General features: G+C 39.3%; 2 long non-coding RNA genes across 3 annotated transcripts; both read left to right on the top strand.

Annotated features, from left to right (window-relative positions):
• The first annotated feature begins 6244 nt into the window (after positions 1–6244).
• Positions 6245–62101, top strand: LOC106825852 (uncharacterized). 2 transcript variants are annotated; one of them, XR_011504099.1, is made up of 5 exons: positions 6245–6449; positions 29617–29732; positions 56750–56889; positions 57702–57819; positions 59376–62101. It is a non-coding gene; the product is annotated as an uncharacterized lncRNA (long non-coding RNA). The 2 variants fall into 2 exon arrangements; XR_011504100.1 differs by lacking the exons at positions 6245–6449; positions 29617–29732 and adding an exon at positions 46929–47360.
• Positions 62102–102165: 40064 nt separating this feature from the next.
• LOC106825905 (uncharacterized) lies at positions 102166–111607 on the top strand. Its single transcript, XR_006528608.2, has 3 exons — positions 102166–102360; positions 104045–104144; positions 109522–111607. It is a non-coding gene; the product is annotated as an uncharacterized lncRNA (long non-coding RNA).
• The last annotated feature ends 10289 nt before the right edge of the window (positions 111608–121896 follow it).

Genomic DNA, 121896 nt, shown 5'->3' with positions numbered 1-121896 from the left:
CAGAGTTGAGATTCCAAACTGAAGGTTGTCAGTGCATCACTGAAGATGATGGTGGTTGCATGTAGAATATTATTTCTTGACTAAACTCAATCATGAGGTTAGCATTCCAGGACTGATATGCTGGAACTTGCTGAATAAATGAATAAATAGAATGAGTGCCTGCAAGCAGGGAGTGTTTAGCTGTCTAAGGGGATTATTTTTTGAATGGGGGCTTAAGCTGAGTGAATGGAGTAATGTCCCCTAAAGAACCCAGGGCCCTTTGGGACACTGGTATCTACACTGCAATGAATTACACACTAATAATTTTAATGTTTACCTTATAGTTCATTGAATGGATGGACAATTGTTTCCTTAATTGCTTTTGGGGGACATTTTTGTTGAGTACAATTTTTCCATATCAATGGGCTCTTTTGAATGCTTTCCTGAATACTTATTTTGGTTTCTTTAACAGTCTTTGCAAGCATATATTTTGGGTGACATGTACAGTGTTTTGACATTTATGTTCTAATGACATATAAAGGTTTTAAGATTTATAGTAAGACTAGAATTCATCCAGTGAGTACGTTGAGCAATAACAGAATATGCACTTTGTAATGATAAAAGTCTGAATAATTTTTCTGTAGTCAGCCTAATTACTTCAACTGATCTTTAACATGCATGAGCTTAATTCCTAGTAAGAGCAGAAAGCTTGGATTCCATTCAGGTCTCCCTTCATACTTATCTTCAATAATTTAATCTTTTTACGAGTATCAGTCTGTGGTTGGTTATGTTTTCTCCATTTATATACATTTATCCGGGTCAAAATGTGGTTGGAGTGATGACATACAAGGGAAATTCAGGACTCTTGACCCAGAGCCAGAGGCCAGAGTAAACATTCCTATGTCTGAGATTTTGAGTTTGGGGAAGGTCTCTGGACCTGTCCCCTCAAAATGTCAGGAGCTTACCGCATTTCCAAAAAAGGATGGTGCCTAGAAAATGTAGCCTTTGTTGATAAAAAATACATTGCGATCATTACATGGACATTTGAAATATCTGCCTCTTTTAAAATTAGGCAGATGATGTTAAAAGGTTGTTGGTGGTGTGGATGAAGGAGAGAGTGGTTGGTGAGTAGGATGTTAATAATAGTTCTTTATTAGGACAAGCAAACAAATACAAAAAACAACATTATTAAAAGGACAGCAACACAAAACTTATAGGGCTCCACATGAATACAACCAACAGCAGACTCCGGCCCTCCTGGTTTACATAATCCCACAAATGACCCAAGGAGGGGATTAATTGGTGTCCATGGCCAAGAGGAACTGACAGGGTCAAACCTCCAGGAGTCCCTGCATTTCTGGGTTCCCGTTAGATTTTATGGCCTGTCTCAAGCGGTAGGATCTGGCGAGAGTAAGACAAAAGACTCTGTCATTCAACTTTCAAAAGGGCTGGGGGATGAGGCAAGGCCATGCTCTGTTAATAATCCTATGTGCTGTGGGCCGCAGTGTGAGAGTCCGAAGGTATGAGGGCGGGAGGAGGCTGCAGCAGGCATCTCGGCCTGGGATCAGTTTTAGGGAGTTTTGCATAAAAGTATTTACTTTTGGAAGATAGTATTAGCTCACTTATTTCCTATGGAAACTGGCAAATAAACACCCACTTTAAAATAAACACATGCACATACTTAATTTCTATTTGTACCCTTTCCTTGACTAGTGAGTGAGAAAGGGGTGTGTGTGTGTGTGTTTGTGTGCACTTCTTTGTGGCTACATTTTTGGTTTGCTTCAACCTATTTCACACTGGCTACCAAGCAGACATGGATGGATGGATTTTGATCAGGGTAAAAGCAGTTTGCCCATTACCTGCCATGGTGAGACTTATGCCTACCAGTGGGTAGGCCTCCCTGAAGTTCAGCTTATCTGTCAACATGCCGACGCAGCAAGATTGATGTGTTTTGAGGTGGAATTGTTTTTCAAAGTCTGTCTGGGCCAGCTCCTGGTCTAGTGCCATGTCTTACATAATAATGTATATCAGGAACCTTCACTGAGAAAGAGACAACAGGTCTGTGTTTCTGAAGTGCCCTCCGGCTTAGGGCAATCCCGTTTGCCCATATACTTTCGGTAAAATTCTTTTTCCAGAAGTCTTAGAGCGAGTCCAGGGTGCAGAAAAGAGGAATGTGTTGTGCTTGTGGGCTTAGCAGTTTTTCTGTCACCACTCCTGTAAAAAAGCCAGGCTGTCTGAATGGTGATTAATTCAATGCCACTCTCATAGGGTAACAGGGAGTCACTCAATGCACGTGTTTAGTCAGTCTCTGAAGTAAAAGGTGTGCTGATTTCTACATGGGAGCAGTGAGCCCGACAAAAGGGGACTAGTTCAAGGCTTATAAAGAAGAGCGATGGTGTCCCAGCTCCTCCTTCCCTTGATTTTGAGCACTGTGTCAGTGTGTATTGCTGCGGGCGTTGTACCAGTTGCTTGTGCTGCATGTCAAATCACCCCACAGTTTCTGTGGGTCAGAAATTTGGGAAGGGCTATGGTGGGTGGTTCTGGCATGGCGTCTCACGAGGGATGGTAGCCAGTCAGTGGCTGGAGCTGGAACAGCAGGCGCCTGCAGGGCATCTCTCCCTCCATGCAGGCTCCGGGCTTCTCCATGGGGTCTTTCACTTGGGATAACATGGGCTTCCTCACAGCACGGTGGCCTCAGGGAGGGGCCTGCTTAGGTGGATTCTAATGCTAGTGTTCCAGTGACCCAGGGGAATGTTGCTTCACCCTTTCTAACTTAGCTTCAGAAGTCATACAGTGTCACTTCTGCTGCCTTTCTGTTGGTTCCAAGCAGGTCACAAGAGAGCTCGGAAATAAGGGGAGGGAACACAGCCCCACTCTTTGATGGGAGGAGTATCAAGGTCGTATTGTGGATATGCCATGTCTGGAAAATACAGTTTGTCATAGGTACAGCACTGCTCAAGACAAAAGGATCACAGTAAGGACAGTCCACCTGGAAGTAGGCCTGTCAGAATGCTCTATCATCTCCAAATCTTGTATTCCAGTCTGAATGGTAAAATATACATTGGTCATTCTGTGACATCTGATTTATCTCTTCACATTTAAAATATTTTATTGAGGTCTAATTACATTCAATAAAATGCAAACATTTTAAGTGTACAGTTCAATAAATTTTGATAAATGTATACAACTGTGTGGCGATCACTGCAATCAAGACACAGAATATTTCTATCACCCAAAATATTCCTTGCTCCTTTGCGGTAAATCCCTGCCATCCTTGGCCTCAGGAAACCACTGATCTGGCTTTGTATTGATTAGTTTTGCCCATTCTAGATTTTCATGGAATCTCGTAGCATATGCTCTTTTGTTTGCATAATATTTTTGAGATTTATCCATTTTGTTGTATGTATCAACGTTATTGCTGAGCAGTTTCCACTGGATGAATATACTACAATTTGTTTATTCATTTTCCAGTTGATAGACATTTGGATTGCAGTTTTTTGGCTATTCTGAATAAAGCTGCTATGAACATTCATGTACACGTTTTTGAGCTGATAAGCATTTTCGTTTCTCTTGGGTAAATACCTAGGAGTGGGATTGCTGAGTCAGATGGGAATTTTATATGTTGAACTTTATAAGTGACTGCCATTCTATTTTCCAGAGTAGTTGTTTCGTTTCACATTTCCACCAACAGTGTCTGAGAGTTCCAGCAGCTTCACATCCTCACCAAAGCTGACTGTATCAGTCTTGAATTTTAGGTAATTCAGTAGGATGTAGAGGTTTAAATACACATTTTCCTGACGATCAAAGGTGTTGAGCATCGTTTCATGCATTTATTGGACATTTGTATATCTTCTTTTGTGATATATCTTCTGTTCAAATCTTCTGCCCATTAAAAATTTTTTTTTGTCTTCTTCCTGTCTAATTATAAAGGGAAGATACAGGCTCTTCCTTAGGTATGTGTATTGTGAATATTTTCTCCCAGTTTCTGGATTGTCTTTTTATTCTTTAATGGTGTTTTTGTACTAGAAGAAGTCTTCAATTTTGATAAAGTTTAATCTATAATTTTTTCTTTATATTTTGTGCTTTTTTTTCCTTTTTCTCCCCAAAGACCCCTGGTACATAGTTGCATATTTTTAGTTGTGAGTCCTTCTAGTTGTGGCAGGTGGGATGCTGCCTCAGCATGGCCTGATGAGCGGTGCCATGTCTGTACCCAGGATCTGAACAGGTGAAACTCTGGGCTGCCGCAGTTGAGCGCACGATCTTAACCACTCGGCCATGGGACTGGCCCCTATTTTGTGCTTTTTATCTGCACTAGCTAAAAAAATCTTTGCCTATCCCATGGTCACAAAGAGAATGGTCACATTCTCTCATGTATTTTTCTAGAATTTTTATAGTTTTAACTTCTATTTCTATGATCAATTTTGAGTTCATTTTTGTGTATTGTGTGAGTTAAAGGTCAAAGTTTATCTTTTCTTTTAAAAATATGATATCTAGTTTTTCTAGAACTATGTTGAAAACACTATCCTTTATTTATTGAATTACCTTGGCACCTTTGTTGAAAATTAATTGACTGTGTTTGGTTCTATTTCTGAACTGTCTATTCTGTTCCTTTTATTTACATGCCTATCTTTATGTAAATGCCACACTATCTCCATTTCTGTAGCTTTATAGACAGTCTCAAATTCAAATAGTTTAAGTTCTCCAAATTTGCTATTCCTTTTCAAAATTATTTTGACTATTGTAGGTCCTTTGCATTATGTCACTATAAACGTCAAAAATAGCCTGTTAATTTCTTTAAAAAAGCTTCCTCGGATTTTGATTAGAGTTGCATTGACTCTATAGATCAATTTAGGGAAAACTGACCTATTTATAATATTGAGTCTTTTGATTCATAAACATAGTACGTCTCTCTATTTATTTAGGGCTTTAAAAATTTCTCTCAGAAAGGTAAAGTAGTTTTTAGTGCAGAGGTCTTACACATCTTTTCTTAAGTTTATGTCTAAGTATTTTATGGTTTTTGATACTATTGTAACTGGCATTGTTTCTGAGTTTTGTTTTACATTTGTTCATTACACTGGCATATGGATTTATGAATGTTTTAAAAATATTAATCTTGTATCCAGCAACCTTGCTGTATTCACCTATCAGTTATAATAGTTTTTTATTATAGATTCTTTAGATTTTAAATATGTGCAGTCATGTTATCTGTGAATAAAGGAAGTTTTAGTTCTTCCTTTCCAATATGTATGGCTATTATCATCTTTTTCTTGCCTTATTGCACTGGCTAGGATCACCAATACAACTCTGAAGGGAAGTGATGAGATCACACGTCCTTGCTTTGTTCCCAATGTTAGAGGGAAAACAGTCAGTTTGGAATTATGTATGATGTTAGCTGTAGTTGTTGTTGGTTTTTTTTTTTTTGTAGATGCCTTTTATTAGGTTGAGAAAATTCCCTTCTACTCCTAGTTCACTGAGGGACTTAAAAAAACACATGGTTGTCGAATTTCTCCAACACTTTTTTGCATCTATTAACATGATTATAGAGTTTTTCTCCTTGATTCCATTGATATGGTGTATTACATTCATTGCTTTCTAATCTTGAATTCCTGAGATAATTCCCATTTGGTCATGATGTATTATCCTTTTACAGATTGCTAGATTCTATTTTGTAATCTTTTGTTAATAATTAATGCACATATGTAAATGAGGGATATTAGTCCAAGGTTTTCCTGTAGTATCTTCATCTGATTTTAGTGTCAAGATCATACTGGCTTTTCTTCAGTTTGTGTAGTTTGTGTAAAATTGATAATATTTCTTCCTTAAACATTTGATATAATTTACCAGTTAAGCCACCTAGGCCTGGAGTTTTCTTTGGGGAAAGTTTTAAAATTTTAAATTTAATGTCTTTAAAAGATATAGGAGTATTCAGATTTTAAATTTCTTTTTATGCTAGTTTTTGTCATTTATGCTTTTCAAAAGATTTGCTAATTTATTCTAAATTGTTGAGTTTATTGTCATTAAGTAATATATAATAACATATAATATTCTTTTATTATCCTTTTAATTTCCACAGGATCTATAGTGATGTTGCATCATATCTCATATTGATAATTTGAAACTTTTCTCTTTTTTTCTTGATTGGTCTAGATAGGATTTCACAAGTCTTTCAAAAAACCACCTTTGGTTTCATTGATTTTCTCTATTTTTAAAAGCAGCTTAAAACAACAAACATTTGTTATCTCACACAGCCACTGTGGGTCAAGAATCCAGGAGCAGTTTAGCTTGAGGTTTGGCTCAGGCTCTATTATAAGGGCTCAGTAAAGACGTTGGGTAGGGCTGAAGTCATCTGAAGGGTTGCCTGGTGCTGGAGGATCTGCTTCCAAACTCAGTCACATGACTTTTGTTAGGAGGTTTTGGTTCCTCACCACATGGGCCTCTTCATAACAGCATGACATCTGGATACCCCTAGAGTGAGTGATAAAAACAGGGAGAGAGAGAAAAACTTCTTTATTCTTTTTCTGTTTTCTATTTCATTGATTTCTGCTCTTTATTATTTTTTTCCTTCTATTCACTTAGGGTTTAACTTAGTGGGGTTTTTTTTTTAGCTTCTTGAGTACGAAGTTTAGATTATTGATTTTAAACCTTGTGCTTTCTCATGTAAGCGTTTAAAGCCATATGTTTCCCTTTAAGCACTGCTGTAGCTGCACCCCATACATTTTGATGTGTTGTGTATTTGTTATCATTCCGTTAAAAATATTTTCATATTTTCTTTGTGATTTCTTCTTTGATCCATGACTTATTTGGAAGTGGTTTACATAATTTAAAAAAATATGGGGATCTTCCAGTCATATTTTTGTTATTCATTTCTAGTTTATTTCCATTGTCATCAGAAAATACACTCAATATGATTTCAATTCTTTAAAATGTATTGAGACTTCTTTTATGATCCAGCATAGGTCCATCTTGGTGAATGTTCCATCTGTACGTGAAAAGAATGTGTATTTTATCATGTTACATGTAGTGTTTAAAAAATATATCAATTAGGTCAAGTTATTTGAATTTTTCAGAACTTTTTATTATTGCTGAATTAAAAAAAAGTCTAGGGACTGGCTCCGTGGCCGAGTGGTTAAGTTCACATGCTCCACTGCAGTGGCCCAGCGTTCGGATCCTGGGCGTGGACATGGCACAGCTCATCAGGCCTCGTGGAGGCAGCGTCTCATATCCCACAACTAGAGGGACCTGCAACTAAGATATACAACTGTGTACAGGGGGGGTTTGCGGAGGTAAAGCAGGAGGAAAAAAAAGTCTACTTGTTCTATCAGTTACTGAGAGAGGACTGTTGAAATCTTTGTCTCCATGTAGGTTTGTTTGTTTTTCCCGTCTGTTCTATCAGTTTTTCTCCAAGTATTTTGAAGCTCTAAAATTAGATGCGTACACATTTAGGATTGCTTACGTCTTCATGAAGATTGACCCTTTTATCATGAGAAAATGTACCTCTTTCTCTCTGTTAATCTTTCTTGTCTTCATGTCTACTCTGTCTAAGTTAATATATTTTCTCCAGATTTTTTATGAATAGTGTTTGCACAGCATGTATTCTTCCATCCTTTCATTTTTAACATCTCTGTTTCAATATGTTTGAAGTGTATTTCTCATAGACAGTGTATAATTGGGTCTAGTTTTTAAAAAATATTATCTGATAATTTATGCTTTTTAATTATAGTGCTTGGACCATTTAATATATTATCAATATGTTTGGATTTAAGTTTATCATCTTGTTGTTTGTTTTCTATTTGTCTCATATTTTCTTTTCTCCGTTTTCCTCTTTTTCTGACTCTTTTGGATTGAACAAGTTAGCATTCTATTTTATTTCCAATATTGGCTAATTCCTTTCCTGCTTGTTGGTCATTCCAGTGTTTAAAACATGCATTAAAGCCATCATAGTCTACTTTCAAGTAATGTACTACCACTTTACAAGTAATATAAAACATTTAAGTTATATACTTCCATTTCTCCCCTCTCATCTTTTGTGCTATTGTTGTCATACATTTTACTTATACATGTATTATAAATCTCACAATACATCATTATTATTTTTGTTTAAACCATATGTTATCTTTTAAAGAAATTTAAAAATGAAAAAATATCTTTTATATTTGCTTGCATACTTACCATTTCTGGAGTTCTTTGTCCCTTTTGTAGATCTGAATTTCCATCTGTTATAATTATTCCTACAGCCCCAAGAGCTTCCTTTTACACTTATTGTTGTGTAGGTCTGCTGATTATAATCTCTCAGCCTGTGTTTGTCTGAAAATGTCTTCATTGTGCTTTTATTTTTTATTTTTAAAGATTTTATTTTTCCTTTTTCTCCTAAAGCCCCCTGGTACATAGTTGTGCTTTTTGTTTTTTTTTTTCAGTTATGGGTGCTTCTAGTTGTGGCATGTGGCATGCTGCCTCAGCATAGCTTGATGAGTGGTGCCATGACTGCGCCCAGGATTCGAACTGGCAAAACCCTGGGCTGCCAAAGCAGAGCATGCAAACTTAACCACTTGGCCATCGGGTGGGCCCCTTTGCTTTTATTTTTGAACAATATTTTTGATGGACATAGAATTCTGGGTTTACTTTTTCTCTTCCTTTCAATACTTTTAAGACTGTCATTCAGTTGTCTTTTGGCTTACTTTGTTTCTGATGTGAAGTCAGTGATTTTCTTATTTGTTCTTCTGTGTCAAATGTGTTTTTTTTTCCTCAGGCTACTTTTAGTGTTTTTTCTCTATTTCTAGTTTTCAGCAATTTTAATATGATGTACTTTAATGTATTTTCTTTGTGTTTATACTGTGTGAGCTGTGTTGATATTTTTGGATCTGTAGGTTTATATTTTTCACCAAATTTATAAAAATTTTGTCCATTATTTTATATACCTTCTATTTCTATGTCTTCATGTTCACTGATCTTTTCATTTTTACTGTGTAATCTGCTGTTAATCTCATCAGTAAAATTTTCATTTAAGATAACGTGGTTTTCAGCTCCAGAAGTTCCATTTTGTTCTCTTTTATATCTTTAATTTATCTATTTCTTTTGTTTACATTTTCCTTTAAATCTTTGAACACATTTAATGATCACTTTTTAAAAATCTTTGCAAATTCTGTCATCTTTGTAATTTTGCATATTTTTCTATTGAGTTATTAGTTTTTCTGGCTACATGTCCCATTTTCTTGCTTATCAGGGCTAGTTATTTTTGATTGGATACTGGACATTGTGAATGTCACATTGTTAATTGGATTTTGGTATCTCATTTTAAAGATTGTTGGACTTTATTTTGGCAGTCAGTTAAGTTACTTGCAGATCAGCTCAATCCTTTTGAGTTTGTTTTTAGTGTGGGTCTGCAGTGGCCTTACTTTAGCGTAGTCTAGCCCTAATACTTCTGGAGTGTCTTCTAAATGCCCTGCTTGTTCAATGAGATTTCTCCACCACAGCTGGTTAGAACTTGGATGACTCCCAGCCCTGTATGAGTTCTGGGAATTGTTCGGCTTACAGCTCCTTGTTAGTTGTTCTTTCACTCATAGTTATTCTTTGCCTGGTTTCATGGTGTCTTACCACACATATGTGGAATTGGACATTCTGCCAAAGACTCAAAGGGCCACCTATGCAGATTTCTGGAGCTCTTTCTCTGTGTAACTCTCTCTTCTCTGGTACTTTCCATTGCAGATGCAAGCTGCCCTAGCCTCTCCAAACTCTAATATTATTTCTTCACTTCAGTGAGATCCTGTGATCTACTTGGGTTCCATTTTTATACATTCTAGTCTCCAGGTAGCTTTCTAGCTGGGGCATTTTTAGAGCTAATCTCATTTGTTTCCTTTCTTTCAGGGATCAAGTCCTGTTCAGTCTGCAGTTCACATTTGACAAGAGTTGTTTCATGTATTTTGTCTTTTTAAAAGGTAATTTATAGTAGGAAGGCAAATCTAGTTCCAGTTACTATATCATATACTGGAAGTAGAAGTTATGAAATTGAACTTTAAGGTGAAATTGAATAATCTTTTTCCATTACTTTTTGTAGGCATGTATAGTTTTATCTGATGATTGGTTAACCAAAAAAAATCCTCTTAGCTCAATTTTTAGAAATTGAGAATTTCCAATAAGAGAACTAGACTCTTAGAGGTGAATTCATTTGATGTGTTCTTTGCCCACTGGATAGGACTCCAAAATGATTTGGGAAGAAACTAGGCTTCAGTATCTTTTAACAAATATCAAAATATCCTTCACTTTCTCACTCACTCTGTTCTTGTCCATAGAAAATGAATTCAAAACCGCTGGAAGAGAGACACATCAGATCAGAAGGAATTGAGCTGCCTGGACAGCCAGTTACAGTGCACAAAATTACGTTGCATACCTTTTTGCAGAGCTACTAGTGTGGTATACAAAGAAAGGTCTCTTATTGCTATCTTGGCTAACATTGTGGTTTTATTTTCACATAGTTTGGAAGTTATGACTTAGGAAAAGCCCTGGTACCTGGCTGACAAACCAGTTGACATAAATGTGCTAACCATATACTGGCAGGTGGCCTGGTCTGCTTGCTGGCTTCTGAGAAATGATAAACACAGAGGCCTCACAGACAGATCACCACTATCTCCAGCCTCTGAAAGTTCTGGAATCAGAATCTGGAGCAAGTTCATTGCTCTCTATTTTTACTGGAACAGAACCAAAGAAACTGCCAAAGGCTCTTTCTCTGTCTAACACCCATTACACAATGCAACATTGTTTGTCAAGCTATTGAGTTCTTTATCTGGGTGAGCCTAGGAAGTTAAATATAGATATATACATTGTCTATATGTCTATGTAAATATATATATATTCTATAGTTGTATATATTATATTTAGAGTTTATATAATGTTTTAAAATGTAGATGAAGCTAGTGGAGGCTAGTTTCTCAATTCCTTCATCTGTAATATAAGAATAATATTAACTCCTACCACAAAGTGTAGAAGGATGGAATGAATTAGTACATATAAGTAACTTAGTGCCTAGTAATTAGTGTCTTAGCTCAATATGTTTTACTACTGTTCTTATTATTATGTTTTATAGATGCTTCTTGGTTACCCCAAGACTCATTCTATAGAGTGTGCTATGAGCTTGGCCCTTCTCTGGCCTTGTTTTAGCATTTTTGTGGTATTTATCTCTACGCTCTAGTCAGCATATACTTTAAGAAACACATTTTGATGGTTAAGGTAACAGATCTGCCTGAGTGTTCATACCTGCCAAAACCAAGAATAGAACCGAGCTAAGAAAATTCAAGTTAAATTGCGGTCATTCGTAGATGGTGTGTGGAGAAGCAGACTTCTCACTTTGTAGGCGTGGTTCTCCTGTCTGAGACTTGGATCCAGGTATTACTGGCAAGAATGGAATTGTAAAATTTTGAGCGAAAAAGGCAGAGAGAGTTGAAAGGCATCATAGAAGATACCAGACCTATTTTAAACAGGAGGAACTGAGAAACATACTACTATCTGTGCTGATCACTTACCTATTGACTCTGAGCCCCAAACTCACAATTCTATGCTCTGTGATGCTGAGGTTAGAGCTTTGCCAAACACATATCCCAGACTCTTTTGACAGCTGGCTTCCTAGCGGGTTCTGTTAATTTCTATCTCTAGAGGGAGAATGGAAGGCAGGAGCCAGGGAGTAAAGGCTTCCATATTTCTCTTTGGTCTTGTCAGTGTTGCCTTGACTTTAGAAGTTCACTCTTGTCTTTGGCTTCTTCTAGCTTTGTCAGAACTAGCTCTATCTTACTCACTCAGATATATCACTGGTAGCCAGGTGTTTCCCCTTTCCCAGCACCATGGGGCTCCTTCTCTGAGATTTTGAGATTCTATCAGCCGTTGAGAAGTATGACCTATTCAGAGGACTGAGCCCCAGCTTAATGGGTGCCCCTCTTCTGAGCTTCTAGGTTTTGATAATCCCAACCTCTTCTCTTTTCTTCATCTAGTGCTAAGGGTTGTAGAGTCTTTCTTTGGTTATCATCTCTAGATTATCTTAGTTCTCTCTTTTGTTCTTTCATTTCTCTAACACCTGTGAAAACAATTTCTTGTATTAAACCCTCTCTGTTTAAATATCTGGTGTAATTTCTTTTCTTCCCTCTCTCCCTCCCTTCCTTCCTTTGCTGTGGAAGGAAGGAATAGTCCTGTTAAACAAACTATAAATGATGGAATTCTTGGATTGGTTTGGTTAAGACCTTGGCCCCGAATGTAGCGCTGAGCTCCTTTTGAAAGGAAAATGGGATGCAGTGGCATAATCATTAAATCAGCAACTATGGTCACTTGGGATAAAGTTCCTGTTAAAGTAAGTTCCTTGGGGTCAAAGTGACCACTACACTTGACTGTTTTGTAGTAATAATGACAAGAAGGACTGTGGCATGAGATGGCTTTTTCAGTCTGCACTGGAGGAATAATAAGAAAATGACAAGCTCTCAGCTGCTGATAGTTCAAAATTCTCAGCCTAAGTCTCAGGGAACCAGAGGATTTCTATGATTGCCTTATAAAAGGCCATTGTATTTCTTATAGTTGTGGAACAAATATTATTGAAAGCCAAATCCCAAATTTAATTGTGTGGATTGCAGAATTACAATGTAAATTGAAATCACAGACTTGCCTAATTTCTTTTGTGAAAGTTAGGGACTTGATTGGGACCCTGAGATCTAGAATGAGGATATTGTGTGTGGACTCAGAGAAAGCTGAAATTTTTTTTTTTTTTTGTGGAAGATTAGCCCTGAGCTAACTGTTGCCAATTCTCCTCTTTTTGCTGAGGAAGACTGGCCCTGAGCTAACATCCATGCCCATCTTCCTCTACTTTATACGTGGGATGCCTACCACAGGATGGCTTCTGCCAAGCAGTACCGTGTCCACACCCGGGATCTGAACTGGCGAAACCCTGGCCGCCGAGAAGCGGAACATGTGCACTTACCCGCTGCGCCACTGGGCTGGTCCCAAGAAAGCTGAAGTTTTTGAACCCCTCCCAAGTGTTTCTGAACCTTCCCTGCTAGCAGAATGAGCTCCTCCTTCCAAGTTTGAGATTCTCTCTCCTTTGCTTGAAAACTCTGTTTAATCTCACATAACCCTATTGTCTAGTGAGATACAACCCCATCAAGAACCGCTTTTCATTACCTCTGGACTTACAGCTAGAGTCTGATCCCATCATGTACAGGAGCAGAAGTGTAAACCTGACCTGTGAAGAGACAGCAGATACTCCAAGAGAAGCTCATGATCTAGTTAATTTATATCAGCTGAAACCTAGGGAGTACGGAATATGTGTGCGAATAAATTCTAAGTGTATTAGATCAAGGAGGACAGAATTTAATATGAGGTCAGGCTGAATTTATTGAAATGAGCACATTTACCAGAGATTTTGGGTTTAACGTATTAGCTTAACTGGCTGGAAGTGGCTCTGGTGTGCTTGATTGCTTGACTGAAACTTGGACTAAACAGTGGCTTATATTCTATGGGGCTGAGATGTCAGAGTTTCTTTAGCATGATGTAGAGCAGGGGTCAACAAATTATGGTCCATAGATCAAATCTGCAAGGTAAGAATGGTTTTGACGCTTTAAAGCGTTATAGAAAGCGAAGGAGGGGGAAGAGGAGGAGGAGGAGGAGGAAGAAGAAGAGGATGTGGAAGAGACAGAGACCACATGTGGCATGCAAAGCCTTTGCGCCATGTGGGCTTTTACAGAAAAAATTAAGGACAGCTGATACACAGAAAGGAATCAAAGGCTTAAGGTCGTAGGAATAATGAAACAGTTTCATCATGTGCAAACTCTCATCTTCACCACATCATCCAGGTGTGTTTACAGCCAAGGCACATGTGGGCTCAGGCCGAACATAACCGGGAGAAGTTGATTCCCCTCTCTCCTTGGTGTTTGCATTGAAGGGAGAATAATGATGTCCAAAGGCTCCTCCTTGTCTGTACCCCTGATCTCTGGTACCCCTTGGGAGACGGAGGATGTGGGATGTTAAAAACCAGTAATGTTAAAAATCTTATTTAGATAAGGACTCATTAACTGCTGGATCTTTTCTTCCTTTAGTAGACGTGGCATCCTAGAGGGCTAAGAGAAGACTTAGACATTACTAGGACCCAGGCTTCTGAACACCGCGTTCAGGCTGGGGTAAAGTTTCCCAAGATAAAGTCATTGTGCACAGCTTAACACCTCTTTAATCAATACTGGGGTTGATAAAGTGATGGCTGATTAGGTGTTTGGTTTCCATGGTTATCACAAATTCTTTTTGGAAGAAATTCTGTTCCTTTTCCAGCTTACCTTTTCCAACTCACTTTTTAAAAGCAATGTTTGTAGTTCCTGCCACTCCAATGTCAATGAGAGAATTTATTTTATAATGTGTATGAACTGGCAGCTTCTCGGAAAAAAACCATTGTTGTCGGAATGAAGTCATCTATTTGGAGAGCAAAGCCTCAAGTATCATTCAAGAGGCGGGAACCCAGTGCCCTCCGCATGCTCAGCCCTTTGGCACACAGAGCCATTGTCAGAACCTGTTTCCAGAGCAACTGAATTCTCCCCTGAAATTACTTGGCAGCTCCCCTCCTGAAGGGTCTGGAGTAAGTCCTTTCAAGGGCCTTATTTTAAGGCAGCTTGTCTCTGATGAAAACCAAGCTCATTGCCAGCTAAGGAATTTAGCAATACCCTGAAGTGGGCTCACCTAATAAATTTTTATAATCTACAGGCCAAGGTGTGTGTTTGGGGGTTGGTCTCTATTTAGTGTCTCCATCATCTCAGAAATGTGTAGATGGTCAAATGATGTCCAGCCTTTTGGGTTATTTTCAGAATTCCATTGTATCTGGATTCATAATGCCAAGAAGACGGCTTTTGAGGGTATTCCTCATATGCCTTTACCCACATTGAGTGTGGAGTAAACGGCCATTCGGTATTACAGACTGTTTCCTGACTGTGGGGTCTGGCGAAAGAGAAGACTAGGCCCTCTTTTGACTTTTTAAGAAAGTCTTTTAAAAAACAACAATAAAAGCTTAATTTAAAAACGGATGTCCAGGCTGAATTGCTGGGTCAAAACTAACAAAAGTGGAATTTGATCTAAGTGTAAAAATCCCATGATTAGGTTAAAAAATCAGTTTCCTAAATAACTACCAGGTGGGGAAGCTCTCTATTTTACAGTCACAGGGAATCTTTTTCTATTAAGGGAAACTGACTCATACCACTTCTTTTACCAAACCCCCAGAAAAGCCTCTCTTGGGCCATGTGCAAACAAAGGATAATTTAAATCTCATTTGAAAAAAAGATTAAACAGAATCCTTCATTGTTAAATGGTATCCATTAATTAAGAGGGAAAGAGTAAGAGCATTTTAACTGTACAGCTGAACTAACAAAATTTGATATTTAGGCTATTAAAACCTAAAATCCAGGTCAATCATTGAAAATAAAATTGGACACATCCAGAAAGTAAAAACATAACTGAGAAAATGGAAGTGACTACACAGAGAAAGGGAGGAGGCGTTGGGGTCCCATGGACCATCTTCTGTGAGCTAAGTATGTTGCCTAAACTTAGGGCTCGTGATTAAACGCAGGTTGGTTTTGGCATTTGTGTGGAATGTAAGGGGGAAATGGGATCTATTAGGTCACAGGACCGTGGCTGCAGCCAGGCGAAAGTAAGATCCATCAGCAGGGCCGAGCGTGGCTCGTCCAGGACGGGTCTTTCAGGTGTGAAGGGGCCTCACAGTTTCAAAGCACCTTCATCTTCATTCTCTCGCTCCTCTGGTCTTACACATGTGGTCACCGAACTGAGAGAAGAAATTGCTTCAAGTTGCCGGAGCCAGTTAGCAGCAGGGCTAGGGTTGGTCTCCTAGGCCCCTACTTTTTTGTATTAATTACCTCTCCTAAAAGACTGCACCCTTCAAAAGGTTGTTCTCTTATTTGGGAGATAACCCAAATTTCTACTCACATTAAAATTGGTTGGGAGGTATTAATGGGGGTTAAGCACCTCCCTATCCAACCTCCCCTCTTTCCTAGGACAGTCTGTGAGCTGCCTCTTAAGCGATTCTCGTTTCCCTGTAGTGGGCTCTCCAGATAGACTGGGAGCTGGCAGCATCAGCTGGTGCTTTGGGGTTGCTAAGGCTTTGCTGCTCCTTCTTGAGCCAGTAGAGCCTGGGAGACTCTTTCCAGGAGGCAATGGGATTCGCAGAAGCTGCCGCCCTTGTGCTCAGCTACAAATGCCCTCGTCTTTCCAGAGCAGCAATTCCGATGGGTACCGACTGGGGGAACCTCTGCCTTTTTGACTCCCCCTTCCTATCTTTATTTGCCCCCCTTTCTCCGTCATGGCTTACATTTCTGGCTAATTCAGAATATTCTCCTGTGTTTGTATACCTGGCAGCACTAGCTTATTAATGAACACTCATACTCTGACTTTTTAGATGGGTTTGGGGTTCTCAGCTACATAACCTCATCGCTGGTCTTGATATGGATTCCCATGATGTCATCTCTGGCCCCTGTAGGGGCAAATCTCAACTTGTCAAACCTGTGCTGCTGGGTCGCAGGCTCCTTACTTAATTACTCACTTCAACACTGCTCTTTGCTCCCACCTCTCCCCACTTTGGCCATATGTCATTCCTTATCTCTGTGCTTCAGAAACTTAATTGCAAGATTGAAATTGCATGGATTCAGTTTACTCAATCATTATAGTACTAAAAAGTATTTATTAAGTGCCTAATTGTACATGGTGATATATAAAAGGGACTGACTTAATGATGTGAAAATAATAATGATCCCTTACATTTTATGACAGTTAATGCTATCATAGCTATTATCTCCTTTAATCATTAACTCCAGCTATTTATGTCTTACACATTTGTCTCAGGAGATGTGGGACACTTTTGGCAGACCCAGGACACTTTCTGCAGGAGAGAACCTTAAGACTTACAGGGAAAGGAGCTATGCAAAGGACCTCAAGGACCAATTTAAAGTCTTTTGACATTTTTCTGCCTCTAATTTTGGGTTAAAATGCCATTGTAGGGAAACGTGGGTTAGGGAGAGGGGGCAACAGACGTCCACCAGTTTAGGACCATGAGAAGGTGACGTAGAGGAAAGGGAACAAGTGTGGCATTGTTTAAGGCATTGTTTAATGTCCTAGGGTTTTCAAATAACTAAATAGTCAAATGGTTAGACTCTTGCTAAATTCAAAAAAGATTTCACTCACTACAACTCTTTAGTGAGATGTTAAGTATGACGCAACAAGAGGCATCCATGGTTAAAGAAATTAGGAAACGAGAAATCCTTAACACATATTTGCACATTAAAGGCTCTGAGAAGTCCTGCAGCAAAGGAAACATTTTAAATCTTGTTTGAATCAGAGTTTCTCAAAAGTGCTGGATCGTGAGACCATTTTGAGGAGGAGTGCCTGTGAGCATCTGTGTACTTCTAGTAGAGTTCTCCCAAACTCATTTTGAGAAGTGCTGAATTTGATCGAGTTTTGTAACAGAGAGAGATGTAATAATGAAAGAGAGAAACAGCGTTAAGGATAAGGAGGAAAGAGAACGGTGCCTGTTATGAGAGAGAGAAGTGGTGTGGAGGTGGCGGTATGGCATGGAGGTGGCGATCACGGCCCTTGCTGTCATTGGCCATGGGGAGGGACTTGCTGTAGTGAGGTCTCCAACCCTCCATGTCTCACTGAGAGTTGTCTTTTCAGGACGTTGCTTTTTTTCTCCTCTCAAAGCACTCCTTCAATTCAGGGAGAAAGTCAGAAGATTCCAGGTTTGGGTCCTGGTAGAGTTTAAATCTAGGATCAATGGTTTCAGACTTGCACTCTTGATTTCTTCAAGGCACGTGTGGCTGGGAAGCAGGCACTTGTTAATTACACTGTTGACCCTTTGCCTACTTTTAGGAATCCTTTTCCAGTTTTTGCATGATTTTCCCTGGAGGAGGTTTTGGATCAGGCTGTTGCCAATCTACCAGATGACAAGCACCCAAAGCTGCTATTTCTGGAAATTCTCGACCATAGGAAAATACCTAAAATGTTTGTTTCCTTGTCAAAGTAGAAGAACTGGTCTTGGTGAGATTTTAATCATAAATTGATTTTGCTTGGAAAGGCCCCAATAGTTGGTCTGTTTTTAGGATGGACTTTGAGGTTCAGTTTCAGGGCTTTAGCACATGTTCTTCCACAAATAACTTGATGTATTTGAGTGGTGCTCCCAAATTTCTGAAACAGCACTAAAGGATGTTATTTTTCGGTGCGGCTGGGAATAAAAATACCCAGTTCAACTTTTGAACCATACATCCCTATGCCTAGCTAGCTGGCCAGATGGGGAGAGAGAATGCCTTCTTTTGTTTTGAAGGGGTGGGTACCAATTGAAGTTTTCTTCCAACATAGTTTTACTTTATTTGTAGAAGTTTATTAGACAAGACTGGTCTTTAGGAAATAATAGAGATTATTCAAGAACCAAATATTTACACATTGAACTAGCTGTAGACATATTTACTGATTTCTGTGATTTTAGCTTAGATCCTGTTATTTATTGTATTCAAGTCATGCTTTTGCTCTTGGGAATGAAATTTGAGGTACTAAATGAAATGTGTAAGTAACTATTGTGATGGGAGAGATTTGTAAACTGTGGAATAATTTTTCCATTGAGAAAGGTTTAGGAATGATTTAACAGAAATCTGAGGCTGATTTTAAATGTTAGAATAAATCTTTGAGGTAAGAGAACACTTTTTTTTTCCTTAATAAATATGCTTTCATTGAATTATCTCTGTAACTCCTTATGGGTTATGACTTTATAGGAAGGTTAGGACTTCCAGAAAGGGGGCTGAAACATTCATAGCTAAGGTCTAGTTCGATTATCTTTGATTTGAATTCATTGCTTTTAATTTGCCTCTTTTTTTTCTTTGCTGTTACTTTTACATGGGTAAATGAAGGATATTCTGGCTGTCAATGTTTTGACATTTTTATTAGATAAATTTGGAAATCACTTATTCATGCCAATTCCACATCCTCTGGAGCTTCAAATGAAAGAGTCTGCAATATTGCAGTCATGCAACACCTCCAGAAGGACATGTTTATCCTTAAAAGTGAAGTTTCGTTTGGTATCTGTTTGGCTGACATATCGCAGTTCTAAAAACTTGTGCAGACAAGCATTTTGAAAAGATGATTCCCCCAATTTAAAAGTGATTATATGACATCTGTGAACTCAGTGTACATTTCAAGAAAAATGCTGTTGGCTTCATCCTCATGCTCAAGCCATCCATGAAGCAATGAAACCCAGAGATGTCCTCCTGTGCTGTCATTGTTGATTCTTCAACTGTCCTGTCTCTCTTTCACGTTTCAGAGTAGTGACTGCACATGAATGAAATGAGAATTTTGTGTAGTATAGGTTTTAAGGAAAAAGTATAATAAAATTCTTCCACTCTCATTTTGTTCAGGATCAATTTCTTTTCTTGTGTTCCTTCAAAACCAGAGTTCCCAAATCTTCAGTACAAGTGGCCACTAAAAACGCAAGCCTCTCTCAGAGGCCTCTGCCTTTATCCTGTGGATGGGCCTACTTGGGACACTTCCGTAAATTGTCTCAGGCTGTGTTATTTCGTGGGACAATTTTGTGATATATATAGGTGGGATTTCAGGGTTTGTAGACCACTGCTGCTCCCTATGTCATTAAAACAACAACCACCACCACAACAAAACAGGTTGTTCTGTAGGGAATTGAAAAAATTCCTAGCTTTTGGGGAGATTAAATGTTAAGCAGAAGCATAGTTCTGGTTCCCCTTTATGTTGAAGGAACGAATGAATGGCTATAAGCCAATCGCAAGCTGCTCTCTATCAGAGCCAAGCTGTAGAGAAATTTATTTAATGGATCTGCCGGTAATAAATTTGTTAACAACCGGTTCTGTTATTTTGTCAGATATAGCACATTGCTGTGTCTCAGATGTTCTTACAATTCCTGCTGCCTTCACCTTAATCCAGACCCTCATTGTCTTAGACCAAAGCTACTGTAACAGCTTCTTGGCTGGTCTCCTGCCTCCAGCCTCTTGTATCTTCTAGTCCACAGTGGGTCTAGTTGGCTGAGAAATGTTCCTAAAATGTCATGTTCATACTGTTAATCCTTTTGTAAAGACCTGCAGTGGTTGTCTTTTGTAAAGATCACTGTTGACCTCATCAAGTTGAAACACCTTATTCTATGTAGCAACATGGGGCTCTGCTTTGGTCCAACTGAGTATAGTCCTGTTCTTTTATTCATGCTTTCTCTTCACTTTTCTTTTTTGGTCAAATTTTTACCCATCAAACAAATTGACAAAATGTACTGGGTCTTAAAATTTTTCCCACTCTTGAGAAATAACTCTTCATATAGAAAAAGTTTAATGTACAAAGATGGCCATTACAGTTATTTATATCACTAAAAGTTACAAACTAAATGTTCAGCAAAGGAGAATTAAGTGTGGCATGTCTATAAAACGTAGACATTAAAATGATGCATATGAGTTTGTTAGCATAGGAAAATATTTACATTCCAATAAGAAAAAACCCAAACTCTACGTACTGTATGAGTTCAACTATTTAAAAAAACATAGAAAAAACCTCCTAGAAATCCATATTCTGAAGCCAATAGGCGCTGAGGTCCTCCAGTACTTGCGTCACCCGCGGGGTAGAGGCCAGGGCCTGGAAATGACTGAGGTTAAGGTTCCTGTCATCTCTTTGGGATAAGGCTCAAAAGGGAAATGAAGTTGTTTCTAGAAAGAATAGCTCGGCCATTTCTTGCACAGTTGAGCTTGTGCATCAAGATTCATACCCTGTTCGCACTTTAAAAATTCATGAAATGTTTAGTGAGCACTTACTACGAACAGGCACTGTCATAGGTGCTTGGAATATACCTGGGAATAAGACAAAACTCCTCTCCTTACGAAGTTTATATCCCACTAGAAAGATAGTCCTTATCTTACCTGACTTATCAGAAGCATTTGATGCAGTTAATGGCACCCACCTTTTTATTTTTTAATTTTATAAGATTTTATTTTTTAATTAATTTTATTTATTTTTTATTGCCGTAACATTGGTTTATAGCATTATATAAATTTCAGGTGGCCGGCCCGGTGGCGCAGTGGTTAAGTGCACACGTTCCGCTTCTCTGCGGCCCGGGGTTTACCGGTTTGGATCCTGGGTGCGGACATGGCACTGCTTGGCAAAAGCCGTGCTGTGGTAGGCGTCCCACACATAAAGTAGAGAAAGATGGGCATGGATGTTAGCTCAGGGCCAGTCTTTCTCAGCAAAAAGAGGAGGATTGGTAGTAGTTAGCTCAGGACTAATCTTCCTCAAAAACAACAACGACAAAAAACATTATATAAATTTCAGATGTACATCATTATATTTTGATTCCTGTGTAGATTACATCATTTTCACCACTCAAAGACTGATTACAATCCGTCACTAATTACAATCTAATCACCCCTTTCACCTTCCTCCATCCCTGCTTCCCCTCTGGTAACCACCAATCCAATGTTTGTCTCTGTGTGATTGTTTGTTGTTGTTTTTAACTTCTGCTTATGAGTGAGATCATACTGTATTTGACTTTCTCCCTCTGACTTATTTCGCTTAGCATAACACCCTCAACATCCATCTGTGTTGTCACAAATGGCTGGATTTTCATCATTTTTTATAGCTGAGTAGTATTCCATTGTGTATATATACCACATCTTCTTTATTCATTCGTCTCTTGATGGGCACCTAGGTTGCTTCCAAGTCTTGGCTATTGTGAATAATGCTGCAGTGAACATAGGGGCGCATGTATCTTTATGCATTCATGTTTTCATGTTGTTTGGATAAATACCCAGCAGTGGAATAGCTAGATCATATGGTAGATCTATTCTTAATTTTTTGGGCAATATCCATACTGTTTTCCTTAGTGGCTGCATGAGTTTGCACTCACACCAGCAGTGTATGAGAGTTGCCTTTTCTCCACATCCTTTCCAATACTTATTTCCTGTCTTGTTAATTATAGGTATTCTGATGGGCAAGAGGTGATATTTCATTGTAGTTTTGATCTGCATTTCCCTGATAATTAGTGATGCTAAACATCTTTTCATGTGCCTGTTGGCCATCTGTATATCTTCTTTGGAGAAATGTCTGTTCAGATCTTTTGCCCATTTTTTAATTGGGTTGTTAGTTTCTTTGTTGTTGAGATTATGAGTTCTTTATATATTTTGGATATTAACCCCTTATCTGATATATGGTTTGCAAATATCTTCTCCAAATTGTTAGGTTGTTTTTCATTTTGTTGATTGTTTCCTTTGCTGTGCAGAAGCTTTTTAGTTTGTTGTAATCCCATTTGTTTATTTTTTCTTTTGTTTCCCTTGCCTGGTCAGACATGGTACTTGAAAATATACTGCTAAGACTAATGTCGAAGAGTTTACTGCCTATGTTTTCTTCTAGAAGTTTCATGGTTTCATGTCTTGCAATCTAGTCTTTAATCCATTTTGAATTAATTTTTGTGTGTGGTGTAAGATAGTGATCTACTTTCATTCTTTTGCTTGTGGCTGTGCAGTTTTCCTAACAACACTTATTGAAGAGACTTTCCTTTCTCCATTGTATGCTCTTGGTTCCCTTGTCGAAAATTAGCTGTCCGTAAATGTGTGGGTTTATTTCTGGGCTCTTGGTTCTGTTCCATTTATCTGTGTGTCTGTTTTTGTGCTGGTACCATGCTGTTTTCATTACTGTAGCTTTGCAGTATATTTTGAAGTCAGGGAGTATGATACCTCCGGCTTTGTTCTTATTTCTCAGGATTCCTTTGGCTATTTGAGGTCTTTTGTTGTTCCGCATAAATTTTAGGATTCTTTGTTCTATTTCTGTGAAATTGTCCTTGGAACTTTGCTAGGGATTGCATTGAATCTGTAGATTGCTTTAGGAAGTATGGACATTTTAACTATGTTAATTCTTCCAATCCAAGAACACGGAATATCTTTCCATTTCTTTGGGTCTTCTTCAATTTCTTTCAACAATGTTTTATAGTTTTCAGTGTATAGGTCTTTCACTTCTTTAGTTAAGTTATTCCTAGACATTTAATTGTTTTGTTGCAATTGTAAATGGGATTGTATTCTTAATTTCTCTTTCTGCCAGTTCACTGTTAGTGTATAGAAATGCAACTGATTTTTGTATGTTGATTTTGTGTGCTGTAACTTTACCATATTCATTTATTATTTATAAAATTTTTTGGTGGACTTTTTAGGGTTTTCTATATATTAAATCACGTCATCCACAAATAGTGACAGTTCACTTCTTCCTTTCCAATTTGGATCCCTTTTACTTCTTTTTCTTGCCTGGTTGCTCTGAGTAGACTTCCAATACTATCTTAAATAAGAGTAGTGAAAGTGGGCATCCTTGTCTGGTTCATGTTCTTAGAGGAATAGCTTTCAGTTTTTCTCCATTGAGAATGATATTGGCTGTGGGTTTGTCATATATGGCCTTTATTATGTTGAGGGACTTTCCTTCTATACCCATTTTATTCAGAGTTTTTATCAGAAATGGATACTGTCTTTTGTCAAATGCTCTCTCTGCATCTATTGAGATGATTATGTGATTTTTATTCTTCATTTTGTTAATATGGGGTATCACATTGATTGATTTGCAGATGAATCCCACTCGATCATGGTGTATAATCCTTTAAATGTTTTGTTGTACTCAATTTGCTAGTATTTTGTTGAGGATTTTTGCATTGATTTTCATCAGTGTTATTGGCCTATAATTTTATTTTTTTTGTGTTGCTCCTGTCTGGTTTTGGTATCAGGGTAATGTTGGCTTCACAGAATGAGTTAGGATGCTTCCCCTCCTCTTCAGTTTTTTGGAAGAATTTGAGAAGGATAGGTATTAAGTCTTATTTGAATGTTTGATAGAATTCACCAGGGAAGTTTTCTGGTCCTGAACTCTTATTATTGGGGAGGTTTTTGATTACTGTTTTGATCTTCTTACTGGTGATTGGTCTATTCAAATTCTCTATTTCTTCTTGATTCAGTTTTGGAAGGTTGTATAATTCTAAGAATTTATCCATTTCTTCTAGATTATCCAATTTGTTGGCATATAGCTTTTCATAGTATTCTCTTATCTTTTGTATTTCTGAGGTGTCTGTTGTAATTTCTCCTGTTTCATTTCTGATTTTATTGATTTGAGCCTTCTCTCTTTTTATCTTGGTGAGTCTAGCTAAATATTTGTCAATTTTGTTTATATTTTCAAAGAACCAGCTCTTACCTTCATTGATTTTTTCCTATTTTTTTGGTCTCCATTTCCTTAATTTTTGCCCTGATTTTTATTATTCCCTTCCTTATACTGATTTTGGGCTTTGTTTGTTCTTCTTTTTCCAGTTCCTTTAGGTGCACTGTTAGATTGTTTATTTGAGATTTTTCCTGTTTGTTTAGGTAGGCTTGTATTGCTATAAACTTTCCTCTTAGAACTGCTCTTGCTGTATCTCATAAATTTTGGCATGTTATATTTTCATTTTCATTTGTCTCTAGGAATATTTTGATTTCTCCTTTGATTTCTTCATTGACCCAATCATTGTTCAGTAGCATTTTATTTAATCTCTGCATATTTATGGCTTTTCTGATTTTCTTCCAGGAGTTGATTTCTAGTTTCAGAACTTGTGGTCAGAAAAGATGCATGGTATTATTTCAATCTTCTTAAATTTATTAAGACTTGTTTTGTGACAATATGTTATCAATCCTGGGGAATGTTCTGTGTGCATTTGAAAAGAATGTGTATTCTGTGAGTTTTGGATGGAATGTTCTGTATTTATCTATTAAGTCATCTGGTCTAATGTGTCATTTAAAGCCAATATTTCCTTATTTATTTTCTATTTGGATGATCTATCTATTGGTGTAAGTGGAGTGTTAAAGTCCCCTACTATGATTGTGCTATTGTCTATTTCTCCTTTTATGTCTGTTAATAATTGCTTTATATATTTAGGTGCTCCTATGTTGAGTGCATAGATATTTACAAGTGTTATATCCTCTTGTTGGATATATCATTATGTAGTGCCCTTCTTTGTCTCTTGTTACAGTTTTTGTTTTAAAGTCTCTTTGTCCAATATAAGTATTGATACCCCAGCTTTCTTTTCATTGCCATTTGCATGGAGTATCTTTTTCCATCCCTTCACTTTCAGTTTGTGAGTGTATTTGGGTCTGAAGTGTGTCTTTTGTATGCAGCATATATATGGGTCTTTTTTTTTTTTATTGAATCAGTCATCCTATGCCTTTTGATTGGAGCATTTAGTCCATTGACATTTAAAGTAGCTATTGATAAGAATGCACTTATTGCCATTTTGTTCCTTTTTTTCTGGGTATTTTAGTAGTTCTTCTCTGTTCTTTTCTTCTTTTCTTGCTCTCTTCCCTTGTGGTTTGATGGCTTTCATTAGTATTATGTTTGGGTTCCTTTCTCTTAACTTTTTGTGTACTTATTATAGGTTTCTGGTTTGTGATTACCATGAGGTTCATATAAAATAACCTACATATATAGCAATCTATATTAAGTTGATGGTGTCTTTAGTTTGACCTCTTGCTAAAAGCTCTACTCTTTTACTCCCCTCCTTCCACATTTTGTGTTTTTGGTATCATATCTAACCTCTTTTTTTGTAGATGTATGTCTGTTACCCTCTTATCATGGGAATAGATAATTTTAGTGCTTTGTCATTTCAGCTTCATATTAGCTTCATAGGGGGTTGATCTGCTACCTTTACTGTATATTTGCCTTTACCAGTGAGTTTATTGCTTTTTTTAAAATATAATTTTCTTATTCTTGTTTGTGGTCTTCTCTTTTCCACTTAAATAAGTCACTTTAGCATTTCTTGTAAGGCTGGTTCCGTGGTGATAAACTCCCTTAGTTTTTGCTTGTCTGGGAAACTTTTTATCTCTCCTTCCATTCTGAATGATAAGCTTGCTGGGTAGAGTATTCTTGGCTGTAGGTTTTTTCCTTTCAGCACTTTACACATATCATGCCACTCCCTGCTAGCCTGTAAGATTTCTGCTGAGAAGTGGCTCCCTCTTTCTTAGAACACTTTCTTCATTTGGCTTCCAGAACACAGTCCTGGTTTTCCTCCTTCTCACTGCTGCTCCTTCTTGTCATCTTTGCTGCTTCCTCCTAGTCTTCTTGATCTCTTACTATTGGAGGGACTGTTGGAGGGACTTACTGTTGGAGAACCCAGGACTCAATCCGGCATGCATCTCGTCTTCTCTTAGTATATTTTCTCTCTTTGGGTTATCACATAGTCTCCTAACTTTAAATAGCATATGTATGCTAATGACTTTCAAATTTGTATCTCCAGCCTGGATTACTCCATTTACATCAAAATTCCAACTCTCTACTCAAGCTTATCACCTGGAAGTCTAATAGGCATTTCAAACTTTATGTGACCCTGATCTTCTCTAGAAGACTTGCTCACTCTGAAGACTTTTTCGTTTCAGTTAGTGGCACCCCATCTATTCAGTTGTTCAGGCCAAGCAACTTAGAGTCATTCTTGAAGACTCTCTTACAAACACCACATCCAATCTGTCTGCAGATATTTTTGACTCTACCTTCAAGATATATCCAGAGCCCAACAACGTCTCTACACATCCCCTGCTACCACTCTGGATGAAGTCACTGTTCACCCAGATTATTGCAATAGCCTCCTACTGGTCTTCCTGCTTTTGTCCTTCTCCCTCTATGATCTGTTCTCCAAGCAGCCCTCAGAGTGGTGCTTTTAACACATTAGTTCTATTGTGTCTGAAATTCTAAAACCCTCAGGAAAGGCTCACTCTGAGGGAAAGCCTTCCCATTTCCCTCAGAGTAAGAGCCGAGGGATGACCCTCTATTACATGGCCCCTCATTACCTCTCTGATTCCATGGCTGGTCACTCTCCTCATCCCTCAATCTACTCTAGCTATACGGCCTCTTTGCCCTTCTGTAGTGTCCTAACATTTGTTGTCCCTTTGCCTGAAATCCTCTTCCCTCAGGTATCACACCTTCTCGATTAGGCCTCCCTAAACTGATGTATTTATAATTGGAATAACTCACTCCACAAAACCATCTATTTCCCTTCCTTAACTAATTTTTCCCCACAGCACTTACCATTACCAAAATACTGTGCATTTTACTTAATTATTTTATTAATTGCCTGACTTCCTCCACTAGAATGTAAGCTCCCTGAGGCAGGCTTGTTGTTGTTGTTTCTGTGGCATCCCCAATGCTCACATTGTGCTCAATAAATATTTGTTAAATGAATGAATAAATGGATGAATCTCAGAGGACAGTGTACCTGAATTGATAAGTGGGTTACAGGAAGGAGGTGTGTTTGTCTGTTCCATACACATTTATTGAAAATCTGCATTGTGTTGGGCAGTGTGGTCATTTTTGGAAAACAGGAAAAAATAATACTGTCCCCTTTCCCTTCCAAGTGCATATGGTAACATGGCTCTGCTTATTCAGAATCTGTGGCAGAGTCAAGGCTGGTTTACCTAGGTGACAGTACTTAGGTAACTGTAGGGCAAATTTTTCTATTTTTTTCTTGTTGAAAATCTAAGGAACTGTATCAAGTGCTTCTGGAAACACTTTTTAGAATTTAAGTGTCATGAAATTTTTCTGTCTGTGTAATGGACCTAGAGGGGATCAGAAAGAAGAAAGAAACAAACTTTTAATAAGCCAGTTTTACTATTAAATGTCATTTAACTACTTTGGTGGCTAGACTTAAGAAAATAAAGTTTTGAGATGACTTTTTTTTTTTCTGCTGAGGAAGATTTGCCCTGAGCTAATATCTGTGCCAATCATCCTCTATTTTGTACGTGGGTTGCCGCCACAGCATAGCCACCAATGAGTGGTGTAGGTCTGTACCTGAGAACTGAATCCAGGCTGCCGAAGTGGAGTGCACAAACTTAACCACTAGGCCACAGGGCTGGCCCCTGGGATTACTTTTTGAGCTCATTTCTCTGTCTCTGGGATAACAGAGATGTGGCTGTATTGTATTTTTCATAAGAGGCAGGGCAGCCTGTATTCAAATTTGAATTTTAAAAAGAACTTCTTATTGTCTCTATAGCCCTGGGTCAAATGCAGTGCTGGATAGCAGTAAAATAGTTGATAAAGAATTATTTTGTGTTGAATTATGTTTTTCAAATGTTATTTTAAAGGGACCTAGGAAGAGCCCATAATTTGATAGGGGAAGTAGAGTGCTCATCACACATTCATGTGGGATTTCACAATAGGTGAAGTCAAGGTTCTCAGTCAGAGAAAAACCGTGAACTTTCAGGGGCCGTCTCAGTGGCATAGTGGTTAAGTTCTCACAACTCTGCTTTGGTGGCCCAGGATTCATGGGTTCAGATCCTGGGTGCAAACCTACACACTGCTCATCGAGCCATCCTGTGGCGGCATCCCACATACAAAATAGAGGAAGATGGGCACAGATATTAGCTTGGGACCACTCTTCCTCAAGCAAAAAGGGGAAGATTGGCTACAGATGTTAGCACAGGGCCAATCTCCTTTGCCAAGAAAAAAAAAAAAAAGAAATTGTGAACTTGGGAGGACCATAATCTTTATAAAAATGACATAGCATCCTAAACACCCTTCTGGAGCATTGAGAGGGTCTTGTCATAAACTGCAGGGTGCACAGAGCATTGCATGATAGTAGAAGAAGTAGGAATGGAGACATGCACTCTGTTAGGAAAAGAGACTGTAGCATACAGTGTCCGTATGTATATCTTCTATGCTAAGGCAACTCTAGATGATGAGGATTTTGCACAAACATAACAAACAAATCAGAAACAAACAGAAACAACACTGCCGTTCTCCTTCCGTCCCTCTCTCCCTCCCTCCCTTCCTCTCATTTTTTGGGGACAGCCACCAGCACTAGCCTTTTCCCCATTATCTCCCATGATTATATACCAAAGATTCTCAGGCATTTAATGGGAAAAGAGAAAACTTCAGAAGACCTAGGTAGAGTTTTGGTGGAAAAGACTAACAAAAGCTTTAATCTCAGACCCTGGGAGGTGTCTGGCCTCTGTAAGTAGAAGCAGATTTGAGATCGCTCTTTAATTAAAACCATCTGATGCACAAAACCCCTTCTCAGTTGCCCTGAATAACTTGTTTTCCAACTCCGTCTTCAAACAGTTTGTCTTCCAATAAAGCACGTTATCGTTTGTTCAGAAGACTGATAACCCGAGAGTTGTGAATAATGGAAAAATGACAAAACTTGCTATACATAATCAGTTGGCAAAGCAAGGAGAAATAACAGCTGCTTGGCTGTTGTAACATATATTTTTAAACTGAGCTTGTAAATCAGTATGAATGCCAAGTCACAGATTTTCTTCAAAAATCTCAAGATGGCTTAAGGCCATGGAGATAGGCATTTGTTGGTGGTTTTCTTCTACCACTGAGCCTTTGATTTCGGAATGATATTGGGTAGGGGGAAAGAGTGCTGTTAGAGCCACAATTGCTCAGGCTCCCAGACCCTCCAATGTAAATGCCAACTGGAACCAGACAGTGACGTTATTATGATACATTTTTCTCAGCTGTACAGTGCCAATCTCCATGAATTCAGGTAGGCACTGACTTACGGGAAAAAAATCAATGTTACCCTGAAAAGTTGATTGCCAGTTAAATTTTCATAAATGCTCACTGCAGTAAAAAACTTGATCTTTACAGGGACTCTGTGGATAATCATCTTTCAAGATAAGGATCTTTTGGAAGAACGTGTTGGTTCAGGTGACCTAAGTTGCGATCCCAACTCTTCCTCTTCCTGGCTCTGTGAGGCTGGTCAGGTATGTAACCTTGAAGCACCCTTCGCCTCATCTGTAAAATAAACACCAGACCATCTTATTTGCAGGTTCCATTAAAATGAGATCATGGATATTTAAGTGATTTGTTGATTTAGTTTATTATTTTTAAAAAACTATGAAATTGAAAATTTTGGAGATAATCTATCAGACACCCACGTATCAACCACTGGATTTAAAAGCTAGTAACACTTGCCTTACCCTGGTGGTCTAGTGGTTAAGATCCGGCACTCTTACCACTGTGGCCCGGGTTTGTTTTCTGGTTAGGGAGCCACACTACCTGTCTGTCAGTTGTCATTTGGTGGCAGCTGCATTTTTCTGTAATGCTGAAAGCTATGCCACTGGTGTTTCAAATACCAGCAGGGTCTCCCAAGGTGGACGGGTTTCAGGGGAGCTTCCAGATTGAAACAGACTAGGAAGAAGGACGTGGCCACCCACTTCTAAAAAAAAAAACTGGCCATAAAAACCCTATGAATAGCAGCAGAACATTGTCTGCTATAGCACCAGAAGATGAGAGGATGGCTGGAAAAGACCGGGCAGGGTTCTGCTCTGCTGAACACAGGGTCACTAGGAACTGGAATTGACCTGACAGCACTAACAACATTTGCTTTATTTGTGTCTTTTCTTTTTTCAGAAACAAAATATAAGCAATACAGTTTATTGTTCCTTATCTCATCCTTTACCTTCCTTCACAGAGTTAATCACTATCCTGAAATTGGTGTGTATCTTTGCCATCTGTATTTTTATGTTTATCATATATGTATGTGCCCCAAGCAATGTGTAGTATTTTTTTGTAAGTTTTACATATTTACTAAATGAAATAGTTGTAATTCTTTTTGCAATTGCCTTTCACGCAACATCGATTTTAAGATTTAGCCATGTTGGTACATTAACTAGTAATGTATTCATTTAAGCTACTGTCAAATATGCCATTACATGTAATTATTCATTTCCTCACTGACAAACTTTGAGTTTGCTTCTAAGTTTTTGCTATTCAAACAAGGTTTCAATGAACATCCTTGTCGATTTATTGGTGGGCATATGTGGGATGGCTCTCTGGGTTTTGCAACTAGAAGTAAAATCCTGGATCCTAGGGATGTGCATCTTCATCTTTGCGATATATTGCCAAATTACTCATCAGAGTATTTGTACCTGCCACATGGGAGAGTTCCAGTTTCTCCATTTCCTCTTCAACGATTAGTATTTCAGACACCTTCTTTTTCTGAAGTGGTGTCTCACATCGACTGAGACTGAGAAATTTTAGGTGTTTCAGTTTTCTCTTCTGTGAATTGCCTGTTCATAGCCTCTGCCCATTTTATTATTGTATTCTTTGTATTTTTCTTACTGATGTAAAAATTATATTTATTTTTTGATGTATTCTGGATACTATCCGTTTTTCAGTTATGTGTGACAAATAGCTTCTCCCAAGTATGTGGTTAGTGTTTTAACCTAGTTTATGATATCTTATATCAAAAAAATTTAATTTTCAAGATAATCAAATTAAAATATAATCAAATATAATCAAGATAGAAAATCAAACTTTTCCTTTATGATTTGTGGTCTTGGCATCTGCTTTAAGAAACAACTTATTTCTCTGTGTTCATAAAAATATCCGCTCCCTATCTTTTCTTTCAAAGTTCTAAAATTCACATTTGGGTTTTTATGAAGTGAGATTGGAATCAGTTGTGCATTTTTTTTTTGCATATGGACAACCTTAGTTGCAGCGACATGCATTGTGTGGTCCATCCTTTTCCGCGGACTTACAATGATCCCTTACGTACATGTCTTTTTTTCCCTGAGCTTTCTCTTCTATTCCATTGGTCTATTTTCTCTTTCTTTGGACAAATACATTTTCTTAAAGTCACTATAACTTTGTTTTAATCCCTGCATGACTCCTTTGTCTTCAGATGGTTGTGACCATTCTTGGCCCTTATCTTCTCTACATGACTTTCATCAACTTGTGAAATTCTGCAAAACACTCTGTGGCAATTTGATAGGAATTGCATTAAAACATATAGATCAATATGGGAAGAAATGATACCTTAATGATGTTGAGTCTGTCATCCATTACCATTTTATGTTTCTCCATTATTTAGTTTTTTTAATATTTGATAACATGTTAAAATTTTCTCCAAAAATCTTGAACGTCTTATGTTACCTATATTCCCTATTACTTAATCCTTTTGTTGCTTCTGTGAGTGGATCTTTTTAAAAAGATTTTCTCCTTGGTGGTTGTTTGTAAATACGATTTTAACCAATATTTATGTATTATTTTTTTTATTAGCAACTTTGCCAAACTTGCTTAAGTTCCAATTATTTGTCTGTTTTCTGATATTTATCTGTATAACTAAGGTGTTGGAAAATAATGATAATTTTATTTTTTTCTTTCTAATCCTTATTTATTATTTATTTTTCTTACCTTTTTGCACTGGTTAGAACCACCAGTATTATGATGAGCAGAAAGGGTAATAACAGACATCCTTATCTTGTTCCCAATCATAAATAAATTGCTTCTCATATTTCACAATTAAGAATGGTGTTCACTATAATGAAGCACCATTTATTAGATTAAGATTATTTCCTTCTATTTCTAGTTTGGTAAGAGTATGTTTCTCTTTTTAATCATGAATCAATGTCAAAATTTATTGAATGTCTTCTTTTTTGGCATGTATTGGGATGATTTTATGATTTTTCTTCTTTAATCTATTAGCAGGTGTGAGTTACATTAATAGATTACCAATAATTGAATTATCCTTCCATATCTGGAATATACCTAACTTGGTCATAATTTAAACACACACATACATACCCATACGCTACTGGATTTAGTTTTCCAGTATTTTACTTAGGATTTTTATGTCTATCACATTAGTGAGATTAGTCAGTGTTGTTTGTTTGCTTGTTTTTTTCCATATATTACTCAGCTACTTTTAGTATTAAGGTTCTACTAACTTCATAAAATGAGTAATTGATCTTTTTCTCTTTTTCTAAATTCTGAATCATTTATATAAAATGTGAATTATCTGCAATTTGAAGATTTGGGAAAGGTTGCTTCTGAAACGTTAGAAGAATTTTTTTTTTGTAGCTATGTTTTTAACTATGGACACTTTTAAACTTTACATAGAGTTATGCTGGTTTTCCATGTTTTTGTTAGTCAATATTGGTAATTTATGTTTTTCTAGCGTTTTCATTTAAATTTTATTCGTATAAAGTTTTACACGATATTCTCATATACTTAAAAAAAACTTCATTCTATCTATAGTTATATCGATTTTGATTCCTAATCTTTTTTCTTTTTTCCTTGATCAATCTTCTACAGATTTGTGTTTCCTTTGTGTGTTTTTCCCCCCAAAGAATCAGTTTTTTGTTTTGCTGATCAATTCTAATATTTCTTTGTTTTCTCTTCTATTAAGTTCTAATTTTATGTTTAGTATTTCCTGGACGTTCGTTGTTTTCTTCACACTTCCTGAGTTGCTGGCCTTGTAACTGTTCTGTTTTTTCTTTCCTGACATAGATATGTAAAAGCATGCACATTTCCTTTTAAAGAATACTTAGGCTGCTCCTCACAGATTTATGTTATGTTTTCATTGTTATTCAGTTCTAAGTATTAAAATTTCCAGCATGATTATGAATGAATTAGAAGTATGTTCTAAAATTTCCAAATGCATATTTTCACTTTTCTTTTACATGTTGGTTTCTAATTTTATTGCGTTTTGTAGTCATTTTAATGCTGTTAGTTTATTTCTCTTTGAGTGGTGCAGGGGGTGCTTCAGCTTCACCCTCGTGTTCTGGGGTTCTCTCAGTGGTGTCTCGTTCATGAATAGTCATCAGTTCTTGTGAGGGGGAGTGAAGTCAGGAATGACCTAAGTCGCCATAATGGTGATGTCATTCCCTTTTAAGTCTTTTTCAGATTGTTCTCTCTTCTATTATGTAGCTCTAAGTTTCCTAATTGACTCTGTTTGTCATGTCTGTTGGTTTTCCCTCATTTCAAATAATTTCCAAATGTTGGTTGTGTTGTTCATTGTGAGCTCATCTTCAATGGGATGTTTTTACATGGGCTTTCCGTGCTCTTGGTTATGGACCTTTCTCTACAGGGTATTTTATATTTGTTTCTACTGGAATCCCTAGGTTTTCAAGGGTCCAGGCCTGTTTTTATGTTAATTTCTCAGCTTGTTATTCCTTTATCACACAGATAGTGTAAATTTGACCCCCACATCCACCTACGTCACAAGTTTGGGATTTTTCCTTCTTCTCACATGAAGTTTCTTCTTTTCCTAGAACCCCTGTAGATGTCCCACTACTGCCCTGGTGAGAGGCTGCCTTTCTAGAGTCCTTGTGGTTGCGCACGATTCAGTAGACTCTACCTTTCCCTGGCATCCAGAAAAATGCCTTATGTTTTTGGGTGGACACTGAAACTCCAGTCCTGGCCACAAGACCGCCAGGGCCACGGAGGCCCTCAGCCTGTAAGCATACCGCTCTAGTGTTGAGTAACTTCATTTGTATAATTCCCTTTTGAGATCGGCCATATATTAAAATGTTTTGGTTGTATTTTAGAATTTCTAATTTTCTAAGAGTTGGAGGGGATGCATTGTCAGATCAGGCAAACTTGTTGTTATAACTTATATAGAATTTTAAAAATGTAAGTTAGAGGTACTTCGTGCACTGTAAAATTCATCCCTAAAATAAATATCCCCTAAACAAATTTTTTTATGTATTAGCTTGCTTAAGGCAGGGTATACACAATTATTTTGTTAAGTTCATTTAGAGAGGGGAAATCTAAGTATGAATTGCAGTTTTGTTCTAAGATTGTTGTAGAGCCTTGGAAAAAAGGATGAATCTTGGCTGCAGGGAGAAAACGTAATTCCATTTACTGCTGATTTACAGGAATATTTACATTTACATCATTGTTAATTCTCTGGACCAAGATCAATCAGCCCCTGCTGGGCCCTGTAAAGCCAGGAAGCTCACAGTGATGTGTACTCTTTTGTATGTCTAAAATGATGGATTTTGGCATTTTGATCGATTGACAAGCTTTGCGCTCATCTGCTTTCACTGAATTCTAAACATAGAAATGGGCTTCTTTCCCCACATGGAGAATACTGAGAATTTTATTTCCCAAAGAACAATATTTTTCTCCCATTCTAGGCCTGATTGTCTCTGACAGGATGAAGTTTTTGTCAGCAATGGAGGAGATTTCTGTTGGCTAGAGTGCCTGTCTAGGAAAGTCCTGAAATATTAGCTGAAACATTCAAGTTAATATAGAGCCTCTCTCACTTTTAAAAGGATTATAACTCCTACACTTTTAGTTTGCATTGTTATAGAAACTCATTTCAAAAAGCAGAGAAGCAGTTAGTAAACTCAGATAATTTCACACCAGAACTATTTATTATTTTGTTGTGAAAATAAGTTGACAGTGCAGGAAAAATCAGTAATTCGATTATATCAGCTGATGCTTGAAGGTGTTACCTGAGTTTAGGTACCTACTATGAAAAGGAATCTACTGACAAGTTTGAAAATTCACACATGTTGGTGCATTTAAAAGATAGAACTCCTTTCAGTAATTGGTAAAAGAAATATAAACAGAATCCTAGCTAATAAATATTTAATTGTTCTTCCCAGTTTTTGACATTGGCGAACATTTAGTCATTAAAAAAAGAGTGACAATTGGCGTGACCTCCTGTTAAAACTTTTTGTCTGATTGAAGCAAAGGACTTTAGAGGAGATCGAGGTGAAAGTGGAGAGAAGGCTGGCCAGCCATTGCTGTGACCAAGACGTGCTCACATTTCCTTAAGTGATCTACATGAGGTCAGCCCTAACGTTTCAGCAGATAATTTAAAAATAAACTTTGGGATATATGGGCAATTATTTCATTCAGGAGATGAACAATGTAACAATTGGTCATATGGACTCGTCTTGAACTTTCAACTTATTTCAAGTCTTTGGAGTAACTACATTGAATTCATAGTGCGTAATTAGTCAAAACTTTTTTGACACTCTGCTTGCTAGTTGGCATAGTAATTTCTATTTGTGAATTGGAAAATAATGCTTTCATTAGTATTATATACAGAAGGTATTTTGAAACACTCTCTCAAAGACACTTCTCACAGTGGTTAGGAAGAGAATTACACTGTCTGCATTCAAATTCCAGCTCTTCCCCTGTCCAGGGGTTATCCTTGACAAAGTTGCTTCAGTGTCTCATTTTGTGAAATGTAGAGATAATAATAGAACTACCCTCACTGGGTGGTTGGGAGGATTAGAATATACATGGCACGTGCATCCCATCGAGTGAACATTCCATATCAGTTGTAATTAAATATGCATGTAGTCTGCATGGAAACATACTCAAAGTACCTGAAGTAGCCCTCTTACCAACATACTAATGATTGAAACAGTATCTATCATCCTTTTGGGAAATAAAAATTGATTTTTCTCTTGATAAAGCAAGTAATCTGTCTAGGTTGATGATTCTATGGGAAAAAAATAATGCCTGTCTTTTCGTATATTTCAACCTCTTTAGGAGTGAACTAAGCTAGACAAGTAAATTCAAAATTTAGCTCTAGCAGTGCTTTGCTGCTTACTCATCTTTCTAATCCAAAATTTAATGAAAGAAATATGATTTTCACATCCGGGCAAGGGGAACTTAAACATCAATTCTTTTTTATCCATGCTGCCTTGTCCAATTCCTTTAATTGTCTTTAGCAATGTCATTTTCCTGCCCTCCTCTCTTTCTTTTGCTGTTCAGAACTGAGGCTTTTCTGACCGGAAGTATCCACTCTGACTTTTGAAATGCTAGCTTTCCAGCTGGGAATGGAGTGTGTGCAAACTATAGAAAGCCTGCGCTTGTGAATTTCTGGTTTGCATTAGACCATCATGGTTTATTGTTCTGAAGGCTCTTGAAGGAACGTTCAAACCCATGGTGCCATGCAACTTCTCCAGTGTGAGCCCTTTCTTTAAAACAGCTGTTCACTTGACATTCTTGTGTTTAGAAATCACTTGGGTAAATCTTTAGATACAGTTCATCACCATCATGTACCAAATGAAGATAATCTGAATCCCTTGAAAGCATGCATAATTGCCCTTGAAAGTAAGCACAAATAATTTACTGGTAAATATTTGTTTTACCAGACCACATCCCAGTTCTCCAGGCTGCAGCCTGTCCTCCACAGATTCTGGTAAAACTCATTTTTTAATTGGCTCACTGTGGTCCCAAGTCAGTGGCTACTTCTCAAGCTTTTTTCCTGAGTCAAAAAGTAGTAAGAGACAGAGTAAAGGATCTTTGATTGATTCACCGTTGACTTCCCTGGCAGTGGTTTCCATGACTCCCTGGGCAGATTTGCTGTTGCTCATTAGACCTCATCTAAACCCTTGGCAGTCAAGACCCTCCACATCTGAATTTTTTATACTTATCTCTCTGATCCTCCAAGCAATGTTTTTTTTCCCCCTCTGCAGCCAGGTGTGTAAGGACCAGCCCTCGTGTCAGTTGCCCTTATTCATGACCTCGTGCTTTGTCTGGGTATTCCCTCCTTCCAGCTCTGCACTCTCATCTCTAGCTCTCTTCTGACTTCCAAGTCTACAAATTCCCTTAGATTTGACTGGTCATTTTTCCCCAGAGACCTTGTCATGTCCAGTTCCACTGACCTAGACGTTCTTGAGTTTAGAAATCAATCTGTGTACACAAGGAAGAATATTCTCATATACTGCTTGGACCTCCGGCATCTCCAGTGTGATCACTGATGCTGCCCAGTCCCCACCCTACCCCACTCCAGGTGGATTATAAGCACAAAGAGAACCTTTTATTTCTTTAGCATCTCATGTTGAAAAAGTACCCCACCATCCATGTCTGTACATACATCTGCTCATTGCCTCATCTGCGTCTGGTGTACCTGTGTTTTCAAATGACTGTTATAGTGCATATTAAGCATTTTAGTATTGAAGGCAATATCCAAAATAAGTTTTCAGATGTACTCTTTCAATTATAGCATAAAAGCAATATATTGTCTAGATTTATTTATCTTGCCTTCTCAGTATCTAAAAATGGAAAGGAAAAGTGGGGTAAAAACAGCAGGAAAAAATGGAGAGGCTGGAAAAGCTTATCTTGAGACAGTCAAGGATGAGTGGTGGGGATATGTAGAAACCAATATGTGGACATAAAAAGGGATAAGAGATTTTTCCAACTATATGATATATCCATATTTGCTTGTTCATTTCTTTTTCATAGTGTTTTTTTGCCTTATCAAACTAAATCATCCTGAGAAAAAGAAAGCTGTCGGTATTTTGTTTAGGAGGGCACCTTATTACGATTTTTGATTTACATTTATGGATATACCAATTCAGTTTTCCTGGGTTTCAACCTATAAGATAAGAGCTCTGAAAGGGCTTAAGGAATTAATTTGACTGCTGTGTTTCTGCTTAGTCTGCTAATATATCGTAATTTATGAATATTGCAGTTATTCATAGCTATTTAATAATGGAGAATGTTCCAAGTATGCTTAACAAATCCATTATCCATGAAAAACTATATGTATTTAGATGATTCCCAGGGTAACAGCATTCTCCATTCCACATGTGTGAAGATGTTTTCTTGAGAGCTTCAATCTGTCACAGAATCTCTGCCTGCAGAACCCAGTGGTGCCTGCTCAGCACTAGAAGGAGTTTCTTTGTATCCAAAATGGCCCTTCTTAACTTGACTATCCTTGGGATTAGGAAGAAAAAGAAAGAGGAAGGTAGAACCATATTTACTTGTCAGGTTGGGCGCAGTCCCATGAGGCACTTTGTATTAAACCTCTGAAAAAACGTTTTATATGATGCTCCTTGTAGGAAGTTGGGATAAAGTTAGGGAGTGAGCAAAGGCTTCTGCTGATGTCTGTGGCTGTTTTAACCATTGAAAGTCTACAAATGTCTATGATCACAAACCTCAATACAATTCCTACATTAATTCTCAATAAAAATGAACTGAGTGCCTATAATGTGCAGGCACTGTGCTTGGTGCTGGGAGCAGGGTGATAAGGAAAACAGTCTAACCTCATGGGGCTTACATTTCAGCGGAGGAGACGGATGGTAGTAAAGCAGTTACACAGTTTTATACAAACACACACACACATACATATTAACCACTGGCTGTGGGACATGCTGAGAAAGATCCAGAGTGTTCTAAGAGTGTCCATGTAAGAAAGGGTCAGAGAAGTCTTCCATGGGGGACTAAAGTTTGAGCTGAGACATGAAGGAGGTGGCATTAATAAAGTCTGGTGGAAATGTGTGTGAGTAGGCCAATAGGAGGAGGAAGCATGATGGTTCAATTTATGTCTCAACTTGGCTAGGCTATTCTGCTCAGTTGTTGGGTCAAACACCAGATTGGATGATACCATGGAGTGTTTCTTCAGATGTGATTAACTTTTAAATCAGTAGACTTTGATTCAAGTAGATTACCCTCCATAACACGGGTGGGCCTCATCCAGTCAATTGAAGGCCTTAAAAGCAAAGACTGAAGTTCCCCAAAGAGGAAGGAATTAAAATTCTGCCTGAGTTTTCCAGCCTTTGGACTCAAGACCACAACATCAACTCTTGCCCAAGTTTCCAGCCTGCTGGCCTGCCCTTGGGTTTTGGTCTTACCAGCCCCCACAAGCAAGTAAGCCAATTCCTTAAAATAAATCTAGATAGATACATATAGATACAGATATAGATTAGATACAGATATAGATATATCTCCTATTGGTTCTGTTTCTCTGGAGAACCCTCACACAGGAGGTGAAGAAGACTTTAGCAAAAGGAACCATGTATGCAAAGGCTCTGAGGTGGGAGGGAGCTGGCATTTGAGAGAATAAAAAATGGGCAGTTTTGCTGAAGCACAAAGAACTTGTGGCTGGAAGAGTAGCCAGGACAGAATTTTGGGTTGTGAAGCCCTTTATGAAGAGCTGGGACTTGAAACACAGCAGCAAATATTAATTCCTTGAATTTCGCGAGCCTCTATTCTTTTAAATCCACTCAATCCTTAAAAATTTTAATTATAAAGTGTTTACACGTTATGCATTCTTATACTTTTTTTACAGCCATATCAGATTTCCATAAATCACTTATATCTACTAAAACTTTCATTCTTTTCCCTCTTCTCATTTCTCCCTTTTCCTTTCTATACCGTGTGTTGCCTCTCTAGACATTTCCTCTTTTGACCTTCAAATTACTTGTGCACTTGAGCATTTCTGATGTCTGAGAATTAGGTCCAGCTTCATACTCGGGTTCCACAGTTTATTTACTCTCAATCAGCTTTGCCCCCCATATCACTGTGATATTTAGTGTAGGGATCCTGAATTTCTTTGGAGTAATTGCCCCTGCCTTCTTCTGAACTGTCTTGGGGGTCCACTAGTAAGGTGCCCTGCCTTCCCTAAGCTGAAGTGTAGATTGTGGGTATTTGAATCTTGGGCAGGATAGAAAGTGGCTGGAGCTGATTCTTCCTTGTGGTGTCTCCGTGAAGAGACAGCCCAGCTGTCTAGGTCTTCAGCTCTGCCTGGCTCTCTGTCCCTTCTGCAACCTGGTTTTTCAGTTTGGCCTTTGATGCTGTAAGCTGCTCCATATACCCCTAGTAAATCCCTTCTCTCCTTAAGTTAGCCAGAAACAGTTTCTGTGGCTTGCAGCCTAAGAATTCTACTGCTCCAGCATGAAAAGAGAAGGCTGAAGAGTTTGGTGTGGCTGATGAGAACAGTATACGTGAGAATAGCTGGAAATGAGGCAGTTTGGGGCCAGGTTTTAAAGGATGACAGGAAGAGACCACAAAGAACTTGAAAACAAAGCTGTCCTCTGAGAAGACATAGATGGAATGTGTTTAGTTGTTGAGCGAGTAAAGCAAGTACCAGTTGGGTCCATCAGTGAGTTTGTTATTGAAGAGTTCCAGAATTTCTCCCAGAATTCCACGGGAGATGGAGTCTCAGGAAAATGGCAAGAATTCTGTGCAGAATGTGGGAACCTCATCCTCTGTTTTGGCCAACAGAAAATGGCTGGTCAGTCTGGATTGTAGAAAAGAGAAGCCCAACAAAGTGGAGCCATGGGAAAGAGCTCCGTGTACCTGCTGCAGGTACATGTAGTGACATGGACCAGCCTGGTGGTCACAGCCAGAATCATCATCCTCTTAAAGCCTCAAATGGCCAGACATGTCACTCTCTTTGAGCGAACTCCAAGGCGATAAAGAAGCTTATTATAAAATGGCTATTCACGTAACTGCTTCTGGGGAAGGAATATGCAGCTGAGGCCAAAGTGAGGATTAGGGCTTGTCTGGCAGATATGCTTCAATGAAAATAAATATGCTGACAATTCTGGTTCCTACATGAATCTTGTGGGATTAGTTAATGTGGGTCCACTGCTGAGCCACTGGTCGAATTTCCGAGCTTATGAATCTGAGGATAAGGCTGTAGACTGTGGTGAATTCATTCATTCATGTAACATTATGAAGCCGGAACTTCTTTGCACTTCCACAATGGCACACTTTTTTCTTATTCTATCTTATAGGCAAAGGTTGCTTACCTAAGAAGTTTATTTTAGGAAGGGAGTGACATGATCAGATTAGAAAGAATCCTGATTGCAGGGCAGAGAGACTCTGGCAGAAGGAAGACCAGGTGGGAGGTCACTGTGAGGACCTTGGGGAAGGCTGAAGAGATCTGAACCAAGGCAGCAGTGGTGGGAAGAGGGGGAGATGTCAGCTGCTGGACTGAATTAGGGTCTTTAGATCTCAGTGACCTGTTGGATATAAAGGGTGACAGATACGCTAGAATCAAGGAGAGCTAAAGAATGTTTTGTCATTTTTCTTTCATTAAATACCCTTATCTGAATTCCTACAAATAATGCTGTAATGGTTAAATTGTGACAGTATGAAAAACAGACTCTGCGTTAAATTAGTGCTATGTCAGCCCATCGCTCTAAACCACGAATTCCCTAAGCGGTTTAGCAACAGATTGGATAAAGTGAAATTAATCCTTTAGAGCCACAAGTTGACATATGCATATGCTATGAATCCATAAACTATACTGTGAGCCTTAGAAAAGGAAGCTAAAAAATGCAAGTGAACACATCTGTATTCTGTCCTACAAATATAGCCTCCTTCACAATGTCAGTTTCTTTTGTAGCGTGGAACCAGGAGGAGGCTCTGAAATGTTCACATTGTTGACCTTTACAATCCAATGTGTTGTTGATTGCACCCCCGGCACAAATTTGATGAAGCTTTGCAGTCAGGTCACTGTTGAATATGATTCACTATCTTAAATTTAGAAAAGGCAGTGATTCTAACAGCAAGTGACAAAAACCAGAGAATTTCAAGTTCTTGTTGGCTGCTCTGGGTTACATTCCCCTCCAGGCAGAGTCAGAACTGCCAGCTGCATCAAGGAAAATAACCAGCTTGTTTGGAGAAGAAGAACCAGGAGGTGCTGCAGATAAGAAGTTGCAGAGGTTTCAAACTCTCCTCAACTTTTGGTTTCATAGTTAAAATATTTCCTTTGTTTTAAATATCTTTAAAGCAAGACCTGTAAGTGAATGTTGTGACTTTTCACTGGCTTGCATGAAATAAAGGGCTGTGTCGTTATGTGATGTATTTAGGATCATTACCCCAATGAATCTTGATATTGGAGAGCAGACTTTCGGCTTCAGCCTGGGTGAAACGGTTGCAGATTTGCCAATAAGTCAGAGAATACAGTAGTTCATATGGGACTCTGGAGTCCCAGCCACAGACGTTTTGAAAATTGGACCTCACTGATGCCTGAAAGAACCAGAAACCTGTCTCATCTGATTCCTTTGGGCTTATCAATACTCACTTTTAGGGGAACAAAGAAAGCTTTGTGCTGCTGAACTGGTAGCTCCACCGGAGGGAATGTGCATGGCAGGGAATGCGCCACCAAACTTAAAGAGAAAAGAAAATAGAAAGGCAGTGTAGACACTATCAAAATGAAGAGCCGTGTTTTTATTTCCTCTATGGGGCCGCATCTTTCTGCTGAACAGATCCAGGGACATCAAAATGCTGGCTTTGCTTCTTATGTAAATGCCTCCTCCCTCTTTTATAATTTCTTCTGATTAGCAATCCTATGATTAACATGCTTCAAAGGCCAAAATGCTTAATTTTCTCAGGAAACACAGAAGCTTCTCAATTTGGGATAATAAAAATTCGATCTATTCTTCTATTTTAACATGTGGGTGCAGATAAAACTCATGGAGGGGGCCCGATGTCCTGGGTTCTAGTCCCCAGCTCAGGGGTCTCACCTTTTTTGCATTCAATGCTGACTTTTGAATCCTGGACATTTTGATGGCATATCTACAAACATTAAACTGGACAGCAAAAACATCAACGTAACTACTCCTACTGTAAAACCATGTTTTGCAACACCTGTAAACCATCTACAGTTATTGCAATAGTCACTGTCACTCTTCAGCATGGTGTTCCTGTTTCAGTAGATTTACTGTCCCGCCCACCTTCTCTTATATACTCACGAAAAGAGTATATCGCATTTCCAGTAAACACATTATCTTTCTTTGAATACTCTGCTTCTCGACACTTTTTCTAAACTGTTACTCCCTCCTCTGTACCCCACTCTGCAAACCCATGACTCTTATTCCATCTGGCACACATTGCTGGAATGGTGAGTTTTACTCTGTTGTAGCAAAAGTAAATTTTACACAGACATGAAAACTTGGCAGCATACTTACGTGGCTCTTAAGCACGTCTTGGCACGCTGCCTTCACACAATATTGGTACCTCAGATAATCTTAAGCAAGTCACAGAAATTTGGTGCCTTGATTTGTCCTCCTGCAAAATCTGAGTAAATTCTGCTTCTATAGAAATACTGATGAAAGTATCATGGACTCTCCAAAGGTAGTTGGCTATGTCACCTTGCTGCAGGTTGGCTTCTCCAGGAAACTAACTCTGAGATGGAGATCAGCACACAGGAAGGGTACTAGAGAGTATTTTGGGATGAATAAGTGTGGAAGATATGGACCAAGAAGGATGTGGCAGAGGGAGAGATTGGCTGTGGTTGCGTCTAGTAAGGGCTCAGCTAACCCCTTGGGAAGCTCTGAGGTTGGCTTGGTCCTTTAGTTGTACCAAGTTGAAGTGAGGGAGCAAGATTTCTATCTAGGTTGACCAGTCATTGAATATAGGCCATCTTAGGAGGGGCTGTGACTTTGGGTGCAATGACTCTCTTCTTTTGAGGCAATTCCCAGGGAGGGCTCTCCATGGATAGCTGTCATTTTACAATCTTCCCAGCAGGTGAGGAACTAATCCTTCATTCCTGATGTGAGGATCTGGGTAGCCCAGCACAATACACACGGCAAAAAACAAGCTAGAAGCAGCCTGTGTGAACAACTTTGCTTTCCTATATGGCGGTTGGTGGTTTCCAATGGAGACAGAACTATGGCATGAATGGTCACAGTGAGAATCCCTTTTCTTTACCTCCTGCACCGTCACACAAAGTTCCAGTGCACTCTGATGCTGTCGACCTGGCTTCAGGGATCCTATCGGAAAGTGCCAAAGGATTCTTTCTCGGATTGGGTTGATCTCTTTGCCTTCAGCAAGACTTATCATCTTTGTGCACTCAGTCTGATGTAATCTAGCTCTATTTCCTCTCTAACATTCAAAGTGGAGCATTTATAACACTATGTCTCTCAAGTCCTGGTTGTTTATGCAAAAATGATCAGCTATTTCAAAGAGGGCATGGCATTTAGTCGATGTATCTCCTAGGTCTTATAAGGTAGGACGGTACTCCTAATCAATCTCTTTTTATGACATTAACATTTTGAAGAGAACAGGCCAGTCCTCTTGTAGACTGTCCCTTATTCTGGATGTGTCTGATTGTTTCTTCATAATCTTGTTTAATTTGTTCCTCTTCAGGGTAGGAAATTAGACAGATCTAAAGGCTTGATAAGATTCAGGTTAAACATTTTGGTAAGAATACTTGATTATATGGGGCTGGCCCAGTGGTCAAGTGGTTAAGTTCACATGCTCTGCTTTGACAGCCCGGGGTTGGCAGGTTGGCATCTTGGGCGGTTCATCAGGCTATGCTGTGGTGGCGTCCCACATGAAAGAACTAGAATGACCTACAAGTAGGATATACAAATGTGTACTGAGGCTTAGGGGAGAAAAAAAAAGAGGAAGATTGGCAACAGATGTTAGCTCAGGGCCAATCTGTCTCACCAAAAAAAAAAAAAAGAAAAAAGAAAAATGCTTTGGGAGACCTAAAATCATGACTCAACTCTTAAAAAGAAAAAGCTTACTTGTTTATATCCATCTTGGAAAATAAAAGTTGTAAAATGCATTTTGGAGCTTCAAAACATATGAAGTAAAAATTGACTGAAGGAAGAAGAGATAGATGACTCTAAATCATAGTTGGAGATTAAAAACCCCTCCTCAGCAACTGATAGAAAAACAATGCAAAAAAAAAATCAATGAAAAGGCCAGCCCCGTGGCTGAATGGTTGGGTTCGCACGCTCTGCTTCGGCAGCCCAGGGTTTTGCAGGTTAGGATCCTAGGCGTGGACCTGGCACCCCTTGTCAAGCCATGCTGAGGTGGCATCCCACATGCCACAGCTAGAAGGACGCACAACTAAAAATATACAACTATGTACCAGGAGGCTTTGGGGAGAAAAAGGAAAAATAAAATATTAAAAAAAAAATCAATAAAAATATAGAGGGTCTAAACAAGCCTATCAACCACCTTGACCTAATTGATATTTATCAAACATTATGCCCCAATACCGAAGAATAAACATTCTTGTCAATTGTATGTGGTATGTTCATCAAGACAGACCGACCACATGTTGAGCAATAAAAGAAGCCTCAATAATTCAAAACAGATCGAAATTCTAGAGTATATTCTCTAATCATAATGGCATTAAACTATAACTCAATAACAGTAAGATATCTAGAAAACCCCAACATTTTGGACATTAAACAAAATGTTTCTAAATAATTTATAGATGAAATAAATAAAAAATAGACAATATTTTAAACTAAAAGAAAATAAAAATATAATATATGAAATTTGTAAGAAGCAGCTAAAGCAATGCTTATCGGGAAATTCTTTCAAATAGGGCAAAATGTTAAACAATGGTTGAATCATGATTTCTGGGATGTTTTTTGTCCTTTTATTTCATTAAAAATATTGAAAAAGTAAGCAGTAGAAGTAATTCGATATTATGTCAAAAGGCAGAGAATATAAAGAATGGGAAGTCTGCACCTGAGAGATCTGTAATTTCCAGTATTCCTTCAAAAGGATTGACTTTAGGTCGGTAGCTGTAGGGACCAATTTCAGAGTTTGAATGTGAACACCTGTGTCCATGACCTTGGCTTTTTGTCCTGACTCTGGGCGTTGTTTACGAATATGATGCTATATCTCTTTCCCCCCAGATTAAGATCTGGGTTTTTAGAGTCAGTCTAGTCACTGAGTCTTAACGCTCGAACTTTGCTTCACTAGAGATCCATCAGACGTTTAGCAGCAAATTTACTGCCAAAAAGAAACGTAGGCGGAAGAGTGGGTATAACACACAGCAAGGTGCTTGTGATCATTCAGGCTTAGCTTCTGCTGTGTGACAGTACCCTGAGAAATGACATGGAAACATGGACTGAGCACAAACTCTGGGCCTGGAGATGAGGCGGGAAGAGAGATGTTCCACAAAGACCAAGTAATCATGGTCGCAGTGCAGTGAATGCACTGGGAAGCAGCGTTCGGCCATCTTCTTGGTCTCGTTTTATGTTTGTGTCTGTGTCTGGGTACACTGATGGCCATGTGGGGTTTGCTCCAGGAGCTGGAAGGCCTTCTTTGGAAAATTATGCTTTGCCTCATTTCATTGAAATTCCCCTAGCTAACATATTTCCCTATTATGGAATCTAACTCTCAAAGGATTCTGTGACTGAAAATAGATACATTTCTTGATAAAAATGTAAATAGTGTATCTCAGAGTATCTCAGGCTGCCTTCATTTTAACTCTCTGTACGATTTCTGATGAAAACTTGGGTGCCCTTGATGTTGAATACTCCAGATTAGTGGGCTTCCAAACTAGCCGTCCCCAAGGATTTCATGGTGAGCTATTTTAAATTGTGGATTCCACGGTCCACTAAAAAATCCACAGAAGCAGGATCTCTGGGCAACGGGCCCGTGGAATCTTTTTTTTTAAAGCTGCCTAACATACTCAGATGTTAAGCAAGTTTGTAGACCTACAGACCAGTGCTTTTCAAACTTTCATGTGTATTGTATCGTCAGGCTATCCTCTTAAAATGCAGATTCTGATTCAGTGCCTCTGAGGTGGGGCTCAAGATTCTGTTTTTTTTTTTTTTTTTAAGATTGGCACCTGAGCTGACAATCTGTTGCCAATCTTCTTCTTCTTTTTTTTTTCTTCTTCTTCTCCCCTAAGCCCCCCAGTACATAATTGTATATTCTAGGTGTAGGGCCCTCTGGTTGTTTCGTGGGGGACGCTGCCTCAGCGTGACTTGATGAGCACTGCTACGTCTGCGCCCAGGATCCGAACTGGCGAAACCCTGGGATGTCAAAGCGGAGTATGCGAACTTAACCACCCAGCCACGGGGCCAGCCACAAGATTCTGTATTTTTAGCAGAGCTCCCTGGTGCTGTTGCTGATCTGCAGACCACACTGTGAGTAGTGAGGAACTAGATTGTGTCCTGAGATCTTTTCCCTAAAATTAGAGTCCTGTCTGTCTTCCTTTGCAGAGAGCCTGTTTGGCCAGCATTTAGCATGTGACAAACTTTCTTCTCATCTCCTTGCTTGATACCTCTTCGCTTTGAAATGTTGCTTGAACAGTTGATAACTCAGATTAAGGTGACCATCCACCTTGGTTTGCACAGCAGAATCCTAGTTCATGCCTTCTGTCCTGGTATAATTATTAAAAGAGCTTCTGCCACATCACTCTTAGAAGTGTCTCCATTTGGAAGATAAATTAGAAAGTGACCTTTTCTACACCCACAAACAGTAAGAAGTGGTATGTATAACGTACAGAACATAGGTTGTGTAGCTAAAATCCTTTGTGGGTTCAAATCCTGGCCTCATTAGTCCACACTACATCTGCAATGTTAAGGAAGTCAAGCCTCAGTTAGCTCACGTGTAAAACAGAAGTGGTTTATTATGAGGATTTATAGAAATGGTATAGGAAACTTCTAGCACAGTGACTGGCATATAGTAGATACCCATTTACTTAGGCCCTTCTTTACAGTCAATGAAGTGAACAACTACTCTACTTTGGAGTGATAAAAATAGACTACTACTACCAAGTACTACTACCAAGTTAGGATTAGAATCAGCAATAGTATTAAAATGATGCATCTGCTATACTTGTATTTCAGTGTAACCCTCATGCACCTCCCATAGAATTATCTCTGAACCCAATAGTCCCATGTGATTTCTACGTTATCATGTGCCCTTCAGTGCTATGTTGATAAACATAAATCCTGAACTAGAGAAATAAAGGTATTAACATTTATTGACTTCCAACTATGTACCACATGGAGGGAGTTCCAAATTGGAACAGATCACTAACAGCGTCAAAGGACAAGGTGTAGAAAAGCTTAATCCACCTATAAACACAGAGTTAACCGATTTCCTGGGCAAACATCTACATCCAGTATTTTAGACCTAAAAACCTCATAAAAGGATTTTGATGTGACTACAAAAACAAGATGAGGGACCAACCCTGATTGCCTAGTGGTTAAAGTTTGGTGCGCTCACCGGTTTGGTGGTGCAGCTCCGTTTCCCAGATGTGGAACCACACAACCCCTCTGTCAGTTGCCACGCTGTGGCGGCTGCTCACATAAAAGAACTAGGACTTACAACTAGGATATACAACCATGCACTGGGGCTTTGAGGAGGAAAAAAACCCCAAAAAACCAAAACAAAGCAGAAGAGGAGGTGGGTAGGAACAGAGAAGACTGGGAGCCTAGTTTATACTCTTACTGCAGTAAAATCTGCATGAAAACACACCCAGCAATTAAGGAAATTGGAAGAAGATATGATCGATGATTGACTCCTGGAACTCCCATCAATTAGCTGTGCAGGCTCCTCTGGGTAATGTCATCAACCTTGCAGTAACGTGACTGAGTATTTTAAAGAATTAGGAATTTGAGGATCCCATTTGAGAGTTATAGCAGGGTTTTATTAGGAAGCTATCTGGGCCAGGCATGTGCTATACGTGCATTATCTTATGGAATCTTCAAAATCAGTTTATTGGGTGGGTAGTATTATTATCTCCATTTTACAGAAGAGGAAACTGATCCGTAGGAAATTTAGTTTCATGCAAGGTCACATCCCAAGAGGGAGAACTGAGACTCAAACTTGGGTATGTCTAACTCTGTGATCCTTATTCTTTTTTTTTTTTAATATTTTATTTATTTTTTTTTCCCTTTTTCTCCCCAAAGCCCCCCGGTACATAGTTGTATATTCTTCGTTGTGGGTCCTTCTAGTTGTGGCATGTGGGATGCTGCTTCAGCATGGTTTGATGAGCAGTGCCATGTCCGCACCCAGGATTCGAACCAATGAAACACTGAGCCGCCTGCTGCTGAGCGCGCAAACTTAACCACTCCACCACGGGGCCAGCCCCTCTGTGATCCTTATTCTCAACCGCCACGTATGGTTTTTGTGTGCTAATTAATGCTTCCATTCTTTCCACATTTCAAAAACAACACTTTATTATTCTACAGTTTAACGTGATCAAACTTGGGAATTGGACTCAGGAGCAGGGACTATGTGAGATACATCTAAATATGGAGCGAAGGCAGCAATCCCCTGCATTGACTTGGAGTCGGGGCAATTGGACAACGTGTATTAATTTATCTTACAACTTTATTGAGGTATAATTGAAGTACAATGAACTGTGTACAGGTTTAAACTATACTATTTTATCAGTTTTGACAAATGTATACACCCATGAAATCATCACCATCATCAAGTCAACAATTATTTCTCTTTTCCTGAATTTTCCTCCAGCTCTTTTGTAATCCGTCCTTCCCTCCACCAAGATCCACAGGCAACCACTGAAATGCTTTCTGTCGCTATAGATTACTTCACATCTTTTAGAGTTTCATATAATAGAATCATGTAGTATATATTCCTTTTTGCCATGCTTCTTTCACTCAGCATAATTTTGAGATTCACATGAAATTTCAATTTGTTGCGCATACCAATAGTTTTTTTTTGTATTACTGAGTAATTTTGCATTACATGGACATGCCACAAATTGTTTATCCATTTACCTGCTGATAGATGTGTTTGAACTGTCTCTAGGTTTTGACTATTACAAATAAGGTTGTTATTTGTACATTTGTGTACAAGTCTTAGTGTGGATATGTTTTCATTTCTCTTGGGTAAAAGCCTAGGAGTGAGCTAGCTAGGTGGTATGGTAAGCGTATGCTGAACTTTTTAAGCAATTGTCAAACTGTTTTCCAAAATGGTTGTAGCATTTTACATTCTCAACAGCCGTTCTCCACATGCTCACTGACACTTGGTATTGTCAGTTTAAAAAATACATATTAGCCATTCTTTTGGGTGTATAGTGGTATGTCATTGTGATTTTAATTTGCACTTCCCATATGACTAATGATTTGAGCATCTCTTCATATGTTTATGGGCCAACTGTAAGTCTATTTAGGTAAAATATCTATTTATATTTTTTGCTTATTTAAAAAATTAGATTGTTTGCCTTCTTGCTGTTGAGTGATAAGAATTCTTCATATATTCTGGATACAAACACTTGTCCGGTACATATTTGGCAAATATTTCCTTCAGGTCTGTGGCTTGCTGTTTTGTTTTCTTAGTGGTGACTTTCAAATAACAAACATTTTAGTTTTGTCAAACATCAATTTATCATTTTTTTTCTCTTATGGCTCATGCTTTTTGTGTTCTATCCAAGAAATGTTTGCCTGCTACAAGGTCATAATTCTCCTATGCTTCTGGTAGAAAATTTTAGAGCTTTATGTTTCAAATTTAAGTCTATGATTTATTTTGAGTTTATTTTTGTGTATGCTGTGAGGTAAGAGTCAATGTTAATTTTTTTTTTTTTTCTGTACAGTGTATCCAGCATCGTTTGTTGAAAAGATTTTCCTTTCCCCATTGAATTGCTTTGGCATCTTTGTGAAAAATCAATTTGACCTTATGTGTATAGGTTTATTTCTGGACTCTATATTCTCTTCCAAGATTTATAAGTTTATTTTTTACCAGTACCACGTTGTTTTGATTACTGTAGCTTTACAGAAATTTTTGAAATCAGGTAAGTTGGATAAATCTTCCAACTTTGTTCTTTCTTTTAAAAATGTGCTTTGACTTTGGTGAGTCTAGGTCCTTTGCATTTCGTATACATTTTAGAATCAGCTTGCCAATTTCCACAAAAAAAATGTCTGCTGGAATTTTGATCAATGTTGCATTGAAACTATAGATCAGTTTGGGGAAAATTGTCATCTTAATGATATCAAATCTTTCAATCTATGAATACAGTGTGTCTTTCCCATTTTACGTTTTTTTAAACTTTCTCTTAGTGATGCTTTGTAGTTTTCAGTGTGGATATCTTTGATTGGATTTTTTTGTTGTTGTTACTGTAAGTGGAATTTTAAAAAATTTCATTTTTGAATTGTTTGCTCCTTGTCTATTGGAATACATGATTTAAAAAATGTCAGCCATGTGTCTTGCTAAATTTATTTATAAGTTCCAGTAGTTATTTTGTAGATTCTCTGAGATTTTCTACATAAACAATTCTATCTGCAAATATAGTTTTACCTCCTATTTCTTTTCCCTTCTCTCTTCTTTTGCCCTCCTCTTCTCATTATTGCAATGGCTTAGACCTCTAGTATATTAAACAGAAGCAGTGAAAGTGTATACCCTTGCCTGTTACCAATTTCAGGTGATAACAATTCATTTTTCACCGTTAAGTATGATGTTAGCTGTAGGTTTTGCGTAGATGCCCATTATCAGTTTAGGAAAGTTCCCTAATAGTCCTAGTTTGCTGAGCATTCTTTTTTAAATCATAAATGAGTGTTGAAGTTTGTCAAATGCCTTTTCTCCATCTATTGAAAAGATCATATTGATTTTCTCCTTTATTCTATTAATATGGTGAATACATTTGATTGGTTTTCAAATGTTAAACTAACATTGCTCTCCTGGAATAGACCCTACATGATCATGGTGCATTATATGTTTATATATTGTTGGACTCAATGTGCTAATATTTTCTTAAAAATTTTTGAATCTATATTCCATACTTTGAGCCTTCTGGTAGTTATTTAGAATATTTTTTCAGTTTATTCAGGGGGAGGCATCCTCTGGAGTGAGCTTATGATGCTATGTAGACCATGGGGAGCCAAAATGTGTAATTTTTTAAAAATAAAATATTTTCAAATGGTTCTATAGGTGAATGTGGGCTGCTGACTGGCCAAAGTTTCCAGCTAATCTCCTCAAATATGGATAAAGAATAAACTCTCCTTATAAAATGTAATATACAATTTTTGCTGTACATCTCTAGCAGGATGCAAACTGGAGTATCCTTTATTGGTGTTTAGAACAAGACTTGTGCAATCAGACTGTAATATGCATCAGGAAGCTAGATATTTTTGTTGTTAGTTCACTGTTTTATGACTAATGAATGTTGACATATATAAACTAGTCCACTTTTCAATTCTGGGCTTTTTTCTTATAAGGCCTCAATCCCAGATTAGCAGAGAAACTTGATCTGGCAATGAGAACTTGCTAAGCAAGGCGCAGCTCATTGAGTACCAGTATGCTTGTGGAATTGAGACACAGCAAACTGTGTTGCCACTGGAGGTGGGGGCGGTTGTCTTCTTTGGAGATTTTACATAAGGTTGAGACCATTTTTTTGGACTCTTAGACAATTATTGTAATCAGAGATAAAGACCTCAGCTAGAGAAACTTGTGTGCTTCCTTCTCACTGATGAAAGAGAAGTCTGAAGCAATGTGATCTTTTCAAGAAGACTTAGTTGAGGAGGTCAGAGCGTATTTACCATTTTTTGAGAACTATTTAAAAAAAAGAGGCCAGACTTCTTTGACAGACAATTTTTCTTCTGTTTGTGCAATTAGTTAAGCAATGCTTTTGCTCACTCTCTCTCTAGACTGTAAGTTCCATGAAGACAGCAAATCTGTCTACCTGGCCCACGGTTGTATTCTCGGATACGAGCATAGAAACTGGTATATAGTAAGCAATAATATTCATTTCTTAAATAAGTGAATAAACGCTGTTTGCAATTCATTCCTATACAACTGTGGGTCTCTGGAAAGCTTCTTAATTGCTTGTTTTTCCCCAAAAGAGGCCAAGATACCAGAATGCATTCCAATCGGCAAAGGCTATGAAAGTGAAAAAACATACACAGATGGCCAGAGGCGGTTCAACTCATTCTTCTTCATTCCAGAAAATAACTCCCAAAATAGAACATTTTTTTTTGATAGGGATATTTTGTCTTGTGGGTGGCTAATAATTAAGCCAAGAAAGTCTTGGTTATGCATGTTATGGCTATCGGCTTTTATAAGTTTATTCTGAGTGACCAGGGAATTCCTTTTTCTGCTGTAAATTTCTTCAGGTTTAGTGTCTGTTTAACTTTGTAAAAGCATCTGATGTATAATACAATCCAAGCTAAAACTGTTTGCAAAGTTGACAGCCATTGAGATTCTGGCCATTTAAAACATTTAAAAGAGACTTTGAATGACCACATGCAAATCAGATCTCTACAGGAGTGACACGAGAATGAAGGACTGCCTGTATACAGCGATTGGCACCCAGAAGAGTTCTTCGAGAGGCACACTGGGAAGATGACAGGAGGTTAATGTAGCTAGCTGGCTTCTTGGCTGGCATGTTGAGCCAATTAGTGATAAGGTACACCTGGCAGCTGAACTTTTTTCCCTCCCATTTTTTTCTTTCAAGAAAATGTATATTTAAGAAAGAAAAATAAGGAGAAAAAAAGAGCAAAAAAAAAAAAAAAGAAGGAAAGAAAAAGAAATGCAGCCCACTTTATTGTTTTTTTCTCCTACCATTTGTTCTTAAAATTTTATTTTTAGAAATAAATGCAAGAATGTGTTTTTGGAACCATCTGAAAAAAAAATGTGTGTTTCTATTTGCAGTAAGACTTGAACCAGGTTTGAGATAATATTAAGTTTAATGGACAGCTCTTCGGCAGAAAGGCTAAAAATTTAAATCCTCAGTCCTCTCTGCAAGTGCAGTTTTTCTTTAAGATTGTCAAATAAATATGTTGGGGAAGATGGTAATTAAGTGTGAACACATGGCTGTTTTTTGCTGAGATCTTAAGTCTAGATACTTAATAGAATCATTTGCCTGTTGGAGTCAGTGGGCGTGATGTAGGATACTGGCTGGCAAGACATCAAGTTTGTCAAAGCTAATTGGGAAGTATGATAGAGATTCAAATTCCTTATATGGCTTTTAAGACTGGGGGAGTATTATAGCTGAGAGGAAGATTACGACACCGTGCTATACTATGCCAAAACCTAAATCAAGAAAGCCAAAACAGGAATATACTATTTCCAACAAACACTGAGGTGGAGTGAAAGGGCACTGGATGCTCGCTTCTACTTACTGCTTTGCTCTTCACTGACTTTGTGACCTGGGGGAAAGTCTGAATCCCTCTGGGCCCCAGAGTCCTCCTTTTTCAAATGGAGAAGAGTTGGAATTAAAATGCAATTCAGTTATTTTCCAAAGTGTTGTCCAGCTAGGAAGTTCTTACTAGATCAAAGAAGACTTCTGTGCCTTTGTGTATTCTGGGTACTTCTCTGTCTTCTTGTTAGTTGAGTGTGAAATGCTACTAAAGATTCCAGGTGCCGGCTTTCAGTCTGCACCCTTCTCCTTCATGCACTTTATGTTTCAAGGACTTGAAAGCCTAGGGATATGTGAGCTATACATTTCAGAAAAATCCAGGGGCTAGCTCATAGCTAAGAATATGTCAAGGGTAGTTAAGCAACTCTGAGGTTTGTAAGAAAGTCCATTAAGGCAGCATGGTGGCGGAAACCAGAACATTCCCCAGCCTTCCAGCCCATGTGGGTGAGGTAGAGAACAGACAGAAGATGAAGATCTGGGTAGCATTGGAATTTTTCAGCTTTCGTATACCATCCACTCAGGCTATGTATATAAATCTTTAAACAAAAGTTATCTCTGAAAACCTTGTGATCAGAGTTTGGGTAAAAGATTTTTGGTTAGACCAAGGGATAGGAGCTGTTGTGAGGGAAACTTCACAGCAAAGATAACATTTAATGAAACCAATTACCCAGGGAACTTGCAGAAGGAAGGGCGTATGACCCAGGTGCAATACTATATAAAACTACACTCTTCAGAAACAATAATAGGTATAATTTCACTAAAGGAGAAGGAAGGTCATATCTTCACAAGCCCAGTGTTTGCCAAGTCTGTAAGTCACCCAGAAAAAAGGTATTTATGATCATTATTCTCCCCAGCATCTTAGACTCATTGTTGTGAAGTCTGTGTTCCTGCAATTATTGTCAGGACATAGGTTATTTTTTAACTAATGGATGCTTGTGGACTTAAAGGCGATGACAGCCGCCTGAGAGGGAGCAAGCGACTTGGAGATGACAGCACGTCCAGACCCACAGGCCCCGTTTCAGTAGAGGAAAGTCAGGGCTATTGGGACACGGTTCCTACCTAGTTGTGGCTGAATCAGGCTTGCACTGGACCCCCTCACTTAGAATCTTGGGATCCCTCTGAGTTTGAACAGTGAGCCAGATGGATTATAGGTCTGCCTCGGGTGGTGTTTCTTACGGTTTTAATTAGACCTGAGTTTATCAAATGCATGGCAAGTGCCCAGAATCCGGCAAGGACGAGATGCCTTTCCAGCAAGCATTTTCTTCCCTCATAATCAATGTCAAAACACTTCTTGCCTTGTATACAATTCATCTGACTAATGAGTGAGTCCAAAACTTAGAGGTTCCTCTCAACTTACTTTAGAACACGATTTGCCCATTCCATAATCTCTTAGCCTGTCCCTGGAGCTGCCCAGGAGCTTAGTTCGTGGAAGGGATGGCAAAGGGTGTGGAGAAGATGGTAATTGCTGTTTGGAAATTCGAGATGACTGGAAAAACAAATGGAGGATATCAAACTTTCAGAATTTCATTTCTACCAGACAATCATCTATATAAATTCTTCACCATGACTTTATATCAGATGTATCAAAAACAACCAGGTATGGAATGTAAATAGAATTGAGAATCTTATCAATTAAAAAATATATGTATATAAAGAGAGATGTGCTTTACTAGTGAGCTTATCTTAAATAATCACATATTGTAACAATTAATAAAATTAAACATGAATTAAAACTTTAGTTTGAAACATGCATATATCCGTTGTCATCTTAACTCACAGCTGTTGATTTTTTAGCTCCCACATTTGTTACATGGCTGCCTCCTTCTTGTCTTTTGCAGCTCATGTCTTCCTTGACTACTTTATCTAAAAAATCTCTCATCTAAAAAGCCCCCACCTTGGGGCCGGCCCGGTGGCACAGTGGTTAAGTGTGCACATTCCGCTTCAGCAGCCCGGGGTTCGCCAGTTCGGATCCCAGGTGTGGACATGGCATTGCTTGGCAAGCCATGCTGTGGTAGGCATCCTACATATAAAGTAGAGGAAGATGGACACGGATGTGAGCTCAGGGTCAGTCTTCTTCCGCAAAAAGAGGAGGATTGGCAGCAAATGTTAGCTCAGGACTAATCTTCCTCAAAAAAGAATATAAAAGCCCCCACCAGTCTAGTCCAGGGTACAAAGGGACAATCATGGCAGAGACCACAACTTGTGCCTTTTATGCCTTTATTATTAAAATAATAGAACTCCCCAAGTTTTAGGTGGGCACCTGCCTGCCCAAATAGATACTGCATTTCCCAAATGTCCTTATAATTAGCTGTGACTGAGTGATTAAATTTGGGTCAATGGGAAGTGAGAGGAATGAAAATAAATCATGTGTGGGTCATCTCCTTAATGATGAACCACTTGCCCCGGATGTTGTCTATGCCTTTCCTACAGGCCGAGATGCAGACGTGATGCTGGTGAGCTGCTCCAACCATGCTCATGAGGACAGCACCCTAGAGCATGGACCGGGAGATGGAAGGAATCTTATTTCTGGGAAGCCCTTACAGAAGGAGCCACCGTCCAGCCTTGGACAGGTCACCTCTGGGAGCAAAAAATATATATTTCTGTTTTCTTTGAACATCTGTATTTCTGATTTCTCTTTTACTTAAATTCAGCTGTACCCTAAACAATATACCCTCTACCCACGTTTCATTTTCTTCATAGCAGTTCCCGCTATCTTTATTTCTCTGTTTACTTGTTTATTGTCTGTCTCCCCTCACTGGAATGTAATTTCTGTGACAGCAGAGATCTTGTGTTAACTTCTACATCCCCACTGGCTAGAATAGTGCCTGGCACATAGTAGGTGTTGTATGAATATTTGTGAATTAATGAGTGAATTAGCTGTAATTAGGTAAATAGTGATTGGTGCGTTCGTTATAAGAGCACATTTGAATGGATTGTTATAAGGCTACTGAGGAAAGGGATAGCTGAATATCTGTAAGAATGTGGCTCTGATTTGAGTCACATCATCATTTTTCACTGGGGAGTCAAATTGTTCTACTTTGTGCCACATCCCAGCTTCGCTGATAAGAGGCCACGGCTTAGGGCTAGTTTGAAAGTGGCAAATATTTAGCTCCTCTGTTGTTTCAAATGGGACAGCTTGGTGGGATAGGATGAGATGAGAAGGGGGAAAAGCATGGACAAAAGTAGTATTCTTATGCTATCTAAAACTTGAGGTCACGTGCAGGGTGACTATACAATTCAGTGGCCAAACTGCAGACTTTGAGGATGCTACAAATAATTATACTGGGACCAAATTGCAAACAGGAACTATTTCAGGCTGACCTGAGCCACTGCCTAGTCAAGTATCAATTCACAGAGAAAACTTGCCTGCTTTCTTTGACAGATAGTCACTGCATTTGACAAATGGCACTCTCAAGGATTTAATGAATGAGACGCTGACCAGGAAACACAGAAGTGGTCCTAAATTTTCTCCTGTGACTGGATGTTTTGCTGAAACATGAGTAAGTCACTCAGCATATCAGTTCCCACAATGTTTAACCTCCATATTAATTCTACTTTGATTCACTTAAGAACATGAAGTAAAAGTTGACCAGTAGGCCGCAATACAAAAGAAACAATTATTGATTCAGGTTTCGAGATCAGGAAGGGATCTCTTTAGTGCAGCAGAATTGTTTCAAAGATTTACTTTCAGCTATCATCTGGAGGCAAAAAGAACACATTTTTAGGACATCGATCAGCTGAGCAGAACAGCTGCCAGTTCTTGGATGATGTAAACATTTTGAACAGAGAAAGGAAACAGGCAAAATGTGAACACAAAAAAGAGAGGTGATAGAGGACGATAAGGGAACAACTTGCGAAAGGGCAGAGGTACATACGATGAGAAGTTTAGGAAGGCATCACAACCGCAGGGATCTGTTATAGATTGTGGTAGTGCCCATGGGCTTTTTCGAGAAGATCCTCAGCAGGCTTATAATATACATGGTGAGAGAACAGAGCAGTGGGATTCATCTGGTCCTTCATTCCACATGTATTTATTGAGGGCCTACCATCCATCTGGTGATGAACTGGTGGTGCGAGGGGGTTGTCCCTTTATCCTTGTGTCAGGATCAATGTCAATACATTAAATGCTCTCAAAGAGCAGTCACATGTATTCACACTTGGTACATCACAAAAGAGTCATACAAATGAGGAACTTAGCCAAGAATGATGTTTACAACTAAATCTGTAATGAGAGGAAGTTACAGAGGAGCACAATGCCATGGTAACACTTATTTACCCATCATGCCTGTTCTGGGAGCTTTTTATATTATAAGGAGAGATGCATTCTCTCTCACAATGAATCAGGATGCAGTCTCACTCCTACGGGGCCATATTCATAAAATGGTGAGATATTTTATATCTGGACTTCACTAACTAGTGAAAGCCAGTAAAATCTTTGATTCTGAGTTTCGCTATAATTGATAGGGCGCACAATAAAGCAAATGAGAGTTTACTTGACCTTGAATAAAGAAGTATTACCAGGAAAAAATTAGGAAGGGTGGACTGACATTTCTGGTTGAGTAAATCCTGCTTGGTTTCAGGGGAAATGATTGATTTCAGAGTAGGACCCGGGTAACAGTGGTTCTCAAACTTTATCATACATAAGACTATGCTTAAAATGTAGATCTCTGGGCCCATTCCCAGAGCCAGCTTCAGTGAGTCCAGGGTTAGGTGTAGAAAACTGCATTTTTAATAAGCTTCCCAGGTAATTTTTGAGCAAATTTTCCTCGCACCACACCTTGAGACCACCCTGTCCTAGAAAAACCACCCTGATTACCTGGAAGCTTCCGATGGGACTGCAGAGACCAAGGCAGGTTTTTGGAAGCAACCTGGCACAAGCTTGCAGAGGACAAGCTGCTGTTTTAGTTTTCCACCCCTAATTAATAGGATCTGGAGCCTACAGTAGCTGGCACGCGATTTAGAGCTATTTTAAACAAGACAAAACAAATGATGTGCAGCTGCAAACTGCTACCTTGAAACATAAATTCAGCTGCAATTTGTATTCAATTTCTTACAGATGTGGCACGGCAACATGATAGCACTTTCTGAAGCCCGTAATGCTGGAGTGGCGATCTACAAGAATCTGACAAGAGCAACCTGCACTGGGGCACATGTGACCGTTATTATGTCTTAAAGTTATGACCATGTAAATGTGCAACATGACCAAAGTTGAAGCGCCTCGGCATTTCACTTCACCAGAACGCCTGTATTTCCCCATGTGTAGCACAAAATCACCCGTGAATACACTGTCTATGTGTTTTTGTTTCTCTTCATGGGCAATGTTATAGCTGCCATGTTGCGCTAAAATTACATGACAGCAATCTTAACTTTCTGACACTGGTTTGCTGTTCAGTGAAACATCCTAGTGGAGAAATTGGCCGAGAATGACGGTGGCTGATTTGTAATTCTCTTGGGGCTCACTCTTGGCCTTTGCCTAGGCTGGTGGATTTGCTGAATATACCTACAGTCCTGCTTGTGGAGCATATTCTCAAACTTTAGAGTAGACCACAATTCCTTGGGTGGTGTCTGTCTAAAATGCACCTTCCTAGACCTCACACGCAGATGTGCTGATTTAGGCCTGGAGTAGAATTGAACAATGAGCGTTTTTTAACAAGACCCATGGATGATTCTGAGGCAGGTGGTCCACAGATTCCGCCTTGAGTAGACCATTAGCTTAGCACCACAGGGAGATGCAGGGAAGTGGAAATCGTGGTCTCTGCAATTGATGCATGTAAACAGAAGAGAGAAGGTAAAGACATTTATGACATGCAAATGATCAAGGAGCCCCTAAAAAAGGCCAACATTTATTGAGTGCTTACTGTGTTCCAGGCACATGTATTAACTGATTTCATTCTCAGTGCTGGGTTCTGTAACTATCTTCATTTACACTTAAGAAATCAAGGCAGAGAGAAGTTAATTATCTTGCCTAGAATCATAAAGCTATTAAGTAACAGGATTGGATTTGAGCAGGCAGGTCTGCCCCTAAAGCACTTATTCTAACTCCAGCTCTGCACAGCCTCCAGCTGGTATGCTTTGCTTCCAGAATCCAAACTTGCCAAGTATGTAAATTGGTGTTTGTTTATCGTGTGTGGGTATGAAAATTCATATGAGAAAAGCATTGTCTCAAAGTTTTCCTTTAAGAATGAATTCTTATTTTTTAAACAAAAGGGTTAATTTATGATTGCAGTTGTATTAAAAACTCAAACACACACTGTAATAAATTCTAGCCAGGCACTACACTTAACACTGGGGATATAGAAATAAAGGTCTCTTGGGGAGCTTATTGTGTAAAGAGATAAAAAGAGCTGGTCACAATCCAGGATAATATACCAGACAATCTACAGCTTGGTATTGGTAATTGGTACAATGGAGAGCAGCATAGCTTTTGGCAGAAGCACAGGGCAGTAGGAGTGGGAGGTTGTGGTGTCCAACCATTGGTTGGATCTAGGTTAGGCTACTCTAGGAGACTTCACGAAAGAAGTATGACCTAAGCGGCATTTGCAGAATGTGCTATAGAGTCCATGAAAATCTAAGAGCTTGCCATGTGATCCATCCTCCTTTAAGGAAGCTCTTTCTATAGATTTGCCATGCTTTATGGCACGTGACTCTGTAACTCTGGTCATAACTTCCTAGATCAGGGAAGTGCCCAGTTCAAAGGCAATTGTTTAGAAAGAAGGTAACAGTTTGTTCATTTGGGGAATGTGAGTGGAAGATGAACCTAGGAAGCAATGGACAACTGTGTTTGTGGCAATGACATGATGTCAAGGTACTGCTACTCAAAGCATGATCCATGGATCTGTGCTGATCCATGAACTCTCTCTGTTACAAGTACGTGAAGAGATAAGTGCTGAAATTGAGAGTAAGAGTAAAAATTTTCGTAGTGATTGAACATTGCCAGAACATCCAAGAGCAGGTCTAATGGCTGTATTAATTTATCTGTTAATGCAAAACAAATTATCCCCAAACTTAGTGGCTTTAAATAGCAATAAATGTTCGTTATTTCACACAATTTTTGTAGTTCTGGAAATCAGGATCTGCTTAGCTGTTGTTTCTGGCCTGGTTTCTCCTGAGTTTGCTGTCAAGGTGTTGGCTGGGGCGGCAGTCATCTGAAGGGTAGACCAGGGCAGGAGATCCACTTCCAAGATGACTCACTCCTATGCCTTTTGGCAGAAGACCTCAGTTCCTTTCCACGTGGACTGTTCCACAGAGCTGCGTCAGCCTCCTCATGACATGGCAGCTGGCTTCTCCAGAGCTAGTGATCCAAAAGAGAAGTTGCAACACTTTTCATGACTAGTCTCAGAAGTCACACACGGTAAGTTCTGCCACATTCTATTCATTAGAAGCAAGTCACTAAGTACAGCCCACACTCAAGGAGAGAGCAGTTGGACTCCACCTTCTGATGAGAGGAGTGTCAAAAAGTTTGTGGATATTTTTAAAAACCACCACAGTGTACATATCTTTTTGAACAGATTATAGACAAATTTGCGTGCTGTGGAACATGCATATCAAGTTGCGTGTGGCGAGGACTGTGGAGTAGTCATGTACAGTTGGAAAACTTATTCCACAAAATTGTGGATACTTAAGAAATGGTCCTTTACCATTTACCAGGGATAGATTTAGAAGCACTAGTCTAGAGCCTTGTATCCTACTCTTCAAAGACTTTTGCTCAGATAACCCCAAAAGAATTTTGAAAATCTATGTACCATCTGTTACATATTTTAAAATTAACACTAAAAAACTTTGTCATAATTAAAAAAATTTAAAGAATATAATTTCTGGTATATTATAAATATTGATACTTGAAAGAAAATGATTACATTTCTCTTTTAATTGCATTCAGTGGGATCTAAATAACAATGTCCAGTTAAAAGAACTCACCACGTCCAGTTAAAAACACATGAAGAAGACTCTTTGTTTGCAGGGGAGGATTTGCCCTGAGCTAACATCTGTTGCCACTCTTCCTCTGTCTCTCTCTCTTTTTTTCTCCCCAAAGCCCCAGTGCATGGCTGTATATCCTAGCTGTAAGTTCTTCTAATTCATCTATGTGAGCCACCGCCACAGCATGGCAGCTGACAGACGGGTGGTGTGGTTCCACAACTGGAAAGCAAACCAAGGCCGCTGAAGTAGTGAGAGTGCTGAATTTTAACTTCTAGATCATCAGGGCTGGCTTGAACAAGACCTTTTAACATTTGGAAATCATGTCTTTCCTTTTTATGTCTGTCTATCTACCTATCTATCTATCTATCTATCTATCTATCTCATCCGTCCATCCATCCATCCATCCATCCTGCTCTATCTATCTATCATCTCTCTATCTATCATCTATCAATCATTATTTATCTCCTTTAGCTCACCTTTCCATTTCACTTCACCTAGAAAAAATTACCATAATGAAAACTAATTTTAATTGAAAAGTTTTTATCAATCACCCTATCATAATTCTCTGCTAGAAAAATATATATATAAATTGAAAATTTAAAATTCATTTTATTTTCTGTAATTTAAGGCTCTAAGTGTTAAAGCTTTCAGGTGTAAATTAAGTTCCTGTAATAAGTATTATTAGTATACAATTGATCAAAATATGATAAATATTGATAAGTGTTTAAAAGAGCAAAATTTTATTGGAATTGCTTCTCTCAATGAAGTAAAATAGAGCTTTTACTTTTAGTTTGTGATTCCATTGGATGAGAATGACTTATTGCCAAAATGAGAGAGAGTTCAGCATTAATTTTATACCTAGTTTTCATTTTTATAGACGTTTAAGAAGTCTTGTTCTCATAGATAGGTGTGAATAGACTAAGTTTTGTTGTAGTAATATCACTCAATTCTTTTGACTACTTCTGGCTTCTGTACCAAAAATCACATAGGGGTCTATCATAAATTTAAATTTAAAACTTCAACTTTGTTTAAAGCCAAGAATTCAAAATAGCCCTGCCCTTCAAATGGATATGTTATATAGTCATTAGAGTCATTCATTTCTTAGTTTCTGAGAAAACACCAAAAAAACCCTTCTTTATCTTTGAAAAGTTTTCATCAAGCCTTAATAAGAAATGGCTATTAATTTATCTGATATATTTAATAATATAATATAGAGATATATTTATTTTATTTCATATAAAATCCATTAAAAATAAGTTATAGATCATGTCTTAGAGATGACAACAATCACGTCAAGATTAAACTATTATAGTCATATAATTAATTTTATGTTGTTATAAAAAAGATAAATCTATATTCTGTTTCATATTACTTAATTTGTTATAAAGCAATATAAAATTTAGTTAAATTTATTACATTTTTACGGGAATGATGAGCATTATAAAAGACATGCCATTCCCTCTATATATGGATGTGTATTGAAGCTTATTCCTTTATCATACTTCTAATTCTCTGCTTTATTTTTTTAAATATTAAACACATTTATTTTCTACTCTGCATCATCATTCCACTACCTAATGAATTTGTATATCTCATCCTGTTTTATTTGCCTCTGATTCTCGCTCCTGGTATCTTGCTTCTGCTTCTGTTTTGTGATTTTTTATTGTGAGCTCATATTGGTTGTAATTCTATCAGTGGGATACTGTTGAGGCTGAATTTGAACACGCATGCCCCTAGGGAAGATTTTTGTTGCTTCTACCAGGCACCTCCAGGTGTTAAATCTGAGTACACTTCAAATTAGGCATGAGAGCATAGTCCATCTTAAATTATAAGTATCTATTTGTAGTTTTTAGAATCATGCGAACAGTATAGATCTAGTTCCAGAATGTATGGGAAGCTGGCCTGTGGCCATTTGTTCCCACGGAATCTTTAAAAAACTTCTGTCCAGTATTCCTTACTGTCAGCTTGTGCAGATGAAGGAGTTTTCCACCCTGTTCTCCCTTTCCCTGAAGGTGTTTTTCTTCCTGCGTCCTATCTATGTTCTGTGCTTGGTAATCTTACCTAGTCTAGCTCCTTTCCTTGCCTTGTTCCAAGGCTGTTTCTTCAGCACCCTCTGCAGGCCAAAGCCCTAAGCCGCCTGAATCTACCCCGGCACCCAGATCTAGTAACTCACGTAATTGTTACGGCTACTTCACTCAGTTGTTCTTCTTTCCCAAGTTTGTTAGGTGTATTTATCCAGAAATAAGAAGATGTCTCCATTTATTAAAAATAATTATTGAGCACTAATTACGTGCTTTGATCCCGTTAGATGACAGAGTTACAAAGAAAAGATAAAATGCAACTTCTGTTCTTGTGGAACTCACTGTCTAAACACAGAGAGAGATACACCACAGTGGGTGGAAACAACAGATGAGAGATTGGGGCAGAGAGACCTCACTTGATGGAGCCTTGAAAGTAGACTAGGGGAGCCCCACACAGAAGGTGAGAGAGAGCAAAGGCTTTTCAGGCAGAGAGAACAGTTGTGGCAAAGGCCCAGTGGTGTAAAATGGCCTGGTATATAGAAGTCAGCAGTGGTGGAGTGAGGAATATTTAGTATTTAGATTAGTTAAACAATCAGAACTTTTGACATTAAACAATTGCTACTAGGAGAGCCCAAAGTTGCTTTGAAATGTAAAAAGAGTTTTCTCCACTCTGCTCCATGTTGATTAAAGGGAGTGTTTTTGGCAGCAAAGCAACTATGCAGAGTTGGCTCAAGGAACTTTAGAGATGCCATTTCAAACTGGAGGTGTTTGGGGCCTTGTTTAATGATGTTTTGGAACACAATAGAAAGCTAGTTAATTTCAAGATTGTATAGGGGAAAATGAATATTTTGCAACCGTTTGGAACTGGTCCTAAACAGTCTGAGTATTTTCCTATACTGACCTCAAAACATCAAAGCAAAACAGGGAGATGTAGCTTTATAACTGGCTTATTGAGAAGTTGCCCCTCAGTGGATGTAAATACAGAACAGCTTTATTTTGTTCTATTGTTGACTTCATCCATGCTCCATTGAATCTCTTTCCCCATCACTTGATCGTATCTTAGAAAGATTCTATAAATTCCCAGTCATGTTTTGCAATTAAAAGCTGTCCTCAATTCCATCTAAATTTCCCCTTCTCACCTCCCCCCAGTGCAGGCTTCACCTATGATTCTAAGACCTGCTGGGGGAATGGGGCATGGTCTGCACCAGATTGGAGGGTGAAAGGGGCATGGTCTGTGTCATGGACACCTCCTCTGTCTCCGCCTTCTATGCTACAACCCCTCAGCTATTGGGTGAAGGGAGAAGAATAGAAAAAAAGAGAAAATATCTTTTTTTCTGGCTAGTAAGGATGCCGTCTTCTCTCTATTGGTTTTGCCAGGTAGAAGTGGAAAGTGTTCACATGTGGTTTTCTGCGGGGACCCTGTAGATTCATCAGAGGGGAATGTGGAGCCCCACAATCACAATTTCTTAATGAGGGAGATCCAGCTCTTGCCAGAGCTTTTAGCTCTTCTGCAGTCCATTTGATTGTGGTCCCCCAAAGTGTCTGTGGTGTCTCTTTGCCTCTCTGCAGTCTCTGAGAAGGAAGGGTGAGAGAGGCTGGGTGTCAGACGCTTAGTTTTGGTAGCTCTAGAATGTGGCGCATTTGAAGCCTCTGTTTTAAAATCTGACTTCCTGTCACCAACTTCAGCACAACCACCACCAAAAGTCCAATTCAACATTTTTTCACATTGTTTTATCTGAGCAAATGTTTTCCTTGGGTTAAGTAGAAGGGCCTCTCCAAATCAACTGGGTTCTAGTGGTTAGTTCTGGTGCTGCATTTTAAGGGAGATACTGAAAATCAAGCCCCTCCCCACAATCCCCCTGCCCCATCCAAATTAGAGAAACTAGTTAGGGTTGCCAGATAAACTAATGGTGAGAAGATCAGAAGCCTCTTCATTGATGAGACAGTCTGTGGAGTATTGAATATGGTTAGCCTGGAGAATAAAAGATTCAGGGATTATATGATAACTGTCTTTAAATATATGATTGATTTTCAGGTAGTGTAGAGGTTAGGACTTCTGTACCCAGCAAGTTACAGGGAAATTAATTTCATTCTATGCAAGAATTTCTCGAAATCAGAGCTTTCTAAAGGTGAAATTGACTTTCTCAAGATGTAGTGAGCTTGCTATTATTGAAGTACATTATTTAAGCATAATTGAATACCACTTAGGAGGGGTGTTGTCAAAGGGCTTCAACAATAGTTGTAAATCATGAGTTGACTTTCAATATTCCTTTCAATTTTTTGGTTCTTTTATTCAAGAGACTGACACAGAATAGCTAATCACTTTAGTCAATACTTATGAAGAGTCAGAATATTGGTGGGATCAACACTGATCTGGGTTCTGATTCCCAGCTTTTTAGCTTTCTGGTTAAAAGACAAAATATTTGCAATTCTCCTTCGTTTTCTTGTAAAAAGACAATATTTTGATGCATTAGCTGGAATGTTTACGTATTTTTTTAATAGGCAACATATGTTCTTAGGAAGAACATTTAGGTCTACCTTTGAGGGCACCATTTTACCAACATCAAGACATTTACAAAACTAATTAATAATCAAAAGTTTTTATTGAGCAAACACTCAAAACCAAGGTAATTTGATGGTTTCAGGAAGAGCATTGAAAATTATTGATTTTCTAATGTATACTATTCCTGGAATATGGGTGTTTCAATACTGACTCTTATGAAGCAGATTACAATTAAAATTCCATTTGGATTTTTTTTAAACGTGAAAAAGTTATTTCAAAGTTTAATTAGAAGAACAAACTGGGGAAAATAGACGAAACTTTTGAAAATGGAGAGTTTGTAGCCCTACTTATATTTTATTAAAATGCTATAATAATTAGAACAGTGTAACACTGGTATAAAATAGATTGACAGATTGATGGAAAAGAATAGAAAGCTCCCAAATAGACTGTTGTATAAAAAAATTAAATATATTTTTAAGGAAGCATCATACATCAGAAAGATGAGAAAGATTGATTCAGTAAATTTTAGTTGCACATTCCTATTTAGCTATACAAGATAATGGAAAAAAAAGACTTAGATCCAAATTTCATACCATATTTCAAAATATATCCCATGTTAATTAGTTAAGTATTATTAATAAAATCATAATAAAACCTAGATTAAACAGATGGGTATTTTAAATCTGAGGATTAGGAAAGCTTTTAAATTAAGAAGTGATAAAAGAAATAGAGAAGGAAAGAAAAATGTTTTGATTATGGACAAATGTAAAACATTAAGAAACAACGTATGTAATTAAAAGGAAAAACTGGTAAAAAAATAATTGGCAATATATATGACAAAGAGGTGCTTAATTTCTTTACCAAATAGAACTCATTCAAATTCATAAGAAAAATTCCTAAAACGAATAGGACAGAAGGCATGAACACACAATTCACAAGAGAAAAATCAAATGACACACATATGGAAAAATGTTCAGCATCGTTAAGAAATGGAAATTAAAGTGTAATTTCACCTTCTAAATTATCAAAGATTTGTTTTGAAGACTAATCATACTGATTAGAGAGCAGAGGAAAGCAATTTAATATGTGCCAAGAGCTTTATAATGTCAATATCCTTTGGCCCTGTAATTCTATTTCCAGAATCCGTCCTGAGAAAATAATGCAAAGCAGAGCAAAAGTTTTGCATTTTTGCAGAATCTTGAAAATCATGAAAAATTCTTTAAAAACTAAGAAATAAGGCAATAGTTAAGTACATTATGGCATCTCCATATTAAGGAATATTGTGCTGCTGTCAAGATTGTGTTTACGAATGGTTTTTAATTATATGGGCAAATGCTTATGTTGTAGTGATAGGCAGAAGGATAAAAGTATGTAGTTCCTTACAATATGCTTTGCAAAAAAGACTAGAGAGAGGGTCATCAAAATATTAACAAAAAATTGTCATCAGTGCCAGGGGTACTATCACTTTATTTTGGACCATGTTGGATAAACTCAGCCAAATTCTTGTTCTTTGGCTCTGTTTTCTCTTGATGCCATGTGGCTTACCACCCTTCTGTGAACTCATAATTTCCTCAGTCAGATGATAATAAATTTAATTTGATTTCCTCTTTCTTTTCATTAGAATATCAGCAGGCAACCTTGATTATGCTTGAGAGGTTTTGGCCTCTTAATCAGGTTTGGGAATCTCTTTAGATTTTTGAGAAACACATTTGCAAAAGATTTGGATGAAGGTCTGCAGATGACTACTGTCATTTTTTAAAACTTGATTCTACTAGCTTTAGTTTTACAAAATATCACCTTCTCAATTGGTCCACAAATTCTGAGGTTGTATTTGGAGCCTATAGCCTGACTTGTGCTGACTACTCCATCTATTATCTGTTGTCCCCCTACTTACCCACCTAAGCTTGATTTTCCCTTTTGTTGGCTACAATGTCAAATTTGGCTGTCCTGATGGCTGCATGTGTGGGAGGAAATTTTCAAGTAATCTGACCCAGTTTAGAGATCTTAGTCTTCCAATCAGGACTGCAGATGGTTAGGTCTCGGTATTTGGTCACGGCACACCTTGGAACACCCCACTTTTCTTTTTTGAGCCATTTCCTGTCCTATCAAAGAGACATACATAGCAATCATGGATGCACAAGGCCTGCTACCTGTTTCCTTGATCCTAACAGAAATGAGATCAGTTTGCCACATATTGTTCTTAGTAAACTCATGCCGACTTCTAGCAGTCACTGTGTCTTTTCCAAGTGCTCATAAACTTCTGTTTACTAATCTCTCCTAACATTTTGCCAGAGATACATGCAATAGTACTTTTTCCTCATTTCTGAAAATCAGGACATCTGCTCATGTCCGGTTTTATTCTTCGTGTCTTGCTCTTCGTGATTCCTCAAAGGTCATAGGAATCACACTTGCATGTTATTTTTGCCTGCTGAAATGTAATTAATTTTGATGTAGAGACCTAAATTCATTTAGCATGATTAGATGCTTTCATCCAGGTTTCCAATTCCCTCGCTGATGTAAACTTACCTTACATCCAGGTTTCCAATTCCCTCGCTGATGATGTTTGTTCTATCCTTTTCGGAAGGAAGATCATTCTTGATGGAAAAGATGAAGCCATACCGGAATGAAGTAATTGTTTTTCTACATAATCTGTTTACATTAAACCATCTTCTCCAATAGATGCAAGACCTACTGTGTTGTTCTTACTCTAAATATAGCTTGTGGACTTAAACATTTTCTGTAAATCTCAGCTCTTAATGCTTCTTAGAGAACTGTGACAGCCTTTTGCTGTGATCTTAGGCAAATTATTTAACCTTGGTTTCCTCATCTCTAGAAAGGGAATAATAATATTTTACATCATTGAGATTATGAAGATTGAATGAGTCAATATTTGTGAAGGGCTTGGAGAGTTAGCACCAGTTATTCTTTAAATAAATATTCTTAAAAAAAAATCTGTGCTCCCTAGAGAACTCCTCCCCCATTTTGTGTATACCATCCCTTCTGTTTGGTCATTGGGATTATCATAATTGAGTGGTCAGAATTTATTTCTTCATTAATGAATGCTACAGGATAGCCTCAGCTGTTTACGAAGCACATAGCATGCATTTGATCATTTGGTGCATTACTCATTAGTAAACTCTTTAAATCACTTAATCATTTGATTGTAGCTCACTGAACCTTTAGTACTGTTTATAAGCGATAACTCTTGAAAATATTTTTATGACCTTTATGTGTTCTGGCTTTCGAATACATTTTCCTTTTCAGTTTAAGACAAATAACTGGTACCATTTCTCATCCTTACAGAGAACAATATAGTTTAGTATAAAGGTTTTTTTGGTTCCCACTGATATATGTTTGAGTGACGACAAAATGATTTAAATCTCATCCACTAAGTTTTATATGGTTTACAGCACTTATCTACAAAGCGATTAGCAGATTTATGAACTAGAAAGTTCTAATGTTTTTCTGATTATTTAGTATAAATCAATTTCTTCAGCTTTTATGTGGAGCATATTTCTTGTCCCACTTTGAAAACCTGTATATTTAGGTAGATTTTCCCATTGCAACCTTTCATGGCTTCTAGTTTGATTTCCAACCCTGATTAAATAACTTTATTTTATAGCCAGCTTTGGTCCCTTTTTTTTTTTTTATCAACTTAGGAAAAGAAGCTGAAATGTATATATTTAACACATATCTTTATGGTGTCTGTCTAAATGCTTAAATATATATTTTGTCTCTTTTTCCTTTGGAGGATATGTAAAACTGAATGTTTGTAGAAATTTCTACAGGTTTTTTTCCCTTTTGAGCAGTCACAGAGAAGCTCTGTAGGGGAATGTATAGAATTTTTTGTGGTTTAGAAAACATATGTTTCCCTGAAATCCTTCAGGCAGGATTTGGCTAATTGAAGGGTAGAATATCCCGTAAGTCCTTAGGAAATGAATCCCTCAGCTCTATAGAAGTAGGCGACGTGTTTCCAACTTCTGGTCAGGATGACAATGTGAGGCGAAGTGTGCCTGTTTTCTGCTAGCGTTTCCAATCCATCCAAATGGGCAGCAGAGCGAGGGGTTAACAGGGCTTCATGCTTAATACTCACTGTACACTCATTACCTCTGTGGAGAATTTGCACAAAAGGGACCCAGAGGATAACTTAAAGGTCTCTTTTCTTGCTCTAGCCTGCTTTGCCAGCCTTATAGTCTGGGACCTCCTTGAAGGGGCCTGATATCCTAACTAAATGGAAATATTTGCTACTTCCGCAATCTTTCCCATGCCTTCTGCTATCTATAGCTTAATCAACAGCCAAAGCTTTACTAATTAGCATCCTGGAATGCCAAAAAAATTTTGTTAATTGGTGAAACTAGTGACTTGTTAATTAGCATGATAAATACTGGAAAACAGAGCTCGTTGGTGAAATTAAAAGTATTCAATATATGTAGGTGGCTAAAAAACATTAAAGACACGGTCTCCAACCTTGCATGAATTTGGTTTCAGAATTTGGCAAGGTTTGTACCCTATCCCCTTTGAGACGGTGCCCTAGGCTTGATCCCTAATTGTGCCTGTGTCCAGCCATTGGCTTGGGACGGGGTTTCTCAACTTCGTCACTGTTGACATTTCGGGCTGGATAATTCCTTGTTGCGGGGGCCTGTCCTATGCATTGTAAGATGTTTAACAGCATCCCCGGCCTCTACATACTAGATGTCAGTAGTACACTCCCCTTCTTGTGGCAAGGAAAAATGTCTCTAGACATGGTCAGTGTTCCCTAGGAGGCAAAAGCACCCCAAGCTGAGAAACCATTCGTTTAGGAGGATTTCTGCTGGCATGATTCTGATCACAGGGAGCAGAGTCCTGCCTAAGGTACGCGGCCGTGCCTGAGAAAATGAGTCACACAGGGATGCAGAACCTAAAGCATGACTGTGACTTCCCCGGGTTTCAGAGTAGACTGTGTGCTTAGTTTGTGCCTGCCATGCTCCTGGATGTTTGTCCAGTACATCTCCGTCTCGCATAACTGGGTCTGAACCTTTCTTTCATTATAACCAAGTAGTGAGGCTGGTGGTAGCTAGCTAACCCTCTCCACCACAGGCTTCTTTGGTGGCTTCTGTGATTTACCAAAAAGAACCTAAGAATTGTGACCAAGTTTGCTTTGGTCAGTGCACAAAAGGCTGTCACCTAGTCTAGCGACGGCAGATATCCGAACCATCCATTGCAGACAAATGCTGCTTTGCTGTAAAGAAGGCGTCATGGAACTCAGTACGCCTGACAGGTCCTGGAGAGCCCCACTGGAGACTGGCCCAGTAGCAATCTGCAAATTCAGTGCTCAAGCTGGGCTCAGATGCCAGTGGCCACTTCTTGAAGCTTCTCCCAGTCTTTAAGGTGATTCTTTTGGAGACGCCGTCAATTTGCCTGAGTGATAAAGGTTAAAGGAAAAGGGAGGCCACAGCGCTTTCTCTAGGCCTTCTGTCACTTGCCCAAGCTTCTCTAGTTATCTGCCGGGTAGAGATGAGGAGCAAGCTAAGGCGGGGCAGGGTCTGCCTTTCTTGTGCATCCTAGAGGAGTCATCTTGCTCTTCAGAGGTGAACGTTCTCATTAGAAAGTAAGGTAGTTAGCACTTCTTGGGGCTCAGTTTGAACCCTAAGTTGTAGATCCTAAAATAGCAGTTACATCTACTCAACATCCTATTACAGAAATATCATAATAAAAGCTGAAATCTCTCTTCCTCACACACACTCCCCAATACTACCTCCTCCACTTAATTTTTTTCTGAAAAGTCTTGAAAGAACTGAAAAAATGCAGAGAATGATATAGTGAGCACCTGTGTACCAACTGCTCACTACTCAAAATCGACAAAGGTAGCATATTTTCACATTTAAAAATTTTTTTTAAGTAAAAGAAATAGAACATTATAAAGCTGAAATCTCTTTGTTCACTCCCAACCACATCATATGCCTCTTCCCAGAGGCAATTACTATCATGAAGTGGGTGTGTATCCTTCATTTTTTTTAATAATACAGCCATGAATCAGCAAATAATAGACATCATTTATTTACATAAATATGTTCTATATGAATTGTTATGCAAATTACATTCCTTTTTACTCAAATTACTTTTTTACTATGCTTTTGAGAGCTTTATTAATGTAGAAAAAGATTTAATCAGTTTAACTTCTCTATAGTAATCTATTGTATTAATATACCATATTTTGTTTAACCATTCCCTATTGATGAACACTTATTTGCAATTGTTGATATTTTTATAAGCATAAGTACAGTGAACTTATTTATCTATATCTCCTTGTGCACAAGTGCAAGATTTTCACTAGGCCATATAGCTACAAGTGAAACTGTTGGGTCACACTTTCAAAGTCACTGTTTCTGGCGACAGTGCTTTCTAAATTTGACTGTGCAAGAGCATCTTGAGTAGGAGAGGTGTGTGTGTGTGTCACATTTCCCGGATCTCACCTCTCCCTGTTGGGTGACGTGAGAGCCTCTATGTGACCCACCCGGGTCCCCTGTTGTAAATTGGGGCTGCCATTAGTGACTTGAAGGTCTCCCGCAGCTTCTCATTGTGAGCCAGTGGGCATCTTAGCTCAGTGCATGGTGGTCTGCCTGTCCCTGCTTCCTCCTGTCACCTGGACAGTAGCTGGGTGCTGGGGGAGTTCAGAGCAGGGGTTGCAGCTCTGTTTTGCTCTCTTTTCGCTAACAGAGGAGTCCTTCTCAATTCCCCGTTCACGCAGCGACCCTGGCTCCTTTCCCTTTGCACAGTCCCGTTACCGGGCCTGACTTGAATTCCTGGCAGCCACTGCGATTTCCTGTTGGGAAGCCCAGTAAGTCTGAGTCTTCTCACCTCTGTGTAGTTCTGTTCCCTTCCTGGACCACAGGAATGTTTATCCTGTTTTGGAGCACAGCTATGTCTTTTTAGTGTATTAAAAATATTTCTTAATGTTATGTGGATTTTTGGGGGGGTGGGGGAAAAGTCAGTAGCTTATGGAGTTATTTTGGCCAGAAATTTAACATAACAATTTTTAAGATTTTGTAGTCTGACTTTCTAGACCTTTGTCCATTATTTACGCACATGCACACAACACACATACAGACAAACGTGTGTGTGTATATACATGAATGTCTTAAGATAAATGGAATCATGTTATACATATTGTTATACAACTTACTATAATAATATATCATAAAGATACATTCATCCAATGCATCTTCCTTTCTTCCTTCTCTTCCTTTCCTTCTCCATTTCTTACATGGTATTCCTTGATATTCATATAACGCAGTTTGTTGAACTATTGCTTTATTAGTTGACATTTAGGTTGTTTCTAATATTTCACAATTAAAGACTATGCTATAATGAACATACGTTTTTGTATATAGAGATATATATTTGTTCTCTGAACATCTGTAAACATTCCTGCAGTGGAGATTCTCCAAAGTGAAACTTCTGATACAAAGGTTGTGACTAATTTAAGTTTGAGAGACTCTACTAAATTGTCCTGCAGGAGGGCTCTGCGAGTGTGGCTGGTTTCCCCAAATGCCAGATCAGTCCTACCTAGACTTTATCACAAGGTCGCATTCATATGAAGTGATATGTTTGTACCACATCCTGTTGTGAACAGAAGATGCTTCTGGCTGGGATGCAACTGGCTGGGAGCTCTGTGGGCCTTGGGCATCTCCTTGTCACTCTGAGTTAAGAGTGAAATAGCTCAACACCTGCAACCCGTTCCTGCACGATCATGAGTGAGAAGCCCTGGCCAAGGCAACATCGTAATACCAACTTTTTAACTTTTGTCCATCTGATGAGTAGAGATGTGTCATTATTATTTTAATTTGCATACCTCTCATTATTATTGAGATTGAGAGTCTTTTCATATCCCTTTGGGCCATTTGTATTTCTTCCTCCATGAATATGTTACTTGCATATTTCTTGTTGATTTCTAGGAACTCTTTTTCATACTATGTATATAATTCTTTATCTAAGATACAGATATAGCTAGATAGACTGATGCCTTTTTATTTATTTTTTTTGGTGAGGAAGATTGGCCCTGAGCTAACATCTGGGCCCGTCTTGACTTGACAAGTGGTGCTAGGTCTGTGCCTGGGATCCAAACCTGAGAACCCTGGGCCGCTGAAGCAGAGTGTGCAAACTTAATCACTATGCCATTGCGCCAGCCCCTGATGCCTCTTTTTTAACTTGCACATGCTGTATTTTGCTATAAAGAAATTTTGAACTTCTGAATCATCAAATATTTCAATCTTTTGTCTTTGTTTGGGAGTTTAGAAACTTTCCATTTTTTTGTTGCTGAGAAAGATTCACCCTGAGCTAACATCTATTGCCAATCTTCCTCTTTTTTTTTTGCTTGAGGAAGATTGTCACTGAGTTAACATCTGTGCCAATCCTCCTCTATTTTGTATGTGGGTCACCGCCACAGCATGGCTGACGAGTGGTGTAGGTCTGCGCCTGGGATCCAAACCCGTGAACCTGGGTTGCTGAAGCATAGTACACCGAACTTAACCACTACTCCACAGGGCTGGCCCTAGAAACCTATTTTTATCACCAAATTATTTAAAATATTATCATCCTTTTAATACTTTTATAGTCTTAGAACTCCATATGAAATTTGTTTTAGGGTCCAATTTGAAAGAGAAATCAAAGTTAGCTTCTTACGAAATGGCCATCCCAAGGTCATTTATCTCCTGATTTGAATTACACCTTTATTCTTCTAAATTTCCATAACTTAAAAGTCTGTTTTGGACTTCCTGTTCTCTTCCACAACCCACCACCTATTCCCTCGATGAGACCACTAGTGTTATGTTTTGAAATCTCGTGGACACTAAAGCTTGTTTTTCTTCCCTTAAAACTTTCCCTTTATATTCTTTATATACTTTCCCTTTAACATTATTGCCAAGCTGAGCTGCAGGGAATAAAGACAGGACATAGTCCACTTTTGGGGATGAAATGGACAAGAGAGGTTTGGGGCAGTGTGACAAAGCTGAGAATGTGATTAGTGAAGAGACCAGGGCACCCCTCAAGTGAGAACTGATAATCGAGGACCAGGATGTGTCATCTCTTCCCGGTGTTCCTGTCACGTGTTGTGTGCCCAATGATATGGTGGAAATGGGGACAAAATGTTAAAAACAAAGCTTTCCCAGCACGAGCAGCTGGTGGGGCCTAAGAAATATTTAGGTTACGGTCGAATTGACTTAAAGTTTAAGCTGACTTGGCCTCTGAAGTTTTATGGACTGCTAATCATCAGATATCCCCAGGCTTGCCTCAGAATTACACAGTCCCACCCTTGAGTAGAGAAGGGGAGCCAAACTATTCTAGAAAAACTATCCTAACTATGGGATCTAGTGTACTAGTGTAGGGTATGGGCTAATCTGCTGTCACAAAGAGACCCCAAAATATAGTGACTCAAACAATATTTCTTTTCTATATTACCAGGCAGATAGGAAGCTCTGCACCATGGGGTCATCCAGTGACTTGGTTCTTTCTGTCTTGTTTTTCTAACCAATTAAAGGGTGGTTCCATTTACATGATTGAACCTGATTTCCCAGCACCATGTTCTTATCTTAGCTCACAGGAAAGGACAAAGCAAAGAAGGGGAGGCAAAAGCTTTCTTTGAAAAATAAGATGTGAAATATGCAGGTATCACTTCTGCTCAAATCCTTTGGTAAAAAGTCACATGGCCACATCTTTATGCAAGTGATGTTGGGAAATGTATATTTAGCTGGGTAGCCACTGTCTTGATAAAATTCAGTGAGAGGGGTGTTTTTTTCTTAAAATGAAGAAGGGGGAATATATTCTGGGGAATATTTAGCAATCTCTGCCTTATCTAGTTCTCAGTTTTGATACTGGAAAAGTTAAGAAAAAAATACATTCACATGATACAAAAATCAAAACATATGCATATATCTAGATCAATCTTATCTAGAGCTACCTATATTTCATCCTTTCTAAGATACACACCTTCCCTTACACCAGATCTGAAAGTGAAATGTGTTTTAATGATTCACGGTGTCTTACAGTCTCTGTCAGTCAGGAAACAGTGATGATGTGGTTGCTATAACTCGCACATTCATAAACTTGGCTGTTTAAAGAATAAGCTCTTCACAGGAAAAAAAATATCTGAAGCCCATTTGAGGAAGGAATGTGAACATTACTTTTGCTTTATAATCTTCTACTGACACCTGGAAAAACCAAGAATGCTTTAGCATCAAAGATTCCAGAATGGTATAGATAACAGTACCATATCGTACACTTAAAAATCTGTTAAGATGGTAGATCTTATGTTAAGTGTTCTTATCACGTTAAAATTAAAAAAGAAAAGAAAACAAAAATTACAGGACGAGTTTCAGCTTCTTGGAAGAAAATTTCAGAGAAAAGAATGGAATGCTTAAAAGAAATGCTGCACCCCCAATGTTCATGATGGCATGGGGAACAATAATGGATGGAAAAGTACAAACTTTGATGACGCTGATTTGAAAACGAAATTATAAGAGTTTGACTTTGAATGTGAATGCATAGATTTCTCTAATTCAGTTAAGTAACATCCTCCTTTTTATGCACTGATACATGATAAGACTCTATTCTAAATAAGTCCAAAGGAGCTCTAAGTGATATGAAAGCATTGAGACTGTCAAAAATATTATCCAAATCTTGGAAATAGACAAAAGAGATTACTAGATGTTCTTTCAGTGTGGTGCTGGGTTTGATTTTCTATTTTCTTGGCTATTTTACAACTCTGTAGGAGCAGAGGTTAGTTTGTAGATTTATGTCCAGTAGAAATGCAAATAATTCCTGTCCAGTGGAACAGATAAGCCCAATAATTATGGCTATAGCCTGTCTAACATTAACTAGGTTTTTCTTTTTAATCTAACCCAGCAACCTATTGAATTGCCTCTATCTACCTAGCTTTTCATATTCTCTTTGGACTGGTTTTAACGTCTTACTGGTTCCCTCAATAATTAATGAGTTAAGTAAAATCGTTGACATGTGTTTACTTTAAATTTGCATGAGAGTGTTGTTCTTTAAACTTTTGAAAACTATGCTTTAACAAGTCATAAGTTACTTGGCAGCATTTCTTTAGTGGTACATAAAATAATGACATGACTCACGGTTGATGGCATGTTAGATTTCATGAATTATGGTATCTCTGCAGCTTCAACCTGTACCGCATCAGTGAGTCAGTTAGAAGAAATTAGTGAGACCAAATCGCAAGTGTTGTCGCATGCCCATTTCAAAATATTTTGATGAAGCTTTAATCTGGAAACACTTTGCAGTAGGCATTTATCGTTATTTTGCCTGCCCAGCATCTGAAACCTGATTCCTAGGTTCAGGGAATTTCCTATCTACGATATCTTACATCATTGAGCTGCTTTCCCCCTATAGGAGCTACACATGGCAACTTCTTGTTTCCCCAGTCTCCTGTGAAGCTGGGACACAGATATGTGACATTCTGCTCTAGACTTTACATTGGAGATTGGTGTTTCAAGGAAGCAGGATCTTCAGGAATCCTGTCTAGTGGTGCCATTGGCTGTCACAAGATGGAGTCCTCTGAGTGGCCGTGGCTGAGGTAGGATCACTGATGGGGTTGTCCTGGGCAAGTACCTGGGATGGAACAAGGGTGGCAGCATCAGTGTTGTGTCCTGATTTGAGGGCCTGAGTCCTCTGAGGTTGTGTAGCCTCTGAGTCTGCCTCTCCAGCTACCTTGGGTATTCCGTGAGCCACTTACCACCCTTTTAACAACTTCTCAACCTACGTCAGTCAGTGAGAATTTCTGTTTCTTGAAACAGTGAACATGGACTGGAACAGACATTGGGATGAGAATTGTCTGCAGGCAGCAGTCCTTCTGGGAGTAAATTTGATTTTCTACCTGCCCAGGTGTGTTGGTGGCCCAAACTAATTGTATTTGAGATAACAGAAAATGTTTTATTAAATGAAGGAACTCAAAGACTAGGGAGGTAGGGATGTTGCAGAGGATTTATCATGGCAACCTGTTCTGCCACCCCCCAGCTACAGCCCTTGACGTGGCCTGCAAGATACTCCCTTTACCAAAGTGCTGAAGGCAGTCCCTTTGAAAAGCCAAGGGACTCAAGTATAGCTAATGTGGTCTGGTTAAGGCTAACGGCAGTGAAAAGACACTAGCGTTCTAGAGTTTGCTCCTGGCTTTCTGACTATTCCTTCTTAGTCCCCTGGAGGGTTGCTCTCTGGAGGCTGGTGATGCAGATGAAAGACGTTGCATTTGAAGTGACTCCTTGGTTTCACTGGGGATATCAGGATCCCCACGGTTCTGGCCCTGAGTGAACTAAAGATTCCTGGAGACCTAGAAAGCTGCTGTAGCCTCCTAGTCAAGGGGTAGGGATTTATTTGGTCATGTAATAAATGGAATTTTTAGCCAAGTCTGCCCCATAGTAGGCCCAGGGGAAGAGGGCAGGGCAGGATCCAGTTCTTTAGGGTGTAATTAGAATAGATGTAGTCAGCATCTGGCAGAATTCCCCCATCAGCTCTCTGACCTGTTGGTGACAGCCACTATGGTAGGAAGGACCAATGCAAAACCTCTAGAACTCCTCCTCTATACAAAAATTGTAAATCAAAAGGGATATTACACCCATGGGGAAATTGTTTAAGTTTACTTGGTTCTCCAGCCTTCCTGACAATTCTGAAGCTACTCAATATCCTCTAAAAAAATTGTTTTGCTTAACTCAGCTGGAGCCAGTTGCATTTGAAGTGTCCTGACACAACCATATATTATTATCTTCCAATGAATTATTTAACAAAGCCTAAAAATAAGATAAAAGAAGCTACAGTCTTGGCAGTTGGTGTCTGTAGCAAAGGTAAGTAACCGCATTTTGAACAGAGAAAACTAGCTCCCGCGATGCGATGGTTGTGAGCTTCTGCAGGCGCTTTGCAGTTTACCGACTATCAAGAGGCCAGCGTTAGACAGCACTAGCATATTTTACTTATTTAAACAATGTGTGCACACCCATTTATTGGACCACAGGCAAAAGTCCTGAGGTTTGGTCAAAATCAGAGAGCTGCATTATTATGGAGCAGGGATCTGGGGAAACATAAATAAATTCAACATCTCCAGGATCATTCTACTACAAACAAATAACTGAGCTTCATGCTGCCATTCCTGGAAAAATAATAACCGGCTTCTAATAGGAAAATAGTTCTAGGAAGAACAAGCCTTTAGAAAATACAATTTGCAGAGAGAACACTAAGCATCATTTAAGGGACCATAAAACCCTCTTGCATAATAAATGCAGTTTAATAAAAAAACAGGCAAAATTAAATTATGCTAAAAGAATTAAGACAGTCTCTTGCTGCAGACATGGCAGAAGCCATACTTATGAAGACACTGTTTGTCTTTGTATAATATTAACTCATATATTCTTGGACAAAAGCAAGAAAATAAACTACAGAGTTTTTTTGTTTTTAAATCAGAATCACCAGCCACTGTAGATGTCTTTCATATTCAAGCATTTGTTCATCCAACATGATTTTTTCATAATCTCTCTTTTGCAGGCACAGGAAAAGTATGGCAAAGCCTGGAACATGCAAAAAAATAGGATGTTCAAGCAACTGCAAATAGTTGTTGATGGATAAAGAGTATAAATGACTGCAGATAAGCAAGGACCAGAGATACAGTCCTTTTAGATGGTATTAGAGAAATTAGACATTATACAGGGTGCAATGGGGGACATTGAAATGTTTTAAGTAAGTCATGAACACAATCAGATTTGTGTTTTAGAAAGATCACAGCTGCCTGGTGGAGAACGGATTGGAGGGGCCAAGAGTGGGTGTGTCAATATCAAGTAGGAGGTGGTGCAGGAGCTCAGGGGAGGGAATAGAGACAACAATGTGAAGGATTCAAGAGAAATTTAGGCAGTGAAATGAACAGGAAATGATTAGGTAAATATGTGTGTATGACAAGGAGGGAGGAGCCCAGATCCTGATTTGATCAATAAGGTGGCTGGTGGTACCAATCTCAATTATAAATTGCAAAAGAAGAACAGGATTAGGGGTGGTGTACATGATGAGTTCAGCGCTAGATATGTTGAATTCCAGGTGCTTGAGGGACATGTGAATTTAGATGTCCAAGAGGCTGTTGGATACACGAATCACAGAGCAGAGATCTAGGCTGTGAAATCATCACCATCATCCCACAGTGGCTGAAGCCAAGGGTTAATGTAGAAGAGAAGCTTGAGGAACAAGCATAAGAGCTGTGAGCTCCACAAGGAAGACTGAGAATCAGGAGCCAAGTCAGGACTGGAGGTGTCATGGAGGCAGAGGAAAGGGAGATTCAGGAAGGGGGATCAAGTAGCTATGGGCTGAGAGACAGCCAATGAATTGAGTGATTAGGCTCTTTCTGTGAGCTGTTGTTAGGGAAAAGAGTCACGTTACCTATTGTAACCAGGCAATTCTCCTCCTCCTTCTTTTCTTCCTCTTCCATCACTTCCTTTTCCAGAACTTCTCTTTTTTCTCTTCCTCTTCGTTTCCTTCCTCCTCCTCCTCCTCCCTTCTCCTTGTTCTTCTTCACAGACCTCTCTCACACTCTGTGACCAATGGGATATTTAAAAATTCAACTATGTTCTTCACATCCCGAGGTTGCTTTTTGTGGAAGCATTTTCTCTACTGTATCCAGGACATTCTTTCCTCATCCAAGATCAACCATCTCTACCTTCTGTAGGTGACTATTTGTTCCAAAACAGCCCTTGGAAGGGGTAGAGGAGCTCCTGAAGCTCGGAAGAATTGGCAGGAAAAGGAAGAGGCCTGTTGCAAAGTTCTAAATGCAGAGAGTGAGGGTGGGAGTCAAAAATCAGGGTTTTGGGGGAGAAAGAATATTTGAGTATTGATCAAAGAGAGAGGAAGTGAGGGGAAATACACGGGGGAATAGGTCAAACTAAGAGCCAGGCAACTGAATACGCACAAAAGAAAAACGTTCAGGAAGTCTAGATTTTGAGAGTCAGGGAAAAGTTAAGTTTTGATGTCACTAAAGCAGAAAAGCTTGAGCAGTTGATGTCAGGCTGGCAGCCACTGTTGGGTTGAACCCAAGGACTCATGAATTTTCACTCCCTAAGGACACTGACTAAACCTCTCTCCTCTCACCGATTTTCTCTTTGATCTGTGGACTGTCCTCTACCTCATTTTCTATTTATTTATTCACTCATTTACTCAACAGATATTTGTTGATCATTTACTATGCATTAAGTAGTAGATATACAGATGGAAAGACAACATCCCTGGCCTCAGGCTGTTTGAAGTAGACATTGGAAGACTCCTAAACAGGCCTTTCGACTGGCTGTGACAAGCGTTGTAGGGAAGTTAGGTACACGTTCTGCTGAGGTCCTGAAGGAGAGGACACCCATGTTCTGACGGCCCTGGAAGACTTCAGAGAGGAGCAAACTTCTGTGAATCCTTCTTCACAGTTCCAAGTGCTACCTTGTATCTTGAATAACCTCTGTGATGTCCTCATCCAGAGGAATGAGTTCTCTTCACTGCTGTACTCTTTCTCTTCCTGCGCCTCAGGGGTAATGTCTCAGAATTTCCATGCTAGTGTTCTGACCTCTCATTCAGAACCTTTCAGTCTGGCGTTTCGTTCCAGATCTTTACTAGCCGATGTGTCTCCTGGACTAGATGCTCTCCTCTCTCTACCTTCTCCTTGGCCTGTTTTATCCTCTGAGTTCATCGACTCAGTCACAGAGAGAACTTCTCATCTCTTTTAGTCTGTCTTTTTAATCATAGGAAAAAAAGGGAATCCTAAACTCCTTGCCCTTGGCCAAATCCAATGACACTGATGATAAAGCACTTGGGAATCATAAATGAAATAGGTCGTCACTTTATGAACCAGAATAACATCCTGCTAGAAACATCTTCCTTCAGTTACAGAAAAGGAGAATCTGGCTCTGAGCGCTGTAAATGTAAACATCTAAGTCTGCTGGTCATGGGGCGTTTTAAGCTAGTGGGAACAGTATTCAGGGAAACAAACCAGAGAGGTTAGAAAGCCAAATGGGTTTTTTCAGTGCTTTCTGAACTTTATCTGGTTCATGGTTTGAGTTTTTGCTTTCTATGTCTTAGAATTATGTGATCTGCTTAATTTTGCTTTTTGTATCATTTAACAGCAAGTGCCCACATGACCCTCTTGTGATTAGAAGAGCTCGTTTTCAAGTCTGGTCACCAACATGGACTCTGAGCCCTCCTCTCCTTGCTGGCCTCTTGTGAAGCTGACACTTGCTACGTACATTTCACCAAGGCCTTGAACCTGGCCTCCCAACCTGCCAGGAATCCTTGGCAGGGGCTCCCTTGGTTCCTCATGCACCTAACACTGCCTCGTTGGGGGAATTTTATGCTTTGAAGTCTGGATTCAGCAACACTAAGCTGAGTGTAGAAAATTAATAATAAAGAAATAAAATTGAAACCACAAAATCACCTGCTAACCCAAATTTGCTAAAATGAAATTTCCTCAAAACACCAGTGTTAATTCAATCCTCACATGAATGCCGGGGTAACAAATGAATCCTGTGTTGTGAAGGTTGACAGGTTCAGACCTTATGGAAAAAGGAACTAGAGCCAATCCCAAACCTGGGCCCTTTCCAAAAAGAAAGCTGTGTCTTCTGGCACAGGACCAAATTACCCAACCTGGGATCTGCTTGCAGGATTTTGCCTTATTCATTTCCATGGTATTTTGTCTAAGGCGAGGGGCACAAAAAAAATCTGTGTTCGGTTGAAGTTTCAGATAAACTACGAATTAAATTGATAGGTAAAAATTTATGCTAATTCTAACTTCACAAAGATGTCGGTTAATTGCTAAATCAATGTAGCTAAAGGAATAAAACTTGTTTGAAAACAAGACACCCTATTTTCCAAAACAAGTTTTGGTAGCAAGTAGACGTAGCCATCAATATTTTCCTTTAGGGTTGCACTTCCTGCCTCCTTGAGATTAAGCAAGGCCACATGGTTTGCTTTGTCCACTGAAATGTGAGGGAAGTGGCATGTGTCACTCCTGGGTGGAGGCTTGATGTGTATGTGCCACACTTTCTTTTCTTCTGTCATGACACCTGGCAAGTCCTGATAGTGGATACACCATCTCCCAGCACCCTTAGAGAGGGCCAGGGGGAGCAGAGCACCCCTGCCCCACAAGGCAATAGGCATGAATGGGCAATATGTCTTTGCAGTTTTAAGCCACTAAAATTCTGCTGTTTTTTTTTCTCATATAACTGAGCCACCCTGACTGATACAGAAGTAATGAATTCCTGAAAACTCCATCCTAAAGCTTGAAAAAGTACAGTCCTGCAAAAACATCAGATGAAGAATATTATAATTGGGGGTTGCATTTCTAATCAAAGACTAAGCAGCAAATAAATCTAACAATAATGCATATAAATTGTATATGTTATAGATATAAGCAATTTTATATGAGACATAGATACACAAATTTATAAAAATAAAAGTGTTACAACTATAAAACTTCCCTATAATTTAAAATAGTCTTATGCAATGTGTACTGATTCTGTAAGAATCTTCAACTCTTCTTTCATTAATTTTACCTATCAGAAATGATTTAATTTTAGAAGCTTACCTTTGTTGTTGTTTTGCTTGCTTTCTTAAGCTTTGAATTGCTCTGGTGGACAGCAGGGGCTAGAGGTGGGGGGATTGGAAATGATTCAAATGGTCCACATCTCTTTAAAAAGTTGATGCCTTCTCTATTTGATGATAAATATGAATGTTGGATGTAGTAGAACTACACTCAAAATTGCATTAGTCTATTTCAAAAAGTCATGACATCCAAATAGCTGAAGGCCTCCCTGAGTGCCTTAGCTCTGCAGGCTTGTAGGGGAGGGATCTTTAACTTGAATTTGTCTGGCCCACTTGCTGTTCAGGGTGGCTTTCCTCTTTCCTCTTCCCATTCAACAACAGGGGGTTATATCGAAGGTGTAGAGGTTTGACCAAGGAATATCTGAGGGCTGTGTGGAAGCAGGGGGACTGGGAGTTGTACCTTTTACCTTTGAGGATAGTTATGGGCATTTGTTCATTGGTAAACATTTTTTTTTTAAAGAATTAATTTTTTTAGAGTAGTTTTATGCTCAGAGCAAAATTGAAAGGAAGGTACCGTTATTTCCCATATACTCCCTGCCCCTACACATGCACAGCCTCCCCCATTATCAACATCCCTCCCAAGAGTGGTAGATTTGTTAACAGTTGATGAACCTACACTGACACATCATTACCACCCAGAATCCATAGTTTACATTGGGTCTCACTCTTGGCGTTGCACATTCTGTGAGTTTGGACAAATGTATGACATGTATCCATGTATCATACAGAGTAGTTTCACTGCCCTAAAAGTCCTCTGTGCCCCGTCTATTCATCCCTCTTCCCACTCCTTACCTCTGGCAACCCCTGGTCTTTTTACTGTCTCCGTAGTTTTGCCTTTTCCTGGTTATTTTTTAAACACTAGATAATAAAGGCTTTGCTCCCATGGCATTTCTGAGTCACTTTCTAGTTCCAGCATCAATGATCTGTCAGAAAGTCACTAGTAACTTCAAGTAGCCCAAAGGGAGTCCTGAGTGTTTTTGGTGAAGTGCTGGGTTTAACTCTCTGGGGGTTGCCTGTTGTAAACCTCTATGGGGCAAAGGTTGAATTTTACATCTTTCCCAAAAGAGATGCAAGAAAATTCTTGTTTAACGGAATTTGGGTTAGTAACCCAAAAGATTTATCGCCCTGTAAGATATCAACCAGTTCTTTATATATATACCTAGCTTCTCAAATGCTTTTTGAACCAGTCCTAATGTCTTACTGCTAACCTCATTAATTAATGAATTAAATAAAATATCTGACAAGTGTTCTTTTTGTATTTGCCTGAGAGTCATGATTCTACTTTTTTGAAAATTCTATCTTAACAGATCCTCTTTCTGTTACAGGCATTGGAAAACACGGCTTGATGGTGCTCTGTGAATGGGAGGGTATTGTGCTAGTCGGCTCTTACTCATGTCTTATTCTTAAGACAGGGCCATGGATTATTGTGTTATGAAAGCAGACATCTCTCTTTAAAGTTGGTAGCATTAATTGAAAAATACTGACTTTGGAAAGACACTGACAAATGGATATCGATTTTATAATTAGAGCAGCAGTTCCTGTCAGACTCCTGCTCAGCCCTGGCTCCTGTGGTCATGTGAGAGAGTAGTAACTCTAGAAGTGACTGAGCCCAGGTCAAATAAGGGGACCGAGCTTCTGCACACCTGCCCTGTGTCCCTCCCTCCCTGTAGTGGACACAGATGCATGTTATGTATAGTTTTGTATGCTATATGTCTATAGCTACTTCATAAAGTTTCCTTGGTCTACCTGGAGAGACCAATGGCTTTAGAGCCCTGAGAAGAGAGATCAAAGGGTAATCAACTTGTGGGGTAGAAAGAAGACAGACCTAAAAGTTCTACAAAACCCGGAGATGCAAAGGGTTTGCAGTTCAGGGTCAGAAGTCAGAGAGGCTGACGACCCCTAGACTCTGAACATCTAAGGGATGAGAGACATATTTCTCTGTATCTGCCTAGCACAGCGTTAGGTACTCAGTAGAAGCTTAAGCAATCTTCTCAAATGAATGATTGGCTCAGACCTTGTGAAAGAGAAAGCTTGAAATGAGAAATAGGATAAGTTTTAAAAGGAAAGAATGATAGAAAAACTGGTTGAGAAAGGCTTTGGGAGACTGAGCAGAGGAACAGAGAGTTCTGGAAGGGAAGGGTGCTCAGGAAGACTTGTCTCCTGACCTGAGCTAAATCCCATATCCTCTCTGTGCTCTGGAAAAAGCACTGAGCTGAGAACATACAGGTCTGCGCCCTGCCATCAATGACTCCTCTGATACGAAACAAGTGTCTGAATGGCTCCTCAAATGGAAACTAGAAATAACTCTGTCTGCTCTGCCTCCCTCATGGGGAGGTCAAGGATGAAAGAAAATCTGTGTGAAAATGCTCAGCAAATTCCAAGCACCACTCAAAGATAAGTCTTTATATGATCAGGTGGTGCAGCAAAGACAGGAAACCCTGCATCACCCATCTTAAGGGTGGACCACGGCAGAAATGTAAAACCCAACTCCTGGAGTCTCTTAGGACTGGAAGCAATTTCCAGATGATCAAAAAACATTCTAGTCACAGGACAACTAAGTTCCTTGAGAACAGTTTCGGTGTCCCAGGACGGCAGCAGCACCTCTAGGTTTCTGAGGATTGTTGGACTAAGAAAGGTGTTTGTGAAGGAAATGTCAGCAGCGCTCTCCATCACCAGCGGCTGCACCCGACCACAGTGGTGTATATTATCTGGACTGAGTTGGATTGTTCTGTGACGACCAGTTCCGGATGTTTTAGAAACAATTAGCTTGACAGTTTGACGGATGAGGGTAACATTTGGGGATCATCTGCGCTGCAATGGAAGACAGATGACGATTTTCGACAGAAACCCTCAGTGGCAATGTGGAAATGGAGAAGCCAGAGCCCCGAGGCTTGCACTGTCTAAAGATTGAGGCCAGATCAAAACCCACTAGAGATGAGGTCCAACAGCCTGGCGACAGTCCTGATCTGGACATTGGGTGGAGCTTCCCAGCACATAACATGTTCTAGAAAAGCCTATGTTTGCAGTGCTGAATCTGAGTGAAACAAAAAGAAAGGGAGGCAATTTTAGCTGTGACAACAGTAAAATCAACAGGCCAGCCTGGGACCTGGGATTCACTTGCAAGAACATCTTTTTTTTTTTTTAAGTTTTGTGTCCTATTTTATTCCTTAATCAATTTTTAAATTGATACATAATTCACATACCCTAAACTTCACCCATTAAAAATGTATGCTTTAGTGATTTTTAGCATATTCACAGATTTGTGCAACCATTACTACTATCTAGTTCCAGAACATTTTTATCACTCCAGTAGGAAACCTTGTACTCATTAACAGTCACTCCCTATTCCCCTTTCCGTCCAGCTTCTGGCATCCACTAATCTACTCTTTGTCTCTGTGGATTTACCTATTCTGGACACTTCATATAAATGAAATCATACAATGTATGGTCTTTTGTACCTGGATTATTTCACTCGGTATAATATTTTTGAAGTCCATTCATGTTGTAGTAGTTATCAGTACCTCATTCTTTTTATGGTTAAATAATATTCCACGGTATGGATAGTTTACATTTTGTTTATCCATTCATCAGCTGATGGACATTTGGGTTGTTTCTACTTTTTGTCTATTATGAATAATACTGCTATGAATATCCATATACAAGTTTTTATGTGGACATACGTTTTAAATTTTCTTGTGTATATACCTGGGAAAGAAATTGTTGTGTGTATGGTAACTTTATGTGTAACTTTTGGAGGAACCATACCTTAGATTTTTAAACGAACCAGGTGAATATCAGTTTGTCTCCTAGTCTCTGTAAAACTCCCTGAATTCTTTGGGAAGACGGTGGGGCTAGTAGAGAAACGTGTAGGCCGAGTGGCTTGAGGAATGGCATGAGTGGGAGTTGTCGTTTCAGATGTCTGAGTCTCTGACAGCAGCAGCAATGCTGGTTTCTCTTGAGAAGGGAACTCTATCTGTGGTGTTGCTGAAGAGCAGGCACTTGCGCTATTAGCCAGGATGGCCAATGGGGATGGAGCCAATGATTTGACAGCTGGAGTGACTGGTTTCCCTATTTTCTTTTTTACAACAAGCCATCCAGAGAAATAAATTCTCACCTACTGTGTACTCAGCACACCGTGAGGTTGCTCTGAAGGGCACAAAGAAGGTGCTCTGAAGGGCACTCATGGCCTTGGTTCTCTAGGACTTGATAGGTTAGCCCAAGGAACAAGGCACATACATCAAGCAAAAATTTTTGAGCACATATCAAATTGTGTGATATGGATCACAGGCTTTCCAGGGAACAGAGTATTCAATGAGGGCCGTAAATATATGTGGGGGCCTCAAATTCACAGGATCCCCAAGGAGAGTGATGCAAGGCTAAGCTGGCTCTAGTTGTACATATGTAATTCATCTTGGGATGGAAGAGGCATCTACTTTGCCTACACTCCACCCCTGGCATTGTCTGGCACAAAAGCCATAAGACTGACGAAACTTGCTGGAGCAATGATAGGATTTGTTTTGGTCACATGGTAATCCTGAGCAAAAGGGCCTGGAAGACACATGGGCCTTGTTCTAATGTTCTCTGAGGAGCAATGAGTCACCTGGGCAAGTCACCCAACCTTCTAGATTCTGGTTATAGAAAAGAGTAGGTCTTTCTGGACACCAGATGCCTCTGTGATTTGATTTCTTTCTGGTATATGACTCACGTGGAATGATTTAAAAAATTGCTGTGGACTGAATAGTCTTTCTTTTCTGCAGCTGAATCTGGGTACATGGAGATGAAGCTGAATCAGTATTTTTTCCACATTTAATTCAATTCAGCACAGCAGGATCTGGATGAGGCAAGAAATCAGGAAGCAGAGAAACCCAGGGTGAACGCAAGAAAGGAAAGTTCTGGTTCAGCTTAAAGTTAAACCAACACCAGGAGTAGACAAGACATTATGCTGATCAAAATTTTGTTTCTGAATCAGAAGCATAAACATTTTGGGTAACAGAAACAGGAGGCATTTGAGCTGCTTAGAGGAGTTTTGTTCTAAGGGTCATATTTGAATTTCTCAGAAATCAGTGTTCCCATCATTTTCCTGAAGAACACAAAGAGTGAAGGTTTGGTTTTCTAGTCATGATTGATCTATTTAATACTGTGTTAACAGTAGTAGAATAATTTCATAAAAAAGGGGGAAAAAACCCAGAGTTCTTTGGATTTAATAGCACATAGTAATTTAGAGCAGCTACACTCAATGCCAGTGTTCAAGGCCAGATATATATGGTATAGAAAATGTTTTTGTTGGTCAAATCCAACACATTTGAAAATAAGTGAATTTGGCATAAATCTTTGAGAAGAACAGAGCCATAAGGATGGACCCCCAGCATGTTGAAGATTCCACGTGGGGTGGCCACCAGTCACTAGAATTTGAGGTCTCTGTTGAATGTCTGGAAGGGTCTTTGAAAATTAAGCAGAAGAACGAATATTTTATGAGAACTTATAACATGTGCCAGACACTATTGTGAGTATTTCACATGTATTAATTCCTTTAATCCTCAAAGCAATCCTATGGGCGTGATGGATGCACGTTACTCTCAAATAGTTCAGAAAGACAAAAAGAGAGAGAGAGGGAAAGAAAGAGAACGATAAAGCAAATGGAGAAAATATTACAAAGGGTAATCTCAGTAAAGAGTAAATAGGATTTCTTTGTATTATTCTAGCAACTTTTCTGTAGGTTTGAAATTATATCAGGATAAACATTTACTAAAAATACTCCTATCAAGAAGGTCCTGTGGAGCCTATTGAGATACTGGTGGTCTATTGGTTAAGATTTGGCACTCTCGCTGCTGTGGCCCGGTTGTGGAACCACATGACCTGTTGTCAGTTGTTATATTGTGGGGGCGGCTCACATAGAGAACTAAGCTAACAACTAGGATACACAACCATGTACTGAAGCTTTAAAGAAAAACAACAAAAGGTCTCATTAGCCGTCTAATTTTAGAGATGAGAAAACTGAGGCACAGAGAGGTTAAGTAACTTGCTTTTGGCCTCCTGATACTAAGTGGCAGAGTCAGGATTCCAGACCGTTGTTCAGGGAGATCGACAAGGTGAGGGAGATACAGAGATAGAAACACTGTTAGTTGTTCAAGTGGTTATTTTGGTCTTTATTGCTCCAGAAGCATAATTGTATCTTGCCACCAAGGTCAGAATTTGGGTGCTTGGGTAAGTTAAGCGGAGGTGCAAGGCAGGAGCCGGGAACGACCTAAGATATCATCGAGTCCAGTGCCTCCCAAAGTGTGGTCTGTTGACTGCCACTGGTCCACACTGTTACCTGTTCACGAGGAGATAAATATAGCAAGTGAGGATAAGCATTTAGAAACTTTTACAGCAGCTTGACATTACTGTGACATCCAAACATCACCATTTACCTGGTAATTCTTTGTTTTCCCACTGATTAATTCAAATATTTATTAAGTGCCTACTGCATGCTTAATATTGGATGAGACTTGTTTGTTAAAGACAAAGTTAGAGCAGTAATTACATAATGTCCCATCTCAAATATGATTGCAATTTCAAATATATCATATAAGGTTTTCTTTTCTAAATTTTCTAATGTGTGTTTTTTTAAATTGAGATATAATTAGCATATTAGTTTCAGGTGTACAACATAATGATTTGAGATATACATATATAGTGAAATGATGATCACAATAAGTCTGCTTAACATCCATGACCACACATAGTTACATATTTTTTTATGATGAGAACTCTTAAGATCTATTCTTTTAGCAGCTTTCAGATATACAGTACAGTATCATTAACTGTGATATTCATTTTTGTTGTGTTTCACAACAGATCAGTCCCAAAAGATTGGAGGGGGCAATGAAGGAAGGAAAAATCTTGCTCCTTCACTATTGATAGTTTGAAAAGCACTGGTCTAGTCATATTCTCTATCTTGATGGATGAGGAAACCAAAGTTCAGAGATGCAAAGAGCTTTGAAGTTCTGGTAATTAGTCAGCGGGAGGGCAGGAACTAGAACTGAGTCTGCTGATTCCAGCTCTGGGGTCTTGCACATCTCTAAGGGAGGCCATTCCCTTTGTGCCTTCACACAACCCAGGCAGCCATGACGACAGCCCAGGACCCCTCTCTCCTCTATCTTCGAGTTGGCTCTGGACACCCAGATAGGAGCTATTGGCTAAAGGCTGCCTGTATCAGTCTCCACGGAATTCAGGCTCTGGGCTTAGGGGGAGAGGAGGCCTTTCTGGAAACATTGCTGCTGAAATCTGTTGTTTCCTGTCTTCTCTGCTCACTTGCTTGTTGCTGCTTAGAAAAGACTGATCATTGGTGAGAATAAATAGGAATCCAGGTTATTAGGAATATTTCCCAAGGATATAGCACCTTCTTAATCCCAAAGAAGTTAATAAATTGTCCAGCTGTGCCAGAGGCACGTGGTTGCAGGAAGTAGAAGCCAACTGGCGTTCTAAGTGGAACAAATGGAAAATTTTGGCTGTGAAAGCCACAGGGAATTCTTCAGCTTAATTAAGAAAGAACTCTGCAGTATTGAAAGTCTAGATAGAGAAAGCAAGACCTGGCTCCTGAATACATTTAAATGAATCCTGCTTAATTAGAACTTAGTTAACACAAACTGGAAAGAAGCAAGCCTAACACCCATTGTGCTAAGTCCAGTTTAGGAATTTAAACTCTATAGTTCAATTCTCGCCCTTGAAAGCAGTGCTGGACCTTCTTAGTTTATAGGTACCAAACCTGACCTGCTTCCGGAGTTATCTGCTTCTTTAAGGGGAAATGGGCTGGTGTTTTTGAAATATTACATATAAAGGGCAGTTTTTATTTAAAATTCTCTAATTCAATAGCTATGGACTTCACATCAACCAAGAACTTGTTTAGGATCCTCCTTGCTGTCTGGCTGCTTGCAAATGTCAACTCAGTAAACCATGCAGGAGAAAATGTTACTCAGGTTGGATAACTTCATATTAATGAAATGTAAATAAAGCCAGAGAAATCCAAATAAACACCCTTCAAGTGATTCGTCTTCCCAAATACTTCCTCAGATTTTCTTTTCTCTGTGGCCATGTCTCAAGTGCCTTTTACTGATAACCCCGGATACTCCACATTTCAGCAAGATACAAACATTTCTCTCTTGTGTTCTTGTTTGCTATTTTTGTTAGAAACATGAAAGGCACATCAGCTAGATGGAGACCCTAGAGGGATTTAGGAAGAAAAGATCAACTGTTTGACAACAAACATGGCAAATCCCATGTGATTAAACAAATGCTTATAAATGAAAGCAAGAATATTGCACTTTGAATTGTTAACTGTAAAGCTGCGACTGGAAATGATCGGGCAGGTGACCTGTTGGTGGGGGAGTTGTATTTCAAAAATCCAAAATCCGAAAGGTCTTAGATGACAAAGCAGAGATCAAGAGACGTGTGAGAGCTGACTTTTTTGAATTACTGAGCTTGTTTTGTTCTTGGCTTAAGAAAGTGGATCTGGGATAATCTAGTTTTTATAAAGTCCTGCAAATGAATTGGCTTCAGTTATGTTACCATTGTGAAAGGGAATGACTCTTCTCCACAACTTTGATGTGTAGTGTGGATTTGGGAAATGCAACTTAAGTTTGTCTATTAGTGCTGACCAGCTAGAGACATCACTAGCCAGGCCCATGTGTCCATCAGAAAAATCAGTTCTCTCTTGTAAAGACCTCTCTGTCTCAGGATCATGTGAGATTCACCACACAATGCTCAGAAAACATGAGATCATCTTTACATAAGGAGAGGCTAAGAGCTGGGACCTGATTTCATATTTTTTCCCACAGATTTTGCTTTCCACTCTTGTCAGTCATATCTGAAAGGCTGACAGTTACCAGGGGCTGTGGCCAGCCACGAGGGAGAATGTGTCATTGCTGGCTGTGTTGGCCATAGCAACATGTCTGCCTCGGAGCAGATCTAGCGTGGATGAACAAACAGAAAAATGTGTCAGAAGGCTTGTGACTGGAAAAGACCAAAGGTGAGTGCTGGGGTCTTCCATTAGAAACTTTCAGTGGCCAATAACAGGATATTCACATACTCATTTTACTTTTCAATAAATTATCAAGCTGGCCATGAAAATAATTGATAGTGGCTTATCACTAGTTGGCAACTTCTCGAAACATTTATGGTGGAGAACTCTCATTTCCCATAACCCTAGTCAGTGCTGAATTACAATGTCAATCAACAAATGTATCAAGCACCAAGAACATTGTGTTAGCAGCAGCTGAAACATCAGATACAAATAAAATAAGACATATTTCTTATTCACAAGAGAAGCTCAGAGTCAGTGGGAGAGAAAGATATGTAAACATGTTTTTTCAACACAATAAATGAGAGCTGTAATAAATGTATGGAGAAGGCGTTATAAGAACACAGATAAATTGTACAGCTACATACTCGGGGGCTTTGGGGAGAAGAAGAAGAAAAAAAAAAAGAACACAGATAAAGAGTCAATTGATTCTACTTGGGAAAGTCTGAGAAAGTATCAGAGTGGGAGAGAATTTAGCTTCCTGGAAGAAGAAATAGAATTTACCATAAAGGATCTAAATAGAGAAGCACATCAGGTGTGAAGGCATGAAGTCCAGGACGTGCTTGGCATGTTCAGAGGATCAGTGTAGGGCAGTTTCATTGTCATTATTTCTGTGTGTCAAGAAGTACATTCTCTCAATAAATCCAAGTTTGAAGACTATTTGCTCACTTTGCACTCAAAAATCTAATTTGAAATTCAAATCTGAGCAATGAGCTGATGGTTCTGATGGTCTCAGACTGCCCCTAGAATCGCTGAAGGCATTGGTCCCACAGGTGGAATTATTGCTGGGGAGATGGCCAGCCTCATGGAGGAGCTCCCCAGAGCACTGCATCCGGCCTCGAAGAGGAGCAGAGAGAAGCAATTGCTCTGGTGAGCACACATGCAGGGAAAGCCAGAGAGCAGAAGAGTCCTAGGCCAGCCAGGCCCGGGGTCAACACAAGGAGGTGGGGACTTGCAGACCGGAGGCTGAAGCAGGATCCATGCCATCAGCTGCAGGGGCCAGCACAGAAGACCAGGGGGACTTCATTCCACTAGATTCCAGAAGAAAATTCCTTCTGCAAGCCTCAGATTTCTCTTTTGTGAAATGAACTAGTTTGACTAAATTGACCACTGGCAAACTTTGCTTCTTAGAGTGCTAGAGTTCCAGGAGGGTGTCTCTGTGGCTGGAGATGAGAAAGGGGAAGGCCAACTTGGAACCCTCCCACCCTCGCTGCAACCAGAGTATTTTGATTCCATTTGTTTTCATATTGACAATCTACATGAAATATAACTTGAAAGAGGTATATTTTACTGTTCAAAAAAATTCAGTATCTTGGAATAGGGAATCAAGTTCCGACTCCATGATTCTCAGCCTCCCTTACTTCCTCTGCAATCTCATAATACTCGATTTAGGCCTCGCTATAACACTTACGCAATTTCACTTTGTATTATTCTTTATGTTTCAAAGTTGTGCACTTCTTTTCTCTTATGAGTTTCCTTGCTCCCTAAAGGCAAGTTCATGGCTGTTAAACCCTGCCTGGCCACTCTGGCCTCCCTTGTGTTCCTCAGGTTCACCAAGCTCATACCGTAGGGTCTTTGTACCTGCATTCTCTTCTATCTGGAATTGTTTTGCCCAGATCTCCATAAAACTTGCTCCTTCACTTCCTTTAGGTCCCTTCTCACTGTGACCTTATTCTATTCCTGAACACCTAATCTATAAAATAGAACCACATTAGCCCTACACACACACACACACACACACACACACTCCTAAGTCCCCTCGCTCTGTTTTATTTTTCTCCATTGTACTTACCATCACTTGCATATTTTATGTTTCATTATTTGCTTCAATGCTATCGCATTCCACTAGATGTAAATTCCAGGGGGCAGGGACTTTTTCCCTTTTGTCACTGCCCCATCCGTGGAACAGAGCCCCTCATGAAGTAACCAAACACTCACTGCTGGTGTTCAAGACTCAGCTCCTGTCCAGCCAACACCCTCCTATGATATAAAGATAAGATCCCACCTGCAGTGGCTTATAGTTTAGCCTGGTTTTCTTTCGGTCTGTAACATCCAAACCAGTGGCCCAAGCAAACCCATGTCCTCTAGCGCTGAGAGTTATTAGACAGACTGGTGAAGGAACGTGGGATTGGCAGTTCAGGGTTTGGATTTGAGTCTCCGCTGGGTCGCATACTAGTGGGGTGTTTTTAGGCAAGTTAGTTAACTTCTCCAAGCTCCAGTTCTCCTGTCTGTGAAGTGAGGTAATAATTTTTCTATCACACAAGGTTACTATGAGGGTTACATACAGTACAATGTGGGGAAAGCACTTTGTAATCTGTGAAGGGCTGAGTTAGACGTGGCTTCCGGAGAATGAGGCAGTGGAAGACCTGGGTTCTAAACTACCCTTGAGCTGATACGAAATCCATGACTTCTGGTGCTTACCTAATTTCTCTGGAAATGGAGATAAGACAACCCCTTCCTGTTTGACGGTAGGAAAGTGAATCTGATTATCTAATTGAAACATCTTTTGACTTTATCAAGCTTTTTATGATTTTGGTGAAATTAGTAAGAAAATATTCAGCAAAGAAAGTATTGCTACTGACACTACAAGGTTTTTAAATTAACAGTCCCTCTAAACAGTCTGTTTCAGCCCTGAACCATTTGGAGAGGCCCCTATACTTTCTTTTGGAATGTACGCTAATTTCTGTTTCCCCACATTTATACCGTGTGCCTCAGTCCCCTGGATTCAGAAAAAAAAAATCCATGTATCTATGGAATGCATTTGACACTTAGCTTGAATTGTCTCTTCCAGGAAACTATTTTATATTTATTACCATTGATATAAAATGCTTGAATGCTCGGGAGGCAGTGTGTTAGGAGGTATTGAACACTGAAGAGAGAGCTATGAATTTGAGTTCTTGTCCTGATTTTATCACTGACTAGTTCAGGGACCTCAGGCAGGTTGCCAGTTCTCTGGGCCTCAGTTTCCGTGTGTGTGTGTGTGTATGTGTGTGTGTAACAGGGAGGGGAAAAATCCCATAAAGTGCCGCCTGCAGACTCTCAGGGAGAGAACTCCCCGTGCTTAAGAGCACACCTTCTATGGGTACGTTTGGTTATGAAAATGGGACCCACTGGGCGCAGCTTTACTGGACTAGGAAGGAAACAAAAAGAGTTATTTTCTCTACATTATAAAAGAAAAACATATTGATGAGATGAAAGAGAGAGATGCTGGAAGAGGGGCAGTGAGCAGGAGGAGGAGGGAGGGAGAGAGAAGGCCCTGCAGAATGGCCAGAGGCTGGCACTGAGATGAAGACATGACCACTGAGAAGCTGTGAGTGACAGGAAAGGCCGATGGACTCTCAGAACCCAGACAACTAATGTCCAGAGAGAAGATGTTTTCTGGAAGGCCTGGGAGGCAGACCTACTGGAGTAACAGACACTGGAGTAATGTATCTGTTACACATTTTCTCCGGGAGCTCTCCTCTTGACACACTTCCAGCCTCCCTTCTCCGGCCCAGCTCTCTACCCATCTCTTCTTAAGAGTTTATGTGGCTGTGCTTGGGGTACCGAGTCCCTGGCCCTCTGGTTACAATTGGCTTTTAAGAACACTTCCTTTCAGGGGGAGAACAGGACAATATTGGTGCTCCTACCCAGAGCCCCAAGATCTTTTTTCTCTTGACCGTTTTTGGCGCATGCTCTCACTCCTTTCTTGTGCATTTGATTTTAATTCACAGCATCTGAAGCTCTTTGGAAAACTGCTTTTAGTTCTACCAGAGCCTGTGCAGACAGCCTTCAGCCCAAAGTGCCTGGGAATTTATTCTCCACAGCCCTGCCCATGGCCCTGATCAATGGCCTAAAAGTAAGGGGATGTGCAAGTCCAGTGCTCTTGCCTCAGTTGGTCCTACTCAGAAGTGTAACTTACACCTGGGGTTCCTCTGTGGATCCGGCTGAAGGCACCCTCTGCAGGGCTTCGCCTGAGCCTGCAGCCTTGCTTGGCTTCCTCCTCTCTCCTCTCTGCCTCCTCCACTCTCTTGCCAGTCTCCTCTAAGCACTTTCTTAATAAATCACTCGCTCACAAATCTCGAAGCTTCATCTCAGGGAACCCAATCTAAAAACACCGCCTATCTCCTACAGCTTTTGTCCCTTTAAGAATCTAATGAAAGTTCTGGACACATTTCCTAAAAGAAAATGTACATATGCATGTAATTGGCCTGCCTTTGCCCTATGATCTTGGAAGTGTAAGAAATGTCTCATCTTTAATTTTTCCAAATCCTAGCTGACTCAGTCTTCCACCCACCAGGTGGTTGAGAAATCCAAGTTCAGTTATTCGTGGGAGGGCCTTTCTCATTCATCCTTGATATTTGCTTGAGGTCGTACAGAAAACCTGGCCCAGAAATCCTGGGGAGAGCCTCAGGATTTCAGTTGAATACTCCCTGGGTTTTCTCCTTCACTCAGAGGTGCAGGTGATACCGTGTGGCTCTCCTTGGGGATCTGTGCTGAGCTCCCAGACTGTGGCACTGGCATTCAGACCTTCTAGGTGCCTCTGCAGGAAAGACACACCCAGCCATTCTCATGTGAGACCTGATACCTCTGGATTACTCTGTGAGAGCCTGGTTACTAGAAGAACTTATATCAATAGCACCCTCCCCCTCCCTCCCCTCAGTCCTATTCTCAGGAATGCTCTCTCACTACCACCACCAACCACCCCACCCCCACCCACCAGCCATATACCCCTTGTCTTCCCTCTTGCAGGGCAATTCCCATCTCTGTCCTCTGCCCTCAGCAAAGAAGTGGATGGAGTTGACCTTCAGGGCAGAACTAGGCCCTAGGAGCACTGAAAAGGGAAGGTTGGTTCTCTCTCTAGGAGGAGGAAGGGAGAAATAATCCTTTTATTCATTTCCTACAGAGAAAAACTGATTAAGGCAGACATTAATTACTCAATAAAACATCCCCACTCACATACAATGTCGCACACAACTTTAGGAAGTTTGTAGTTCCTGGGACTCCAAGTTATAAACATCTGACCCAAAGGAAAGGAAGTCGGAAAGCCAGATATCATATTCCCTACCTCCACCAGCCAGTGACGAGGACTCTTGATTCTAGAATGACAGTGCTTCTCCTTGATCTAGAATCTCTGTCTTACGCCTGTGGTTTCTCGCTCATCAAATACCAAAGCTACTTTAGTTGAAAGATAAAGTGAAGCATAAATACCAGGAGATAGAACTTTTGCTTTTACCAAAGTAGCCAATTAATAAGCAAGCATGGGGACTTTGCAATCAGGGTGTAAATGCCGGGTTGGAGAGGTTTGAGGGACAATGCTCCCCAAGCTCCCTGGGCTCAGTGCCAAGAACATGATGTTGGTGACATTTTCTATTTTTGACATTGTATTGCTATTATGACAATACTTGTTGAATCTGTGTCAAAACCAATGTCATTCAGAGTTTTGGCCCATGAGATGGTGACAAGCTTGGGGCAAAATATTCTGGTCAGGTAATGCCAAGGGTAAACATCCCCAGTGGTCAAATAGTGTTTCAGCGGCCATCACCTTCTGATGGGTGGGGACCATGTGTTATTCATCTGTATATACCTAGCAAATAGCATAATACCTGGCACTTACATTATTAATAAATAAACGTTAAGTTGATCTAATTAATCTTGAATAAACTCTGCTAGTTGGTTAGCATGAAGGATTATATTGATAAACTTTATAAATATCTCCCTTTGGAGTGTGGGTATATCTTTATATTTGCACTTGATGTGTACTTCACCATCTTGAGGAAATATATAAGGTCATATCTCCTTAAATATTCAAATTAAAATGATTCTGAGTCCCTATCCCATTATTGTACAAATGTCTTTCATTACTAGAGTCCTTCCTCCTGTATAAGAACTCAAAGAGCTTACTTAATCCAACAACAAGGCAGCTGCTCCTACCTTGGTCTGCTATCAGAGTGGGAAACAGAGCCATCTCTTCGAGTCTAGAGGACTCAGTTTGGGGGACTAGATACTCTAGAAAGAGCCACTGCGCAGCTGGTGCTGCCACCATAGCTGGAGACCTGTTATTGGTGCTGACACTGGGCAGTGTGAAGGGATGCCTCTGGACTCCTACCAGCAGCACGTGGCTCCCACCCCTTAGGTTCACAGGGTTACTCAGTGTTTTTGTCTCCTTCCCAGCATAAGAACTCAGATGCTGGAGGACATCATAACCACCACTTGATAAGACTCAGCCTTGGCATTAGAGGAGGGAGGAAGGGAAGTGTATGTCTCTTTGGGAGTATATATTTATAACTCCTTTTATAATGCGAAAACAGTCCATACCAGGTAGGTGAACCAAGCTTGTACACGTTCTCTGTTGCCTTTCTTATGCTTGTGAGGCAGAAGTTTTATTAGAAGCCACTCTTCCACAAGTGGAAGCAGAACCTGCTACAAAATAGCTTTTATTCATTTGATCACCAGAAAGGAAGAATGGTATATTAATATTCTGGGAGAAACCCTTACGAAATATAAAACAGTGGTAGTGATTGCTGCAAAGAGAAGTCTTGGTCTTGGCATCAAGTTAATTATGGGGGATTCTTTATGCTTTGACAGAAAAAAGGTTATTTGAACTGAAGTCTAATTTTTAAATTTGATTCCAATTTTGCTAAACTAGAAATTTGTCGCCACTCATGCTTATCATATACTATCTGGGGCATGTAAGGAAGTGGCTACCATATGGTCAAATGGTCTGCCATTGATGGAAGCACAGGTAAGGGTCATGCCTGAGTGCCTCCGCTACAGAGTAGGTGCTCCTTAAATCACGATGTCGTACAAAACATCTCCATTTAATTGTGATGTGACTCCCACTTAAATAGACACGGTGATGGGAAACTTTTAACAACACGCAAGTGAAATGTTACTTTAGAGAGAATTCCTGACATCTGCTTTAGTTTGTTTGCTAGTGTTATTTCTCTTGAAAGATTTACTTGTTTATTCCACATCTTTTCTAAAATGGATCAACTGGTTCAAATAATAAAAAACAACAAACGGTTAAGAAAGACATAGAAAACCAAAGGGAATCAACAACAAAAACAGCAACCAAGAGGGCTAACTCAATTACCGCGATTAAACATTAATTTTGACACAAGATTTCTGATACCCAGGGCACAAAGGATGACATGATAGGTGACATAATTCTTATCTGCTTGAATAAAGTGTGCCAGTTCTTCACGAAAGAGAACTATTTTCTAGTAATAAATGTAGAAAGGAATATATGGTATTGAGGAGACTCAGACTGAAATTAGCTTTCTAAACAAAATATAAAAATTGTTTTAAAAATGAAATTAAATAAATTTTAGAAGTCCATATCTTCTGTATCAGTCAGGATAGGAAAAGTCTTGCTGTGGTAACAAACAAATCCTCAACTCTCAGTGGCTTAGCCCAGGGAATTTTTATTTTGTGCTCACATCATAGTGTGATGCTGCCAATGTAGCTTTCCTGGGTCATTCTCATTTAAAAAGAAACTCAGGGATCTGGTCTCCTTCTGTCTCGTAACTCTACCAGCTAGCAGTCCGTACTTGCCAGTGTACCAACAAAGGAGAGAGAGTGTGGAAGAGTGCAGTAGAAATTTTAGAGACAAGGCCTGAGAAAGATATGTATTCTTTTCACCCATATTTTGTTGGCCAGAACTAAGTCACATGCTACTAATTTATTTGCAAGGGCAGCTGGAATATGTGGCATTCCTCTGTTCCCAGGAGGAAGACATTGGATGGATGAGCATCTGGCCAATTTCTGCCAAATCTCGTATTTGTCTTAAGGCTTTTCTTCCTCTCATCTCTGTCTGTTTTGAAACACTTTAGTCCCTGGAGTTCCCAGGAACAAGAAAGTATATCCACCAGTTACACAGATGTAAAGTAAGAATATTATATTAGTATAATTTATAATAAAACATTTATTTATCTGTATCAATCAACTAAATACTAAATGTTGAGACAATTTTTAAACCCATTCCTATAAATGACGAAATTTTTATACACTCAAAGTAAGTATATCCGTTGATATAGTCATTAAATGAGATGACTCTGCCCTCTCCTCCTCATCATCCTGAGCAGCTCTGATTTTAGTTGATTATGTATTGGGGTTCTGAATAAGATTCTTTCATACAAGAATTTCCTGAATTTGGACAGGCCACTCCTTGGCTCTGGCCACTTAAGGATCAGAGCCTTCTTCCATTCAGATCCAGGAACAAAGGGTCTTCTCACAAATGCAAAGAATGGGTGATCAGAGACCCATTAGACAGAAGAGAGAGTTTTCATAACAACCATATTATTCTTGCTTTGAGCCCTGAGTCAGCATCAGTTGGAGCTTTAGTTGATCTGAAACACGGTGCTCAATGGAGTTTTGGAAAATTAATCAGCTTCCCTTTGTGAATGCTTGCATTTCCACACTTTCATTTTATGAACTTTCACACCCGTCTGTGGGGTTTTGAGGTTTGCTTCATTCAGACCCATATTGGAAAGGCCCGAATTCCTGTCACAGCCAGGATTTTCTCCAGCTCCAGGGATTTGTTTGGTTTTGTGCCATTTTATCTCAAGTTTTATTCCTTCCATCTGATTCAAATATTTTGTTACCGACTCATAGTTCTTCTTAAGAAAAATAAAAAAAAAGATAGAAAAGAAGAAGCAAAACAGCACCTCTTTTAAAACAGGAAATCGCTCTGGTTTGAATTTCCTGTCGGAATTTGGGCAGGTTGGTTGGCAACTGGTGATCTGGACACATGTCAGATTTCAGGGTAAGTTTCACAGAGCTTTATTGCCTCCCTCTGGACCCCTGTCAGAGAACAAGATGCGCGGCTTAGCTTAATAAGCACGCTGGCGTTAGTCAGCTGCTCTGCCAGTGCACGTCGTGAGTGCTGTATCTTTCTCATCTTAGAGCTTTTTACTCCATCCGCTTGGTGGGAGAGGGACTCTGCATCATCGGCAGCATTTTACAGGTGGGTGAAATAGGGTTTAGGGGGAAAGAGCCTGACATCACTGCAGAGTCCCCCCGACTATGGCAGCCACTGCCTTTTCTGCTGCTGTCTTAATAGGCTTTGTATTTTAGAAGACTTCTAGATCTACAGAGAAGCTACAAAGGTAGTGCAGAGAGTTGCTGTCTACCCCACACCCAGTTTCCCCAATTATTAGCATCTTACATTACTATGGTGCATTTTTCACCCTAATGACCCAATATTGATATGTTATTATTATCTAAAGTTTACTAGAATTTCCTTTGTTGTAACCTAAGGTCCTTTTTCTATGCCAGGATATGTCATCCTGGGTCCCACATTACATTTAGCTGTCGTGTCTCCTCTCCTTAGACTCCTCTTCCACTGTTTTTGTTTTGGTTGTGTGTGTGTACTAGGTTGTGAAGTAACACGTAGGTCATGGCCTCTGAAGCTGAAAGCCACTGGTATAGAGCAAATTACAGGTAGTCATTCCTTTAAGCCTCATAATCATTGAAAGGAGACTGTGAAGGAACATGACAAATATTAGAAGTATTTCTGATGCCAGTTTGTTACAGTCAAAAAAAAAAAATGAAGAGGAGATAGTTATATTCACAGAAAATTGAACAGCAAACAGAAGGTATCCTAGAGATGGAGAGAATTCGGGCCTAAACACCATTTGGGTCTATAGGGACCCGTAGTGTTTTCAAAGGAGACGCTAATGTGTTTCTGCTAGTGATGTTCGTTTCTTTCAGGAGTGCTGTTTGTCCTAAGTGACTCATAGCAGCCACTTTTACTGATTTTTTTGAAGTGTCAGATGTGGTGAGTTGCCTGGGTCTAGAAAGAGTTTGGTACATAGGTTTGGGCTTCACTGGCTGTTTCCCATGGGAAAGTCAGTTGATTAGATTAAAGATGAAAGCCTGTCCGGGTCAGCTGTTTTAGGCCATACACAGATGGAAGGAAGCAGGGGAGGTAGGGCATGTACATTTGTCATAATCCTCAGTCCAGATAATTTCATATGGATATCCCGCCTTTTCGTTGGTGGAGGATAGGGAGTGGTAAGGTCGAAGGTGATGAGAAATCTTACATTATTTGTTAGTGCTGACAGTGTAACCCCCATCCCAACAAATTACTGCACTTAGAGTGTCCTTATAGGCTTTGGAAAGGTGGCAGGAGGGAGAGAGAGAGAAAGAGAGGAGAATGGATTCAGTGTTTCTGGCTACCTGGGAAAGAAATCTCCATGGGGCGGACAAATAGGATTTGCCTGGGGTAACTCATCTTTTATGTTTCAAGCAAACGTGAACAGAATCCATACACTTAGTGGTGGCAAATAAATAGGATATAAGTGCATATTTTAATTTTAAAAAATTAATTTCCTGACCTTAGAGTCGATTGTTGGAAGGAATTTTCAGACTTCCTTCTCCTCACCTCCAGGTAGGCAACTCTGTCACAACGAGCTGTCCACGTTTTACTCAGTCAGAAGTGATTTTTGTTTTGACTTCCTAGGTCTTTTTACACTTTAGCAATTAAAATGAAGTGAGGAAACTATAGATAACATGGATCAATTACTTGGAAAAATTAAAACTGGACAATGATCATTCGATATAGTAGCAGTTGCTTGATTAAACATTGACTGACGAGTTTATGGCTTATTCAATTCATTTATATTTGTTTCCTCTGCTTTTCCCCTCAGCTTTGGACTATTTCATGGAGTTATGAAAATAGAGAGGAAAACAAAATAAAACAGAAGTGAATTCATTCTACTCCTTGCCAAGTGATCTGATAGTTTTAGAGTAAGTAGCAGAATTGGAAAGGTAAAATAATGCATCTAGACTAATTTGTTCTCTTTCATTAAAATTATGAAGAGAAAGTCATTTCTAAGTTTGGGATATTTACCACCTCCTCCTCCAAATGAGAATGAACACACACACACACACACACACACACACACACACCCTCAAATCTCCAGCTGGGGCAGACTTTGCCCTACCCTCCCAGCACCTCCTTGGCTTTTCATATTTACTTTCCATCATTAAAGATACATTTGCTGTTTCCAATCTGCTTAGGCTTGGTGTTTCTGTCAGGAAAGTAAATGGCAAAAGACCACATGACTGCCGAGGGCAAACACTGCTGAAGGCCGCAGCTGCGGCTTGAGTGGCCTGGTCGGAAAGACAAGGCAGTGTGTGGACGGGAGGTTAGAGATGGGCTAAGGGAAAAAAGGCTCTGCTCCTTCCCCTCTGCCTCTGTTTAGGTCCTCCGGGAAGCAGACACCAAGACGGAATTAGAAATGCAAGACGTTTCTTGAGGGATATGCTTGAAGGATAAATGGGAGAGGCAGCGGGAGCTGGTGGGGAGAGTCTCAGATCATGATGCAAGTCTGACATCCGTGAAGGGAGAGCCAGAGGGAAGCAGAATTAGGTAGGTAGAGCTTTGGATTTCAGGACAGCTCTGAGAAAGCCTTGGCTCAGCTGATGGGGAGCCCCAAAGCAACAATTCCTAGTAGAGAAATTTCTCCATTGGGCAGGAATGTGTAGCTCTAGTACGCCCCCCACCCCATGCCCAGGCGTTGGCTAGGAGCAGCTCTGGAAAAGAATGGCCTTGGTGTGAATGCTGCAGCGGATTCCAAAGCCCGAAGCAGACCAGGAGATAAGTACACTTCTCACTAAAGATTCACTCTTAAGGGAGAACTGAGCAGTGCCTTCCTGCCGCGACCACACCCATGAATCACATTATTATCAGAGCTCAAAAAAGACAAGAACCAGTGAATTCCATCTCAAATAACTGGTCGCTCTGTTATTGTTTTTCCTCACACCATAGACGATTACAGAAACCACATAACTGAGGTACAGAGCTATGAGTTTTTCTTTTATCTTCTAAAAACCTAAGATGCCTTGCAAAAGTTAGCTTGATTCAGTTCAGTTTCTTCCAGCTACCACATGTGGTCCAAAAACTATCTCGAACAATTTGCAGCATGCTGACTCAACTTGTCATAGCGGAAGCCTCTTGGCAGAAATGAGACCTATCTCATCTTGCAGATCTGTACGGAAAGGGAAATTGATTCACTGATGTTTTCAATCTTTTTTCTTTTCGTGGTGTTGCTGTTTAGTGTTGGAGGATGCTGACTTTTTTATGATTCAGAAGCATAAATTCTTTCCTAAAGTGAAGGGTTAATTTTCAGAATGGAAGGAAGTTAGCCTCTTCTTGTTCTACACTTTAAATGTGAGAAATGATTACACAGAAGCAGTTGTTCCGAAATCTTACAATGAGGGAGGAAGACAGGAGCATTCTTGATCTGTAAACCAAAAGGTCACTTCTGAACACCACTCTGTAGGTAAATTCAGCTTTGTAGGGAGCTTTTCAAAATCATTAGGCCACTAAAGTTCAATTTAGCTTATTATGCAAATCATCGGCTCATTTACTTTGACCAACATGTGCACAGCTCCTCCTCACTTTCTGCAGCTCTGGGTCCAGAGAATAAAATCATCTCCAGGTGACAGGTAATTGGAGCCTGACAAGTGAAAGGCTCAGAGGGGCACAAAATTCCACCTTTGGATTAATTGGCCTCTCCCAACTCTTCCAGATACAAATTCCAGAGATATTCCACAGTTGACTTCTCGGGCTATAGCACCCAAGGGATGTATGTGATCCAGTTGATGCAAGGAAGGTGGCCAAGCTTAAGTGGAGAAGGGGTGGTGGAAGTGGGTGTTGGTGAAGGTGGAAACCTTTGCTGAGAATCTATTCTATATGTTTAGCCTCCTGCTGCCCCTCTAAACTGAGCTACCTGGGAAAATCCTATCAATTGAAAAGCAAGGGGAGACTGGATTTGCTTAATTTATTTCAAACCCACTGCTTGACTTCTCATAAGCTGTTTTCATTTCTTTAAGATCAAGGTCTGTGCTCCTGTCCTTTGCTTGCTACTGATTTCATTTGTAATGACAGCATGGTCGAAACCAACGGTTTGCAAAATTATTCTTAGCAGTGGAGCTCTTGCTTCAAAAGAAACATAAAATAAAACAAGGTCTAGAGCTCTGCCTGGCCAGCTTCTCCTGTAGGCACTTCCTCAAACCCCGAGACTATGGGACTTAGTTTGAAAGTTACTGTTAAAGTGGGAAAAGGTTTTGAGTAGGAGTTTAGGTCTGGAGCACAGACAATTCTAGTTTGAGTCCAGTTATTATTTTGTTTTTGTAACCTTAAGTAAATAGCAACAACAACAATAGCAATAATGGTAGTCATGTAGTGATGTATAGATGCTTATTATTATAATTAGAAAGGTTCGTTATTATAATTAGTAATAGTAATTATAAAGATCATTTACAGGGCATGTGCCAAGCACTGAGCAAAATTACTTAACATGCACTATTTCCTTTAAATACAACAAACCTGGGACGTTTAGATGGAGTTACTAGGATTAGAGAGGTTAAGTCAATTGCCCAAAGCCACACAGCAAGCAGTGGGCAGAGAGGGGACATGAACCCAGGAGTGTCTAACTCCAGAGCAATCGCTCCAACCCCATGCGTGTGCAGCCTTACAGGCTCAGGGGCCTAATGTGTAAACTACAGAGATTGCATTAAATCATCACTAAGGGTTTTGGGGTTTTTGTTTTTTTAAACTCTGCTATTTTCTTGACAGATGTGTGTTGAACTCTGAAAAGAACAGAATTGCAGCTTCTACCTATTCCGATGATCATCTAATAGAACGCTACCCGGCTTCTCACCCCTCTTTATAAAATGATGACATGCTTCACCCTCTGTTAGAAAGCTCCCCTGGTGTAACTCATTAAACTCACTATAATTCTACCCAGTTTACAAATTTTAACTGGCGTCACCAGTGAATTTACTCTCTCTCCTAAACGCTCCTCCTCATCTCCTTTTGCAGAGTATTTAGCATTTTAGGGACCTAACAGAAAGTCAGTAGATTATTATTCACTTAATATTAGCTCAATGCAAAGAGAGTGTGGTGCTGTGGTTATTTTCCTGGCTTTGTCAGCTGAAAGGCTCCAGATGACATCCCTGTAGCAATGAACATGGCTAGATCTTGGTTTCTAAATACCTTTCTCTACCCAAATGAGCACATGGCTGTATTTTTGACTTTGACAAGTGCTGTCCACTCCTGAGTGTGTGGGAGAGGCACTGTGATCAAGCGGACAGAAGGTCCTGGGCATGGAGTTAGCAGTCTGGTTTCATGACTCACCAGTCCAGTGAACATGAGCAAGTCAGATTATTTATGAGGGGTGGTCAGTATTTTTTATTGTGAAATAAGAGGCTTGGACTTGCTTCTTGCAATCCCTTCTCTACTCCGTAGCCAGAGCAATCTTTTTGAAAGGTGAATTTGATCATATCGCTTCTTTGCTTCCACCTACTGACTGGCTCCGCATTGCTCCCAGGAGAAAGCCCACCCTCTGTAACATGATATAAAATGGTCCCTGCTCATCATTTTTGAGCAGCATTCTGCTCTTGATCCGCTCCCACCATATATTCTTTAGGCTGTGTAATGCAAACTTATGGGCTAACCCGAGGCTCCTTTTCGTGTCGCACTTTCTCACCTCCACATCTTTGCTCATGCTATTCCTTAGAAAGGGTAGTTTTTCCTCCTCCTCTTCCTTTCGCCTATCTACCTCTCTCTTACCTGTCATTTCCTCCAGAATGCTTTCCTCAAGCCCACAGACTAAATTAAATGCTTCCTCTGTGTGTCTCTTTAGCCTGTGCACTGTGTTGTAATTTCCTGTACTTCCTGGTCTGTCCCACTAGTCTCTGAGCAGTTGGAAACTCTCCCTTAGTCAGTGCCATATCCCTAGGGCCTAACACAAGCCTAGCACTGGTAATGGACTCAAATATTTGTTAAATGAATTAAAGATCATTCTCTCTTTTTTGAACCTCAGCTTCCTCATCCTTTATGTGAAAATAATATGTATCTCATCATAGGCGATGAGGATTGCCTGAGGCAGGACTTGAAAAAACACTTTGCTAATAGGAGTCATTGTACCTGTGTAAGATGGGATGGAAGACTTGTCTTCTTTCTGGTACGCGCACAATTTCCTCTAAACCAGCGTTGGCAAACTGTGATCCATAGGTCAGCTCCAATCCACATCCTGTTTCTGTATTACCCACGAGTTAAGAATGGTTTTTAAATTTTTAAGTAATTACAGAAAATCAAAAGAAGAATGTGTCATGACATGGGGAAATTGTATGAAATGCAAATTTCAAGGTCCATGAATAGGTTTCTTGAGACACAGCCATGCTCATCTGCTATGTGCCATGGCTGTGTTTGCGTTGCAACGGCAGAGCTGAGTAGCTATGGCGGAGATCTTATGGCCCACAAAGCCTAAGATATTTACCCTCTGGCCTTTAATAGATCGCATTTGCCAACTCCTACCTTAAACCCCAAACTTCTTCTGTCTCCTCACTCCCAACCTCTGCTTTGAGCTTGGGTTCCGATTTGATGTCTTAGCCTTGGAGACATTTGATATTTCCTCAAGAATCTAGAGAGAAAGAGTTATTTCTTATTTATCCTGAAAAAAATGTTTGAGTATCTAAGCAGAACACAGCTGGGTGTTTCCCCAGAGATATTTCATATTTGGGCATGTATAATGTGGTAAATTTAGGAACAAAATTACTGAGTTCCCCTGCAAACGATCTCATTACTCAGGTTACTTGTTAAAGGAAGGGCTCCTTCTGTTTTTTTTTCTGATTAATATCTGAGTTTGAAATTTGTTGACATGCGTATTTTTTTCTTGGCATTGGGCTTCCTTTTTGTTTCATCTTTTAAGAGAAATTCATGGACAGAAACTATAAGCTAAAGCAGTTCCCACTTTAAGAATGAGGGGCTGGGGGCATTACAATTAGAGTAGATTCAGTGACATGGTTGGAAGCGACGGGAGAGAGAAAGGAGAGAAAGAGACAGAAAGAAGGAAAGGAGAGAGAGAGGTGAGAGAGAGAGAGAAAGGAGAGGTGGAGAACGCAGCTAAGAAGAGCAATGGTTATCTAATGAGAAGGCAGGCAAGCTAGAAATCCTATTTAGGAAGCTGGGAGCCCAGGGAGATTAAAGGACAGTACCTCAGGAGTCAGCCTGGCTCTGTGAGGGAGAGGCCCAAGGACATTTTTGTGGTACTTAGATGGTTTCCTGCAGAATCTCTGTAACTGGCATCTGAGTCTCTCCTGTTCTGTCTCCCAGGTCTGTGTGGTATAGCTGTGGTTGTACGTGAAAGAGAAAACTTAAAACATCCTGTTTCACAGAAGAACATGGCGTATCACCTTCCAGACAAGAATCCAGTGACTGCCTGGACTCCCAGCTGCATTCCTGAACTTGTCTAAGGGTGTCGTAAACACGTTGATGGGATCCAAAGATGCACAAAGAGAAGCTACAACGTTATGAAAAATTGTTGACATCTTGGTTGCTCCATACAACATCATACCATGCTTTGTGAGAAAACAATTATTTTGACAATGTTAGAGACTGGTCTAACCACCAAACCCACCAACTCCTCCCCTCTATGCCTTCTAAAATTGCTCCAACAAAGTGAAAAAAAATACCCAACTAACACAATATTCCAGGATGGTGGAAAATCAAATACTAAAGGGTAGAGGGGATGCTATAAAGTACATATGTGAGCTTTCAGTTTGATCGAGCTTATAACACATGCTGTGTGTATAAATTCATGATTTGAACCTATAAACCGGAGATCCAGCATTCTGAGTTGGTTCTGGGAAATTGCATAGACTTATGTGAGCCAATGCCTGCTACCAAGTATTTTTTTTTCTTAACTCTTTAATTTGAGGGTTTTTACTTGATTTTGAGGATTAGCTTAAACTTCCTTGGGTAATTCTATTATCATTCCTCCATTTCTTTTCGCAATGCTTTTCAAGGAAAGTTTAAGTTATATCAACTAGAAACATGTTGCTTCTGTTTGATCTGTGCTTGGTATTTCTCTTTAGACAGATGTGGCAAAGTTTTGGTGCTTATAAATATTTTCCTTTTAGGGGAAGGGATTGGATTTATGGTGCAGAATTCCATCAATCTATATTAGGACAAAGTATCTGGGAGATGCTATGTAGTGTACCTGTTCACTGGAAGAATTTCTTTATGTTTATGTGCCCAATTAGATGTAATTTGTAATAAAATGGGCTTCTTCCAGAAATCAGATTTCCAGAACCCATTTTTTCCCTCCTAAGCTAAGCAGTGTGTACTTGACAGATTATTAATCAGAAATTTGTAGATGTTTCTTTTTTTTCCCTCTTAAAGTAGGATGGGCAACAATTTTTCTATCAAGAACCATAAGAGGAAATATTAAATAAGACCTCAAAAAAAATAACAAAAAACCTAGAAAGCAGTTATCAATGTATTTTTTTAATTAAAAAAATACAAAAATGTACAAAAAATAATCACTCATATTTTCACTTCCCAGTTTAGGTATTTATCATCTTAATATATTCATATACCTAAAAAAATCGTGTTATTTTTGTAAAAAAAAGGATCTCGTTATAAATAATTCAAAAATAGAGATAAGTATAAAGATGAAGATGAAATAATTCATCCCAAATACTACGATCTCCCCCAAAAAATCATTGTTAACATTAGAGAAATGTCATTTTAGAGTCTATCCTTTTATGCATACAGATCAACCAGAAATATTTATTAAGATGAAATCTTATTACAGAAGATACTTTAATGAAAAAAGTATAATTTTACTTGAATTTAATAGAAGAAAAACTGAAGGAGTTGTTGAACTTCAAATGAATGTTTCTGTAGACAAGACGGATTATTTCCTAAAACTTCCCTCTCAGATTGAGAAAGGAAATTTAAAACAACAATGATCAGAATAATTTTTAAGCTACATATTTCAATCTTAGCGTTATCAAACTTTCTCCCATTGCTTCCCAAATTTTGTTCATATTTTTATATTGTCTAGAAATATGATGTCTGCACTTTTTTGGTAACTATAATTCTCTTTTCAATTAGTTCAGTATTTAGCTCCAGAGTTAAATGGATTTAATGCTTATCAGATTCTTAAAAATCTGGACATTTTTGGGGCTGGCCCTGTGGCCAAGTGGTTAAGTTCATGCGCTCCGCTGCAGGCGGCCCACTGTTTCGTTGGTTCAAATCCTGGGCGCGGACATGGCACTGCTCATCAAACCACGCTGAGGCAGCGTCCCACATGCCACAGCTGGAAGGACCCACAACGAAGAATATACAACTATGTACCGGGGTACCAGGGGGCTTTGGGGAGAAAAAGGAAAAAATAAAATCTTTATTAAGAAAATCTGGACATTTTTATTTTATGCTCTTTATTTTGATTTGTACTTTAATACTTTTTCCCCAAGAAATGCTTATGAATGTTGTATTCCCTGAATTCTGTCATGTTTGAGGAAGTGTACCCATCGCCCTTCTAGTCAAACAGCATCTTGGCTGGGTACCGTGTTCGTGGATCACACTTTCTTTTCTTCAGAACGTTGTGACCATTACTCCATTGTCGTTAGCATTTACTATTGCTGTGAAGTGGTCTGATTTTTCCCAATGTACATGATTTACTTTTCGGGCTGGTCACTCAAAGGATTATTTCTTTGTCCTTGAATTTTAGTGATGTAACTGAGCCACGCTCAGTGTCGAGTGGTCTGTGTGAAACTTTTCTGGAAAATAGAGAACTCCTTCAAGCTACAGATTCAGGGCTTTTTTCCCCCTTACTTTCAGAGAATTTTTCTGACCTCATATATTTGGCTTCATTTTCTGTTTATTTGTTGGGTTTGCCCCTTCAAGCATACCAATTATCCTCACATTGGATCTTATTTCTCTGTCTTCCATATCAGTCCATCTCTAAATGTTTTGATTTCTCTTTTTTAAATCTATTCATCATGATTAGCTCATCTTTCTTCCATGTCAGTAATTTGATTTACAGCAATAACTACTGTGTTTCTTACTGTATCTAAATTATTTATCATTCCTTAATGCTGCTGTTTGGAGCCTCTATTTCTTTCCCTGGGCCTGCAGTCACTTTTTCCATCTTGGTTAGATTGTTCTTATTATCAGGCCTTTGATTCCTTGTTTTATTTGGACCACGTACTTATTAAATTATTCCATATTGTGAAGCAATTTTCCTTCTGATCCTTGACGTTTTCTTATTATTTAGTTCTTTGTCTTTCCTTTACTTTCTTCCTTCTTTACCATACAGTATTTATATAATTGCCATGCCATTTCTTTTTATCTTGTTCATGTTTGGGTGGTTTCATCCAGACATTCTCTTTGCTCCAATGCCCTGAGGATTACTTCTGGTTTTCTTTTCACATTGTTTGTAACCATTTGTTTACTCCTCCCAGCTGTAGGCTGATGGCTGAGTGTCCCTGTGCTCTACATACTCTTCTGTAACCCAAGAGGATGACGATAGAAGGAGAGAGTCCAGCTGGGATATTTCCAGTCTTTGTTAGATAACCTAGGCCCTGCTCATTGTTTCAAGATTTTGTTAATGGTCCTTTGTCAAGGTCTATTTGTGCTCCTTTCCTGTGAGAATGTAGCCTTGGTCCTTGAACTGAACAGCCGTGGAGCTTTTTCTTCTGTACAGCCAGCGCCTATTTCACTCCTTTTCCCCTCAACAGCTTCCCCCCACTCCCAACTACTCAGTTTGAAAAGGGAAAAGATAATGACTGAGTTGGTTTCTTTCTAGGCTTGATTTGATCAACTTAACAGTACAATTTCCAGGAATTTGGGCAGAGGTAAAAGAAAAGCTGTGCTTCCTATTTCTTTTCACAACCATCCATACTTTTCCTTATTTGCTAGTTTTTGAAAGTTTATAACGTTAACCTAACCCCCTTTCCCTGCTTTGTGGCTATTAGTAATTTCGCCCCTGGCTTTTAATTTTTTGGCTTTTTTCCCCCCTCTCATTTTGTTAGATACTGGGGAGGGAAACACCATGACTCAGTGTTAATCTGAAATCTTAAAGCTGAGACAGGATACAGCAAAAATTATATTTAACAAACACAACAGATGATTTACATGTAAATTCCATATCATAGGCAGTTAAAATGGAGGAAGTTGGGAAGAGATATATGATGAGGATTTGAGAAACTGAAGCAGAGAAAACCCAAGAGAATAAAAGGACAATAAGAAAGAGATGGCAGAAATAAAAAGAGTGAAATTCAATTGGTTCCGATAACTACAAAGTAGTGATAAATTGCTTTGGTGGGCAATATTGTCTTTTGGACTGAGGGCATTGGTGTTGGGAATGAATTATCACTGTGCTCTGAAATTTTAGTAGGCTTTTCAACTTTTGAAAAATAGTCCTTCCTGTTCTGGGAAATAACTTAGCTATTTTCATTCTCAAACTCTAAAGTTTATGTTTGAAATAAAGTCTTATTTTCCTATGTAACCTTGAAATTTTAACAGATGTTTGAAGGAATGACTTGGCTTTTAAAATTTATTTTGTAATCTGAGAATTGTTGACCAATGTGCCAACTATCCTGAAAGTTCCTGCCATTCGGAGTCACAGACTGTAGCATTGGAGGGTAGTAAGAAAGCAAAGAAAGTCTGAACATTGGGATGGAGAAAATGATTAGATTGATAATAGAATCAGAATTAGGGAGAGAAGAAAAGTGGGCCCAGACACTCGGTGCAAGCAAGGGGTAGGGGTGTGGACACAAAGTCCTTGCAAACATCTACCTAGGGATGCTGTAGAAGCCGTGTAAAGCTGGAAGTCACGTGTCTACGTAAAAATTAGCAACCAGGAGAGCCGTGGAGAGAAGGAGCAAAGTGGACAGGAACAAAAGTGCCCACTAACACAGAGTGGAAACAGGTAGATTGTTTTCTATCATCTTGATTCTATCTAGAATGTGGGAAGAGATGGGAAACCTGCAATAATGAGAAATGATAATTCTTACCGAGGAGAGAGGGAGAGAGGAAGACAGAGAGAGAGAATGAGCATCTTAACCTTTGACATCCCTAGACTGTCGAATTGACATATTTCTCTTCTCTGACATTGTAGGTCTGCTTCAAAATTGCATTATTTTGGGTCAGCATTTGCGACTATTTGATTTTTTAATTTTTCTTTTTCAAACTCAATTTTTGAAATTGAATTCAAAACTTGATTGAGGTAAAACATACAGTAAGCTGCTCTTCTTTGAAATATGAAATTTGATTAGTTTTGACAGCTGTATATACCCATGAAACTACCAACACAACCAAGATATCATATATTGTTAGCAAGGGATGCAACATTTCCACTTCCTTTGCATTCTCTCTCTCTGTCCACATTCTTCTTAATTCATTTTATTCAGCTGTACTGCTGAGGTATAATTGACAAATAAATTTTTTTTTAAAGATTTTATTTTTTTCCTTTTTCTCCCCAAAGCCCCCCGGTACATAGTTGTATATTCTTCGTTGTGGGTCCTTCTAGTTGTGGCATGTGGGACGCTGCCTCAGCGTGGTTTGATGAGCAGTGCCATGTCCACGCCCAGGATTCGAACCAACAAAACACTGGGCCGCCTGCAGCGGAGCGCGCGAACTTAACCATTCGGCCATGGGGCCAGCCCTGACAAATAAAATTTTAAGATGGTTAAAGTGTACAATGACATGATTTGATATTCGTATACCTTGTGAAAGGATTCGCATCAATGAGTTAACACATCTGTCACCTCACATATTTATCTTTTTTTTGGTGAGAGAACACAATTTCTACTCCTAGCAAATTTCAATTATACAATATAGTATTATCAAATATACTCATGAGGTTATACGTTAGATCTTCAGACCTTCTTCCTCCTATCACTGAAAGTTTGTACACTTTACCAACCTCTCCCTAGTACCTCCACCCACTAGCCCCTGGCAACCACCATTCTACTCTCTGTTTCTGAGTTCAACTTTTTTTTTAGATTCCACATGTAAGTGACACCATGCAGTATTTGTCTTTCTCTGTCCAGCTTATTTCACTTAGCATAACGGCCTCCATGTTGTCACAAGTGGCAGGATTTCCTTCTTTCTTCAGGCTGAATAATATTCCATTGTATATATAGACACCACTTTTCTTCATCCATTTTTCCCATCAACGGAAACTTGGGTTATTTCCACACCCTGGCTATTGTGAATAATGCTACAATGAACATGGGAATACAGATATCTCTTTGAGATAATGATTTTGTTTTCTTTGACTATGTATCCAGAATTGGGACTGCTGGATTATGTGGTAGTTCTATTTTAAGTTTCTTGAGAAAATGTCATCTGTTTTCCGTAGTAGCTGGACAAGTTTACAATTCCACCAACAGTGTACAAGGGTTTAATTTTCTCCACATTCTTGCCAGCATTTGTTATCTCTTGTCTTTTGATAATAGCTATCCTAACAGGTGTGAGGTGATATCTCCCTGTGGTTTTGATTTAAATTTCCCTGATAAAAAAGTGATGTTGAGCACCTTTTCATGTATTCACTGACCATTTGTATGTTTTCTTTAGATGAATATCTATTCAGGTCCTTTGCCCATTTTTAAGTTAGATTATTTGTTCTTTTTTTGCTATTGAGTTGTATGAGTTTCTTGTATATTTTGGATATTAATCCCTTATTGGATATGTGGTTGCAAATATTTTCTCCCATTTCCATAGGTTGCCTTTTCATTTTGTTGGTGATTTCCTTTGCTGTGCAAAAGCTTTCAGAGCTAGGTGATTTGGGGGCTCATCCCTCAGGTGGAAGCCTTAAAAATTGGTGATCGAAACTCTTATTTCTCAGGGAAAAGCTGGGAGTTGGGGGTTCCCTTCCAATTGTATGGTGCTCTGTCAGGGGTGGGATTTATGGTGAGAATGTGTCTCAGCCTTTCCTACCCATTTTGGTATAGATATTTTCTCAGTCACCAGAAGTGTAGTTTCTGGATCTCTTTCTGAGGTAATTGCTCTGTATGTAGCTGTATATTCAGCGTGTCTGTGGGAGGAGGAAAATTCAGGAGTCTCCTATGTTGCCATCTTGGTCCAGAGTCTCAATTCACTTTTTAAACTACCCCTATTATTGTGGTGATAAGATATGCCAGGGATTTTTGTTAAAGTGGAAAAAATGTTTGCTAATTTATATGTATTAATCACAATTATTTTAAAATCTGTGCCTGATCACTCTAATATCAAGATTACTTGTAGACCATTTCTACTGTCTTTTTCCCTATGGTTTTTCAGGCATTTAGTCTGATCTTATGGTTTATCTTGTAAGTTTTGGTTGAATGTTAGACATTATATATAAAAAATTATGGTAAAAATTTGAAAATGTAGATAATGTTTTCTTCCTTCAAAGAGTGTTCAGAACAGAGGCATATCACCTTAACCTAGTCTGGGACTATTCTGATTTGAAGGTTTTGGTCTTGGTAAAGGCAAGTCTAGTTCCAGTCACTTTTATTCCTAAGGTACAATCCTTCAGAGATCTTATCTGAATGCCTAGGTTTATTGGTTTATCTGGGATCCTATCTCTTGGTGAGCTGAGTTTCATTTTTTGTCTCCCTGTCCCCTTGAAATACTGAAAGCTCTGCTTAACTTCTCAGCTTCTCTACCAATGCTTGTAAACTGGCAAATGCCTTGGCGGAAAAACATCACTGATTATCTGGCTCACCTTAATGTTCTCTCTTCTCTCCAGACTTGGCCCTTCAAGTCCTGGCTGCCTTCGTAGTAGCTCTCTGACTCCTTCAAACACACACACACACACACACACACATACACATAATTGAACGGTTCCTTATCTTGTATTCTCTTAGTTTGTGGCTTCTTTATTTCATTATCAGCCTAATTATCCAAACTAGCAACCTAGGTGTCATCTTCAATTTTTCCCCTTCATTACCTGCATACAATCGATTACCAAATTCTATTTTACCTTCTAAATAATACCCTAGTCTCTCCCCTCACTTCTATTTCCACTACTGGGTTATTATTTCAATTTGGAGCTCAGAATTTGCTTTCTTTGAGAAATAATCTTCTAAACAATGGGCAAATTCTCAGGCAAGCCTACAGAAGTCATATTCTATTCGAAATGCTATCGTAGGCTGAGCCATGTGCTTCCCAACCCCAAGTTCTGAGGCTCTTGGTCTCTGAATTCCCTGTCCTCTCTTAGTCTAGAAACCTGAGCTCTAGCCCAAACCTGAACACCAGGAGCTCATCTGGGTGAATGGAGAAGGGAGAAGGGGGAAGAGAGAGATAGGAGATTAATATAGACCCCAGTGTAAGGGCGAAAAGCTGGCTGAGGGGGGGCAAAAATAAAAAAAGAATAAGCACTCCAGACTTAGATCTTCGGACAGGGAGCTGGGCTACAGTTGCCAATAAAATACATGCAATATTTAGGATATATTGATGCTAAAGTTTTTCATTGCTTATCTGAAATTCAGAAATAACTGAGTATCCTGTATTTCATTTGCTACATCTGTCAACCCTATGCTAGCCCAAAAGAGTTAAAGAAATTGAGTGTGGGATGCATGGAGACAATCTCTATAAATTTAGATATAGACATACGTATAGATATAGATATAGATTTAGATATTGATATTGATATAGATACCTGATAAGAGAAGAGTTTGTTATTTAGGAGCTGCATTTATAGGACAGTTTGGCGTATTGATATAATGCAAGCTGGGTCTTCAGTTGCTATATTGTAATTTTGAATATATGTGGGCAGCTTGCCATCCCTTTTTTATGAAATAATTTTGTCATCTGTTAAATTTTCCCCTGAGTAATCTTTTTCAGATTTATGCTAGGAAAAAACATCAGTGTGAGTTCAAAAGCATGCAAGTGGATTGATCTCTGCTAGCATAATCTGATGAGTGAATTTCATTTTATTGGCTCAAGAACCTTTCATGAAGACTAATGAATGAATAATTTGGACTAGATTTTCCCTAGCAAAATAAACTGTCACCTGACTTGTTCTTTAATTGTGTCCATGTCTGTTTTGGTGACAGAGAGTGGGCAAACAGCTCAGTAATTTCTTATCACTCACCACGGCTTTATGGACAGCAGAACTGACAAAGGAATTCAGAGGGGAGGTGTTGATCAGAAATTAGAGTGAGAACAAACTGATGTCTTCAAAGACGTTTCTGCCAATGTCAGGGGCTGTCTAAGCTCTCGTCATCACAAGGGCCCAGAGCTTATTTTATGAGTTAGTGCAAATCAGATATGATGTTTAAGTGCTCTCTCAAGAAAACTTGCAGGAATTCCTTTGTGAAATCGAGAATCCTTTCGTAATGCAAACCATTCCAAATTTGGAGAATACAGTGAAAGGGATTTTTAATAGTCTGCCAAAATCGAGTTAGTATCTGACTCAGAAATAATGTAGTTGACCCTTCAGTGAGGGGACTGAGTTGTTAAAAAAAAAAAAATCAGTGCCCTAATAAAACATTTACTAGGAGGTAGCTTCTATTATCAGCAGCTAATCTCTGGCCTGGGCTGACGTTATCGTCATGTTTGAGTGAGGACCAACGAAGCGCCCCCAGGACCCAGGCGACTGAGCATCAGCAAATTGATGGCTTCTATAAGTGAAGAGAGTTTAGAGCAATGATTTTCAAACTGTTGCTGGACATTGGAATCACTCGTAGAATCTTTAAAAACCCAATGCCAAGGGACTTTTAAAGGCTGTATCAATTAAATTAGAACGTTGAAAGCTGGACCCCCAGGCATCAGTAGTTTTGAACATTCTCCAAGTGATTCTAATGTGCAGCCAACCTTGAGAACCAGTGGTTTCAAACAGAGCAGGGACGCTCATCCCAGCTGCACATTAGCATTACCCGGGGAATATTTGAAAACCTGCGGACGATCAGACTTCATTAAGACCAATGTAAGCAGAGTGTCTGCGTGATACAGCCCAGAAGGTGTTCAACTGCTGGCTCAGGGAGCATAAGCAGTGGTTCTCAAATCATGGTTCCAGAGCCAGCAACATCAGCAACACCTGGGAGCTTGTTAGTAGTGCAAATTCTCAGGCTCCAGCCCATACTTACTGAACCAGTACCTCCAGGGGTGGGGCCCAGCACTATGCATTTTAACAAGGGGAACCTGACACACGCTGAAGTTTCAGAACCAGCAGTGTAGTGGATACGAGCTAGTCCCTGGATCCAGTCTCTGGGTTCAAATCTTGCCTCTGTTACTTACAGAGTAACATGGGCAAGTTACTGTGCCCCAATCTCCTCTTCTGCCAAATGGGGAAAATAATAGCAGCCCCTCAGAGGGTTGTTATAAGGGGTAAATGAGAGGCATTTGATCAGTGCCTGGCACTTGGTAAGCACTACCTAGTGCTTGTTAAATAAGCACATACATGTGCTGTTCTAAAGAGAGGTGAGTCTCTGATAATATTCAGTAGGCATTATTCGTTACTGCACCAGAACCGTGAGTAAGATCTCTCCTGTGATTTCCTTGCTGGTACCTTGAAATCCCCTTAATCATTGGACCATGAACTCACAGGCAGGACTTTCTACCGGAAAGAACAGCTGCCTTGTAGGCCAATTTCTAGGAGGACTCTCTTTCATGGGGAAAAATATTAAATATTTAGGTAGGTAATTTCCCAGTCTGAGGGCTTGTTTCCTACTTGTGAGTGGTTTTTTAATGAAAACTCAGGGTGGAGATGGGGAGGTGCTAATTCACTGGGAGAAGCAGGTCAGTTCTCCCTGGCTTTCAGAGAAGGTGGAGGGAAATGCTCTTCTCAGCAGCGGCTGAATCTCACGGAATTAGAAGACGGAACCACTTTTCATGAAAATGCATTCCTGAGGATTCCCTTGAAGAACTTAAGAGACCAGCTGGACTGAAACTGGACTTTTTAGGGTCCTGAGGGAAATGTAAAATCTAGCAGTTACTCTGGAATTGATGCTTCCAAGGAAAGAGGGCATTTGTCTATGATGCTCTCTGTGTACTCTTAAGAAAACTCGAGAAGGCAAAAATTGACCACAAGCACTCGAGTGTCTTCCAAAGGGCTCCTGAGGATGAGGTCTCTTTCTGGAGGCACTCCGTTCATCTGTTGAAAGAAGGGCTCATTATGGTGTCCCCCCTCCTTTACAAACCGGATTTTTCCCAAGGCTATTTGTAATATTTTTCATGAATTTTAGATGCATTTCCCTATAAGTAGTGCTATCTCTTTCGGTATCACACTGTACTAAGTGTCTCTTATAGAACCCAACCTCCATTTACACCAGGAACCTGGGGCCCAACACACATTCCTGCCCTTGCCTTCAGCCTCTGAATTTTTTTTAATGAAAATGACTCTCTGCTCCTTGAGGAGAAGGACCATGTTTTATACATCTTTTGTATCCTTCATGGGTCTTAGAAAACAATACATAGTTCTCAATAACTGGTTGCTTTTCTTGATGTTTCTCTGTGTATCTTGGCTGCCAGGAAGCTCAGACTTAAATATGAGTTTAATGAAAGAATCTTTTTGCTGATATAATTGAGCCTGCATATCTTTTGATGGTGTCAGTTATCTTTATTATCTGTACTTCAATTTTTAAAAGAACGTAGGATATCAATTTATTTTTAAAAAATGTGTTTTTTTAGTTCAGTTGAAATCCCTCTTTTGTACCAAAGTATACCTACATATTTCTAAAATTTGCATGATTTAAAGCAGGGGTTCTGGGGCCTGCCTGGTGGCACAGCAGTTAAGTTCGCATGTTCCACTTCAGCGGCCTGGGGTTCGTTGGTTCAGATCCCATCCCAGGTGCAGACATGGCACCGCTTGGCACGCCATGCTGTGGTAGGCATCCCACATATAAAGTAGAGGAAGATGGGCATGGATGTTAGCTCAGGGCCAGTCTTCCTCAGCGAAAAGAGGAGGATTGGTGGCAGATATTAGCTCAGGACTAATCTTCCTCAAAAAATAAATAAATAAATAAAAAATAAAGCAGGGGTTCTTATTTTGGAATACATATATATACGCTTTGAAGGAGTCTGTATACTTTATAAACACACATACTCACACACATACTTTATATACATATAAAATAAATAATATATAAATATAAACAATATAAAATACTATCTATCTATATTCATCCATATATACACATTTATATATGTATTTATATACATATATGTTGTGTGTGTGTATATTTTTGGAGGGAGGGTTCCTCTAGCTTTCATTAACTTATGCAAATGATTTATGACTCTCCTCTTGCCCACTCCCCTCCCCCAAAGTTAAAAATTACTGATTTAAAGGGACCCAGAAATAAATCCAGTAATCTGAGTCCACACAGCTCTGCCCTCAATTCTTCCTCCCCAGTCAGTAAACATCATCATTCCTTTTGGCCTCACCCAGGAATTGTTCTAACTAAGCAAGTAGATGAATGGTTATTGTGGATCCAGTTCAAAGCAAGGCACAACTGGCTGGTTTTAGATCCTGAAGAAGGCCCACAGTTAGATTATGACCCGAGAGGGGTTGGGGCTGGCAGGCAAACCTTGCTTCTGAAGGAGGCTGAGGCAGAGGGAGGGGGATGGCTTCACCCCTTCCTTTCCTGGTTTCCTCTGGCAGAAAGATGTCTGCCGACTATGCCAGGTTGTACATTGGAGCCAATGGTCAGCAGGGGTGCTGGGCTAGAGGCGGCAGAAAGCACCCATAATTGTCAAGGAGCCGACTGTCAA

Source organism: Equus asinus, chromosome 6 (assembly GCF_041296235.1).
Source record: "Equus asinus isolate D_3611 breed Donkey chromosome 6, EquAss-T2T_v2, whole genome shotgun sequence".
NCBI lineage: Eukaryota > Metazoa > Chordata > Mammalia > Perissodactyla > Equidae > Equus > Equus asinus.
Note: the sequence above shows the minus strand (reverse complement) of the source record. Positions and strands in the feature narration are given on the sequence as shown.